Source organism: Monodelphis domestica, chromosome 6, assembly GCF_027887165.1.
Source record: "Monodelphis domestica isolate mMonDom1 chromosome 6, mMonDom1.pri, whole genome shotgun sequence".
NCBI lineage: Eukaryota > Metazoa > Chordata > Mammalia > Didelphimorphia > Didelphidae > Monodelphis > Monodelphis domestica.
Genome location: NC_077232.1, coordinates 250,575,611 through 250,695,471, shown reverse-complemented (window position 1 = coordinate 250,695,471; position 119,861 = coordinate 250,575,611). Strand labels below are relative to the sequence as shown.

General features: G+C 39.9%; 2 protein-coding genes across 7 annotated transcripts in view; one reads left to right on the top strand and one right to left on the bottom strand.

Moving 5' to 3' along the window:
- Window positions 1-9,315: 9,315 nt before the first annotated feature.
- MCUB (mitochondrial calcium uniporter dominant negative subunit beta) lies at window positions 9,316-103,162 on the top strand. 2 transcript variants are annotated; one of them, XM_007495986.3, is made up of 8 exons: window positions 9,316-9,874; window positions 82,405-82,480; window positions 83,774-83,944; window positions 87,849-87,953; window positions 91,172-91,332; window positions 92,636-92,839; window positions 94,329-94,445; window positions 102,957-103,162. In XM_007495986.3, the coding sequence occupies exons 1-8, from the start codon at window positions 9,806-9,808 to the stop codon at window positions 103,032-103,034; spliced, it is 981 nt and encodes a 326-aa protein (XP_007496048.1). In that variant the 5' UTR covers window positions 9,316-9,805; the 3' UTR covers window positions 103,035-103,162. The 2 variants fall into 2 exon arrangements, with proteins under 2 accessions (XP_007496048.1, XP_007496049.1); XM_007495987.3 differs by lacking the exon at window positions 94,329-94,445 and having other exon boundaries at window positions 9,339-9,874.
- A 1,359-nt stretch (window positions 103,163-104,521) lies between these two features.
- CASP6 (caspase 6) overlaps window positions 104,522-119,861 on the bottom strand; it is a 15,682-nt gene continuing 342 nt past the window's right edge. The window contains exons 1-7 of one of the 5 annotated variants that reach the window (XM_007495989.3): window positions 117,269-118,841; window positions 116,574-116,619; window positions 115,054-115,200; window positions 113,050-113,126; window positions 109,408-109,583; window positions 107,447-107,606; window positions 104,522-106,748 (exon numbers count right to left, since the gene is read on the bottom strand). In XM_007495989.3, coding sequence (XP_007496051.1) covers window positions 106,510-106,748; window positions 107,447-107,606; window positions 109,408-109,583; window positions 113,050-113,126; window positions 115,054-115,200; window positions 116,574-116,619; window positions 117,269-117,308 — 885 coding nt within the window. In that variant the 5' untranslated portion in view covers window positions 117,309-118,841 and the 3' untranslated portion in view covers window positions 104,522-106,509. Of the gene's footprint in view, window positions 106,749-107,446; window positions 107,607-109,407; window positions 109,584-113,049; window positions 113,127-115,053; window positions 115,201-116,435; window positions 118,842-119,861 lie in introns of those variants that run through there. The other 4 variants (XM_056803089.1, XM_056803087.1, XM_056803086.1 and 1 more) reach the window with 4 other exon arrangements.

The window sequence follows — 119,861 nt, the reverse complement described above, 5'->3', positions numbered from 1 at the left end:
GAAGAAAGAGAAGGAAAATGGTGGCTGTGGAAGTAACTCTTCCAGGCTGAGGCAAGGCTGTGCCTCTTGGAGAAACCCAGAGAGCAAGCAGAGATGCAAGATGTCCTAAAGGATGGAAATAAAATACATTCACTAGGAGGGATGAGGGACAGTTTGCCAGGAAGGGTGGATCCTCCAGTAAAGATTCACACTGGATATGAAGCCAATCAGGATTCTAAGAAGTCTCCTTTTGAAGATATTATTAGCATAACCTAGTATAAATAAATGATACTAAGGGGAGCTAGGTGGTCCAGTGGATTGAAAGCCAGGTCTAGAGACCTGAGGTCCTGGGTTCAAATATAACCTCAGTCACTTCCCAGCTGTGTGACCCTGGGCAAGTCACTTAACCCCCATTGCCTAGCCCTTACCGCTCTTCTGCCTTGGAACTAATACATAGCAATGATTCCAAGTGGGAGGGTAAGAGTTTTTATCAGTAAATAAATAAGTGATACTGAGTAAGAAAGTTGTGGGAAATAAATGTAATAAAGGTAAACTGAGGTACATAGTCTAAGCATAATCAATTTATTAACGGTGATGTGTATAACTGTTAAAGCAGATCAGAACAGCCACCTCAGTAAGGCCAGAACGCCAATGAGAAGGGGGGACCCTTTTTATTGACAGGAAGGAAAGGAGGTGGTCTGAGTCTAATCACAGCCAGTCCCCCCACCCACAATTTTTTAGACCCTACCTCCTGTCTTAGAACTGATACTAAGTGCAATAATATTCCCTATTTTCCCTTTGGGGTATTCCTTGATAATGGCAACTTTCTTCTTAGATGGCACCAATAGTTACTATATATAGTGTAGTGTTAGCACAGCTGTCAAATATGGAGGAAGAATGCATTTGTTTGTTATAGTTATTGCAAATACCACTTTGGGGAATAATTCTGCTTTGGTACAATTTGCTTGTTGGTTGTACTCATGCTATTAAACTTAAAAGGATCTTGCTATTTTAAAAAATGGATACTAAGTATTGGTTCCAAGGCAGAAGAGCAGCAAGGGATAGGCAACTAGGGTTTTGTGACCTGTCCAGGGTCACCCATCTAGGAAGTGTCTGAGGCCAAATTTGAGTCTTGGTACTCTATCCACTGAGCCCTTCCCGTTCTGGGAATTAAGGAATGTTAATTGTTTTATGGGATCCACCAGCCTCTTGTCATCTCAGCTAGGAAATCAGATCCACCCCTTGCATTGTCTCCTTGAGGGAGGTCAAACCCCTACTGATGGCCCAAGGCCAGGTGATGTGTCTTTTGGGAAGATGGCCCCAGGATAAGGGGGTTGGGGCTTACAAACAACAAGCAGATGTTCCAGAGACTTAACAGTCTTAAGGACCACACCATGTCCTTTCCACTCCATCTTTTAAACTAGCTGGGAGGAAAAATGGAAACTGAGTAAGGATGCTAACTCAGTCAGAAAAATCAACACCATAGTCAAAGCAATACAGAGAAATCAGAGGGAACAGCAGTGCTTATCTTTTCAATTCTCTCTCTTCACAAAGCACAACAGAAACCAAACTTCCTGTGGATTTCTGGGCGCAAACTCTGGTTCTGCCCCATAGCGTTTTCAGTGCCTGGGAGTAGGTCACCTCCGCTCCTCATGTGTCACAATAAGCAGGGTTGAACTCTTCTGCTCCAGATTTACATTTATGGCCTTAAAAAATTATATGGTCTTAAAATTTGCATCCTTTCATGAGGATGAGGATTTCAGGAAAACCTGGAGAGAGAATGGATGTGAAGTGGAGTGAGCAGCACCAGAAAGAACATTGCACACAGAAATAGTAATATTGTACAAGATCAACTGTGAAGGTCTTGGGGCTCAGACACTTCCTAGATATGTGACCCTGGACAAGTCACTTAACCCCCATTGTTTAGTCATTGATACTAAGACAGAAGATATTATTAAATGTATTTTAATTAAATATTTATTATTAAACATTTTTTAAAAAGAAGACTTAACCATTCTCAGCAATACAATGATCCAAGACAATTCTGAAGGACTTATGAGGAAAAATGTGATCCACCTCCAGAGAAAGAACTGATGGAGTCCCAATGCAATTGGAAGCGTACCGTTTTCCCTTCATTGGCTTCCTGGGTTTGGTTTGGGTTTTTTTGCTACATATCTTTTCCCACAACATGACCAAGATGGAAATATGTTTTGCATGATTGCACATGTATAATCTATATCAAATTCCTTATTGTTTCAGGAGAGGGAGGGGAGAAAGGAAGGGAGGGAATAAGGGACTTAACATTTTAGAAAACAAATGTTAAATATTATTACATATAATTAGGAAAAATGAAAGTTTGAAAGACCAAATAAGAGAAAAAAGTGTCATTTCAGTTTGCTCCAAAGAACTATCTGCTTTAAATTCTTTTCCTAGGAATCCTTTTTTTTTTTAACTCTTACCATCTGTCTTAGAACAGAAGAGCTATTCTAAGGCAGAACAGTATGGGCCCAGCAATTGGAGGTAAGTTGCTGTGTTCAGGGTTCCAATTTGCTCCACAAGAATTTGTCACAAATGCTCTGTTCATTTCAGGGAAAGAGTTTTTTTTTTTTAAGTTTTGGAAATTTTTATTTAATTAATTAGTTTAGAATATTTTCCCATGGTAACAAGATTCATGTCCTTTCTCTCCTCTCCTGTAGCTGATGTGCAATTCCCTGGGTTTTACTTGTGTCATTGATCAAGACCTATTTCCATATTATTAATATTTGCACCAGGGTGATCATTTAGAGTCTACACCCCCAATCCTATCCCCATCGACCCATGTGATCAAGCAGCTGTTTTTCTTCTGTGGAAAGTTTTAATTGGGATTTGCAGGGAGAAATGGCCCTGGCCAGTGGCTACTTCTTTGTGGGAGTGGTGTCACATTTCTTGTGAGTAGTGGGGGATGTGATTTTACGGAGGAAAAAGTCAAGGTCCCTCCTAGACTAGGATAAAGGAGATGGACAGGCACCCCTGGGTAGCTCTACAGAGGAAGGAACTCATGGAATTTCCCCTGATGACTGTTCATTAGAGGGAGCCAGATGTCCCAATAACAATCCTGGTCTTAGTCTGATGCCATTTGAGGCTCAGGGGTTCTAGCCCCTATAAATGGCTTTGGCCTTGGCTATGCTCAGGCACCTGGACCTCTCCCACTTTGATGTCATTTGGATTCTCACTGGGGGGGGGGGGGGGAGTCCCAGCTCCAATCAAAGTGACTTTCCCAGAGTCACACAGCCAGAAAGTGTCTGAGTCCACATTTGAACTCAGGACCTCCTCACTGTCCTGGCTTACTATCCATTGAACCATCTAGCTGCCCTGGGACTCCATTTTTGATATAAACAGCTTTGAAGTTAATGATTACAAAGAAGGCTGGGTTAAAACAGATAACCATCTTGGTCAATGGGAAAGTCACTTAACTGTTGGAATTACGATTCTTCTGTCTGGCTGGTGGACTTTGCTTCCTAGAATCAGATTCAGAACTAGGAGGGAACTTAGCATCCAACCCTCCTACTTCATGGCTGCCCTCACTGCAGTACAGAGGGTGGGTGGATATTCCATTTTAAAGTGCCCACTAGCCACAATAGAGGGAAAAGTAGCTTGGCAGAGGTGCCAGACTTAATCACGGAACTACAGAGTCCCCAACAAACACAAACGATTTAACAACCACGAGAAGATGGTGAAAACAAAACCCTGTCAATGTCACTGATCCACATTGTGAAGAGAAGTATTTGTGTTCCATTGATCAAGATAGTAATAGAAATGCTCTTTGTGTCCCTTTCTGTTGTTTTTGAGGCTGAAAGAAAAAGGCTAATAATAGGGCGCTATGGGTATCGGGCACAAAGCTGGCAGGAACTTTATTTATTTTAGCATTAATCTAATATCTAAATCATTTCACAGTGTTCCAACCGATATGGTTCCCCTGTTCCCTCTGACATGGATTATCTGATGATGACTTGAGAGAACACTAATTGTAGGGCAGCTAGGTGGCCCGGTGGTCAGAATGCTAGGCTTGGAGACAGGAAAACACATCTGAGTTCAAATCTGGTTTGAGGTATTCACTGGCTGTGCAACCCTGGGGAAGTCATTTAACTCCATTTGTCTCGATTTTCCTTTTCATAAAAAGTCAGATAAGACTAAACAACAACAGACACATAATAATCTTGGAAAGGAAAAGTGTTGTACCATGTTTAAATACAGTTGGGGTTACCATTCCAGATAGTTTTTCCAGCTGCTAAATATACTCAAGCTATTAAATTCTTTCTTTGACCATTATCTTCCTGGTTTGAAAGGACTTCTTCCATTGGTCTAGACATTAACCTTGAATGCAGAAAAAGGGCACTGCCCTTGGGTGAGACAGAGAGCCAATGGCTCCAAGAGTGGGGAACCAATGATTTTCACTAGATAAAAATTAAGAATTCCCAGAGAAGGATCTTCTATTCTTTGCCTTCTACAAGCTTGCAGAGAAAAGTTTTTTTTTTAATTAGAGAAATATTTATTTCTCAGTTTAAAAAGAAACTATGGAGGCATCTGGGCAGCACAATAAATAGAATGCCAAATGTGGAGTTAGGAGGAGTTGGTTTCAAATTTGGCCTCAGACACTGCCAGCTGTGTGATCTTGAGCAAGTCAATTAACCTTGATTGCCTAGTCCTTGCTGCTCTTCTTTCTTAGAAATGATATTAAGCCCCAATTGACAAATGGTCAAGGAACATGAATAGGCAGTTTTCAGATGAAGAAATCAAAACTACCAATAATCATATGAAAAAGTGTTCTAAATCCCTCCTGATTAGAGAAATGCAAATCAAAACACCTCTGAGGAAGCACCTTACACCTGGCAGATTGGCCAGTATGACAGTAAAGGAAAGTAATAAATGTTGGAGGGGATGTGGCAAAATTGGGACACTAATGCATTGCTGGTGGAGTTGTGAATTGATCCAACCAATCTGGAAAGCAATTTGGAACTATGCCCAAAGGGCTTTAAAAGAATCTTTTGATCCAGTAATACCACTACTAGGTTTGTACCCCAAAGAGATGATAGCAAAGGGTTTTACAAAAATATTCATAGCCATGCTCTTTGTGGTGGCAAAAAATGGGAAAATGAGGGGGTGTCCTTTGATTAGAGAATGGCTGAACAAATTGTGGTATCTGTTGGTGATGGAATACTATTGTGCTATAAGGAATAATGAATTGCTTGATTTCTATATGAACTGGAAAGTCCTCAATGAACTGATGTGGAATGAAAGCAGTAGAACCAGGAGAACAATGTACACAGAGACCGATACACTGTGGCACAATCAAATGTAACAGGCTTTTCTACTAGCAGCAATGCAATGACCCAGGACAATTCTGAGGAACTTATGAGAAAGAACACTATCCACATCCAGAGAAAGAACTGTGGGAGTAGAAATTCAGAAGAAAAACACATGATTAAACACTTGTGTATATGGGATAGGATTTGGGGTTTTGGTTTTAAAAGATTACTCTATTACAAAAATGAATAATATGGAAAAAGGTATCAAGTAATAAAATTGTACAATCCAGTAGAATTGCTTGTCAGCTCTGGGAGTGGGGAGGGAAGAGAGGAAGGAAAGAAAATGTATCTTGTAAACATGGAAAAATATATATTTTTAAAAGAGATTATATTAAGACAGAAGATTAGAGGAAGGAAGGAAGGAAGGAAGGAAGGAAGGAAGGAAGGAAGGAAGGAAGGAAGGAAGGAAGGAAGGAAGGAAGGAAGGAAGGAAGGAAGGAAGGAAGGAAGGAAGGATGGAAAGAAAGAAAGAATTCTTGATTCTATAGGACTTTCTCTACTATGCTCTAAAAACTTCACTCTGGAAGCTCCCCTCCTCCTCTGGACTACTTCCTATTATAAGTACTTGCTCTGCTCCTTTGGCTTCTCCCTCTAATTGGCTAAATCCTCTCAGAACTTCTATTTTTAAGGAGTGTGATCAGGCCAACCAATGTCTTGATTCTTCTCCAGATCTACAAATGATCCACTGGACTTTTTCTACCATGCCCCACTGGGGGGTACCTTCATTTTCACTACCCCCCCCCCAACTATCTCTGAGGTTTTTAGCTTTCTTTTATGAGTTGTCTTCTTTCATTAGAAAGCAAGCTGGTTGAGGGCAGGGCCATTCGGCTTATATCTTTATCCCCAGGGCTTCACAGAATGCCTTGGTTCAGTTGTTTTTGTTGTCTATGACTCTTCATGATCATTTGTGGTTTTCTTGGCAAAGGCACTGGAATGATTTGCCACTGATGAGTCTTCCTGACTCCAGGTCCAGCACTCACTCTACTATGCCCCCTAGAATGCCTGGCACATGGGTGCTTAATAAATGGTGGGTTAGCCTTGCATTTGCTTCTGCATCTCTATTCCTACTCACTAACCCATTGATGAAAAAATGTTAATTCTATACTCCTCATTTTGGGCACAAGTATGCCTGAAACAATTATTAAATGAACATTATTCTAATTACAAGACAATTCTAGATTTGGAGAGAGAGAGAAATCCAGATTGTCTTGTTTCCCCAGTGTGCCCTTGGACATTTCCCCTAGCCCAAGATAATCTCTTAGTAACATTTATAGGAATCTTTTTTAAAAACCCAACAACCCTTATCTTCGGTCCTAGAATCCACAGAAGAGCAGTAAAGACTAGGCAGCTGAAGCTAAATGACTTGCCCAAGATCACACAGCTAGGAAGTATCTGAGGAGAGTGCAATAATGAGAAATTGAGGCACAAAAGATATGAACATAATCCATTTATTGGCAAAGCAAGCCCCATGATGGATGACCCCAAATAGACTTGCCAGGAAGGGGTCTTCCACAGTAAATGGTAAAGTGGGGCAGAGAGTTAATCATCATCTTCCCAGAACATTCTTTGGAAAGTCTCCACCACTAGCTGAAGCTAGTACTAGGAAAACATCCTGTGACCAGGTTGAATCATCCTTCATCCATCTTTCTTATCTTCCTTCACAGGACATGATGGTTTGCTAGCTTTCTGAGATGTAATTGTGAAGTCTACACAGAATTCTTCTGAGTCTGAGCTTTAAAACTTAGTTGCAGTAGTAAAAGCTATGATTAACAAAGCTCTTAACTATTAATCAACAATCACTTTCACATTGAGTAAAACTGCCAAGAAAAGAGCTAGGAAGAGAAGAGCAGGGGGCCAAGGACCAACCTTTGGGAATGCTCATCCATAGGGGAAGAACGAGAGAGAGAGAGAGAGAGAGAGAGAGAGAGAGAGAGAGAGAGAGAGAGAGAGAGAGAGAGAGAGAGAGAGAGAGAGAGAGAGAGAGAGAGAGAGAGAGAGAGAGAGAGAAGGATGACTAGAAGAGAGCAGCATCACTAAAGTCACCAAAGAAGATGGGGCTGGTCAGCCCTTTCAAATGTTATAGAAAGGTCCCTGGGGATTGGCTGAAAAAAGTCCTCTGAATTTGTTGATGAGGTCATTTTAGACCTTGGAGACAGTAGTTACCACACAGTAGTATGAGTACAATGGAAGTGTAGACACACATATAGAATAATTTCTTTAGAAATTTGGCAGTGAAAGGTAAGAGAGAAAGTAACTGATAGCTATAAGAGCTAGCAAGGTCAAGTAGAAGGATTGGCGGGGAGCTTTTAGAGTTAGGCTTACCCTGAGCATGGGCAGTTAGGTGGCCCAGTGGATAGAGTTCTGGTCCTGGTCCTGGAGTCAGGAAGACTCGACTTTAAGTCCAGTCTTAGTTTAGACACTTTACCAGCTTTATGACCATGGGCAAACCACTTCACCCTATTTGCCTCAGTTTACTTATCTATAAAATGAACTGGAGATGAAAATGGCAAACACTCCAGTAACAACAATCAAAAAAATGAGGATAATAATAGCATCCACTTTTCCGGATTGTTGTGAGGATTAAGTAAGAGATAGTTGTAGAGGGAACAGGAAGTAGAGAATAAGGATACTTTGGACCACCTTCTGAAACTCTCATTGTTGAACTTGTTTAAGTGATGTAAATCATTATATGGTTCACATGGACAAATAACACTCCATTCTCTCCTCTTTACTCATCACCCTGATATACAGTTTAGGAAACCCTAGTTCCAGAAGCTAACCTGACCTTCCTAAGTGATTTTAACTGGAACTGAAAGTTATAGAGGAGTAAGTCACCACAAGGGATCATGGTCAGAAGGAGCCAAATTAGGCACAGTTTTGCCAGACTTTTCCTTAAAATATTTTATTTTCTTTTGCTGTTGCTTAAGACTCTGTATTTCCTTTGTAAAATAAAGAGCAAAAATCCCAAAGGATCTATATTAATAAAAATTATTTTAGACTGGTAATGGTCATTGAACTAGATAGATACAATATCTTTTCATGCCTCACGTTGAAAAAATAATTAGGAATAGTGTTCTTTATTTAAAACAAGTATTTAAAAATAATTTAATAATATAAATAAAAAATAAAATTATTTAAATTATAAATTATTAAGGTAAACTATTTAAATTTTAAAGTAAATTATGCATTTAAAATACACACCCAAAATAGATGGAAATAGACCGTTGTGAGAATTCATATTAATTCCTATATATTAGGGAGAAAACCATGCATTCCTTAGTCTGGGATCTGGTCAGAGATACCAACCAGTCTGCTGCTTTTTGCATTAATTCTTTGCCCTTGGGAATCCCAAGGGATGCCCTCCTTTTGAACAGAATTTGATTAATAACTAAAGGGATGTGACTAGGGATGTAACTGTCCACCTGGAAGTTTGGGGAAGGGTAACTCCGAAAGGGTTTGAGACTGGACGATCCTCAGTTTCCTTGCGATTTCTGCATTTCATATGAAATTGGAAACTTCCCTTTCCCAAGCCAAGTCCTAATGCCAAAATACATAATTTCATCTTTCTCAGGACTTGGCAGTTAATGCGGTGGACAGAGGGTGGGTTTGCTTGACCTTTGGCTACAGAATGATGCCCTGGCACTCTTGGCCCCGGGTGGAGCTGGATAATCAGTTTGATCTAACGACTTCTTCCTTCTAGAGGAAGGAGGCGCTTTTTGAAGCTCAATGTTTTGAAATAAACCAAGAAGTTTCTCTCTCTGTACCCCCTTTATTTTCTCTTCTCTGGTCCACTTTAGGACTAGCTGCTGTGCCCCGAAGCTCCCTCTTTCTTCGCTCTTTCCGAGTCCTCTTTAGATCTGCCTCTTGTGCCCCAAGTCTCCCCCTTTTCTCTTCCTGGGTCCTCGAGGTCTGGCTCCTTTGCCACGCGTCCTGCCCCACCCCCAGCCTTTCTTTCCTCTTCCTGGGTCCTCTTTAGCTCTGACTCTAGTGTCCTTGTGTCCCTCTTCACCCAGTGCACCCTCTCTTTTTTCCCCCTTCCCGCCGCTGCCCAAATGGACACAGACATTCCGCAACCAGTAGCACCGCTGGAGGCTGTTTGGGGAGAGCCAACCCCTCGGTTTTCCCAGTCAGCTCGGTGGCACTGCGTTTCTCTAGGGGCGGGCCAGAGAAGGCGGAAAAGGGCCAGAATCCTCCCTTCCACTCGAAACTGAGGACTCGGGAGGGCAGGAAGTTTTTGGTCGGCGGGAAGAAAACCAAGTTGCGCTTGATCGTGTAGGAAGCCAGAGAGGGAAAGAGGACCACACCCTCCCCTTTAATCCGCCCCTAGCCGCGGGAGGCGGAGGCTGGGCCAGGCGCTGGCTTCTTCTCGGTGGTGCGGGGGTGAAGCCTTAGCTCCGAGCCCCCACTTCGGAAGGAGAGCCAGCTGGCGACTCCTGCAGCCGTGACCCTCTCGGGGGTCTCCCCACGCTCGCCCCAGCGCTATGCAGCTGGCCGGCCGCTGGCTGCTGCCGCGTCTACCCCGGGCGCCCCCCCGGTTCGCTCCTGCCCAGGTAAGGCGAGCGAGCCGCTCTTTCGTAAAAGTTTCGCCTTTGGGGAACTTTTCAACTTGTTTGACCCGAGCGAGAAGCGTCTGGGGCGGGGATGGAAGGACTGCCGAGTGAGTTGCTAGGGCAGCTGCCAGGAGTATGGCCGGAGCGGGGCTCTCAGCCTTGCGCCTCCTGCTCCGGGCCCAGGGGGAGCAGGGCTGAGCTTACTTGCGCCTGGGAGGTATGTGTCCGCCCTGGGGACCCTGCGGGTAATACCCGGGATCCCGTATCTAGTATCAGGGGACATCTGTTTTAACGGATGAATAAACTGAGGCCCGGAGGAACTCATTGGACACAAGGCTGAGAGCCAGACCTGGAAGAGACATTTTACCAGTGAGGAAACTCCGATCTCTCTCCCAGTCATCTAACACTGAGTGCCAGGTGCGGGGCTGTGGGTCAGAGATGGTCCCCCGCACCCCCCGGTATTCTCAGCCTACTTTAATAAATGCTGATTGACAGGTTCTGTGCCTTGCCCGAGTTCTCCCAGTTGGGATCATAAGGGTCTCCAGCCGCCCCCGGTCCAAATCCCTTGTTTTACAGAAGAGAAAAACCACAGATTCCTGAGAGACGAATGACTTGTTCTCAGTCACTTGCCCAAGTTTTTCCTGGTGCAAAGTACCCTTGAATTCAGATTCAAGTTCAGTTTTACTGCACCCAGCTCCTTCCCAGCTGGTTCTAGTTTATGGGGCGCTCTAAGCAAGCTCGCCACCCCACCCTAAATTAGCAAATGAAACTAACTAGGCTCTCGCACCTCTCCCCAACCTCCGCCCAGAAAACAAAACACCTTTGATCTCGGAAAGGAGTCGGCTTCTGCGCCGGCTTAGCTCTTTCTGACCGGCAGAGGCGCCCCCCCGGGTGGATGTGGGTGGGAAGATTTGGACTCTTCCGAGCCGGGGGAACAGGAACGGCAGTGAGCTACCTGGCAGAAGACAGCCTTGCCCAGTGCTTCTCGATGATTGGTTGTGGCAGGAGAGGGGAATTCGTGCTTTGAACCCGATGCTCAGAAACCACGAGCAGTTCCCTTTTCCCCGGGCACAGGAACGGTTCCTTGGGTTTTGTTGTTCTAGAACCCCGCTGTCTGGGTGATCGGTGAGTCATCCTCGTTAAGTCGGCTGAGTTAGCTTGACACCTGGCTTTACCATCAATGCTGAAACAGTTCTGGCGGGGGAGGGGCCGATTTTAAAGGAGACACTTGTGAGGAAGCAGAAGCCAGGTAATGCCCATCCCTGTAGCCGAGGACTCTGAGGTCTGAGCCTGCTAGCGCCCTTGGGACCACCGGCAGATTTGTGTGGTTGGGTTTGGCTCTTACTAGTAGAACTTTCATCTTTTTTTTAAAGATCAAATTAATTTGGGGGCATTGAACTGTGGAGGAAATGGTGGCGACTTTGCAGTTGGTTTGGGAAGAGTAAAATCTGATTCCTTCTTGCTGCCTTCATATTCCAGTTCCCATCAATCTTGTTCTGGGCTTCGGAGTGCTTGAGAATTGCAGGTTAAACATGTATTCCTTGGGGGAAGTTAGGTAGCTCAGTATATTGATTTTATTTCATTTTATTTATTTTTTAAAACACTTATCTTCTCTCTTAGAATCAGTACTGGGCGTTGGTTCTAAGGCAGAAGAGTGGCAAGGGCTAGGCAATGGGGGTTAAGGGATTTGCCCAGGATCACACAGCTAGGAAGTGTCTGAGGCCAGATTTGAATGCAGGACCTCCTGTCTCTAGGCTTGACTCTCAATCTACTGAGCCACCCAGCTGCCCCCATTTTATTTTATTTTAAAACATTTTCCATGGTTACATGGTTCATATTCTTTCCCTCCCCTCTTCCCTCCCCACTCTGAAAGTTGACAAACAATTTCACTGGATTACACATGTATTATCAATCAAATCCTAAACTCAGTAGATTTAGAGCCAGGTCTAGAGATGGGGAGTCCTGGGTTCAAATCTGGAATCAGACACTTCCTAGCTGTGTGACCCTGGGCAAGTCACTTAACTCCCATTGCCTAGCCCTTACCACTCTTCTGCCTTGGAACCAATACACAGTATTGATTGTAAGCTGGAAGGTAAGGGTGTTAAAATGTATTCCTTGTACATCTGAAAACATTCAGTACAACATTTCAGTTAATAGCCCATCTTTAGGGAAGAAATGAATGCTTGGTGGTCATGGGGCAGTTTACTCTGCTCAGTTTTGCTATCTCCCTTGGAATGCCCTCTTGGAAGCCTGCTTTCTATGTTCTCTGTCTGTTCCTAGAGGGTGGTACCCAGCTGTCTCTTTCAGAGATATGGAGTGGTGCAAGAAAAAAAATGGAGAAGGAAATGGCAAACCAGTCCAGTGTGTCTGCCAAGAAAACCCCAAACTGGATCTTGGAGAGTTGGGCATGACTGAATGAGAACAACTTAGCACTCAACCCAGCATCTGGCACATAGTAGGCACTTAATAAAATGCTTGTTCACTTGTCCTACTACTCCCCATGATCCTCTTCACACAGGTCAGAAGTTGGCAGAAATGCCCCAGAGCCCTTGGGAGGTCTGGCTCCTTCTCAGAACTTCAACTAGGAACATTAGCTTTTAAAGGTCTCGCTCCAAAGGCCTTTGATAGCAATCTGTGGCTGAGTTTGAGCCCATTTGATGAGAAGCCCCCTGGCAGAGTAGAAAACACATTCCAGGATCTTTTCTCTGTAAAGTAATCTTTGACAAGGGTCCCTAAACAACGTTAGATTAGGGGGGAAAGCAGAAGCCTTCCAGTGATAACTGACCCCTCATAACTCACTACTCAAGAAAGCAAGTCCCAGGTACCCCTAGAAGACTTCCCCTTTGGGGCGGCCATCTTCCAAAATGCAAATGTCCTTTTTGGGAAATGGAGTGATTTGGAAAAGATTCTGTTTTCCTTATATCAGAGGCATAGAGGGTAAGCTCCTTGAGGATCCACCCTTTAGTACATTTTCTGGAATGTGTTGTTCAGTCATTTTTTCAGTCAGATTCAACTCTATGTGACCCCATTTGGGGTCTTCTTAGCAGAGATACTGATGTGGTTGGCCATTTCCTTTTCCAGCTCATTTTCCAGATGTGGAAACTGAGGCAGACAGGGTTAAATGACTTTCCTAGACTCACACAACTAAGTTGTCTGAGGTCTGATTTGAACACTCAGCTAAGACTCTAGACCCTGTACTCTATCCACTCCACTATCTAGCTTCCCCTTCTCCCCTCCAGAATATAGTGGGTTACAAATAAATGCATGATGATTAATTGACTGGCATCTCCTGGATGGCAGAGTTTTGGAGGTAGCCAGAAGCAGTTTGCCAACACTGTCGTAATGTAGCAGAAAAGGGGAGAGAAGAGGACAAAGGCAAAAAGGAAGAGAAAGGAAAGACAAGGAGTTAAAAAGGGAACTCCAGAGGCCCCTTGAACACCAGCACCCTCTATGCTGGTGACTAAAGCATCGGGTGGTATCCTCGGATATTTCTTATGACGGCATCCATCTCTGCATGGTAGCTTTCTAGCTGAGTGGTTGTTAGGACAATCAGTGACTCCTGCTGATGCTGCAGCTGATGCTAGTGGGGTTCCATCCTTGACTAATTATTGTGCCTTGATGAATAATGTTTGCACTAAAAGCCCCTGCGTAATTGTGTATTTCTTCATTGTGGCTCCCTCCCTGCTTTTTGGACAGCAAAACCCTCGAGATGTGTCGATGCCTCTCAAGTAAAAATTGAGCTCTTGCAAGCAGTGTTTCAAATTTTAAGAAAGGAAATCAGGCCAGTACTTCTGGCTCACTGACAATTTGGCCTTTTTTTTCCTTTTAAACTAAACTTGTGAATACGATTTTATCCCATCAGAATTTGTTCATTTCATTTTTGCTGTTCTTTTTGCCTCTTCCATTTAATAAGGATGTTGTTCTTGGCTTGCACTTGTGGGTGATTTATCTTATTAAGCACTTTTTGGTTCATAGCTATCTCTGTTCCAAGGAAAGTAGGTATTGTTAAACTATACCAATCCTCGACCTAAGGGGGTCCCTGGTATCATGTCCCAGATCTCTATTTGTTTCAACATTCTTATTCATATCAAATTTGGACATGATGTAGAACTGGGGGGTTCACTAATGCTTTGGATGCTGAAATTGGGCTTCAGAAAGATTATGACAGAATGATGGAGGGAACCCAAGAGGTTGAAATTGACTGGAGGTATGGGGTAAAAGAATAAAAAAAAGAGGGAGCAGCTGGGAAGCTTAGTGGATTGAGATCCAGGCCCAGAGATGGGAAGTCTTGGGTTCAAATCTGGCCTCAGACACTTCTTAGTTATGTCACCCTGGGCAAGTCACTTACCCCCCATTACCTAGCCCTTAATACTCTTCTGCTTTGGAACCAATATATAATATTGATTCTAAGATGGAAAGTAAGGGTTTCCCCCAAATGTAAGTGTTCCAAGTGAGTTAAACTTTTCTTCAGCTACTATGCCTTCAAGTTTCTTTCAAAAATGAAAAAATATATATACATATATATTTATATGTATCTGCATATGTATATTTAATGTGTATATATAGTATGTATATGTGTGTGTGTGTGTGTGTATTCATTCTAGAAATGAACACAGACCTAACCATAATTGAGTACATGGAACTGCCTGGGCATTTGTGCTATATTTTCAGTGACCCCATATTGTTTGATGTCCCCCAAAGTCCCCAAAGCACCCCAGGGGTGATATTTCTTGTCACTTGTAGGCTACTCGGAACCCAGAGGTGTCTTATTTTCCAGGGACCCAAATAGCCATGGAAAGAAACCATGAGGACGGGGAAGCTGCAAGCTATTATTGGATGCCTTGTGTGAAAGTGAGCTATCCAGGACATCCCTGACCGGAACGGAGATGGGCCATTCATGGAGCTAGAATGAGGCAGTCAGTGATTAGCTTGCTGCTCCACTGACTTCCTTGAGAATATGACAAGTTTCAGATGTTCTATCATGTCATGTGGTTCATCTGTGAAAAATGGATGAGAAAAAAGAAAGAAAAATGGAAAATATTTCTATTTTCTGCTCATATAGTGAATTTATTTATTTATTATATAGTAAAATAATTTCTTGTTCTATATTCTATATTTAATTTATAAAATATCATGGATAAAAATCACTTCACTTGGGATTAAAGTGGGACAGGGAGGACGTAGGTGCTCTGGTGAGTGTTCTGTTTGAGCCTTGGGGATAATGCTTGCCATATCCCACAGGACCTGGAGACTATTGAAAAATCTCTTTGTGACAATTACACAATGGACTTAGCCTCATTGGATGCTTAACCCGCAGGCTTTAAACTGGTAAAGCAATCTTCCCCAAACCATGTTGGAAGTATATGACGTTGCTTCTTTAATTCATTGCCTGTGGATGTTGGGGCAGTCCACTGGGAAGAATTTTTAGCAAAAGAATAGCCAGGCTGTTTCCTAGGAGGTAAGCACATCATTTCCACTAAGGGCCCATTTGGATGATTCATCAGAGTGTGGAGGTGGATCTGGGGGCTCGGAGGTTATGCCAGCAAAGCATAAAGTCTGGCAGGCCCTTCCACTCTAGAAAGACTTTGAGAGGGGACCTGGCAGAGTCATATCTAGAATTTATGTGCACCTGGCAAGTTGCACAAAGTGGTGCCTGGGGCTGCCAATATCAACATTCCCTCTGTATGGAAAATGCTATAAAATATTCCATGGGAAGGGGAGATGGAGGACCTTCTGAGGCTTCCTATTGGCTGGGACCGGTTGAAGATGCCACCCTGGGCAAAAGCAAGCCACCTGGTAGTTTCATAGGCTGCATCAACATTGAAATTGCTCTTATTTTTTTTTAAAGCAAATCAAAAGCGTCATAGAATTGGACATTGTACCTGTTGTAGCTTATTGTGGAATTTTGCCTTTTGTTTCCAGGATGGCTATAAAAACGTAAGTGAATGGAACTTAGTGAGAGACATTTTTTGTTGTTGTTAAAACTCTTACCTTCTGTCTTAGAACCAATCTTTACTGTGTTTTGGTTCTAAGGAAGAACAGTAAGGGCTAGGCAATGGAGGTTAAGTGACACACCCAGGGTCACACAGCCAAGTGTCTGAGGTCAAATTTGAACCCAGGGCTTCTCATCTTTAGGTCTGGCTCTCAATCCACTGAGTCACCTAGCTCCCTTGAGAAACATTTTTTTTTCATTTTATTTTAGAAAATGTTATTTAGTCAGTTTAGAACATTATTCCTTGGTTACAAGAATCATATTCTTTCCCTCCCTCCCCTCCACCCACCCTTCCCATAGCCAATGCACAATTCCACTTGGTATTACATGTGTCCTTGATCAGAACCTATTTCCATGTTGTTGATTGCACTAGGATGTTCATTTAGAGTCTATATCCCCAGTCATATCCCCATCAACCCATGTGACCAATCACATGTTTTTCTTCTGTGTTTCTACACCCCCCCCCCACCCCGTTCTTCCTCTGAATGTGGAGAGTGTTCCTTCTCATAGATTCCTCCAAGTTGTCCAGGATCACTGCATTGCCACTAATGGAGAAGTCCATTATATTCGATTATACCACAGTGTGTTTGTCTCTGTGTACAATGTTCTCCTGGTTCTGCTCCTCTCGCTCTGCATCACTTCATGGAGGTCGTTCCAGTCCCCATGGAATTCCTCCAGTTTATTATTCCTTTTAGCACAATAGTATTCCATCACCAACATATACCACAATTTGTTCAGCCATTCCCCAATTGATGGGCATCCCCTCATTTTCCAATTTTTGACCACCACAAAGAGTGCAGCTATGAATATTCTTGTACAAATCTTTTTTTTTTTAAACCCTTACCTTCCGTCTTGGAGTCAATACTGTGCATTGGCTCCAAGGCAGAAGAGTGGTAAGGGCTAGGCAATGGGGGTCAAGTGACTTGCCCAGGGTCACACAGCTGGGAAGTGTCTGAGGCCAGATTTGAACCTAGGACCTCCCGTCTCTAGGCCTGGCTCTCAATCCACTGAGCTACCCAGCTGCCCCCTGTACATGTCTTTTTCCTTATTATTGAGAAACATTTTTTTAATAAACCAGGAAACTGCCAGTTGGCATCTCTCTGTCTTCTGTCTCTTTATTTCTGTCTGTAGCTGTCACATCAGAAATCCCTAGATATTGATAAATTGTAACAGATGTTGCTTAAAATGGAGAGTCTAGTGCCCCCCTCCCAACTTTTACAATTTTATTTATTTCCCCCCACTGTTTTTTCAACCAATAACTGTTACCAATTGGCTGTGGGGAAGTAGAGTGGACTTTAATGACAACTTCTGTGGGCTTTGGTTGCCTTGTCTGTTAAAAAAAAAAAGGAAAGAAGTTGGACCAGATGGCCACTACTTGACCTCAAACAGCTCTAAATCCTGAGATGCTTCGGACCTCAGTGTCTTTGGTGTGGTACTGTTGACCCAGGCTCTAGTGCTGAGCGATTGCCACAACTCTCACCATCTATCTGTCTACCCAGCCTGGGAAAGCACTTTAGAAAGCTCGCAATGCTGTAGGAATGAACATTCTTCTTATTCCTGCTCTGCCTCTAAGATCAGTTCACTTCTCAGTTTCATGGCAGTGGCCCGGCATACAGGTGTGGAATTAATTTTGTACCAGTAGCAAGTATATTTATTACATAGACATATTTTCTGAAAGTCCTCATAGCTTTCCCAACCCTTAAATTGATGGGCAAAAACTTTGTGTCTGCTCACTTGCATTTTAAATGTAGAGATGGCACCCTTGGAATGCTTCAGAGGCTTGGAAAGCATCCTGATACGTAGTATAATTTTGATAAAAAGTAACCAGCAGGCACACAAATAATCATCTGTCGAAATGATTTAGATAGATTGAGCTTTCAAATAGAAGAACATTTTTTAAAGAGACAATGAGCATAACTTTAAGAAAACTGGAGAGGCAGAGAAGCAGCTAGCTGACTCAGTGATGATAGTGTCAGGCTTGGAGCTGAGGAGACCAGAGTTCAAATCTGGTCTCAGACACTTAATAGTTGTGTGACCCTGGGCAAGTCACTTGCCCCATTTCGCCTCAGTTTCCTCACTCATAAAATGAGTTAGAGAAGGAAATGCCAAATCACTCCAGTATCTCTGGCAAGAAATTCCCAACTGGGAAGCTCAAAAGTACTGAAGTAACCTTGGATTTGATGCCAGGTCCTCAGACTTTAAATGCTGTGTTCTTTATCTGGCATCATACTGCCTCCAGATTTCAGTTCAGCTTCCTATTGCTAATGTTTCCTGACCTTGTGACTCTGGGCAAGTCACATTCTGACAGCATCCCTGACCTGCACTGGTGAACTCCTATACTGAATTCCTATACCCACACTGGAAATTCTCTATACCTCTGGAGTTAAATAGAAATAGGGGCTGCTAAATCATATATAAAGATCCCTTTAGACTGCATATCGATTTAGAAAACTACAAATTAATGTTATCTATGTCTTATCATATTTTTTTAATTTTAGATTTTTCAGATTACTTTTTTAATCTGGTTGGGGCCACATCTGAGAGGGTCCTGAGCAGAGATGTTTGACATCCTTGCTCAAATTAATTAAATTGCAGGTCTGGAGCCCTAAGAAAAAGGAAAATAGGGGGAAATTATTGAACATCAGTCTGAAATGCTGATAATTTTTGGCTGCTGCTGCAATGCAGATTAATGACAATGTACGAGTACGTGGAGAAATTGCAAATGAAAAAAGCAGAAGCTCATCCTTTACTGACCCTTCCACAGTGAATATGGTCGTTCTTATGGGAAGCCCAAGGAAAGGAGCCATTCCTGAAGTAAAGAAGAAGGTTGTAACTTATTATCATTTTTTGTCTCTAAAGCTACAAGTCCGGATCGTGGCTCACCTGATTTCCAAAGTGACTTCAACTTACTTGCCATAGTAGAATTATGAGAAGAGAGTGTGCTGTTTGGCTTTGACCCAAGGAAGAATATAATGGGGAGGCAACTATGTTATTTCACTGCACTGACCAAATGCTAATGTAGCACACGATTCACTAATCTTACCTCCCAATTGGCTACGTTTTGTATTGAAAAAAGATTACAGAATCATCTTGAGGGCAGCTCTCTGTTGGGGATATTCATTGGCATTTCATGTATGCAGTTCAGTTCAGGATGAGAGGTCAAATGTTTTCCCAAATTGCCACCCAGCTTGAACAGCCTAAATTATGGATTGGTCATATTAGTGTATCAGTTTAGCAATATAAGTAATGAGTAAACCAGTCTGTATTTGAGTCTGGCCAAGCTTATGACATACACCATTGACACTCAGGTTTCTTCTTTCCCATTTTTTCCTTCACTAGGATATTAAAAACGTATCCTGGGGACAGTTGGGTAATTTGATGGATAGAGAACCAAGCCTGGAAAATGGGAAGTGCTGGGTTCTAATCTGGCCTCAGACACTTCCCAGCTGTGTGACCCTGGGCAAGTCACTTGACCCCCATTGCCTAGCCCTTACCACTCTTTTGCTGTGGAGCCAATACACAGTATTGACTCTAAGAGGGAAAGATAAGGGTTTTAGGAAGGAAGGAAAAAAGCAAACTGTAAGCAAGTCCACTTCCTAGCCCTTAACATTCTTCTTTCTTGGCACTGATGTTAGGGTTAAAAAACAAAAAACAAAAACCAAAGGTTCTGTTGTCCTGTCCCAAGGAAGACTCCTCTTTTCCCTGGAAATAGAAAAAGCCATTTCAAAGATAGATGGAGCTCCTTAGGATACCATTTAGAAGTTCTCTTTTGGCATCCCATTCAGAGTAATGTCCCCAGTCTTTGGTTCTGAAACCCTCCAGAGACCTCTGGGAGTTGTACTATTCCCCACCCAGCTGCACTGCTCAGAGGGTCAGTGGAGGACCAACCACCTTTAGTGCTGCCACTTCATCTGCTACATTTTCTCACTAGCCATCTGGAGAGCTGCCATTTTCTCCTGTCCCAAAGGCCTCAGAGCTCCTTAGATGGCTGAAGGAGACCCAGCTCCAGGGTCAGTTCTCTGAGCATCATCACATCTCGCTGCTAGCCCTCCTGAACTCATTGTCAACAGAAAACAACCTTTGAGGGGCAACAAGGTGGCTCAGTGGATTGAGAGCTAGGAGATGCTGGGTTCAGATCCATCCTCAGACACTTCCTGTCTGTGTGACCTTGGGCAAGTCACTGAACCCTAATCACCAAGCCCTTACTGTTCTTTTGCCTTGGAACTAATACTTGTTGTATTGATTCTAAGGTAGAAAGTAAGGGTTTAGAAAACAAACAAAACCCAAACAGGGTCATGAAGAGTTGGACATGACTGAAAAGTGACTGACCAAAACCTAGTCAAAATAAGCATTTGAATAATTACATGACAAATGAATGAATGAATAGGAGTATAGATAAACAAATGAATGAATCCTTAGCAAAGAGAAGGCGGGAGTGGTGAAGCAGAAAGAGGACCTGAGTGTAGTCTCAAGTCTTAGCAGTAGCGGGAGAAAGCAGGAACTGGATGTGGAAGATGTCTTAGTGAAAGACGAGGATTTTTGACAAACTGGATATACTGAGGTCCGTCGGAGTTGTGAGGCAGACAAAGTGAATTTAACGAAGTTCAGCCAACCTACCTCTCCCTTAAGGAGCAGTAAGGAAGGAAGAGGAGGAGGCCAGGCTGTAGCTGAGTGGTAAGGGGAATAAGGAAAGGCACTGGGGAAGAGATGGAGGCTGGCATGGGGGTACAGATATCTGGGCCAGCTGCCTCCCTGGATGGGGGACCCTCATCTTAGTGGGACAAGGGACATAAATAGTGGACAGATGAACACGAGGAAAAGATGGGCAAGAGCAGATAATACAAAAAGGCTTGTTGATTACTTAATTGATTGTGAGTTCACTCTCCTTGGGGACATCAGGGTCAAGTTGTGGATATTGTTTTGACTTCTCTGGTCAAGAATGTCAGAAATACTGGCTCACTTTATAAATAATATAAAAAAAATCTTTCTTTAAAAATAAAATAAAAGATCCCATCTGCCCTTACATCACTTACATTTCCCAATGTGTCCAGTCTTCTCCCTCTCAGAGAGCCAGCCCATAGAAAAAAGAATAAAAGTGGAAGGGGGAGGGACCCAGAAAAACCTGGAAAGACTTACACACACTGAAGCAGAGCAAAATAAGCAGAACCAGAAGACCATTATACACAGAAATTCAATGACCCAAAACAATCCCAAAGGATTCCTGATTAAAAAAATTCCATTTCTATCCAGAGATGGAGTAGATAGATTCTGAATTTAGACCAAAGCAAACTTTTTTCGATATTTTTTTTGGTTCGAGTTTCCTTCCACAAAAGGATGAATAAGGGAAAATGTTTTACATGATTTCATATGTGAAATCAATATCAGATTGCTTACTATTGTGGCAGGGGGTGGGAGGACTGAGGAGAGGGAGGGAAGGAATTGAAGACTCAAAATTCTTTTTAAAATACTGGAAAATGTTTTTACATGTAATTGAGGGGAAAGAAAAGAAATTTTTAAAGAAAAAAAGGTGAGAAACAAGTCAGCAAAACTAACCAACATGTAGAAAAATTTTGACTTTATTTTCAGTATTTCATACTCCTAGTCTAGGACAAAGCTGGAGTGAATTTTTTTTCCAAGGAGAACTGAGGTATCATTTATTGGAGATGGTCACAAAAATGAGCAAGCTAAACAGACCTTTCCCCACTGCCTCCCGTCCCCACTTCCCCATGGTCCTCACTTTTTCCCTGGGCTCTAGTCTGCCACAGGGGCTCAGAGTTGTAGCTCGAGTCTAAATTGCTGGTGAAATACTCTTGTACCATTAAGGCCATGAGGTAGGCTGCTTAAAAGAGCCAGGGCAGGATAGGGGACAGGATTGGAACCCCAGGACTGGGAGGGTGTCATGGACAAGGGACCCAGTAGATAAGGAGGTAAAGGAAATGTTTTGAGCTCCTCAGCCTCTGAGCTGATACAGGGGACAAGGGTAATGCTTCCTCCCTCCATCCCAGGCCCATTCCTCCACTCCATCCCATTCTTCTCTTCCATGTTTTTCTTTTTAGAAATAAAATTTTCAGAGGGTGTTCAGCTGACCCAGGGGCCTCAAACTGTACTGCACCCCAAGATACTTATTTATTGGGGGGGAACTTGTCTGCTTCTCCCTGAGGAGGTAATGAGACCTCAGCAATATTTTTTTCAAATCTATAGTTAGAAAAAGAACAGTAACTCAGCTCAATCTCTGTTTGACATCTCTTTGGGTTCATTATAAGCTGCCCTGGAGGCTGTAACTTGATAAGAAAAGAGAACAGTCTCTCAGCTGTACTGCGTGTGTCAGGAAAGGCCAGGGCAAGGAGGAAAATAGAACTCGAATGGTTATTTGATAAGAATTTGAGGTCAGAATTCAAGTTTGTATATGCAAATGGCAGCTGCTGGGTGATGGAGAGGATTCCAATGGAGGAGACTGGCTTGACTGATGGAAGCCAGGGAAGAGTTTTAGTGGAAGAGATTTAATGTCAAGTTGTCTGATTTCTCTGACATGGAAAGAGGTAAATGATTGACCGACAAAGTGATGATGCATATGACCCAAGGGGGCAGTGACTTCATTTGAAAGACAAGCTTATATTTTCCATGTCAAAAATAGAGCATCTTGGTGTGAGAGTGGAGTGATTGGCAGGGACCCCTTCCCTCCATGCCCTGTTACTGACACAATTCCTGCCTGGGAAAATTCTTATGGGAAAGGAGACACATCAAAAGGAATTTATGGAGAGGATTTTTTTTCAATATGACTCTGCCTTGTTTTCAGTCAGTTACTGAGCATTTTAAAGTGCATGTGCCAGAATCTGTGTGCAGTCCTGGAGATTGAGAGACAAAAATGAAACATTCCTTGCCCTCAAGGAGTTTACATTCTGTTGTGTTTTCTCATGATGTCATTCATGCTATCCTACCTTCTTTTGGATCTGGGAAATTTGGTTCTTACAGTTTTACTGATTAGTCTTGGAGGGCCATCCAACTGACTTTTGGGGGGAGGGTTTCTTTTTTTGGGAGGGGGGAGAAGGCAAGTTTAGCCTTATGATTTTATCTATGTAAGGATCACCTTTCCTGTGGGGAAACTGCAATTCTTCTAAAGTCCTAGATAGTTGACTATAAATGGTTAAATGATTTACTCAAGGTCTCAGAGCTATGATGTGCCAGAGGAAGGATTTGGACCTAGGTCTTCCTAGCTCTGAGGCCAGTCCTCAGTCCTCTCCCTGCTGAGAGAGAGAGAGAAGAAAAAGCATTGCATTTTATTTTAATGTTTTTTTTTTAATAAAACCCTTACCTTCTGTCTTGGATCAATATTGTGTATTTCAAGGCAGAAGAGTGGTAAGGGCTAGGCAATGAGAGTTAAATGACTTGCTCAGGGTCACACAGCTAGGGAGTGTCTGAGACCAGATTTGAACCCAGGAGGGAAAAAGCATTTTGGCAAAACTAATCACAACTGTCAGCCAGTCTGAAAAGTATACCCAGTATATTACACTCTTAGTCTGCAAAGAGAGATGGTCAGGTTTTTCAAAATCCTTTCTAATCTGTCCAGCCTTGCTTATCATTTCTCCTTAAAAGGGATTGAGTTGTGCCCATAATAAACTCTCTGAATCCATTCTGTTCATTCCTATTTCCGTAGTTTTTTTCTAGTTGCTTCCCCAGCTTGGATGGTGTTGTGCTGAGTAACCCCCTCCCAAATTGTCCCTATTTTACCTGCCTTCTGGTATAGCTGGTTTTTATTTGATAAATCTGTAAGGGTGGGACTTCATGGATTATCAACCCACTTTTATATTTCCTTTAGTTTTTAAATAAACTAATGATTGTAACAGGATATTATATATGGAATGCCTGAGGAAATGTGATATGTAAGGAAATTGTATGGCCCTTTTACTATCTGTCATCAAACCTTAGTATTGCCCAGGGATGTTCTACAGCCATTTATTATGGAATAAAGAATCTGAATTTTGCCAGAGAGTGATGGGAAATTGTATAATAGGAGTAACCAGACAATGTATTGTCAGTGGGAATTCCTATCTAGGGGAAAGGGTGCCATCATTTATTAATAATTTTTTTAGTGACAATAAACTTGAACATTCCCATTAAAAAAACAGAAAAGATAATTGCCTCTGAAATTATCTGTTTCCACATAATGGTTGATTAAAAAAAAAAAGAATAAGGCTTTTTCAACATGGTGGTACCAACCCTGATCTTATTGTCCCATTTGCCCTTTTAAAGTCTTTCTGCTGTCTTCTGTGTATTGGAGGACTTACCAAAAGGTACCGTATTCCTGGCAGTTACTAGAGATAGAACAACAAAACAAACAAAACCCAGATCTTTCTCGTCCTCTAGGACTGTACTTCATTAAGTCTTATCTTGAATTTAGTGATTGTCATTATCTGAATGCTTTAAAAATCTGACTTACTGAGCAAGATAAAAATACTTTTGGATACCAAAACCCAGAAGATGAATATTGATGCTTCCTTTGATTACTTCTTACAACAGTTCTGAAAGAGAAGTGTATACAAATTGGTCACATTTATGGAAAATAAACAGCGTAAGCTGTCTTATAATAGGAAGCAGATGTTAAGTGACTAAGCACAGTAAAGATCTAGTTTAAGTGTTTGTATAATCATTAAAAACTCAATCTTGAATTCTTTCTCAAAGATTCTTGTGTAATGGATTTGGACAGATCTTAGAAGCTCATAAATGAGCTAAATCCACATGCTTTTTGAAAATGGCTTGACTTCCTCATTGCTAAAAGCAATGAATGATGATTTTGTTATCTTGTGTCTGCCCAAGTCAAGCCCAGTAGGATGAGAATTTGTGACAAGATCATTTAAGTGATAGAAGTAAAATGATGTAATGTGGCTTATGGTCATATTAGCTTGGCATTGAGAAACTTAAAATAGATAGATATAGATATAATATCTGATTAACAACTCTGTTTTTCCTTTCTGGACTTGTGATTCTGTTGGCATAAATTGCTGCTAAGGATGTGATGGGAAGGTGGAAAAGAAAGGATCTTGGCGATTGACTGATTGGGTTCCCTTCAATTCCCGTTTGGTGAAATAGTGTAAGGGCCAGGTAACTGGGAAAAGAGGTCTTAAAGGAAGTATAAGTGAGTGTTTAGAGTATTTACAATGTGGGAAGAAGTTTCTCAGTCAAACCTGATGGAATTAGAGGGCTATAAAGACCTGGCCATGCTTCTAGTGGACATTAAAGGAAGTGGATCAAGGGAGGAGAGAGCTCTGAGGATATGTGAGCTCTGGCAGTTCAGAAGAGAGCCAGCTATAAAAGAAGAACCTGTCTCCTGAGAGAGAATCAATCCTCACCTCCTCAAAAAGGGAAGGAGAAAGGCATTCAGTGTACAGCCTGTATTGGGGATGGGACAGATATTTATTTCCTATCCACAAAAGAAAAATTCAGTCTAAAACCCTCAGAAATACTCAGTGACAAAAAGACTTAAAATAAGAGTTAGTCACTTAGCGTATAACTGCTATTCTATTCCCCAGGGAGCTCGAGAATTAAACTTCATCCACATATAATGCAATCCGTGGAACGGCCAAACAAAAGACGTGTTATGTTGGGTCTCAGCTCTTTGCTGTCTTCTCTTTGAGGGTAGAGACTAGCTTATCTTATCCTCTGTAGTGCCCCTCACACAGGAGGCACTTAATAAGTGCTTATTGCATTGTATCGTATCATCTATAAAATGAGAGAGTTGACTCATGATTTCTGACATCCAGTTCAGTTCTAAATGTAGCAGTGTCCAGCCCATGGTAAATTCTTAGAAGGTGATTGTTGACCAACTGACTAGATCTATGAACCTCTGAGCCTCCTTTGTGTTATAAGCACTTTCTCTGGAGCAATACTCACAGAGTTTTGAATTTCTCTTTTCTCCTGTGTGAACATAAAAAGCCCTAGCTTGAGTTTCTTAACACCCTATCAGAAACTGGATATCTAGGGTAGAAAGTAGTGAAATGTTAGAGCTGGCTGGGGTTGGGGGAAGTCTAGGCAGAAGATGTGGGTGGAGCAGAAACCATACTGGTCTTGAATCCAGAAAGTCACTTCAGATCTCAGTCTCAGGTTCTTCATCAGTAAAATGGGGCTAATAATGCTTGCCCTACTTAGACTTACAATGTTTTGGACTTGAGGATTTTTGGGGTCAGGAAAAGTGTTCTTTAAAAGTGGATTTTTGTCATCTATTTGTTTTATGGATGAGGGAACTAGAAGTGGTAAAGGTAGTATGGGATGCAAGTATTCTGACAGAATATGAACACTCTTCCCATGACGGTCAGTAACTATGATATTTTAACCCAGAAGCCATCCTTTTCAAGGGAAACAGCCACTTTTATAGTATACTTTGAATATTGTTACAGTTACTAGTATTTATTCAATGCTTTTTAAGAAAGTACTTTACAAAAATCTCATTTTGTCTTCAAAACAATCCTATGACAGTGGTTGCTTTTATTATTCTCACTTTATAGATGAAGAAACTGAGGCAGATAGAAGTAAAGTGACTAGGTCAGAATCACAGCTAGTTAAGTAGCTGAGTCAGGATTTGAACTCGAGTCTTCTTGACTCAGAGTCCTATGCTTATTGTACTAGCTGGATGCCAAATATTATTAATTATTTCTTGTGCAAGGATATATTTTTAGCTGATATTTTGCAGAGCATCACAGTTCTAGACCTGGAACAGACCAACCTCCTCATTTGACAGATGAGTCCAACAGATCTTAAATGACTTGCTCAAAGTAATACAGATAGTAAATGTAAAAAGTTGAATTTTAAGCCAAGTCCTCTGATTTTACAGCTAAAACTCTTTCCTGGGCCATATTGCCTCCATATTTTAGTTTGTAACTATGTATTTCAATGAATGGCAGAGAAATGCAGTCTCACCTATTTTGATTTATAGATTTGGGAATGTTTTGAGGAATTCCCATGGCCAGTACCCTTTGGCACACTATAGCAATTGAGTAAGCTTAGCCTAATCCTCTTCGGGTGGGGAGGAGTTGGGGGAGAGAGAGGGGGATGGTGGGATGGGTTATGGCCTGGAGTCAAAAGGAGAGAAGGGGTAAGCGGTTATCTGGATGGAGGTTTTGGTACCTTGGACAGTGGGGAAGAAAGGAGGACATATAATAGTTCTAGACCTCAGCTTTCTTTACATGTAGTAGATAAAGGGTTTCAGGCATGTCAACACATGCCTGCTTTGTTTTGACTAAAAAAGCATTGGTTGTATTTAAAGGACCAAAATGGCACTATCTGCTAGTTGTTCCCTCTCTTCTTACCCCATTCTACCTGTTTGCTTTGTGTAATGAAAAAACTTGATTAGTTGTTGTCCATCCTACTTGAAGAGAACCAAAATGACATCATTGCTGATGTATTTTAACTCTCAAATAAATTGAATTTTAGTGAGTTAGGGTTGCACAAAGTCATGGACCTCACTCTCTTCTAGAGTCATCGAAGTCCATTGAAGCAAGACAAAGTCAGGAAGACTAATGATCAAGGAGATGGTGGATGACCTTAGATTCTCTGAAGTCTATCTGGGCTCTTGGTGCTCCACAGTGGCCAGAATAAATTGTTCTCATCTGTCCCTTCTTCCTGGGGAAGTATTTACATGCCTTGGGTAGACACCCCTTTACTCACTGTCAGCTCTGAAGTGGTTTACCAGAGCATGGCTCCAGATCCATGAGATCTGGATGGCAGATGGAAAATGGACCTAATTCAACTAGTTCGTTCTTCATTGTAAGAGGAAAATTAAATTAGAGTTTTAAAAAATCTAGTTAAAGAATTAGTTGATTGTCTTTCCACTCCATTGCTCAGTATTTTGTCATTTCTAGTTTTTGAGTAGCCCTTGTTTGCTTCTGGCATCTTCTGTCTCTTCTAGACTCCTCACTTCCACTCTCTGCTATCTTCAGGCTAGCCTTCCATTTCATAAGGGGCTTAGGACTTGCTCTTTTCCTTCCTGATTCCACTCATTCTCAGGACTTCTCATTTTCCATTCTCATAAAGCTAGGGGCAGCTGAGGACTGCTTCTTCTCACTTCCCATCTGTGTTATTTTCCATCATTTTTCTTAAATCCTAGCTCTTAAAATTACATCTCATACATAATAAGCCCATAATAAGCCTATTCTCTTGCTCTTTCTTCCCTCCCTCATCTCCTTCCCTCCCTCTCCTTCCTCTTCTTTCTTCTTCTTTCTCTCCTCCTTCTCCCTCTATATATTCATCTTTCTATCATCTCTCCACATTTATCACTTGTTTCTCCATATATTCCTATCTAGCCATATCTGTCTATTTTGCATCTATTTGCCTATCCATCTAGATATCTTCTGTCTGTCTATCTACTGCTATCATCTATCTAATTCTCCATATCTATCTTTTATCTCTCTGTTATGTTTCATCTGTCAGTCTATACATCTATTGTCTCTCCATATCCATCTTTCCATCTCTATCATTAATCTATCTATCCATTTCCCTCTATCATCTATCTTTCCATATCTATCTTTCCATAGCTGTCTTCCTCTGTTTTTCCACTAATATATTTTTCTGTCTGACCATCCATCTGTCTGGCCATCTATCTACCTACCTCTCTCATCCATCTATCTATATATCACCCTTCTATCTGTCTGTCTCTGTCTATCCATCTATCATCATTCTATATCCATCCATCTGTATCTGTCTGTCCATCTTTCTTCCCTTCATAATGCCCTGGTTTCTCATTGTCCATAGCCCATTTAAAACCTTAACTATGTCTCCCACCATTACCTACTGAATCTATTATCCAGCCAAACTCCTCCTTCTCCCTCCTCTCAGGGAGATGACATTCTCCAGGATATCTTACTGGATACAGCTTACATAACTCCAGTCCGAGGAGATAACATAAGGACATACCAACTCATAAGACACAAACTCTTTAACTTAATCTTTGAAGGCTCTCTGTAATCTTCCCCCCAGTTTACCCAAAGAGCTTGTGGGATACAAGAGAAAGAGTTTAAACTTAGGAGTCAGGAGAACCTGGATACCAGTTTGGACTCTGTCACTTATATGACTTTGGGCAAGTCACTCAGTCTGTCAAGGTTTTAGTTTCCTCTTCTGTAAAATTAGAAGGCTGTCTGAATGGTGCCTAGAGTCTGCTCAGACATTCCTTAGTTCTATACAAAGTTCTCTTCTTTGAGGTTCTAGCATACAACATTTGTAACCATACAATATAGTACTTTATTACATATGTCATCGTAAAGTATATAGTCAATGCTTTTTAGTTGGCATTATCTTAGAATATATAGTAAATGTTTATTGATTGATATTAACTGAAAATATGACTGTAATCTACTTAAGTGATGGGGAACAATGATTTAGTTTCCATTTCTTGAGCATGCTTCTAGGCACATAGCAAATATGCTGTAAATCTTCTTTAACATCTGCTTTCTGAACACCATTGGATAATTCACCTCTGGGTGGCTAAAAGAAATCTGAAGCAAAATGAACCAGGTGATTCCAAACCACTGGAAGGAACTGTCAGAACGGTTTATACCTAACTAAAGCCGAAATAAAGTCTAGGAGATCAGTATGAGTTCTGGAATTTGTGCCAATCCTTCTGTGTATGTGAATAGTATTTAAGGGAAAGTTCCGTTGGCTTTGTCTGTAAGAAGGAGCTTCCTATGAAAACTAATAGTGTAAACAAGGATCCAGGGGAAATGTGGGAAATATGTATTGCTCCGTTGGATTATTATATTGGCATAGTCCACGTGAGGGAAAGTGAGTTATCTCACCTAGTTAAGAGAAGTTGTAGGAAGCCAGAGGAAATAAATGCATGTTAGGAAGAGAAGATGGGCTGGAAAACATGGGGAAGAAGTCCAGCACACTGAGTAGCCAATATATGAGGAATGGGGAGATTTAGACAAGAGTCACGAGGAATGGCAGCCAGGGACCGATGGCAATCTAAGGGCCTTTGGGCTATCAGTCTCTTTCCTGCTCTTGCAATCAGTCATAGGATGCCATGTTAGGCAGCACCCTGGGGCAGTGGAACCTCTTTGAATTAGAAGTCAGAGGACCTAGATTCACTTCCCAGTCCTGCTGCTTTCATCCAAGTAGCCTTGGACAAATCATTTAACCTTGTTGGGCCTCAGTTTCCTCCTTTATACAATGAGGAGTTTGAGTTATGTGACTTCCAAGACTCCTTCTGACTCTTTGAGTCAACAAACGTGTGAGCTTTGGATGTTTGCAAATTTGCATTTTCCTCAGTCCTCTTAATAGAACACATTAAACAAATATTTCTCCCATTCATTGCCAGTCTCCTCATGTCAGAAACGATGATGGAGAAGATTAAGAAGCCTCTTGGGGTTCAGGCAGAAGAGACCCTGGCCAGTGCATGGAATTGCAGGGTAAATTGACATTGTCAGAGTTATGATGACTAGGTTTCTAGGTTTCCTCACCTCCTCAGTTTTACCTTGAAGGTTACCTCTTTTTTTTTTTAATCTTTACCTCCCACCATAGAATTGATACTGTGCATTGATTCCAAGGCAGAAGAATGATATGGGCTAGGCAATGGAGGTGAAGTGACTTGCCCAGGGTCACCTAGCTAGGAAAAGTTTAAGGTCAGATTTGAACTCTCAAAGAAGAGTCTTCCTGACCTTAGGTCCAGCTTTCTTTCCACTGTACCAGCTAGCTACCCCCCCCCCTCCAAAAGATGAGAAGAGTCAATAATAAGGGGACTTTGGAAGAATCAGAACAGTTCCTCTTTCTGGAGTTGTGAATTGGTTCAACCACTGTTTTTTCATTTATTTATTTATTTTAAACCCTTACCTCCCATCTTGGAGTCAATACTGTGTATTGGCTCCAAGGCAGAAGAGTGGAAAGGGCTAAGCAATGGGGGTTAAGTGACTTGCCCAGGGACACACAGCTGGGAAGTGCCTGAGGCCAGATTTGAACCTAGGACCTCCCATCTCTAGGCCTGACTCTCTATCCACTGAGCTACCCAGCTGCCCCAAACCATTGTTTTTTAAAACACTTACCTCTGTCTTAGAATCAGTACTGACTATTGGAGCCAAGGCAGAAGAGCCATAAGGACTAGGCAATGGGGGTTAAGTGACTTGTCCAGGGTCACCCAGCTAGGAAGTCTGAGATCAGATTTAGACCTAGAACCTCCCAGACTTCAGTTCCCCTGATTAGACCACACTGCCCAACTTCCCCTTTGGTGTCTCCATAGGGAGGGTGCTTCACTGGGCTTGGCCTCTCTCTCTGGTCAAGCCTAGAACTGGACTCAGCAGCACCCCTCACACCTCCCTTTGTGTTTCCTATCCAGGACTAGTGTGGCCTTCATCAATGCCCTTTGTCCCAGGCGCAGCACCCTCCTATCTATTGGCACCCTGACAATGAACCTTTCCCCAGTTAATTCTAGAATGGGTTGGAAGAGGAAGAAGTGGAGTCCAAGTAAATTGTTGGGGTTTCCTCTCCTCCCTTCCCTTCTTTCCACACTCTTTCTCTTGACAATCTCATCCATTCTGGTGGCTTCAACACCCCCTACTCAGTAGCTAATTTCCAAATCTGTGCCCCCTCCACCCCCCCAGCCCTGTGCTCTGTTCTGTGCATCTCAGACTGTCCCCAATAAAGGCAGAGAACACATTCCTGCCTCTTGTCTCTTCCAGAGCCTGGGCATACAGTAAATAGTTCATAAATGTTTGTTGATTTGAGTGATGCCAAGACGTGAGTTTCTGATGCTAAGTCACTTTTCATGACACGGAAGGGACTTGAGGGTATTGCATAACCTTGGCTGGCATATGGGGAACAGAAAAGGGACTCCATGCCTGCCGTTCCCTGTTCAGTGAAATCTGCTTCTGATTGTCCATTAAAATGAGGAAGAGAGAGGCGCCTTTCAGTTTCTCAGCTACCCATTGCTAACATGGGGAGCAGAATCACCCGGAGTTGTGGAGATATCCCACCCTTGTCTTGGTAAATGCTGGCCAAGTCTCCTGAAAAGCCTAGTTTGGTGTGGGAAACGTAGCCCGATTCTCACTGATAACCCCGTGCCCTTAAGATGAATGTGGGCATATTCCTTTAATAGTCGAAGGCAGTCTTGTCCCCAGATTTTGCAAGCTTATAAAAACATCAAAAGGAATAATTGTGAAAATGAAGATGGAGTTCCAATCCACTTTGGATATATCCATATATTCAGGCAGCTTTATTCAAGTTGTCAGAGAATAAGCTATCTGGAATTAATTTTTTTTTTAAAGTACAGTCAGCCAAGTATTGTGCCAAAGAAACAGAGTAGGCATTAATCATGACTGAAGGATGCATATATTTTAACTCTGGAGGAAAGAACAAATACCATTGTTTTTTGACAGAGCATGTGAATTTGGAGATCTGCTTAACTTTTTAAAAAGAGTTAAGAGGGCAATTAGGTGACTCAGTGGAAAGAGAGCCAGGCTTGGAGACAGGAGGTCCTGGGTTCCAAACTGGCCTCATATACTTTTTTTTTTTTGTATATGTACGATGTTTTATCTTTCTTTTAAACATTATTTTATTTGGTCATTTTCACACATTATTCATTGGAAACAAAGATCATTTTCTTTTCCTCTCCCCCCCACCATCACCCCTCCCATAGTCGACTCGAGATTCCACTGGGTATCACATGTGTCCTTGATTCGAACCCATTTTCATGTTGTTGGTATCGGTGTTTTTACTCCCCCAATTTGTCCTTTGCTTGTGGATAGTGTTTTTTTCTCCTGGATCCCTGGAGAATGTTCAGGATCACTGCATTGACACTAATGGAGAAGTCCATTACGTTCGATTGTACCACAGTGTACTCTGTGTACAATGTTCTCCTGGTTCTGCTCCTCTCGCTCTGCATCACTTCCTGAAGGTCGTTCCAGTCTCCATGGAATTCCTCCACTTTATTATTCCTTTTAGCACAATAGTATTCCATCACCAACATATACCACAGTTTGTTCAGCCATTCCCCAATTGAAGGGCATCCCCTCATTTTCCAATTTTTGGCCACCACAAAGAGCGCAGCTATGAATATTCTTGTACATGTATTTTTCCTTATTATCTCTTTGGGGTACAAACCCAGCAGTGCTATAGCTGGATCAAAGGGCAGACAGTCTTTTATCACCCTTTGGGCATAGTTCCAAATTGCCCTCCAGAATGTTTGGATCAATTCACAACTCCACCAGCAATGAATTAATGTCCCGACTTTGCCACATCCCCTCCAGCATTCATTACTTTCCATAGCTGTCTTGTTAGCCAATCTGCTAGGTGTGAGATGATACCTCAGAGTTGTTTTATTTGCATCTCTCTGATTATCAGAGATTTAGAACACTTTTTCATGTGCTTATTAATGGTTTTGATTTCTTTGGCTGAAAACTACCTGTTCATGTCCCTTGCCCATTTATCAATTGGAGAATGGCTTGATTTTTTTGTACAATTGGTTTAGCTCTTTATAAATTTGAGTAATTGGACCTTTGTCTGAGGTTTTTGTTATGAAGATTGTTTCCCAATTTGTTGCTTCCCTTCTAATTTTGGTTACATTGGTTTTGTTTGTACAAAACCTTTTTAATTTGATGTAATCAAAATGATTTATTTTACATTTTGTGACTCTTTCTATGTCTTGCTTGGTTTCAAAGTCATTCCCTTCCCACAGGTCTGACATGTATACTATTCTGTGTTCACCTAATTTACTTATAGTTTCCTTCTTTATGTTCAAGTCATTCATCCATTCTGAGTTTATCTTGGTGTAGGATGTGAGGTATTGATCCAAACCTAATCTCTCCCACAGTCTTCCAATTTTCCCAGCAGTTTTTAACAAATAATGGATTTTTGTCCCAAAAGATGGGGTCTTTGGGTTTGTCATAGATTATCTTGCTGAGGTCACTTACCCCAAGTCTATTCCACTGATCCTCCTTTCTGTCTCTTAGCCAGTACCAAATTGTTTTGATGACTGCTGCTTTATAATATAGTTTGAGATCTGGGACTGCAAGGCCACCTTTCTTTGTATTTTTTTCCCATTATTTCCCTGGATATCCTTGATCCTTTGTTCTTCCAAATTAACTTTGTTATGGTTTTTTCTAATTCAGTAAAAAAGTTTTTTGGTAGGTAGATGGGTATAGCACTAAATAAATAAGTTTGGGTAGGATTGTCATTTTTATTATATTGGCTCATCTTACCCATGAGCAATCAATGTTTTTCCAATTGCTCAGGTCTAGTTTTAGTTGTGTGGAGAGTGTTTTGTAGTTGTGTTCATATAGTTCCTGTGTTTGTCTCGGGAGATAGATTCCTAAGTATTTTATTTTGTCTAAGGTGATTTTGAATGGGATTTCTCTTTCTAATTCCTGCTGCTGAGATGTGTTGGAGATATATAGAAATGCTGATGACTTATGTGGGTTTATTTTGTATCCTGCTACTTTGCTAAAGTTGTTGATTATTTCAATTAGCTTTTTGGTTGAATCTCTAGGATTCTTTAAGTAGACCATCATATCATCCACAAAGAGCGATAACTTGGTCTCCTCCTTGCCTATTTTAATGCCTTCGATTTCTTTTTCTTCTCTAATTGCTACTGCTAGTGTTTCTAGTACAATGTTAAATAGTAGAGGTGATAATGGGCATCCTTGTTTCACTCCTGATCTTATTGGGAATGCATCTAGTTTATCCCCATTGCAGATGATGTTACTGATGGTTTTAGATATATACTGTTTATTATTTTTAGGAATAACCCTTCTATTCCTATGCTTTCTAGTGTTTTTTTTATAAATAGGAATGAGTGTTATATTTTATCAAAGGCTTTTTCTGCATCTATTGAGATAATCATGTGATTTTTGTTGGTTTGCTTGTTGATATGGTCAATTATGTGGATGGTTTTCCTAATATTGAACCAGCCCTGCATTCCTGGTATAAATCCTACTTGATCATAGTGCATGACCCTCCTGATCACTTGCTGGAGTCTTTTTGCTAGTATCCTATTAAGATTTTTGCATCTATATTCATTAGGGAGATTGGTCTATAGTTTTCTTTCTCTGTTTTTGACCTGCCTGGCTTTGGAATCAGTACCATGTTTGTGTCATAAAAGGAATTTGGTAGAACTCCCTCTTTACTTATTATGTCAAATAGTTTGTATAGTATTGGGATTAGCTGTTCTTTGAATGTTTCATAGAATTCACTTGTGAATCCATCAGGCCATGGGCATTTTGTCTTAGGGAGTTCTTTGATGGCCTGTTGGATTTCTTTTTCTGATATGGGATTATTTAAGAATTCTATTTCTTTTGTTAGTCTAGGCAATTTATGTTTTTGTAAATATTCATCCATATCACCTAGATTAGTATATTTATTGCCATATAATTGGGCAAAGTAGTTTTTAATGATTGCCTTAATTTCCTCTTCATTGGAGGTGAGGTCCCCCTTTTCATCTTTGATGCTGTTAATTTTATTTTCTTCTTTCCTTTTTTTAATTAGATTGACCAGTACTTTGTCTATTTTGTTTGTTTTCTCAAAGTACTAGCTTCTAGTCTTATTTATTAATTCAATAGTTCCATCACTTTCGATTTTATTAATTTCTCCCTTAATTTTTAGGATATCTAGTTTGGTTTTCTTCTGGGGGGTTTTAATTTGTTCACTTTCAAGTTTTTTTATTTGCATTTCCAATTCATTGATCTCTGCCCTCCCTAATTTGTTAATATATGCACTCAGGGATATGAATTTTCCTCTGAGTACTGCTTTGGCTGCATCCTATAAGGTTTGAAAGGATGTCTCACCATTGTCATTTTCCTCAATGAAATTATTGTTTCTATGATTTGTTCTCTAACTAACCAAATTTGGAGTATCATATTATTTAATTTCCAATTAATTTTTGATTTGGCTCCCCATGTACCCTTACTGATCATTATTTTTATTGCCTTATAATCTGAAAAGGCTGCATTTATTATTTCTGCTTTTCTGCATTTGTATGCCATGTTTCTGTGACCTAGTGCATGGTCAATCTTTGTGAATGTGCCATGTGGTGCTGAGAAGAAGGTGTATTCCTTTTTGTCCCTATTTATTTTTCTCCATATGTCTATTAACTCTAATTTTTCTAAGATTTCACTCACCTCTTTTACCTCTTTCTTATTATTTTTTATTTGATTTATCTAAATTTGATAGTGGTTGGTTCAGATCTCCCACTAATATGGTTTTACTGTCTATTTCCTCCAATTCTCCTAGTTTCTCCATTAGAAATTTGGGTGCAAGGGGGCAGCTGGGTAGCTCAGTGGATTGAGAGTCAGGCCTAGAGACAGGAGGTCCTAGGTTCAAATTTGGCCTCAGAAACTTCCCAGCTGTGTGACCCTGGGCAAGTCACTTGACCCCCATTTCCTAGCCCTTACCACTCTTCTGCCTTGGAGCCAATACACAGTATTGACTCCAAGACAGATGGTAAGGGTTTAAAAAAAAAAAAAAGAAATTTGGGTGCTATACCATTTGGTGAATACATGTTGATTAGTGATATTTCCTCATTGTCTATACTCTCTTTTAGCAGAATATATTTACCTTCCCTATCCCTTTTAATCAGGTCTATTTGTGTTTTGACTTTGTCAGATATCATGATTGCAACACCTTCCTTTTTTCTATCAGTTGAGGCCCAAAAGGTTTTATTCCATCCTTTAATTCTGACCTTGTGAGTATCTACCCACCTCATGTGTGTTTCTTGAAGACAACATATGGTAGGATTTGGGATTCTAATCCATTCTGCTATTCGTCTACATTTGATGGGTGAGTTCATCCCATTCACGTTCAAAGTTATGATTGTCACTTGTGGATTCCCTGGCATTTTGATGTCCTCCCCTAATTCTGACCTTTCTTCTTTAGCTATAACCTTTTAACCCAGTGATTTACTTTAAATCAGTCCCCCTTGTCCCCTCCCTTGATAAGCTTCCCTTTCTATCCCCTCCCTTTTTATTCTCTTCCCCTCCCCCCTCTCCTTCCCTCCCTTTTTGTGTTCCCTCCCCCTCTACCCCTCTTGGTTTTCCCTTCTCCCTTACCCTGTTGGATAAGATAGAATTCAAGATCCCAATGGATCTAGATGCTCTTCCCTCTCAGAGTTGATTTCACTGAGAGTAAGGTTTAAGTCAAAACTCTCTTCCTCTCCTTTTTATAGGAGAATTCTTCCCCTCCCCTTCCCATGTGTATCTTTGTTTGAGAAAGATTATTCTATTTAGTTTTTTTTCCCATTTCTTGGAGTATATCTTAGTACCATCAATGATTCCCCCCTCCCTTTTTCTTTCTTTTCCCCCTCCTTTCTCCATATTGTCTTGATGCCCCAAACTTTCCCTATGCATAATTCTTCTTACTACTCTAATGATGCATACAATTTTTGAGAGTTACACATTACCTTTTCCCCACATATTAATATATATAATTTGATATAAATGTAGTCCTTATAGAAGAGAGTTTGAATAAAAGAAAAAGATAACATTTTTCTCCTTTTCCCTTTCTTTCATATTTACCTTTTCATGTTTCTCTTGCTCTTTGTGTTTGGATATCAAACTTTCCACTTAGTTCTGGTCTTTTCTTTACGAATACTTGGAAATCTTCTATTTTGTTGAATGCCCACACTTTCCTCTGGAAGTATATAGTCAGTTTTGATGGCTAGCTGATTCTTGAAGACCTAGCTCTCTTGCCTTTCTGAATATCATGTTCCCCTCATATACTTTCTCGCTGTGTGACCTTGGGCAAGTCACTAAACTTCCATTGCCTAGCCCTTACCACTCTTCTGCCATGGAATCAATATATAATACTGATTCTAGGATGGAAGGTAAGGATTTTTTTTTTAAAGTCATCATTCATGCTAATGTATTGTTGGTGGAGCTTTGAGTTGGCTTAATCCAGAAGATAAGAAACTATGGCCTGAGGGTCAAAACCAACTTGGCTTGTTTTTTTGACCCACAGTGTTATTTTTATATTTTTTAATACATTAAAGTTTTATTTCAAAATGCAAAAACAAAAATGGTATCCCCCTGCAGAGAAAGAACTGATGAAGTCTGAATGTAGATCAAAGTAGTTATTTTTCACTTTATTTTCTTCATGGGTTTTTTATTTTTATTTTTTTGATATGTGTCTTCTTCCATAGTATGACTAATATGGAGATATGTCTTGCATGATTACACATATATAACCTATATCAAGTTGCTTACATCTCGGGGAGGGAGAGAATGTTAAACTTAAAATTAAAAAATAGTTTTTACATAGAATTGGGAAAAATAAAATATTGTTGAAAAAACCAAAAATGTAAAAACTGTTGACAGGTCTTACCATTCCCTGGTCTAAACATTCTAAAAAGTAGTTTGGAATTAACCAAAGAAAGTAAATCAAATTTCCATACATCTAGACCTGGAGATCCTGCCACTCACTAAACCAGGGAGTGAGTGGCAAAAAAGAAAAAAAATCCATATACCTCAAAATATTTATAGAAACATTTTTTTTTGGTATCAAAAGAACTTGAAATAATCAGTTGAGGAATACTTAGGTATTAGTAATTAGTGAAAATAAATGGAATATGTACTATAAGAAATGATGATGATGATGACAAATGACATTTATCTAGCTTTAAGGTTTGCAAAGTACTTTGTCTATATTATCTAATTTAATTTGCACTTTGAGGTAGTTCAAATTTTATTTCTATTTTGCTGATGAGGAAACTAAGGCTGAGAAAGGTTGAATTACTACTGGATCAAGTTCACTCTGCTGTGAAGTGTCCAAGGTCCTGACTTAAAGTTCAGCAGTCTATTCCCAATGCCAAAGTAATGAATACAGAAAAGCTTGGAAAGAGTGATACTATAACCAGCAAAAGATGAAATGACCTAGGAAACAAGGTTTGATCTTCTGAGCATATCAATTTATTAAACAATGCATGCCATTTGCCTAACAAATCAGGACCAAATCAGTTTAGGGCTGGACCCTAGATACAGGGGAAGGCAGACTTTCATGCATTAAAAACAATTAATCCAATAAAGATCAATTAATTAAAAGGAAACAGGACAACATTAGGTTGTCCAGTTTCTAAATGGATGAAAGATTAGGGACTTTTTAAGCTGGGAGGGGGAGATTGATTCACTAAATTCATCCACCCCCAAACTCTGTAAGCAATCAAAGGAACAATAACAGCTGGGTTGGTATGGAGCCAAATTTCAGATAAGACATATGGGTTGCTTGAGATGAATAATTATGAGAAAATGCTTTACATCCATCTTGGGATCTGACTGTGTTTCTGGTCATCATCACCCATGTTTTTAGTTAAGGGTCTCTATACAGCAGGAACAGATATTTTCTCAGCCACACAGGGCTAGACTCAAACATGGCAATAAGGTTTTCTCCCACTTCCCACAAATGAATAAACTTTCTTTACAAGATAGAATTTGGACTAGGCTCAGAGAAATAGAACAGAAAGGGAACAGAGCTAGCTCTAGGACTGAGCCACAGGATGAGGTCAGTGTAGTTTTCTCAGTTCCCAAAATTAGCCACTTGCTGTCCTAATCTCAGTTCCATCAATATTCTTCACAGTTTCCCTCATAATATGCAATAATATAAAGTGAACAGAACAAGGAAAATCATACACAGTGACAACAGCAGGATACATGGAAAGATAATAGTAAAATGAGCAAAACTATGTTCCATGAAATTAAAATGATGAAGTTTGGCCCCAAAGAAGAGAGTATATCATCTTGCTTTTTACAGAGGTGAGAGGCTATAGATGGAGAATATTACATTTATCATATCTAGCTGATATGTTGGTTAGTTTTGATGAACTGGTCCTCACCTCCTACCCTGGCCTTTTTCTACCTTTTTTTTTTGTTATAAGGGACATTTCTGGGAAGGAGGGAGTAGGGGAAGTGGGAGGGATATGTTGGTAAATTAAAGTGATATCAAAAACTACATATACAGGCATACACACATATATGCTTATATATCTATATCATATCATCTGTTTATCTAGATGGGGGGAATAGTATGATGGAGCAGAAAAAAATGGTGAATTTGGAGTCAAAAAGTTTGGGTTTGAAACCAGACTCTTCTACTTATTACCTGTATGATTATGGATAAGTCATTTAACTTTTGAGCCCAATTTAAAAAATTATAATAGATTTATTTATTACATTGAAATACCCAGGTAATTCTCTCCCTTCTTCCCCTCCTCTCATTAGAAAAAAGACCATTTGACAAAAAGATCTATGTATATATAAAACTATGCCTTACTTATTTTTGTTTATCAGTTCTTTCTCTAGAGGTGGACATACACAAGTCAGTCTTCAAATAGTGTTTCTGCTGCTCTGTATTTAATGTTCTCTTGTTTCAGTTTGTTTCACTCTTTCTACTTTCATGTAAGTCTTTCCATGTTTAAAAAAAAATCAACCTGTCTTATGGTGAATAGTATTCCATCAAAATCATATGCCATAACTTGAGTATGGAATCCCAGAATCTCCCATTTCGAGGAGAACTCAGAGGTTCTCCAGACCATTTTATAAAAACTATTGACAGGTCTTACCATTCCCTGGTCTAAAAATATTTTAGAAAATATTTTGGAATTAAATTTTAAAAAAGTAAATAAGATTTCCATATCCTTGGACCCAGAGATCCTGCCATATAAGCATGTAAAAGTTAAATTAGTTTCTCTACTAAAAGTATTATATTTTTATGAGGTTTATTAAGATTATTAGAAATCAAGGATACAAAATAATAAAACACATGCCTAGGGCACATTAGCCCATTCACATCTTATTCACTACATCTTGCCATCTCCCAGTATGGGAAGAGAGAGCCCGAAGTAGGTGTTACAGCCAGTTTAAATACAAATTGTGATCTCACCCAGGTGGGAATCTCAGGGGAGATTATAGGGAATTCTGGGAAGTACCAAGGACTTCTGGGGATTGAAGTCTGGGGTTCAAATCTCCATTTTTACAAGCATCACTTCTACCACATGAATGACAAGAATCATTCAGACTTTACTAGAATGAGGGAAAGCTTATTATCTCCTCAGGCAATCTTGTTCTTTGTTTTGTAAGGAAGTTTTTCCTGATTTAAGCATTTTCTCTCCACCATTCTTCTCCTTCCTCCTCCACCTTCTCCTGGCATTATGCCTTTCTTTAGCGTGAGAACCCATTAACTTTGGGAGCTGCTTTATCCACTAAACTTCCCAGAATCTTCTGCCAACTGCCAACAGCATGTCATCATCTTATCCTTATGAAATTAATTGTTTGAACCCAACCATAAGATTTTACATTTATTCCTTTCATGGCTTCCTCTTAGGAGTTTTGGTCTAATGTTCAATCCTATCGAGATCTTTTTGGATCATGACTGTGACCCCCAATGTTAGCTCCCCTTCTGTGTTGCATGTCATCTATAAATTGGATAAACCTTCTATCTATACCTATATCCAAGTCAATAGCACAGGACCAAGTCCAAGATCATGGTGCAGTGGATAGAGCGCCAAGACTTTAGTCAGGAAGATGCGTTTTCACAAGTTCAAATCTGACTTCGAATATTAGCTATGTGTCCCTGGGCAAGTCACTGAACCTTGTAGCCTTCAGTTTTCTCATCTGTAAAATGATAGGAAATGGCTCTTTGTGGTGGCAAAAAAAAATTGGAAAATGAAGGGATGCCCTTCAATTGGGGAATGGCTGAACAAATTGTGGTATATGTTGGTGATGGAGTACTATTGTGCTAAAAGGAATAATAAAGTGGAGGAATTCCACGGGGACTGGAACAACCTCCAGGAAGTGATGCAGAGTGAGAGGAGCAGAACCAGGAAAATATTGTACACAGAGACTGATACATTGTGGTACAATCAAATGTAATGAACTTCTCTGTTAGTGGCAATGCAGTGCTCCTAAACAACCCAGAGGAATCTATGAGAAAAACCACTATCCACATTCAGAGGAAAAAAATGTGGGAGTAGAAAAACTGAAGAAAAACAACTGCTTGACTACATGGATCGGGGGATATGATTGGGGATGTGGACTCTAAATGAACATCCTAGTGCAAACATCAACAACATGGAAATAGGTTCTGATCAAGGACACATGTATAACCTAGTGGAATTGCACATCAGCGACTGGAAGGGGTGGAGGGAGGGGAGGGAGGGAAAGAATATGATTCTTGTATCCAAGGAATAATTCTAGATTGACTAAATAAAATTTAAAAAAAGGAAATAAGATTAGTCACAGCATGACCTATCCATGATGAAGACACACATTGGCTCTTAGTGACTACCATTTCCTTTTCTAAATCTCAAATGACTGTCCCTTTAATAATAGGTTCTAGATTTTTGGCAGGAAACTCAAAAGCAGCAATATAATGTTTCCAGTCCAAAGACAATATTGAATGTGACAAATTGATGTGAAATTTGTGAATGTTGAGGTTTGTCTTGTGCCAAAATCAAAAATATTGTAAAACTAGTTTCACGTAGCATCCACTTAGAACTTCAGTTTGGTGCTTGCTTAATTCCTAAAAAGCCTGCCTGGGCATTCACCAGCTTCTTGAAGGTTGTGGTACATTTTGGTTGTAGCTGACATTTTAGGACGTCTTGGGAGCTCTTAAAACCCAAAGTGGCAAACGTAAAAAGCCAAGTAATGGGTCGGAAGTTTTTCATTCTCTTAAATATATATCTTGTCATTCTGTAAGGGGATTGCCAGATATTAGTGTGGTGACTGTTCCTCTTAGAATCAATTTTATTAATTCACTGGAGATCATATGATCTGATGAGGATTGATTCTTACTCACCAAACTCCCAAGAGACCTATTTATGCCCTTGAATGCAGATTTTTAAAATCTATAATTAGAGATATGACTTTCTAGGGATTCACTGTGTTACATCACTAGGATAGACTTATATTTCCACTATTCAGACATCTAAGAAAGTGGATCTATTCATTCAGCAGACATTTATTAATTATGGGTTTTCTATTTTCTAAGCACTGGAGCTAATCAGAAGATTTATTCTTGAGGAACATACAATTACAGAGAAATCTTAGGGAATATCTCTGATGCTTTGGGAAAACTTTGATTATAGAGATTTTATAATTATATTTTATTTTTATTTTTAATTTATTTATACTTATATTCATTTATTTTTATGTTATATATTCATATATATTATTTATATATTATATATTTTTATAATTATAAACATTTCTGAAAACTCCTCATCCTTTAACTTTTGTCATTTGTCATTTCAGACTCTTTGTGGCCCTATTAGGGGTTTTCTTGACAAAAATACTGGAGTGATTTGCCATTAAAAAAAATTCTTCAGCTTATTTTACCAATGAGGGACCAAGGCAAACAGGGTAAAGTGACATACCCAGGGTCACACAGTAAGTGTCAGAGGCCAGATTTGAACTTGGGAAGATGAGTCTTCCTGACTCCAAGCCTAGCACTCTATGCACTTTAATGCCTCCACACTGTCTCTATCCTTGAATTACTGGTGTCCTTTTTTCCTAAACTATCTTGTATTTATTTTGCATTAATTCTGTATGTGTTTACATATGTGCTGGTAGTCTCCTTGGATAGAATGCAAGCTCCCTCAAAGGCAGAACCTGTCGTCTTTGTCTGGAGGGTGCTTAATAAATGCTTATTGTTGATTGATTGACTAGATGTTTATATCCCCTAGGGACAGTGCCTTTCTTCCTCAGCAATTTTGCCAGGCCTTCTGATGTGTTTTTCTACATCCCTGCCATTGATTTGTTTGTAGCATTACAATTCCATCCTCTTATTTTACATTAAATATCTTTTAATGTATTGATTAACTTAATGCATTGATTGAATGTATTGATCACCTTTAGAATGTTTCCTGTAATTCTCCCCATTCCCATTAGCCTCCCAGGCAGAAGCTGTTCTCTTTCTACCCTTTTCCTATTTCATCTTTCTTCACCAAATTCCTTCCACTTTTTACAGTGCACCATCATTGTCAACTGTGACACTCTCTTACTAGATAAAATAAAAAGTCGTGACTTCAGAAAGATGATACCAATGGAAAATATTGAATTGCTCAGCTGAAATGACAAGCTGCAATCAGTTATACTGATGTGGAGGTAGAATCCCACTTTGATTCCCAATTAACTGAAAAAGACCATTTCCCCAGAATTAAGAAAAAAATACTTGAGTTGTTTCAAGTTAGGTCTTTCTTTTTTTATTGATGTAATATATTCCATTCCACTGAAAAATGGTAGCCCTGGGACAATATATATTTTGCCACTAACCAAACAAGAAGAAAATAAATCAGTAACTCTGGATTATGTTGTATGTATCAAATAGTGATTTATGGGAGGTTGTATTTATGAAAGGAGTGGAAGGAGCACTGGGCTCTGAATCCTGAGACCTGCTTTTAAAATCCCAGCTCTGGCTATGTGGCCTTGAGCAAATTAGTTTTATGATCTCTTAAGCCCTTACTTTTCTCATCCATTTTGATTCTCTTTGAGGATGAAGGACAACCACCAACGAACCAGTCTAGGAGGGGGATAAGCTTTATACACAGATAGCTATAATGAACAAAAATACATTCTAATAAATGCATGGAGGATGTCTGGCAGGGAAGTTTGAACTTTTTTGGAAAGGCAGTAGGGAGCCATTGGAGTTTTTGAGTTGAAGAGTGCATGATTTGAAGGAGAAGAGTAAGGGTTTTTGTAGCAGTCTGTAGGCAAATATTAAGGAGGGCTTTATCAAGGGTGGTGGAAGTGGGAATGAAGCCAATGGGAGAGATATGAGAGAATGGCAGAAAATGTGACCTAGAAGAGATATCATTTTTGGACTAGATCCATGTGGGATTTGTTTTGTTTGATTACACCTATTTATTATAAGGGCTTTGTTTTTCTTTCTTTTTTCAATGATGGGAGGGAGAAAAAAAACCCTAATTTTTATTCATTAAAAAAATGGAATTTAACGTAAAAAAATCAAAGAGAATTGCAGATGCTAAAATCACTCTAGGCAAGGAAGCTCAAAAAATCAAGGGTGGCACTTTTGAATGTGGGGGGCTTGGTAAATGATTGACATCCTTCAGATTTGTGATGTAAAAGGAAGAGAACATTTAGAGGGGGGAGTAATCTTGGTTTGAGTTATGGTTGAATTTGAGTTGTTCAGGGGGGGATATCCAGGTTGAAATGCCCTGTAGGTAATTAGGAGAGTCCTGTCTGAAGCTCAGAAATGCAATATGGGTGAAATGCTGGGTGATCTTTGTAAGAGGAAGATTTCCAGTAAACAGCAGTAGCCTTCAAATACGTGCACCCCCCTTTTCAATGCTTCTCAGAGGAGAGCCATTCCTTCTCGTGATCTAATTGCATGCAGCTGAAGAAAATGATCAACATGAGTGTCAAGAAGGTGCTTAGAGAATGCTTTTATTGTGCTCCCCAAATTGATCTGTCACAGATCCCAATTTCTGTTGAGTCCATTATTCAGTCTCTTCTTATAATGTGTCTCTCCAGGCAAAACAAACAAACTTCTGTTTGGCTCTTAATAGCCGGGGTGTTTGGTGGTGATCGCAGTCATGTTTCTTTTTGCACGACCCTAACAGATTTCCCAGCAAATCTTTGGGGAAACTTTCAGGGATGAAAAGGATGAACCACATTGCTGGGGCTGCTGGGATATATAGGTCACTTAACCTTGTTCACCCCTGTTTTCTCATCTGTAATATGAATGTAATGAATGAAAATTTCTGTAGCTGAATTTTTATATTTAAAAATATTTATTAATGACAGTTCAAGATTTTTATTACCCAGAAGACTCTCTTCACAGTCCAAATAGACACCAAAATCATGAGCCAGGCAGCTAGGCTAGGCCAGAGAGAGTAGAGACTTAAGCTGAGCAACTAAGCAGCTAGTCTGCGGAAGATGGGGTGGCAGGAGGGGGGGGAGAGGGAAAGAGAAAGAGGGGGAGAGCAAAGGAGAGAGATAGAGAAAGAGAGGGGAGGGGGCAGAGAGACAGACAGACAGAGAGAGGAGAGAGGGCAGGGAGAGACAGAAAGGAGGGAAGAGAAGGAGAGGGAGAGAGACAGAGAGAGGGCAGGGAGAGACAGAGAGGGAGAGGTAGGGAAAGAAAGGGGGAAGAGAAGGAGAGGGAGAGAGAGAAATGGGGAGAGAGAGAGAGGTAGGTAAAGAAAGGGGGAAGAGAAGGAGAGGGAGAGAGAGAAATGGGGAGAGAGAGAGAGGTAGGGAAAGAAAGGGGGAAGAGAAGGAGAGGGAGAGAGAGAGAAATGGGGGGAGAGAGAGAGGTAGGGAAAGAAAGGGGAAGAGAAGGAGAGAGAGGAAGAGAGAGAAAGAGAGAGGAGAGAGGGGGGAGACAGAGAGAAGAAGGGGGGAGAGAGACAAAGAGAAGGGGAAAGAAAGGGAGGAAGAGGAGAGAGAGAGAGGGAGAGGGAGAGACAGAGAGAAGGGGGAGAGAGAGAGAAGGGAAAAGAAAGGGAAGGAGAGAGAGGGAGAGAGAGAGAAATGGGGAAGAGACAGTCAGAGAGAGGAGAGAGAGAGGTGGGGAGAGACGGGGGTGGGGAAACAGAGAAAATGGCCAAAAGATAGGGGCAGAAGAAGCTGACTTCCTCTCCCCACACATGATCTTATGAAATCATCATCAGTCCCTCCCCAAGGCATCCTAAGAGGTCACCATCACAGGAAGGGGAGTATCCCAAGGACACCAAGAAACTTGCCAGGGAGCTGCCACACAGGGCACACGTCCCAATATGGCGGCTACTTAGCCAACTTCGTTACCTAAGAGAGCTCCCACCCACAGACAAAAGAAGGGAGGACCAAACCCGATTTCATAGTCTGGGGGGAGAAACTGTTTGTCTCAGCTTTAAAATCCAACCAATTGATCCTGACCCCATGGGAGTGGCACAAAGGGGGAAAATGCTTTTTCAGTAATATCCCAATTCAACTTGAGCTGGAGAAGGAAATGGCAAACCACTCCAGGATCTTTGCCAAGAAAATCCCAAAAGGGATCCTGGAGAGTCAGACACAAACATCATTATGTGAATGTTATTCCATCAGTTATCATTTAGACACTGTCCAGCTCATATTATTTTGGGCTTTCTCCTCTTCTGTGCGGTCCAGTCCTTTATAATAATACACTTAAAGCAGGGAGAGAGCGTGGAGCTTGATTCTTGACCTTTTTATCCACTGTTGATTTTGTTGAGAAATGTGTGTCATAGATTAGAGCTGTTGTCAGCTCATGCCCCAGACTCCCAAGTTGTGACCTCAGTTAAAATTGAGACTACTGAGTCTAATGGAAAATATCGATCAGCCAGCACTGTTTACTCATAGTACTTGATTACAGTATTTCAGTTTCCCCCTCACATATCGACTTCTTGCCTACCTCCTAAAATCTAGCGCACCTATAATTCTAGAAGAGTTTTACACGTGCTCAATTTTAGCTCGGACTATTTCTTCGCTGTATAGCCTAGAAAACTCATATGAAGATTTTAACTTGTTACCCAAATTCACGTTTTTGGATACAGTTCCTTCAAACTGATTTCCCAGATATTTCCTTTGAACTTTATAGCAATTCAGGAAGGTAAATAAATAATGCTCCCATTTTACAAATGTGAAAATTGAGGCTCAGACACATTGTGATTTGCACACAACAGAAAAGTATTGGGATTGGGATTTAAATCCAGGTGTTCCTGAGGATTCTTGTTCCCCTTCAGGCTCTCATTTGTTCAGTCTTCTCAGTTGTGTTCCACTCTTTGTGGTTCCATTTGGTTTTCTTGACAGGCACTGGAGTGGTTTGCCATTTCCTTCTCCAACTCATTTAGCCCATGAGAAAATTGAGGCCAACAGGGTTAAGAGTCTTGTCCAGTGTAGTAATTTCAAAGAATTCTCATCTAATGCCATTTATTTTTTTTTTAAACAAATCGAGATCATCTAGCATGTGAAAGTGGGCTCACTATGGGGTTGATCTCCATGTCATAAGTGAGAAGAGTTCTCTGCTGATATTCGAACCTAACAAGATGCATCTTCCTGACTCCAGGTCCATGGTGCCACCTCGCTGCCCTTTTAGGACCTCCGACTTGAGTTTCATGTTTTAGTGTGGGCATGAGGAAGGTAATTCATAGCTCCCCCAATGTTTCCCCCTGTGTGAAAGAACTCCCTGAAAGGACATCATTACCTTTTGTCAACCTCATTGGAAGTCTCAAGGGGTCTTGAGTCAGCCTTGACTTTCTCATCCAGGGGATAACAGTGAGGATTGGTCTTCAAAAGAGACTTCCAGTCTAGATAAAGGCTTGAGTGGTGGGCTGGGAATTGGGAAGATCCAGGTTCAAATCTTGCCCCAACACTCAAGCCACTTAATATCACTGAATTTATTTATTTTTTAATTTTATAGTATTTTATTTGATCATTTCCATGCATTTTTCATTAAAGACAAAGATCATTTTCTTTTCCTCCCTCCCACCCCCCGTGGCCGACGTGTGATTCCACTGGTATCATATGTGTTCTTGACTTGAACCCATTGCCATGTTGTTAGTATTTGCATCAGAGTGTTCGCTCAGAGTCTTTCCTCTGTCATGTCCCCTCAGCCATTGTAGTCAGGCAGTTGCTTTTCCTCGGTGTTTCTACTCCCTCAGTTTGTCCTCTGCTTTTGGATAGTGTTTTTTTTCTCCTTGATCCCTGCAGATTGTTCAGGGTCATTACACCACCACTAATGGAGAAGTCCATTACGTTCGATTATACCACAGTGTGTTTGTCTCTGTGTACAATGTTCTCCTGGTTCTGCTCCTCTCGCTCTGCATCACTTCCTGGAGGTTGTTCCAGTTCACATGGAATTCCTCCACTTTATTGTTCCTTTGAGCACAATAGTATTCCATCACCAACATATACCACAATTTGTTCAGCCATTCCCCAATTGATGGGCATCCCCTCATTTTCCAATTTTTGGCCACCACAAAGAGCGCAGCTATGAATATTTTTGTACAAGTCTTTTTGTCCATTATCTCTTTGGGGTACAGACCCAGCAGTGCTATGGCTGGGTCAAAGGGTAGATATTCTTTTATCGCCCTTTGGGCATAGTTCCAAATTGCCCTCCAGAATGGTTGGATCAGTTCACAACTCCACCAGCAATGAATTAATGTCCCTACTTTGCCACATCCCCTCCAGCATTCATTACTTTCCATAACTGTCATATTAGCCAATCTGCTAGGTGTGAGGTGATACCTCAGAGTTGTTTTGATTTGCATCTCTCTGATTATAAGAGATGTGGAGCACTTTTTCATGTGCTTATTAATAGTTTTGATTTCTTTATCTGAAAACTGTCTATCCATTTCCCTTGCCCATTTATCAATTGGAGAATGGCTTGATTTTTTGTACAATTGATTTAGCTCATTATAAATATGAGTAATTAAACCTTTGTCAGAGGTTTCTATGAAGATTTTTTCCCAATTTGTTGTTTTCCTTCTGATTTTAGTTACATTGCTTTTGTTTGTACAAAAGCCTTTTAATTTGATGTAGTCAAAATTATTTATTTTACATTTTGTGATTCTCTCTATGTCTTGCTTGGTTTTAAAGTCTTTCCCTTCCCAAAGGTCTGACATGTATACTATTCTGTGTTTACCCAATTTACTTATGGTTTCCTTCTTTATGTTTAAGTCTTTCACCCATTTTGAATTTATCTTGGTGTAGGGTGTCAGGTGTTGATCAATTCCTAATCTCTCCCACACTGTCTTCCAATTTTCCCAGCAGTTCTTATCAAATAGTGGATTTTTGTCCCAAAAGCTGGGATCTTTGGGTTTATCGTATACTATCTGGCTGAGGTCGCTTTCCCCCAGTCTATTCCACTGATCCTCCTTTCTGTCTCTTAGCCAGTACCAAATTGTTTTGATGACTGCTGCTTTGTAATATAGTTTGAGGTCTGGGACTGCTAGGCCCCCCTCATTAGTGTTTTTTTTTTCATTATTTCCCTGGATATCCTTGATCTTTTGTTATTCCAAATGAACTTTGTTATGGTTTTTTCCAAATCAGTAAAGAAATTTTTTGGGAGTTCCATGGGTATGGCACTAAATAGATAAATAAGTTTGGGCAGGATAGTCATTTTTATTATGTTGGCTCGTCCTACCCATGAGCAGTTAATGTTTTTCCAATTGCTCAAGTCTAGTTTTAGTTGTGTGGAGAGTGTTTTGTAGTTGTGTTCATATAGTTCCTGTGTTTGTCTTGGGAGGTAGATTCCTAGGTATTTTATTTTGTCTAAGGTGATTTTGAATGGGATTTCTCTTTCTAGTTCTTGCTGCTGAGCTGTGTTGGAGATATATAGAAATGCTGATGACTTATGTGGGTTTATTTTGTATCCTGCAACTTTGCTAAAGTTGTTGATTATTTCAATTAGCTTTTTGGTTGAATCTCTAGGATTCTTTAAGTAGACCATCATGTCATCCGCAAAGAGTGATAACTTGGTCTCCTCCTTGCCTATTTTGATGCCTTCAATTTCTTTTTCTTCTCTAATTGCTACTGCTAGTGTTTCTAGTACAATGTCAAATAGTAGAGGTGATAATGGGCATCCTTGTTTCACTCCTGATCTTATTGGGAATGCATCTAGTTTATCCCCATTGCAGATGATATTAGCTGATGGTTTTAGATATATACTGTTTATTATTTTTAGGAATGACCCTTCTATTCCTATGCTTTCTGGTGTTTTTAATAGGAATGGGTGTTGTATTTTATCAAAGGCTTTTTCTGCATCTATTGAGATAATCATGTGGTTCTTGCTAGTTTGCTTGTTGATGTGGTCAATTATGTGGACGGTTTTCCTAATGTTGAACCAGCCCTGCATCCCTGGTATAAATCCTACTTGATCATGGTGAATGATCCTTCTGATCACTTGCTGGAGTCTTTTTGCTAGTATCCTATTTAAAATTTTTGCATCTATATTCATTAGGGAGATTGGCCTATAGTTTTCTTTCTCTGTTTTTGACCTGCCTGGTTTTGGAATCAGTACCATGTTTGTGTCATAAAAGGAGTTTGGTAGAACTCCCTCTTTGCTTATTATGTCAAATAGTTTGTATAGTATTGGGATTAACTGTTCTCTGAATGTTTGATAGAATTCACTGGTGAATCCATCAGGCCCTGGGGATTTTTTCTTAGGGAGTTCCTTGATGGCTTGATGGATTTCAATTTCTGATATGGGATTATTTAAGAATTCTATTTCCTCTTCTGTTAGTCTAGGCAGTTTGTATTTTTGTATATATTCATCCATATCACTTAAATTGGTATATTTATTGCCATATAATTGGGCAAAGTAATTTCTAATGATTGCCTTAATTTCCTCTTCCTCAGAGGTGATGTCCCCCTTTTCTGAATTTATTTCTTTACATGTGAAAAAAAAAGAATAGCATGTACCGACTTCACAGCATTTCAGGGCTATTTTTTTCTTTTTTTTTCTTTTTAATTTTATTTGTTCAATTTCAAACATTATTCCTTGGTTACAAAAATCATATTCTATTCCTCCCTCCCCTTCCCTCACCCCTCCCATAGCCGATGCGCAATTTCACTGAGTATTACATGTCAGGGCTGTTTCAGACTCAATGAGTTAATGTATGTCTAGGGTTCTGCAAACCTCAAAATAATGTTTTAATGTCAGTTATTATATTTTAGGCAGGTGTTAGGACAGTGTTTACTAGGGAGGAGAAAAGAATGGGGCCTAGAAAATGGGAAATAGGCCAAGTACTAAGAGGAGTATCCAAGAATTTAACCTCTCTCGTTGGACTCTCTTTTCCAACAAGTAGTTTGTTTGTAAGCCTTGGTAAAGGCCATCTCTGTTCTTTTATTACAGCACTTCAAGGATCAGTGATTTCATCCATGTGGGGTACAAATCCCATATCCCCTCTAGGTCTTCATGAGTCATGTTGGTTGAAAAAAATTTTTTATCGCCTTACATAGAGCTAGAAAATCAATGAGCTCTCCAAATTTAATGGCGGCCAGTTCTTGGTCCATTGCTGGGCCTTTCCAGCTTGGAAGAACCTTTCAGAGGGAGTATTGTGTTGGCATAGCCTTTGAGAACCAAGGGTCACCTCTGTGTCATGGGGAGGTGTGAGCAGGCCTGGAGTAGAGGGTTTTTTCATATGAATCAGAGGTTTATAACTTATGGGCCTTCTTGGCAGTCTGGTGAAGCCTGTCAACTCTTTCTCAGAATAATGTTTACAAATGCATAAAATAGATTAGTGGCTGAGCTGAGAGTAGAATTCTGATGGCTTTATTCCATTGCCCAGTTTTACATCCACTTTTTGGATCTACTTTTGGGTCTACTTTTTGCACACAAACAGAATTGGATGCCTTGATTTGGTGGTAAGAAAAACAGAAATTGGAAGACCGTGGGCTATGGTATGAGTCAGATTTCTCTGTGGAGAAATTTATAAATATATATATATATATATATAAACATATATAAACCTATTTATAGATATATATATATATATTTACACACATATATGCATATGTATGTGTGTTTTCTCTTTGAAAGGTAATGCCTTTTCTTTGGACAAATTTTTGAAAACTACAATTTAATCCTAAAGTAAATTTTTAAAGAGCTGGAAGCCTTTTTATAGCATATTTTTTTTATGTCATGGGAAAGGAAGGGAAGTTCAATATGAATTACTATTAAGAAATCATGTTTGTGGTACGTAGGTGATGCATTAATTACCGTGGAGATGCCTACTTGTAATTTCAGCCAGTCAGACTTAATTACACTGGCGAGGGTGCAGGAAGCTCGCTGATGCCCTGTTTGCTCAGCGCAGCTCATCTTCATTTGGTAAGCTCAGCTCTAGCTTTCAAACAAACAGCTGAAGCAAGGCAGGGGTGGCAGCTCGTGCCCACAGCTGTTGAACAGTAAACCTGGGTTTGATGTTATGTTAAATGGGAGCTGGCGTCCATGTTAAGAGAACTGCTGTTAATTATTTGGGTTGCCAAGAAGAAATCTATTTTGAGGAGACTGGAGTAGCATTTGGAGTTTGCAAAATTTCTGTTGGCTAAGCTGAGATATAAGTGGCTGTGAATTAGTGGTTAAATCCCAATTAAAATATTGATTTTTTCCCTCCTTCCTTTCCTCTCTCTTTCCCCTCCTCCCTCTCTTTCTCCTTCCTTTCCTTTGCCTTATCTCATTTCTTATTCTTCCTCTTTCTCTCTTCCTCTTTCCTTTCCTCCAGCTCTTTCTTTGTCCCTCCTTTCTGCCTTTTCTTTATTCCTCCCTCCTTTTCCCCTTTTCTTTCCTCTCTTTATTTTCTCTTCTTTTTTCCACAAACAAATTCAAATTTCTAATATTCATTATGCAGTAGAAATGAGAAATAACGAATTTAAGAATGGTTGATAAATGGATATGTGATAAGACTAAGATTGTTCATAGCACACACTGGATTAATAGATGAGTGACTATCCTATGGCTGTATTCATCATAGACAAAGACTTTTATCATTCTTTCTTATTGACTGGCCAAATTGAAGTATTTCTTTTCTCTCCTCCCCCAATTAGAATTAATTCTGTGTATTGGTTCTTAGAAGAGGGAAAAGGCCTAAGCAATGAGGTCACACAGTCAGGAAGTGTCTAAAGTTTAATTTGAAACCAGGGTCTTCCATCTCTAGGCCTGGCTCTCAATGCACTGAACCACCAGCTACCCCCACATTGTAATATTTCCAACTTTAATCTTTTGAGATTTTGCCCTTCATTCAGAGAATATTAATTTGGTCCATTCATTCATTCAACAACTAGTTATCTAACAAGTGCCTAATATATACAAAGCATAATGAGAAGAAGATTAAAAAGTAAATTTCCCAGGTACTCATATATAGTAGGAAACACCATAAACTACACAAACAGGAAGCATGTGCAAATTATTAGCATGTATAGAAAAAGAATCCCTGTGAGAAAATAAGCATGCATGGTAAGAGAGAAAAAAGAAGGAAGTAGAACTGGAGGAGAGGAGAGAGAAGAGAACTTAAAGGAATCACTAAAATATCTATATTCTTCAGGTTCCTCTTGCATTTATTTCCTGTGTCACACCCAACTTATAGTGCTTAATTCCATACTGTCATATATATTGGTTTGTATTATCTTACCTTTCTAATAAAACTGGGAGTTCCTCTAAATCAAGGATCACCTCCTATTTTCTAGGACTTTTTTCTCCTGTTGTATTTTATACTTCAGTGATATCAAACTCAAATGGCATCAGGGCCACTAAATCTTACATAAGAATTCCTGTGGCTCTGTTGTATTTTTATTGATTTTGTAAAATATTTCCCAATTACACCTGCATCTGGTGGCCCAGTAGGCTGCCTATTGGATATCTCTGTTGTATATAATAAATTCTCATTTAACATTTCAGTATTTAATGGATCTCTGATCCCACGTTGGTGGTTATTTCCTTCACTTGTACAGATTGCAACCCATCCCACTTTGTGGTTTTTGTCCACATTTATCCATAATCTTCCTGAGAGAATGTATCCAATGTGGTAGAGACCTTTCTGTAGGTACTTTCTTGCACATTTCATTCAATAATGTGCCACTGAAGCTATCCATATGCTATCCGTACCCTCATTGTTTCTTTCTTTCTTTAACTTTGGTCCTAAAATCAATATTAAGTATCAGTTCCCAGGCAGAAGATTTGTAAGGGTGACTTGCCCAGGGTCACACATCTGGGAAGTGTCTGAGGGCAGATTTGAACCTAGGACCTCCCATCTCTGGGCCTGGCTCTTAATCTACCAAGACTCCCAACTGCACCCCTCCCCCCTTCTATATTTAAAATTGTTTTATTATGAGCTTAAAAAATTGAAATGATCATTTCCATGGGCTGTCCTTTATTGATTGTCTCTTTGTGATCGACCTACCTTGTTTTATGCTTATATTTGATATGGTCATGTCATTGACGAGATCTCATACCATTTTTTGCATATGGCGCATTATTGGAAATGTGCTGTTGACATATGACAAGATGACAAAAAAATGGGAGCAATCTATGTTGAAGGGACTGTGGGAAGTTGGACATACCAGTTCACTCTCCTTGGGGAGCCGTGAATTGATCTCATGATTCTGGGTAGCAGTTTGTGATTATGCAATGAAAGTGAATAAACTATTCAGACTTTTTGACCCAGTTATTTTCTCTGCAGGGAACAGACCCTCGTGGATGTCAGAGACAGAAGCAGGGTTTTGTTATATAACAGGATATTTATAGCAGCCCTTTATGTGGCAGCAAAACCCTCAGCACTTGGGGGAATGACTGGATAAACTGTGTTACATGCACAAAACAGAATACTATTATGCAGTAAGAAAGCGATGAAAGTGGTGGATTTAGAGAAACTTGGGAAGAGCATGAAATAAGCAGTGAGAATAGTGTACATAATTGACTGTCATATACATGAAAATATTAATAAAGGGAAGCCAAACTCTGACTAACTGAAAAGATGATGAAGATCATATAACTTCAGAAAATGTATATGGAAATGTGTTATTACACATAATTGGTAAAAAAATAACTAAAATAAAATTAAATGGGGGAAAAATAAAAATGAATTAAAAAAAAGCCAATGAAGGGAGCAGCTGGGTAGCTCAGTGGATTGAGAGCCAGGCCTAGAGATGGAAAGTTGTGGGTTCAAATCTGGCCTCAGACACTTCCCAGCTGTGTGACCCTGGGCAGGTCACTTAACCCCCATTACTTAGCCCTTACCACTCTTCTGCCTTGGAGTCAATACTGTGTATTGACTCCAATACTGACTGACAATACACAGTATTAGAAGGTAAGGGTTAAAAAAAAATTAAAAAAAAATTTTAAAAAATAATAATGAAATTTTAAAAAATTAAAAAATAAAAAAGCCAGTGAAGCCACTGTAGTACTTAACTGTTTTGTTAGAAGACAGCTCTCATGAACTGGGAATAATTTGTAAATCTATGGGATGTGAAAACTTTTTCAAAAGCTGTATAAATCAATTAAAGTTATAATAATTAATAATTAATGTCAAAACAAGATAATTTCTAACCTGTAAAAAAATAAAGTTTCATAAATATGCTGAAGCCTCCTTATGTTCACACCAGAGGCTCTGTGGTATTGTTTGTCAGGCATGGACCTCGATTTAAATCCTGGCTCTTTCCCCTACTACCTTTGTAAGACAGTGTCTCATTCCAAGCTCTGGTTTTCTCTTTGTAAAGTGAGTGGGGTGGAATAGATAATCTATGGGATTCCTTCAAATTCCAAATCTATAATGCTATGACCATGCATTTCTCTGTAACCCATTTTGATCACCTACAATTGATTCTTCAGAGATGAATCTATTCCAGTAATCACAGCCACATAGCATTAGTGGGAGAACATTTATGTTAAAAAAGTTGAATTTTCCTGACAGAAAAGGGTTTGGGATTGTTGAAAATGTTATATTCCCTGCAGAGAAATGACTGGATCAAAGAGTTTGAATTTTTTTCAATTTTTTTCAAACTTCAAAGTTTTTTACTTTTTGTAAAAAAAATTTTTTTAATATTTACTTTTGCTGTTATAATGTTATAAGGGTTTTACTAACCCTTACTAGATGATTGGTATAGCATGCGTCTACTAATAATTTATCTTATATGGATAGGCTGTTAAGTTATGACTGTTGAGACAAGATGGCTCTCAGAACAGTCTCAAGAATTCTGGCTTAGCCAGGAGTAAAAAAATATATTTATTATGATTAGAAAAAAAAAGGACTAAAGAAAAGGGATAGAAAAAGAAAATAAGTGGATAAGAATTCTCATATTTATCCTAAGCTAATAAATATTATCTAAACACTTAAATAAATCTGACTCACAAGAGTTTCTTCAGTCCCCAGCAAAATTGGGGCTACACTCTCTTCCTAGTCTATCGAAATCTCCCCAAAACCTTAATCTCTCTATCCTACCTAAATTCTTATCTTATACACAAAAAGAGTAAGTTGGGTTTTTCTTCTTAGCTGTATAGTTGGAAAAAACAGCTCAGAATCTCTAAAGTCTTCCTTCACACTCACAGCAAACCAGCTGGGCTTGAAATGATAATTCACTCAGTAATCTTCACTGATTTTGGTCTGCTAGATGAAATTTTCGACAGGCCAGCTAAACCTTGTGAGGGTAGCCATCGGGTCGTTGACCCCTGGTGAACTAGGGCTTTGCTCACACAGCATGTGAAGACTGCTTCGGCTAAACAGGCGGAAGAAACCAACAAGAAGGTTCAACGGCTGAGAGGGCGACGCAGCAAAGCACTGTGGAGTGCTCAGGGCGTGTTGGAGCACAAAAGACAACACGTCCATCCAATGCAGCTGAGGAAGTCTCCAGGTGTAACGACTTTTCATGCCACTGGACCCAGGCTTCCAAAGCTGAGAGAGTGGGACTGTCTCTGTGCATCGACTTTTCCACTTAAATCTTCATGCACAAGTGTCTTTGTGCACAAAAACACACAAAGACAATAGTCATCCTCAGTTACCGAGAGACTACTACTACTACTACTACTACTACTAGATGAAATTTTATGTAGAAAGTAGTTGAGAAATTTCCCACAAGTGCAAAGACAGTTGGGTAACTGTAACTTAAGGCATTCTGGGAAAAAATTCTCTTACCCACAATTCATATCTGAGATTCCATTTAAAGAAGCCTTAACTTACACTTCACCTATGCATTTATCCATAAATTATGCTATGTAACTATTTCCTAATATACTCTTACTTAATTAACATTTAATTAACAAATATCCTACTACAATAATCACAGACTGTTATACAGAAATGCCATCCAGCCTATTCCCTTGCTTCTCTTTAATTCTGTGCCCAATTGTATTTCATAGTTAGGACAAAACTATTTTTCATCCATTTAGTTTTTTCTGTATGGATTGTTATTGTAGTTTGTCTTCTAAGTTCACTCTCAACTCACAGGTTAGGTTCAGAGAAAAACGAACCTATTTTTTCTGTAGAGTATTCTAGGGAGAAACCCTGAGAGGATTGAAGGTTTCCAACTCTGTTGCCTAGGAGCCCCCATCCAGTGAGTTTCTCATTGTTAACCAGATGATATTAATTAGCTTTTCAAAGGAAAATGTCAAAAGGTATTTACTGAGAAAGTTAAGTCACAGCCATATCTCTCTAGCTCTGAGGCAAGCTCACCCCCTTCTGACTTGATGAGTATTTGTTGGTTAATTTTATACAACAATTCTTATATGCCTGCATATATCTAATAATAATAATAATAATAGCATTTCTATAGTGTTTTAAAGTTTGCAAATTACATTCTCAATATTCACTCAATTGATCCTTATAACAACCTTAGGTAGGTATTATTATTTATCATCCCCATTTTACAGATGGGGAGCCATGTTAAGTGACTTGCCTTGTTATAGTGGAAAGAGCACTGACTCTGGTACCAGAGGATTTGGATTTAAATCCTGCCTCTGATGCTTTATATCTGTGTGACCATGGCATGCCACTCACCTCTTTGGCCCTCAGTTTTCTAACCTAGAAGATGATAGAGCTGATCTAGAAAACCTATGAAGACCTTTCCAGGTCTCCTTCCACAAATGCTCTTTCTCAAATATTTCCTTTCTGTACATTATTTAATATAAGTCCTTCAGGTGGTCGTTTTGTGTATTCCTTTGATGTTGGCTTTTTCTGCTCTTTTCCCAAATAAATCATGCTGCCTTTAAGAAAATAACATCTTTCCTTTCTGTGGAAACTTCTTATTCTGCCCCCTGGTGAATTAGGAGAGAAAGCAGATGTTGCTCTCCAGGAGTGAGGGGAGTTTTCTCTCCAGGGAGAGAAAAAATGCAATGATTCTTTCATGTTTCCATTTGCCTGTCTCAGCAGCAGCTGCTACCTTGACTCACGTTGCCTAGGATCTAGTCACTTCTTGCTTCAATACCCATTCCTGAAACAAGTGTTCCAAATACAAGCCATGTGATCAAAATGAATGATCAAAAAAAATGGAGGAGGAAGAGTAGGAGGAAGGCAGGGGTAGACCCCCCCCACTGAGTCCAAAATATTTGGGGAGAGATCCAAATGAAATAAGTGATGATAAACCTCGAATGAGATACGTGTGCCTGTTTCAGGAAAGGAGTCTTTTCTGCTCTGCTTCCACAATTCTCTCTCATCTTTGAGCTGGGAAGATTTAAATCATCTGACAGATGAGGAAACTGAATTCCAGAGAGGTTGTGATTGTCTAAGGTCCCACAAATATTAAGTGAAAGAACTGGGCTTTGAACTTGGGACCTAGACTTCTAAGGAAGTAGCTAGGTGGTTTGAGCCTAGAATCAGGAAGACTCACCTTCCTGAATTCAAATCTGGGCAAGTTACTTTACCCTGTTTGCCTCAGTTTCCTCATCTGTAAAATGAGATGCAGAAAGCATTTGGCAAACTTCTCTGGGATCTTTGCCAGGAAAACTCCAAATGGGGTCAGAGTGAGTTGGATATGACTGAAAAGACTGAACAACACAGACCCAAGTCCCATGTTCTTTCCACACTACTGGAAGATTTTCTTAGCCCTGTGGCTGATTGATTCAGCTATTATTTCACACATCACCCTGGATATAATAAAAATTAAGTTTATATCTCAAATAATAAAAATATTATAGTTTAGGAGGTTTATTAAATGATCATTAGAAATCAAGGAATAACGAGGATACAAAATAAAAACCACATGTCCATGGCTGGTTAGCCATTTTCAAAATCCCCACTCACCACCATCACTGCTGATTGCTGTATCAAAGAGAGAGGAGGAGCCCAAAGAAAGAGGAGGAGCCTCAACCCCCACTCCCTTTATCCTCTGTCTACAGGAAGTATGTAATGACAGGAAGTCAGTGGGCTCTCGGGATATGTAGTTTTTTTTTTTTAGGGTAACAGATTTTCAATTATACAATATCTTCCCTGCCTACTTTAAACCTTTTGCATTAGTCTTACTGATTACTCTTACTCTTGATATTATTTGAGTATTGAACCTTGATTCAGGAGATATTTGGCTTAATGATTTGAGGCCGGCTAAAGGTGGAGCAGCGAATAGAGGGAAGACTCATCTTCCTGAGTTCAAATTTGACCTCAGATACTACTGGCTGTGTGACCTTAGGCAAGTCACTTCACCCAGTTTGCTACAGTTTCCTCATCTGTAAAATGAGCTGGAGAAAGAAATGGCAAACTACTCTCATAATTTTGCCAAGAAAACCCCAAATAGGGTCTTCACTGGGTTGTTGCCCAGAAGTGAGGTGGTACAGAGTACTGGACGTGGAGTCAGTATAGACTTGGTTTCAAATCCTGCCCCAGAAACTTACCAGCTCTGTGACCTTAGACCTTCAGTGTCCTCTTCTGTAAAATGGGGATAATAGCTCCTACTTTCCAGTGTAAATGTATAAGATATTTTGTAGAACCTTAAAAGTACTATATAATGGGAGACAGCTAGGTAGCTCAGTGGATTGAGAGCCAGACCCAGAGACCGGAGGTCCTGGAGGTCCTGGGTTCAAATCTGACCTCATACACTTCCTAGATGGGTGACCCTGGGCAAGTCACTTAACCCCCATTGCCTAGCCTTTAGCTCTTCTGCCTTAGAACCTATATACCCAGTATTGATTTTATATATATATATATACACACACATATATATAAAATATACATACATATACATATATACATATACACATATATATACATATATATCTATATATACACGTTTGAAAAAATGAATGTTAAAATTTTTTATTTACATGTTAATTGAAGAAATGTAAAATGAAACAAAAGTACAATATAAATGCTAACATATTTTTATGGTGAGTCTCAAGTACAATGTTTATAAAGCAATTTGCTAGCCTTAAAGTACTCTTATCAATGTCACTTCTTACTTTATTCCCATATGATTGGGGATGTAGACTCTAGATGAGCATCCTGGTGTAAACATAACAACATGGAAATAGGTCTTGATCAATGACACATGTAAAACCCAGTGGAATTGCATTTTGACTACAGAAAAGGTTGGGGGGAGGGAAAGAACATGATTCTTGTAACCAAGGAATAATGTTCTAAATTGACTAAATAAAATAAAAAATAATAATAATAAACATAAAAAAACTTATTTTATTCCCAGGAGCATCTTTGAATATTTCAGGGAGATCCCAGTTTAATTTCACACCAAAATATACGTTTATTTGCTGTGACGGTCACTCATTTTTAACTGCAATGTGAAAACACTCCCCGATTCTATTTGGTAGAAACTGGCTGGCTAAATTGGAAATTGTGCCCTCCGAAATGCCACAGCGTTTACCTGCTCCCCAAAACCACATGTGGAAATCAGTCTTGCCCCTTTCTGGCCATGCACTCCGCATGCATATTTCCTAACGTGGCCTTTGGTGAAGCGTTCCACACAGAGGAAGTTTCCACTTGAGAAATCATCTGCTACATCTGAAACTCGAGAGAGAAATATCACAAGACTTGAGGCACTGATTTTCTGGGGGCCATGTGTGGTACTTCTCCTTTCTTCTCCTGGGTTTTTAATTTCATTTTATTTTTACAGCTTGTTGCTTCAAGCCACTTAAAGTAAATTACACCATCTAATGAGATCTCTGGTCTACAATTGTGAGCTCCCTGAAAAATAGCAGCAATAATTGAATTGTCACCCATGTGGAAAGGGTGAACCTTAACATTGTGTGCTATTGAAGCCATGTCTGGAGACCAGTTTCAGATGGAAGTCTTTGCAGCGCCGCAATTAAACTCCTAAAACAAGTGTCTTTATTTTCCTTCTTCCCTATCCCCATATATCATGGTTATAATAATAATAGTTAGTTTTTACATCGCAGTTGAAAGTATGCAAAGTTCTTCCCAGACATAGCTGGTGCCCTTCAAAGCAGATACTAAAGGGGCAGGTGATGCTGCTTCCGACTTGGCATTGCCATGCAAATCCCATCGCTTCCTTTGACTAATGTCAATATGTGGCAGCAAATCTGAAAATCGACTTTACTAGGCACTGTATGGTTCTTAGCCTTTTGCATGTCCTAGACCCCATCTCAGAATATATACAGCCCATCTCAGAATAATGTTTTTATTTTTGTTTATTAACATTCATATAATTTTATTTTTTAAAATATTTTTATGTGCTTATGTGATTCATGTTCTTTTCCTCCCCTCTTTTCTCCCCCCTCCCAGAGCTGATAAGCAACATGTATTATCTATCACTCAGAATCTATTTTGGAATGATGCTTTTAAATGCATAAAATCAAATGAATAGGATCAGCAAGGAAATCATTGAACATGCATTTATTAAAATATTTAAAACACAAATTGATGGTCCTGCACTATCATTATTATTAATAACAGATTATTGTAATTAATAATAATGATGGATGATTAATAATCCATCAACAATTCCTACTATCCAGAAACATTCTAATGGGGGAAAACAAGTACATATTAATATATACATTGCATAAAGACAATAAATACGAGGAGTTAAATACAGGACAGTTTGGGAGGGAGAAAATTAGCAGTTGAGAGAGAGTAAGAAATCTCTAAAAAAAAAAAAGCTTTTATTTTCTGTTCTTGTAACAACTCTAATACAGAAGAGCAAGGTCTGGGCAAATGGAGTTAAGTGACTTTCTCAGGGTTATGTAGCTAGAAAGTATCTGATCCTGATTTGAACTCAGATCCTCTTGACTCCAGGTCTGGGGCTCCATCTATTGAGCCACCTAACTACCCCTTTCCAGCTTTCTTTTATATGTTCTCTTTCCCAGTAGACCATAAACTCCTTGAGGGCAGGAACTGTCTTTCTTTGTGTTTGTATTTATATTCCTTTCCAGCACCAGATCAAAGATCCTAAAATCAATGTTGCTGTTCCAGCCATTTTCAGGCATTTCCAATTCTTCATGACCCCATTTGGGATTTTCTTGGCAAAGATCCTGGATGGTTTGCCATTTCCTCCTCCAGCTCATTTTATAGGTGGGGAAATCAAGGCAATTTGGGCTAAGTGACTTGTCCAGGATAACATAGTTAATAAGTGTCTGAGGCCAGATTTGAACTCAGGAAGATGAATCTTTCCTCTCTCCATGGTGCTACCCTGAAATCAATAAGCATTTGTTAAGCAGGGAATCAGCTAAAATCTTACCTCCTGCAGGCAGCTTTCCCCAGTTGCTCTTAATTCTAGTGTCTTCTCTTTGTTGATTATTTCAAATTTATCCTATATATATCTTGTTTGAATGCTGTTGTTGGCATGTCATCTCTCCTGGTAGATTGTGAACTCTTTGGGAGCAGGAAACTATCTTTTGCCTGTGTCATAGATGCTCTTCTTACCCCCATTTTACAGATTTACTGAGACTGAATGCTTAAGTAACTTGGCCAAGATCACACAGCTTAGATGCATTAGAAGCAGGATTTGGATCTACATCATCCTAATTCCTGTCCCAACACTATCCATAACTTCTCCTGGCTACCATATATGAGAATTCTTTTTTAACTTTCTCAACTTCATTATTGGTTAGGTTTAACTGGAGTCTGAATAAGGGCTTGTCAGGATCATACAGTAGATTGAGATCCAGAAAGGAGAGCCTTAGAAGGCAGCTGGGTGACTTAGTGTATAGAGAGCCAGACCTGGAGAAAAGAGGTCTGGGGTTCAAATCTAGCCTCAGACTCTTCCTAGACAAGTCACTTAGCCCCCATTGCTTAGCCCTCACCACTATTCTGCCTTGGAACCCAATATTGATTCTAAGATGGAAAGTAAGGGCTTAATGAAAAAGAAGCTCACTGAGCCAAAGTCCATCATTTCACAGATAATGAAGTGTACGGGTTTGTTTATGTGCAAACTGGGTCATCTCTGGAACCATGCCAATGCTGAGTTTCTAGAATTCCTTGATACATTCCTTGACATTGCAATTGGTGGATCCATTCCCAGATGAAAAAAAAAACAACTAAATCTAGACATACAACAAATCACTGACCCTTAAAGGATTCTTTATTAAATTATAAACTTGGTGGCCATTAAATTCCAGCTGGAAGTCAAGATTGTCCCTCAGCAGTTATGTTTGCAAAGGACATGTATGATTGGGCCCAGATGCTGAGCTCTGAGGGCATGCAACACCTTTATAAGAGAGAGGATTCGTCTTTTTTGTTTGTTTGTTTGTCTTTTATTTTAATTTTTTAATTTGGAAAATTTTATTTAATTAATTAGAAGTATTTTTCCATGGTTGCAAGATTCATGTTCTTTCCCTCCCCTCCTCCCACCCTCCTTCTGTAACTTATGCACGATTACATTGGGCTTTATATGTGTCATTGATCCAGACCTATTTCCATATTATTGTTTGCATCAGGGTGATCATTTAGAGCCTACATCCCCAGCCATATCCCCCTCAACCCATGTGATCAAGCAGTTGTTTTTCTTCTGTGTTTCTGCTCCCACAGTTCTTTCTCTGGATGTGAATAATGTTCTTTCTCCTAAGTCCCTCAGAATTGTTCAGGATCATTGCATCGCTGCTAGTAGAGAAGTCCATTACGTTCGATTCTACCACAGTGTATCAGTCTCTGTGTACAATGTTTTCCTGGTTCTGCTCCTCTCACTCTGCATCACTTCCTGGAGGTTGTTCCAGTCTCTATGGAATTCCTCCAGTTCATTATTCCTTTGAGCACAATAGTATTCCATCATCAACAAATACCACAATTTGTTCAGCCATTCTCCAATTGAAGGGCATCCCCTCATTTCCAATTTTTTGCCACCATAAAGAGCACAACTATAAGTATTCTTGTACAGGTCTTTTTCATTATGATCTCCTTGGGGTAGAGAGAACTGGTCTCATCTGGGCTTCTACATCCGTCACTTTTGTTGACCACAACTGTGAAATGACATTGGTCAAACCTCTAGTTGTGTGAAGCATGTTCTTGGATGAAGGACCCAGTTGACTTGCCAACAAGGTGGCAGTAATATCTGCCACACTTTCTCTCACCTCTGGGAGGTGACAGATAATATTGTATTTTATTACAGAACCACCAACTTCCCAAGGATACAATGGGCTCTTGAGAGTAGCAGATACTGTGACCAAGATGGCTCACTTACTGAACCCCTTGATGAGTTTCCATCTTGGTCCAGGACACTGCATATTCCTGAAGTATATTTTCTGGCTTCATGGGCATCCTTCTCACATTGCTTCTAATTGGGGTCCTCAGTTTATTTCATATTTCTGGACTGATCCTATTCATGGTCTTTCAGGTCTTTGCCATCCTATAAAATAGCACTCTCAGGCTAATAGGAATACTTAGAAAAAGATCAGAAAGAAGAATGTCTCCAGGGGTGGACTTCCTAACATAAGGTGTTTGGGCTGCCTTGCTATCTACTGCAGAATTTTGTTATAATTTGGTCACTAGACTCACCTGGAAAATGCTCTTTTGTGTCATCTACATTTTCTACCAGTGGATTTTTTTTTTAAAGTTAAAACACTTTTTTTAGAACTATTACTACTCTCTAGAATGTAATCCAGAATTTAAACTTGGAAAATACTTAGCTTTGAGAGAGAGAGAGAGAGAGTCAGACAGTCGTCAGTCAGTCAGTCACAGGCTTAGAGGGAGCAGCTAGGTGGCTTAGTGGATTGAGAGCCATGTCTAGAGAGGGGAGGTCCCAGGTTCAAAACTGCCTCAGATACTTCCTGGCTATGTGACTGGACAAGTCAGTTGACGCCCATTACTTAGCCCTTCTTGCTCTTAGATGGAAGGTAAGAGTTTTGTTGTTGTTGTTGTTGTGTTTTTTGTTTGTTGTTGTATTTTTAAGAATAAAGGAGAGGATAAGTATTTAGGTGAATTAGTGTTTGACGTTTGGAACTAAGAGGTCAGTGAGTGACTCAGCCCTTTCTGAGCTCCCTGGCTTCAGAAGAGTTTTTCCAAGAGATGCTTTTCAGAGATGACCTTTAAATGAACAAGCATTTCCAGAAAAATGGCCTTTCTGTAATTTATGTAAGGAGAGAATTGTTTCCCTTACCAGGCACCTCAGGGGCATTTCTTGGATCCTCTATCTTTTAAAATGTAAGGGCTGGCATTGTTGTTTAGCCATTTCAGGCATGCCTGACTCATTGTGACTCCATTGGGATTTTTCTTGACAAAGATACTGATGTGTTAGCCATTTCCCATTTCCTTCTCTAGCTCAGTTGAGAAATGGAGAAACTGAGGCAAACAGTGTTAAGTGACTTGACCAGGGTAACACAGCTAGTATAAGTATTTGAGGCCAGATTTGAATTCATTCTTCTTGACTTAATGCCCAGTTCCATGGTGCCACATTAATGCCCACATACATACATACATGCATAGATTAGAACACATAATTTTTAATCAGTCATTTTTACTACCCTTTTCTTTTGGATGTTTTCCACCCAGGCAGTGTTTTTCATTGTATCCCTATCTGTCCATGGGTCTCCAGTTTGGTGACTGCCTTTTAAACTCATTCCCAAATGGGTCCCATTTTACCTCTCCCCTGACATGAGGTCCCCTTCCTCTCAAATGAGTGACTCAAACATAATGGTATATATTGCTTTGTAAATCCCTCCATTTTCATTTGAAACTCAGCAGCTCCCTGCAGTGTCTCCTGCTCTTCCTTTATAGCCTCATGATGAGCTCTAGGTTTTAATGATTATGATGCACAGCCCAGGAAAGTTTTCTCAATCAAACTCCTATGTAATTGCCTTCTTTGATGGCTATGATTGTCTTCCTGTGTTGCCTAAAGGTTCCTCTTTCTGGTCCCAGCAGCATCAATTACATTATCTAGCAAACAATAGGCTGCCATCTAATGAACAGCCCTGAGTTTCCCAGTCTGGTTAATCATCATTAAAATCAGCTCTCCATTCTTTCCCTGGAAGGGCTAAGAAAAGTGGCTATCAGAATACACATGATTGCCCAAGGGGAGGTATTGTGGGTGCTTTGTGTGATAGGAACAGAAGTTTGGGTGAAACACTAAAAGTAAACTATTAAAGAGGAATGTATACACTTGCTTTGCTGTATGGTGCCCAGGCTATAACCAGACACTGGGTGAGTAGCCTACCAACTTAGACCTTCAGTCTATAACCCAGAATCACAAAATCCAAGAATTTGGAGGCTATAGAGACCTCCGACCTCTCTGGTCTAAGCCTTTTCTTTTACAAATCAATCCATCTGAGAATTGGGAATTGTAAAGGAAAACATCTTGTCCCTGTCCTCCCATTTCAGCTGGGGGGAAGATGCATACTAAACATATAAAATGAGTACCACATAGTTTGGGGCAGGGGCTCTAGGTGATGTAGTGGATGGAGTCTGGGAGCCTCTTCTTTCTGAGTTCAAATCCAGCCTCAAAATACTTGTGAGACCCTGGACAAATCATTTTACCCCATATGCCTCTGTTTCCTCATCTATAAAATGAACTGGAAAAGGAAATGGCAAACTGCACCAGTCTCTTTGCCAAGAAAACCCCAGTGGGGTCATGGGGAGTTAGGACTGAACAATAACTGGACAATGAACAATTTGAGGCAAGGTTAACCACCAGTAACAGTGGGGATCAAGAAGGGCTTCATGGAAAAGGACTTAATTGTGATGGCAAAGAATTGGAAATGGAGGGGATGTGCATCAATTGAGGAATGGCTGAACAAGTTGAGGTATATGTTGGTGATTGTGGAAAAAGAGAAAAATTGTAGCAAGACAGGCTGGAGGTTAATCAGCTGTCAATCATAGGAAGATTCCATTTGGAATGTTACTGGGAAACAGTTGAAGGCAAGAGCCAACTGCGTACTGATTTTCTGGGCTTCTTGGTGATGACTTTGAAGGAAGAAACTGGGTTTATCTCTGGGACTTGGGATAATCAAGTTGGAAGTGGCCTGGCTGATTTGAAGGCAGAAGAAGAAGGATAATAGTCCATATCTCTCTCTCTGACTTGCTCTGTTTCATGGTAGTGACTGAATTGCCATTTCTCTCAATATCCTCCAACCTAAGACTCACTGTAGGTAATAGGGAAACCCCAACCCTTTTACCTCCATCTTTCATCTTTTCCTGTCTTCCCCAAATAAACCCTTACTTAAGATAAAGGAAGATAGAATGTATTTTCATTTAAGACAGCACAAACTCCCCCTGAGTAATTTAGTAAGCTGAAGAAGACAAAGGCTGAAGAGGGAGGTTGGGAGAGAAGAGGGAGGAACGGGAGGAGGGTGGGCAAAAGGAAGATAACTACTTGATCTATTAGTATTCTAGTATCTATCAAATATACCCCCTCCAATATTATCTATTACATGATGGAATACTTTTGTGCAATAAGGTATGATCAACAGGATAATTTCAGAAAGAACTGGAAAGACCTGCAGAAATGGATGCAGAGCAAAATAAGCAGAATCAGAGAGAACATTATATAGCAATATTGTGCGGTGAAAACTTGGCAGCTCTGAGCAATGCAATGATCTGGGACAGTTCTGAAGGACTTGTGTCCTTCAGGGGAATATTGTTGTCCACCTCCAGAGAAAGAATTGCTAGAGTGGGATGGATGCAGATCAAAGCAGCCTATCTTTCACATCAGTGTATTTACAGTTTTATTTGGGAGGGGAGGATTTTGTATGAGTGTGCTCTTACAACAATGACCAATATGGAAGAGTGGTTTGCATGAAAATAGACATGTGGCCCAGATCAAATTGCTTACCGTCTTCAAGTGGGAGAAGGAAGTGAGGGATATGGTTTGGATCTTAAAATTTCAGAAAATGTGTGTTTAAAATTATTATGTATAATTGGGAAAATAAAATATCTTTGAATTTAAAAAAGTAACAAGAAAGTTAAAAAATTGGGAATAATTTAGGGGGGGAAAGAAAGGCTTCATGTTGACTGCACATGTAAAGTCTCTATCAGATTGCTTATCCTATCAGGGTTGGGGAGGGCATCAAGGGAAGGAGGTTCAGAAGAAAGAAATTTTGGAACTCAAAACTTTAAAATAAAAGAAAATATAGGATCTGTCAGCAGCTCCTATATAATGAACCTGTGGATGATGACTGTAATATTTATTGGGAAAGGAAATAGAGGATTGGAAAATGGGAATAATGGGAGGTTGGAGGAATATGGAGTAGTTGAGGGGAGAGAGGGTATATTGTTTGGTGAGGCAAAGGAGGGAGATGCCCCCTGCTGAGAGGAAGCAGCAGGGGTCCGATAAGGACTGTTTGTCCTGGAATGACTGAACTGAAGTTCAGCTCCCTCTATGACCAGAAAAACCACTTATCTGACTGCGAATTCAAATAATATAAAGTTTAATAACCAGTTGGGATTGGAGTTCTTTCTTCAGCTTCAGAGTTGAGGCCAGGCCAGAGGCTGGCAGAGGGTTCTCCCACTCCCGTCTACTCTATATCAGTCCAGTTTTGTCTTTTTAGAATCTTAGCAGTAGAGAGAAAGCAAACAAGAACAGGTCTAACATTCAGAAGCCTGTGTCTTCCAGCTGAACCAAGAAGAGCATGCCACTCCAGTCTGGGCTGAACAAGCTCCTACCTCCTCCAACACCAGGAAGCCAGAGGCAGGAAGGAAGTGCTAGTCACAAGACCCAACTGCCACCCCTGGCAGGAAAGAAGTGCTAGTCACAAGACCCAACTGCCACTCTCAGTTGCCCCTTCCCCCACCAACTGTTAGTCTTGTTTCCTTTCCACATGACCTGAGAAGGAAATTAGAGGCTAGAGGAATATGGATGTAAGATAGATAAGACAGTCAGAGAAAGAGATGTAGGAATAAAGACTCAGAGACCACAAGTTAAAACACGTGGGGAGTTGCGAGCTCCATAATTACCTCTCTAGAAAGAGAAAGCAAGTGGAGAAATTACAAGTATGAGAAGCAAGAGAACCTGTGTGGAGCTGAGAACTCCGGGACATCTCCCATGGGCCAGACAGCCAAGAGATTAATGGGAGATGTGTGGGGCAGCTGCGCTGCATAAATCAGTCAGACATGAGGAACATTATAGGCAAGACCAAAATCAAGATTGTAAGAGGCAAGAGAGAGGGAAGCAAGGCAAGGGATGTAAGAGCAAGAGAAGTAAGAGAAGAGAAGGCTCGCACATGTTCCCCAGCTTTTATTGGAGATTTTAGGAATGTGAAGTGGGAGGTGATAAATGAATACGTGACATGATATAGGTTTTAACATAGGTTGATTTGACAATGATGGAATCAAAGAAGAGGAAATTAATCCAACCCACGCTTTGTAAATGAATGTAGTCCCAGCCAGGACACTGTGGCTGTCAACACCCAGCCCAGGAATTTGCTAGTCCTTTGCGCTAATCCTTTGAACTGTACCTTTCCATACAATGAACTTTAAGTGATCTGATCATTAGTCTGGTAAATGAATATATAGGATACAATATCAATACATCAATCATACGTTCAAGATGCTAACATGCCTGGTATGCTACAGAAAAGAATATTAAATTGTTTTTTCATGTAATGGGGGAAAAATAAGATTTTTTTTAATAAGGAAAGGTATGCTTGAGGCAAGGTTTGAAGGATCCTGGGAATTCTCAGAGGAGAAGGAAGGAGTGGATTCCAGGTGTCAGGGTACACACCTTCTGCAAGAGTCCCTGGAGTTTAGTGAGTAGGGAATGGTGTGGTCAGGTCACACACTTTAGGACTGTCTTTTTGCCAGATTTGTGGAGGATGGATTGGAGAGGGCATTTGAGGCAGGAAGACAAGTAATCCTGGTGATAAGGGCCTGGTGGTCCTCCTACAGGAGATAAAGGGAGGAATGAGAGAGATGTCCTAGGAGTAGTACTGACCAGACTTGGCAAGTGATCGAATATGTGAGGTGAGGGAGAGACAACCACCCAAGAGGCCTGATGTTTGTTCTCCCTCAGATCTTGCTGAGACTAGATCACAACATATTATGGCTTATTTTTTGCCTGACAAAACCTTCATTCTTGTTCTAAATTTGTTCAGAACAAGGTCATTTCAGGTGGAACTGCTCCTCATTATCCATTCTTTGACCAAGCTGAAATGACAGCTAGGTCTTGGGTCCAATGGACAATGGACACCATATTTACCATATTTGGTCTTAGTTACAGGGTTCAACACTTTCTTATGCTACGATGTCATTAAAGGGTTGATCTGAAAACAGAGAGAGAGAAACAGACAGAGGCAATGATCACGAGGTTTTATTTATTTATTTATCAATTGCATGTAATATATTTTTACATAAGTTTTCTGAAGTTATGAGATTCAAATGGTCTCCCTTCCCTCCCCACTCCCTGAGCTGGCAAGCAGTTCAATCTGGGTTATACATATATTAAATGTCCATAAATTTAGAACTGGAAGGGATCTTAGAAGTCAATTCACTCATCTTACAAATAAGGATTCTGAGGCCAAGAGAGCTAAGGTCACAAAGCACCAGAAATAGGATTTGTACACAGATCTTCTAACACCAAAATTATTCTTTTTTCCATTGTTTTGTGTTGTGATTCTTTAGAATTATTTTAACTGACCTTTCTCATATCATTAGTTATTTATACTTTGTTTGTTGATAGTTTACATGTCTTTGAAGAATTTTTCTCATGTCTGTTGATATTTTACATGTCTTTTATAAAAAAAAACTATTTGTTCATATCATTCTGACAACCTATATATTAGGAAATGACTCTTCATTAGGTTTATTTGGGTTGAATCCCTATAGATTTTGTATGTCAAAACTGCTTGACACAGTTTCCCCCATTTTGAAACTTTGCATTTTGTTGATTCTGTCTTCTGGGATCCTCTTTGTCTCTTGCCTTAGTATGAATTCTCCCTTAATCGTACCTGTTGAGGACTTTCTGGGGTATGTGGGGTGTTCAGGGACATGCTGAGCCCTTTACAGGGATGCTCATCCACATTTTGTGTTCACCTTTCATCCAACTCTAACCTGAGGCTCCAAGAAGGTCTACACCTACATGCACAGCAGCCCAGGAAAACTATCTCAACAGATGGACTAAACCAGGATGAGGGTAACCAAGAGGTCTCAACCCCATCAGTGAGTTGGGGGTGGGGTGTCTACCTCAAGCATGCAAAGACTCCAGAGGAAAGGGTAAATGAGAACAATTTGTCTCAGTGGCCATAAAGACAGCTGAAGGAGTTGCTGTGGAGTGCTTAGAGCTTGAGATGATGCTAAGGTCATCCACTGCATCCTGGGCCACTGCTGGTATCCTGGATTGTTTGTCTTGCCACTGGACTTGGATGACGCTGGGAAAAAGAGGGAGGCTGCTGATTTTTTTCAACTTTGCCTCACTTAAATCCAGTTTACAGTCACCTCTAGACATCACAGGTGATATTGGCTCTCTTCAAAAATGAAGGATAAACAACACCAACAAAAGATCTTCTAATTTTTCTATTAGGTGAACTTTTATATTTGGTTACTTATTTGCAGTTTACTCTGTTTTCTGGAGCAAATTATTTGCTCTAAAATGATTTTTCTGACAAACTGCTTTCTATTTTTCCTGATCATTTTAGCAAATAAGGACTCTTTACCCAAATAGTTTGTGATCTTAGATATAACATACTGGATTGTTTCTGGGTTTCTTTATCTAGTTTATTTTATTACTCTAATTTTTCTGATTTTTAACAACTAGCAAATAATTTTAATGATTACTGCTTTATAAAATAACATCTGGAAATACCAACTCCTCTTCATTCCCACTTTTGATCATAATCTTGCTTGAAAGTCTTAGGTCTTCTGTTTCTACAAATATATTTTTGTTATTTAAAAAATCCTTCCAGATTGATTGGTATGGCAAGTATAGTCATTTTTATTATATAGGTATGACCTAGCCATGAACAATGAATCTCTCTCCAATTAGTTTGATCTTTCTATATTTTTGTCAAGAGTACTTTCAGGGGAAGCCAGGTATCTTGGTAGATTGAGAGCCAGGTCTAGAGATGGGAATTTTTGGGTTCAAATCTGGCTTCAGACACTTCCTAGCAGTGTGATCCTGGGCAAGTCACTTAACCTTGTTGTTTAGCCATTACTATCTCTTGCATTATATAACATGCCAATTCAAATGTAAATTAATAGAATCCTCAATTTAACATTTTTAAGGTGATATTAAAGAGTTTTACACCTACTATAGCACATTCAGAATGGTATTATAAATTGTTATCTTTCTCCAAGCTTACAAATTTGTTAATGTTCAATAAAAATTGTAATAATTATATTCAGTAAAGAACTACTAATCTGTCTTTCATTTTTTACCTTACTAAGAACTTTAATTGACTTTTTTTTATACCTTGCCATTTACTAATGTTGACTCCTTAAAAAAGGAAGGGTGAAAAGAATAGAAAAAGAAGTTTAGCAATAAACTCTTGATTGTGGAAAGAAATTATTGTGACTATAGTATACTACAAAGCATTAAGTCTGTACAGTAATATTGTATGAACTTTGATACTAAAAGTCCAGGAGGATAAACTCTTTAGTGACATAATCTTTACAATTGAAGATGGTACCCACATGGCAGTACTAAACCATTTAAGCACCCAACATCCATATAGTTGACACTGTTCCATCAATCAGCATCCATTTTATTTTATTTATTTTTTATTTTTAAATATTTTTCCATGTTTCCATGATTCATTTTCTTTTCCTCCCTTCTTCCCTCCTCCCTCCCAGAGCAACAAGCAATTCCATTGGGTTGTACAAATGTTATCACTTGATATCTATTTCCATATTATTCATTTTTGCTAAAGAGTGATTTTTTTAAAGCCTAAACCCCAAATGACATCTCCATATATACATGTGATAAGTGATGTCATATGTTTTTCTTTTGCATTTCTGCTCCCATAGTTCTTTCTTTCCATGTGGTCAACATTCTTTCCCATAAGTCCTTCAGGAGTGTCCTGGCTGCTGCTAGTAGAGAAGTCCATCACCTTTGATTGTACCACAGTGTATCAGTCTCTGTGTATAATGATTTCCTGGTTCTGCTCCTCTCACTCTGCATCACTTCCTAGAGGTTGTTCCAGTCTCCATGGAATTCCTCCACTTTATTATTCCTTTTAGCACAATAGTATTCCATCACCAACATATACCACAGTTTGTTCAGCCATTCCCCAATTGAAGGGCATCCCCTCATTTTCCAATTTTTTTCCACCACAAAGAGCACAGCTATGAATATTCTTGTACAAGTCTTTTTCCTTATCTCTTTGGGGTATAAAACCCTTATTAAAAAAAACCCTTACCTCCTATCTTATAATCAATAATGTGTATTATTTTTCCTTGCTTATTGAGCTATTTACCTGTTTGAGTAAGTATGCAACCCATTATGCTGATGCAGCCTTTGTTGCTGCATCAAAGGGTATCAGCATCCATTTTAAATACATGCTTTCTTTAGGAAAAAAAATTTAAAAGAAAATGTCAGCTTTCTGAGGTTCATCAAAAAAGGATCCTCATGTTCTGGACATCTACAAAAATATTGTTCTAACGAAGGTGGAGTTGCTTGAAAGCTAAGCTTGCTGAAAGGTGTTTTGTACTAATTAAATCTAAAGCCAAGGTACCACATAATCACATTACTAACTAATTACTAACCTTATCTTAAAGTTAAATGCTACTGTACAATTTATGCATTCAGAAGTTAAAATATTATAGCCTGAAAGTTCAAATCAGAGACAATTAAAAGCAAAAATATTATTGACTGTCAGTGGTCAGATTGCCCAGGCAAATTATGTAAATTGCTAGATCAGACTTAAGGTTGGGTGTCTTATTTCCTTCACTCTATTTTATCCTTTAAAAAAAAATATAATGGGTCGCATACTTACTCAAACAGGTAAATAGCTCAATAAGCAAGGAAAAATAATACACATTATTGATTATAAGATGGGAGGTAAGGGTTTTTTAAATAAGTAAATAAAGAGTACTGTGTGGCTGTGTTAATATAAATCCTGAGCATATTTTAGTACATTAACATGTAGATGTTTTCTGCATTTTGCAGATATTTTGAGTGAACTCTCTTGGGGGGGTTCTTTTTTTTTTTTTAACAAAAAGCACTAACAAGTGCTGAGCAGAAATCCAGAGTAGTTTTTTTGCATTATATTTTGCTACTTTGCTGTAGCTGTTAATTGTATTTAGCTTCTCTGCTGATTTGAGGAGTTTCTCTAAGTAAACTATCAAATTGTGTATAAACAAGCTTAGCTTTTCCCACTCTCTTTGAAGATGTTTATTTCTTTAGTTTCTTTCTCTTGTTTTACTGCTATAGCTGGCATATATCAAATAATAGTGGGGAGAGGAGATATCTTTGAACTTCCTGGGAAAACTTCCAAAATTCTTGTTTTTAAATAATCATAGCTATTTGTTTTAGATATCACTTTTAATTATGCTAAAGAATTTGTGTTCTTCTTACCTTTAGTATTTTTTATCTAAATGAATGCTTCATTTTATCTGAATCTATTAATGGAGTCATATATATGGTTGTTTTTATTGTTAATCTAATTAATTATTTTCAATTTCCAAATGTTGAACCAACCATATATCCCTGGAATAAATCTAATCTAGTCATAATGAAGAATTTTTTCCCTCCTTTAACATAAAAATAGTATTTTGTTTCCCCCCGTTATGTATAAAAACATTTTTTGGCTTTCATTTTCTAACATTTTGAGTTCCGAATTCTCCCCTTTCCTCCTGAAGCTGTAAGCAATTTGTTATTGGTTATAACATGTCCTGTCATATCAAACCTATTGGTCATGTTGTAGAAGATGGCACATTAAATAAAGAAAACCATGAAGAAACTACAGCGAAAAATAGTATTTTTCTATCTGTATTCAAACCAAAAGTTCTTTCTCTGGAGGTGAATAGCATTTTTCATCATGAGACCTTTGGGCTTGTCTCGGATCATTGTAACACTGAGAATAGCTAAGTCATTCACAGCTGATCATCGTACAATATTGGTGTTACTGTGTGCCATGTTCTCCTGGTTCTGCTCACTTCAATTTGCATCGAAGTCTTTCCAGATTTTTCTGGAATCCTCTTGCTCATCATTTCATAGAGCACAATAATATTCCGTTACAATCATACACCACAACTTGTTCAGCCATTCCCTAATTGTGAACATCCCCTCAATTTCCAATCATAATGAATAATTTAAAAAATATTCTTTTCCTTTTACTAAAATTTACTTAAAAGTTTTGCATTGCCTTTATTCATTATCAGTATTTGTCTTTGGTTCTTTATCCCCCACCTCAGTTCAGTTGAATTCTGGAATCATTTATTAATTCCAACTTAAGAGCAGACACCATGTGCTGAATTCCCCAGTGCGGAATAGAATTAAACTCACAGCTTAGGGAGAGATTAGAATGGGCTTACAGAACGACAACTATTTAAAATGAGACTCTACATTGTGAATAATCAAAATGAGAATCATTTATTCATTCTACCCTGTACCGTACTACCTCCCCATACACCCTTGTATACATATATAAACACATCCATACATACTGCCTCTTTCCCTTTACTGGTGGTAGAAATAAGGATGCAACTTGGAGTCTTTTGCCCCATTTTGGTCCCATTTTACTTAAATTATGTATGCTTTTGTTTAAAATAACAAATGCAGTGTATAAGTCCTCATGCTCTTTATATCAGATGTTCTGATAGCATTATTATTGTAATACATAAGACAATTAGAGGATAAAAGAAACATCTCCCTCTTGCATTCTTTGAAAAGACTTTAAAAAGCCTTCTTGGAGAAGACCCAAATGAAAGCATTAAAAATGATTAAAATTCTCTGTGCAAAAGGATTGCAAAGGGATTGGGATTACTTAGACTATGGAAGGATGAAGATTGACCTCAGGGAGCTCTGGGCAAAAACATTTTAATATGCCAGAGACTTTTTGATTGCTGAATCTGGGAAATGTTCACTCATCCAACAACAAATAAATATTAATTAGTAAAAATCCTCAGGCCCTATGAAGGTTACAGAGATGAATCAGTAGTTCCTTCCCTTAAGGAATTTATCTTCCAGAGGGAAATCATTGGATCATAGCTTTAAAGTTAAAGGGGGACTTAGAGCCCCTTTAGTTCAACCTGATCAGTCTAGAGATGAGGGAACTGAATTCTAGAGAAGTTAAGTGGCTTGGGGCAGTTAGATGGTACAATGGATAGAGCAGAAGCCTGAAAGTGGGAGGTTTTGGGTTCAAATTTGACCTCAGACCCTTCCTAATTGCTTGACCGCAGGCAAGTGACTAAACCAATTTGCCTAGCCCTTCCCCTCCTGTCTTGGAGTTATTAGTAGGATAAGAGTTGTTTTTTTTTTTAAGTTAAGTGATTTACCCCAAAAGTCAGCACAGGTTGTAAGTGGCACTGAGGGGAATCAATCTTGGGTCCTCCGACTCTTGAATCTATGGTTCTTTCCATCTCACTATCTGCATTGTCTTCATCTTTCAAGTTATGTTACAGCGTGTCCAAAGAGAAACACAAGCTAAGAGTTGGATTGTGTCCTTCTGGGCAGCCTCCAAAGAGGGTGAAGGAAGGATTCTTGGAGCGGGCACCTGAGCTAGACCGAGAAGGATTTGATTAGGAAGAGATGAAGGAGGGGAAACAGAGGCCAGGAAAACATGGTACCCCTGTAGGGAACAGACCAGTTGGATGGCTCTGTAGATGTATCGTCAAGCGAAGCCTGGGGGCAGAAATACTTAGGGGAGAGGGATACACAAAGGAAAAGTCCTAGTGGGCGGACATTTACATCTGGAAAAGAGTGTGGCTTATCCCTGAGAAAGTCTAGCGCACTCCCTTGCTGGGGAAGGTTTAGGGGGATGGAAGGGAGGAGAGCAGGCTCTGGAGGAGGGGTACCATAGCAACCATGAGCCCAGACCAAGGGAGGGATTGAGGTTGTGTAGCATGGCACAGGTGAAGAGATCGCAGCAGACAGTGGTCTCCAGATTGCCTCAGAAAAGAAGCATGCCTCTTCTCTCAGATGTCTGTGCTGTTGTGCAAAGCCCGATTTGATCCACCATAGTTCCAACTGAATCTGGACACGGGAGTGGGCTAAACCTTTCTGCAGATGGTTAGTCGGCGAATGAACCACTTTCTTTAATTTTTTTTAATTGAAAATTTGTATTTAATTAATTCAGAATATTTTTCCACGATTGCATGATCCATGCTCTTTCCCTCCCGTCACCCACCCCAGCCCATGCGCAATTCCACTGGGTTTCACATGTCAATGATCAAGACCTATTTCCATATTATTCATTTTTGCTCTAGGATGATCATTTAGAGTCTGCATCCCCAATCATATCCCCATCAACCCATGTGATCAAGTACATTTCTACTCCCACAGTTCTTCCTCTGAATGTGGATAGTGTTCTTTATCACGAATCCCTCAGAATTGTCCTGGATCACTGCGTTGCTGCTAGTAGAGAAGCCAATTACATTCGATTGTACCACAGTGTATCAGTCTCTGTGTACAATGTTCTCCTGGTTCTGCTCCTCTCACTCTGCATCACTTCCTGGAGGTTGTTGCAGTCTCCATGGAATTCCTCCACTTTATTATTCCTTTGAGCACAATAGTATTCCATCACCAACATATACCACAATTTGTTCAGCCATTCCCCAATTGAAGGGCATCCCCTCGTTTTCCAATTTTTGGCCACCACAAAGAGCGCAGCTATGAATATTCTTGTACATGTCTTTTTCCTTATTACCTCTTTGGGGTATAAACCCAGCAGGAACCACTTTCTTTTAGGGTGTAGATCAGACATTCTTTCCATATCTCAGTTATTTCTCTGTGGTATGAGAGAGTGGCTACTTTACAACCAAAGGATATATTAGGATCTGGGAGAACTTGGTCTGCTATTTTCAAGCATAAGAAAGAAGTGTAATTTTTAAATCTAGCAGAGAGGAAGAGAAGGGAATAAGTGTTAATTAACTACCTACTATGTGCCAGGCACTAGTTTTTTTATAAATATTATCTCATTTGATCTTCATGGCAAACATGGAAGGAAGGTGCTGTTTTTATCCCCATTTTACAGGTGAGGGAGCTGAGACAAACAGAGGTTGAATGACTTGCCCAGGATCACACAGTGTCTGAGGCCAGATTTGAATTCTAGGCTTCCTGATACTAGGTTCAACATTCTATCCACTGTGCCACTTTGCATGTAAAAAGAAATAGGAAAAAAAAGAATGAGATAGATTTTTGGACATAACTAAAGTGAGAATTTGTTTCTCTTGGATAAGCATATTATAATTTATCTGTTTACAACAAATTATATGTGTTATATTATGATGTTACATATTATATATAAAATGGTAACTCAAAAAGTATTGATTGGTATAACTTAGAGTATAATTGTGAGAATATGGATCCAGAGGTAAAAAAGACTTTAAAGATTATGTAGGCCACCCCTCCCCTTCCCCAGTCTGTTTTACAGATGAGAAAAGTTAGGTCTAGAGAAATTATATCATTTGACTTGACCAAGAGCATATAAGTAGTAAATGGCAAAGTTAGAATTTGAACCCAGGCTTCCTGTCTTCTAATCCATGGCTCTTTTCTATACATTGTTTTGTTTTTACATAGTGTTTTAAAGTTTGCAAAGTATCTTCATAGGATTGTAGGCAACGAGCTAGAAAGGCTCCTTAGAGGTTATTGAATCTGGTCCCCTCATTTTAAAGATGAGGAAACTGAGGTCCCTGGAGGTTAAATAATTTCTGCAGCCATACTCTCTGGAGCAAGATTCGAACCTCCAATTTTCTGACTCCAAATGCTCTACCATACTGCATTCTCCAAGGACATGAGAGAATTAAATTGGTCCAAATTTGAGTAGGTGCAACTTAGGTTAGATATAAAGAAAGATCTCTAAATCATGGGTGTTAACAGCACCCAATTTGGTTCTAGGATGAAGTTGTCCTTTGAGGAGGTAAATGGAATTCTTGTTGTTCAATTGTTTTTCAGTCATGTCTGATTTTTCCTGATCCTATTTGGGATTTTCTTGGTAAATATGCTGGAGTGGTGTGTCCTTTCCTTTTTCCAGATCATTTAAAAATGAGGAAACTGAGGCAAGTGGGGTTAAGTGACTTGCCCAGGGTCACACTGCCAGTAAATATCTGAAATTCAGAAAATAGGGGGCTATTTTCAGCTGCATTTAAGAAACAAAGTTCTTAGGCTAGGATTAGGATGAAGAATCAATTCTGATGTTTTGGCATAACAGCCCATTTTCTCTTTCATTCTCATTTTATTTCCTGTAATTATATAAGTCCTCCCAGGCGGGTTTCCTAAGATTGTTGTTGACACTCGGAAAACCTCTGCCACAATTATTACATCTGACATTTGTCCAGTAGGAGGGATGGTCTCATTTTTTTAAAAACCCTTACCTTCGCTTAGAATCAATGCTATGTATTGGTTCCAAGGCAGAAGATTGGTAAGGGCTAGATAATGGGGGTTAAATGACTTGCCCAGAGTCACACAGCCAGGAAGTGTCTGAGGCCAGATTTGAACCCAGAACTCCTATTTCTTGGCCTGGCTCTCAATCCACTGAGCTCCCCACCCCCACACCCCCAGTTGCTCTCGATGGTCTCATTTTTAAAGAAATCATTGCTGCTTTCCAGCTTGAAGTCTATGATTTGAGCTTTCTCATTTTACAGATGAGGAAATTGAGGCCCAAGGAGTTGGAATCATATATTTAGAGATGAAAGGGCTCTGGGAAGCCATCCATGCAGTCCCTTCAGTTTACAGATGAGGAAACTGAGGCAAATAGCATTTAAGTGACTTAAGTATCATAGCTAGTACCTGAGAAAAGATTTGAAATCTGTTTCCTGGCTCCAGGTCCAGTGTCTTCCCCAATCCACCATGTTGTCTTTAAGGTACCCGTCTAACTTTTCTTAAGAACCCATGCCACATGAGGGAAGGAACAGATGTTTCTCATACTTCCAGCAAATATGTGGCAGAGACACTTGGGAGAAAATAGTTACCGTATTGTATGAGAAAATTATTTCCTTGTTGATTAGAGCCTTTCCATTTATACACACATTTGCTCATCCTCCACTCATTCATTCATTCATTCATTTATCTATTTTTAAATCCTTGCTTTCTGTCTTAATAAAAACTCTAAAGCAGAAGGGTAAGGTCTAGGCAAAAGGGGCTAAGTGACTTGCCCAGAATCACACATGGAGTCTGAGAACAGATTTGAACCCAGGACCTCTGGTCTCCAGGCTCTGTCCACTAAGTCAACCAACTGCCCTGTAGCCTCTATTTATGGAGAAACCCCTGTGCTTCTGTATGTAGAAGTAGCCTGCCTCAGTGGATAGGAAGCTGAGCTTTGAGTGAGGGAGACCTTGGTCCAAATTCCCCCTCTTCCACTTGCCACAGGTGCTCTCTGTCCTGGATGATTCCCCAAGACTTATTTGCTTCCTGGACTTCAGTTTCCTCATGTTTAAAATGAGGGGTTTGGACTCTGTGGACTCTGAGCCCCCTCCGGCTCTAAATCAGTGATTCTACGAAGTCATAGAGTGGCTGCAATCTGTAAGGTGAGGACAGTTCACAAACCAGGAGTTCCCTCCACTGGGAGATCATTCTTTGATCATCTACAATGCGCAGTATATGGAGATGGAGAAAGGGAGCGTGCATTTTATTGAGTGCCTGCTACGTGCTCTGAAGTGCTTTGCAAATTTTATCTCATTTCATCCTCATACAACAACTCAGAAGTTAATAACAACAACAACAACAATAACTAAAGGTTATGTAGCACTTAGCACTGGGCTATGCATAGCATAACATGTCTTTTGAACTTCACAACAACTTTGGAAGACAAGTACTTTTACTTCCATTTTACAGATGAGGAAATTGAATCAAACAGGAGTTAAATGACTCACCCAGGGTCACAGAGCTTATACATTTCTGAGACTGGATTTGAATCCAAGTCTTCTTAACTCCAGGCTGAGGACTCCATCCACTACACCACACAGCTGCCTTATAAAATCATTAAATCACTCATTCTGCTTGTCTCAGTTTCCTCATCTCTAGAATAAGGATGATAATAATAGCCCCTACCTCCATTGTGAGGATCAGATGGGATAGTATTTGTAAAGCTCTTAGCACAGTGCCTGGCTCATAGTAAATCCTATGTAAATAGTAGCTGGGATGAGGATGGTGAAGAACGAGGAAGACAAATCATTTTAGATTTCTCGCTGGATTAGAAGGGAAGAGATGTGGGGTTAGGAGAACCAGTTTTGGAAAATGCTGAAGCAATTTTCTCTTCAACCTTCATTTTATTTTATTTTATTTTATTTTATTTTATTTTATTTTATTTTTTAAACCCTTACCTTTCGTCTTGGAATCAAAACTGTGTATTGGTTCCAAGGCAGAAGAGTGGTAAGGGCTAGGCAATGGGGGTCAAGTGACTTGCCCAGGGTCACACAGCTGGGAGGTGTCTGAGATCATATTTGAACCCAGGAACTCCCATCTCTAGGCTTGGCTCTCAATCCACTGAACCATCCAGCTGCCCCCTCTCTTACACCTTTAAAAAAAAAAAAAGACATCCCCCAGTAGAATAGCTGCTTTCTGAAGGCAGGGAGGGACTTTTTGATTTGGCTACCTTCAGCACCTCGGACAGCAGCACAACACAGCAAGCAGGTGCTTGGCTGGTGTCTGTGCCCCTCCAGATTCAGTATTAACAGAGTCTCCTGATAGAGAGGCACCTGGCTCAAAGTCTGTCCCTTTTCTTCCAGATACTGTGTGTGAGTCCAACTGCAAATAGGAAACACCATCCATCACGCCTTTATAGTGTACTGGTGCCATCTGATGGTAAGTCCATTAACTATCTTCTTTAATAAATTGTAGTCCTTCCAGGTTAAGTCCCAGTTATGGATTTAAGGTTCTGAGTAAAATAGGTTAGGTCTGATTATGTCAATGCCCTGCTCAATGAGCTTCCATGGTTCCTTTTTACCAGCTTCCCATGTTCCTTCTTATGTTACGTACTAACATAGGAAAGATATGTTTGTGTAGCTCCGCCCTCTCACTCTCTTCCTAGAAAACAGGGCTGTGGAGGTGGGGTGAAGTGAGAGGCAGGAGAATTTTACTCAGGTGTTTTTAACTCAGGCTTTTACTTTTGTTCTTTTTATTTCTTCTATTTCAAGTGATTATTAATAAACTTTGTAAAATATAATACTTGGAGTTATTGGATATTAATTTAAATCTTACCCTATCCACTGAGCCACCCTAGCTGCCCCAGTTCAATCTTTTCCTAACCTGGTCCCTTTTTATCTTTCCAGATTTTTTATATTTGACTCTTTTCCACACACATGTGTTCTAGCAACATTAGTGAACTGAAAGTTTCCAGTACACAATACTCCATCTCCCTTTCCCATGCCAGGGAGGTTCTGCCTCCTTATCTTCCTCCATCTTTTAGGTTCCTTGACTTCTTTTAAGACTCCTCTCAAATCCCACTGATTCTGAGAGTTTTTTCCCAGCTGTTAATGCCTCAACTTCTCAGAATGCCTTCTGTATTTATCAACTCTCTGCCTAGTTGTTTTTAAACCTTTTCCTTCCATCTTAGAATCCATACTGAGGATCAGTCCCAAGGCAGAAGAGCTGTAGAGGCCAGGCAATGGGAGTTAAATGATTTGTCTAGTGTCCCCCAGCTATTAAGTGTCCGAGGCCAAATTTAAACCTTCTGACTTCTGACTCTGGGTCTGGCTCTCCATCCACTGAGCCACTTAGCTGCCTCTGCCTAGTTGTTAAAATGTCTCCTTCATTCATGTGGGCTCCTTGAGGGGCTGAGTTTGTTTGCCTTTCTTTGTATCTTAAAAAAATGCTTCCATCAGTGTCTGGCATATAGTTAGTGCTTTTATGACTTGATAACAGTTGAGAAGAGGAGAGACAACTTTCCTGCAAATAGCTACATACAATAAAAGACTGAGCTTCAATCCTGATAGGGAAGCTTCCATTCTAAAAGGAGTTCAGAAATGGGAGCTAGCATTTTCTCTTAGTTTTAGCATCTTTTGCCTTTTTGCTTCTCCAAAAAGGAAGAGATAGTTTTACATCCTTTTACCCCTTCGCACATTATAATCTGTCCTTTTCTCTTTCTTTCTTTAACAGAAGTAGTCATTAATTACAGATATGGGCTTCCTTTGCTAACGCTAACTTTGCCATCGAGACAGGAGCGCTGTCGGTTTACAATCAAACCAATGTTAACCACGGTTGGTTCGTTCCTCCAGGATATCCAGAATGAGGACAAAGGTATTAAAATTGCAGCTGTCTTCACCGCAGGTATTAATTAACCTTCATTTGTGCCTTACTCCTACGTCTCTCCTTTCTCCCTGCCTGCCAAACATTATTTTGATTCTTTGCTTTTCCACGGAGGGGGAAAAAAGGGAGGCTTTCCCTAAGCCTTTTGCATCATCATAATGCCTCAAATATTTTGTTTTTCTAGGGGAAGATTCATCTTCCTGAGTTGACATTAGATACTTACTAGTTTGTGGGCAAGTCACTTAACCCAATTGGCCTCAGTTTCCTCATCTATAAAATGAGCTGGAGAAGGAAATGGCAAACTACTCCAGTATTTTTGCCAAGAAACAAAACCAAACCCAAATGTGGTCACAAAGAGTCAGATATAACTGAAAAATGGTTGAGCAATAGCAAAAATTCAAAATAATTTCTACATATGGAGATCATAACAAAAAAATAGCTGGAGTGTAGTTCTAGTACTTAAGGTCTTAGTTTAGGGATAGCTGGGTAACAGTGAATAGAGCTCTAGGCTCAGAGTCAGGAAGACCTGGATTTAAATCTGGTTTAGCTACTTCCTAGCTATATGACCCTGGGCAAGTCATTTAACTCTGATTGGCCCTTGCTAGTCTTCTGTCTTAGAACTGATACCAAGGCAGAAGGTAAGAATTTAAAAAAAATCTGAAGTCCACAGCTGGAAAGGACCACAGAACTATGTAGTTCAACCTCCTCATTTTAGAAATGAAGAAACCGAGGCTCATGGAGATTAAGTTACTGGCTTAAGCTCACATAGGTAACAAGTACAATTTGCAAAATTGGAAAGGAGGTCCTCAGACTGTAGGACCAATTTTCTAATACTGCCTAAAAGGACCATGATGCAAATTTTAATTACTAAATAGATTTGGCCTGTATTTCAGTGAAAAATTTGGTGATGCTGTGTTATATTAGAGCTGTCCAGTAGTTTATAAACTAGGCAGCAGTGCTGGGATCATTAGAAAATGGAATAAGATTTTATGGATTAAAGTACTTGACACAGAGTCAAAATGCAGACTCGGTTATTCATCTTTTCTATGTTTAAACTTCAGTGAAATGTATTTTTGACCAAAAAGAGTGCTTGGTCAGGAAATCTGTTGCAGAAGGGCAGAGCTAATGGTTAACTCTTGTGCAATAAGCCATATATATATATATATATATATATACATATATATATATATATATATATATATAGCAGATAGGCAATAGGGGTTAAGTGACTTGCCCAGGGTCACCCAGCTAGGAAGTATCTGAGGTCATATTTGAACCCAGGACTTCCCATCTCTAGGCCTGGCTCTCTGTCCACTGAGCCACCTAGTTACCCCATAGCCATCCCTTCTAACAAATATTTTTAATGAAAAAAGGGGAAAATCCAGCAAAATCAATCATTGAGAAAATTGGACTTTTCCAGGTTATGTTCTAATTTGATACTGGTTTGGAATGAGAGCAAACTCCTTGTTGATGGAGACTTATATCTGCATTCTCCTATAGTGGAAATATAATTGAAAAAATGTATTGTTGACCCCTTCAGAGGGCTTTTACTGCTCATCCAATATTTCAGCAGATGGGGTGAGGTAGTCGTATCCCCCATAAATCATATTCAAAGGATTCCTTTCTTGTAGGGAGATCATTTTGAAAGGGCTGTTAGAATTCATTTAAATGGAAATATTTCAAAATGACACTTGCAAAGTCAGATGAAAAGATTGGTGTGTCACAGGGTTTTTTAAGGCCATGTCATTGGCAGGATATCTGCCTCTGCATTTCATTTGTGCTTGAAGTTGGTGTTTTGAGCTTACTGCATTTTTTTACCCATTGTGTGGTTGGCAGTTGAGTAAGTTGGTGGTTCACGGGTATAGCAATCTCACCCAAAGCAGACACACAGGAAACCAAACAGTCCAAAAGGAGACATGTGCAGGCTTGACTTTCTGCCTCTTTGAAAGAGCAAAACATGGGCAGTAAAGGGGCGGGTGCCTAGAATGTTTTATTGTAAAAGTAGCTGCCCTCTGTCATCGCCCACACCATTACCAGTGTCTTGGAAGCAACTTTCTCCATTCCCTATTCTCATTCAGTCAAGTGGATAATGGACTTGTAGATGATATTCTGTTCCTTTTTTTCTGAGGATTACTTTATTGAATAGCTTAGACTCTTTTTTTTTTTTAAGTTCAAATAAATTATATATTTAATGTAGACTGTTTTTCCATGGTCACATGATTCATACTCATTCCCCTTTCTCTTCCCTCCCCAACCCTGTAGCCAATGAGCAATTCAACTGGGTTTCACATGCATCATCGATCAAGACCCATTTCCATATTATTAATAATTGTACTAGGGTGATTGTTTAGAGTCTACATGCTCAATCATATCCCCTCGACCCATGTGATCAAGCAGTTGTTTTTCTTTGGTGTTTCTATTCCCACAGTTCTTCCTCTGCATGTGGATTGGGTTCTTCCTCTTTAAGTCCCCCAGAACTGTTCTGGGTCATTGCATTGCTGCTAGTAGAGAAGTCCATTATGTTCGATTGTACAACAGTGTATATCAGTCTCTGTGTACAATGATTTCCTGGTTCTGCTCCTTTCGTTCTGCATCACTTCCTGGAGGTTGTTCCAGTCTCCATGGAATTCTTCCACTTTATTATTCCTTTGAGCACAATAGTATTCCATCACCAACATATACCACAGTTTGTTCAGCCCTTCCCCACTTGAAGGGAATCCCCTCATTTTCCAATTTTTGGCCACCACAAAGAGCGCAGCTATGAATATTCTTGTACAAGTCTTTTTCCTTATTATCTCTTTGGGGTACAGACCCAGCAGTGCTATAGCTGGATCCAAGGGCAGACAGTCCTTTAGCGCCCTTTGGGCATAGTTCCAAATTGCCCTCCAGAATGGTTGGATCAATTCACAACTCCACCAGCAATGCATTAATGTCCCGACTTTGCCACATCCTCTCCAACATTTATTATTTTCCTCTGAACAGCTTAGACTTTTGTAGGTGATAAAAGAGGATCAAGAAAACTTCAGGGGATGTCTTTGTTCATTGTTTAATAAATCTGCTAGCTACATATATGTGTGTGTGTGTATGGAGAGAGACAGACAGAAAGACAAACAGAGACAAGGAGAGAGAGAGGGTGGGGGGAGAAGGAGAGAGGGGGAGGGAGGGAGGACGGGAGAGAGAGACCAAGAGAGAAAGAGAAAGGGAGGGAGAGGGATTTTTTGCCATGTAGAGTACATTCAGCTTTGGTTCAGGAAAGTCACTCCATCTCGATGAGTCCCAGTTTTGCCTCTTTAAATAAAGAGGTTAGACAAGCTGATATCTAAAGTTCCATCGAGCTCTGATATTGTCTATGATCCTAAAATCAGACAAAAATGACCTTAGGGGCCATCAACTCCACTCCCTTCATTTTATGGATGAGGAAATAGAGATTCAGAAAGGTTGAAGGTGGTTTGTGCAGTGATTTGAACCCAGGTCTTCTTGGATCCCAGTTCACCATCCTCTCCACCATACCACAATGCTTCCTATGTGAGGAGATATGCAAAGCACAGAGATCTAGTCCCAAGCAAGCTCACGATTTCTTTAAAAAGGCACTCTTGAGGTTTTGAAACTTCCATAGACTCAAACCTTTCCAGTCTCCCAAGCTGGCCAGTGGCTCTACTTTGGGGTGGTTGTCTTCATCTGTCATTCTCAAGCATAAATCCAGCTGAGAATGAGAAGTCTGGTTTGGGCAAGGTCAGTGGTGTTGGATTAGATGAGAAAACAACATTCTCAGTAGGAATTACAGAAGGTAATTAAGAGTTTCAGGTTCATTTATTTTACTCCCTGGATACCTATTATGGAGAGCTCGTAAAAATAAATCGGTAGCCTGGAAAATTGATTTTGCTTTCACACAAGGAACTGGTTCTTAAGTCTTTCTCTTCTACAGATGGGAATAGTATTCCAACTTCAACCCCAATGGAGATTTTGCTTCTGAATGATTTTAAACTGATGATAAATGACAAGACATATGATGTGCAGTGTCCTAGAAAAGGTGAGAAGCCATGAGCGTTCAGAAACCTTCGTTTTTGTCTTGAGCTTGGGCTTGGGGTTCAACAGGCAATGAAGAGGTCTTGGAAGAATCCTTATTTTTAGTACTCTCAACCAGTTGCCTATAAAATAATTTCCAAACATTGGCTTCTTTGTGTTATTTCAAATGGTCTCATACTCATTATTCTAATTATTTTTTCTTGAATAAATGAAGACAACCAGAATATAACAGAAAAAAATGAGACATGGATTTCATTTTTTAATATATTCCCCCCCTCACCCGACCACCATCCTTTACCCAGGGAGATTTCTTGTCTCAAAGAACAACAAAAGAAGAAAAAATGAAGCTCAGTAAACCAACCAACATAGTGTGTATGCAATGTTCTATAGCTATAGCTTTTCCCCTCTGCTAAGAGTGGAGGGTGATGCATTTTATTTTATTTTATTTTTGTTATTTATTTATTTTGGGGTGTTTAATTTAATTAATTAATTTAGAATATTTTTCCATGCTTACAAGATTCATGTTCTTTCCCTCCCCTCCCCCACCCCCATTCCCATAGCTCACATGCAATTCCACTGCGTTTTACATGTGTCTTTGAGGTGATGCATTATATGATTCACTTTCTGTCTCAGAGAAACATGGAAAGGCTCATATAAACTGAGGCACAGGGAAGTGAACAGCACCAAATTAATTTTTTTATACCCTTGCCTTTCATCTTCAAATCAATACTAAGTATTGGTTCCAAGTTTTCTCTCATTCCTTGGTTTTGTACCATGAACCCTCAATGGACCAAGCCTAAATCTACACATGACAGACACACCGAGCAGTTGTCTGGCATATCCATTCATGTGTTTCCTAGATACTCTGTTAACCTTTCAAAAGGTCCATAACCAAACCCAGCATTTTTCTTTCTGAAGTTGCCTCTGCCCTGACACTCTCTAGAATGGACCCTGAATAAATAAGAAAATGGCGGCATTCTCAACAGAGTTGCTGTTCAGTTGTTTTTCAGGCATGTCCTTCTCTTTGATGTTCTTCTTGGCAATGATACTGGAGCTGTTTGCCTTGTTTTACAGATGAGGAACCTGAGGCACTTGGGGTGAAATGGGGTTAAATGACTTGCCCAGGGTCACACAGCTAGGAAGTGTCTGAGGCCATATTTGAACTCAGGAAGATGAGATTTCTTGACTCCAAGCCCAACATTCTGTCTATCCAATGTGCCACTCAGCTGCCCCAAGCCTCATTGCCCACATCTCATAAGCTGCAAAGTGCTGATGAGTCTTACCTCTACACCCTGCCTTCTTTTTTTTTTTAAACCTTACCTTCTGTCTTAGTATCAATTCTAAGAAAGAAGAGTGGTATGGGCTAGGCAATCAGGATTAAGTGACTTGCCCCGGGTCATACAGCTAAGAAGTGTCAGACCCGATTTGAACCCAGGTCCTTTTTTTTTAATTAAGAAAAATGTTTATATCTTTTTAAATTTTTTATATATTTTAAATATATTTTTAATTTTTTAATTAATATTTTCATTTTAGAATTAATTTTTAAATTTAAAATTTAAATTTTTTGAAATTAATATTCAATAACTAAGCATTATATCTTATAAAGTTTTATTAATGATAACTAAAGTAAAAGAACTACCTGAACTCAGCCTGGTAGTGAGTAAAAGAGAGCATGGGAGGAGTTACAGCCAATTTAAATACAATCAGGGAAAGACTGGTGGGGGGGAGGGGAGGAAAAGGATTCTAGGTAATACAGAAAGGAATTCTGGGTAATGTAGTTTTAGGGGTTCAAGCATTGCACTGAGCCACCTTTTCCAACCTGAGTGCTGCTAACCCATTTCCCTTCCTCATTAATAATGATCTGGATTACAGAGCTTCCTTTCTTTAGTCCATGCTTCTTATTGTTGCCAAAGCAATCTTCCTAATGCCCCGTCTAATCATGGAGACGCCCCTCCAAATCCATCACTGGCTCCTCATTCCGACTGTATAAATGCAAACCTATTATGTGGGCACTGAATGCCCTCCACAGCTTGCACCCAGTTGTTCCTTTCAGCCTCAGTCCATACAATCTGCTTCTCTCTCTCTGATTCTATCCAGATTGGACCACAGGCCATTTCCTGATCTCATCCCTTTGCACTGGGAGTGCATTTCTCTGTTTTATTTATTTTTTTATTATTTTTATTATTATTTATTTATTATTTATTATTACGTCTCGTGCCTCTTGAGATCCTTCCCTGGCCTTCAAGGGCCAGCTTGAGCATCATGGCCTCTCTGAAGGGGTTTCACTACTTCCTAGAAGTGAAATGGGGAATGGTTCTCTTTGGGGTTTTCTTGGCAGAGATGCTGGGGCAGGTTGCCATTTCCTTCTCTAGCTGAGGCCAATGGGGTGAAGTGACTTGTCCAGGGTGACACATCTAGTAAGTGTCTGAGGCTGGATTTGAACTTAGGAAGAAGAATCTTCCTAACTTTCAGGTCTTGGCTCATTCTCTGATGGGCCACCTAGGTGCCCAGTCTTCCACGTCACAAGGGGGTCTTCCTTTGCTTTTTCTTTTGTTCAGCTGGGGACAAAAGGCAAATGCTTCATTTGTTCTCACCCCAGTAGAGCAAGAGAAAATTTTTTTCACTGGAAAAAAATTAAATAAAAAGATGCTTGTTAATTAAAAAAAACTTAAAAATAGACCCATACCTGTGAGGAATGGAGACTTTGTTTCACTCGTGGTGTTATTGATCCTTGACTTCATTGTAATAAAAAGTTTATTATTTATGGGAAAAAATGGTGAATTTCTTTGGTATGTAAAATTTGAACAGAAATAAATTATTTTGTGAGGGGTATAACTAATAAGTAATTTAAAATGTTTCTTTAAGAGATGGGGAGACACCTAGGTGGTCTAGTGCATAAGGGACGTCCCCAGGTTCAAATCTGGCCTCAAATACTTCCTTAGTTGTGTGACCCTGTGCAAGTCACTTCATCTCAATTGCCCACTCATCTGCCTTGGAACAATACTAAGTATTGATTCTAAGACAGAAGATAAGGGTTTTTGAAAAAGAGAGAGGGAGAAAGAGGGGAGAAAAAAAGGAGAAATGACTTGGAAATGGAAGTACTAAACAAAGCAAAATAACCATGAGTGCTCTTCCTATGGGAGCTGGCCAAGGACTGGGATGTGGCCACCTGGGCTGACTAGCTCCCTCCCTGATGGCGACCACCACTGTGTCTTTTCCCAGAAAAACTAAGCAGCGAGCACACAACTGACATGGATGACGTTAAGTCTGTGGTTCAGAGACTCTTTACTGCCTTGTACTTGGAGGAACATCAGGTCAAGAAAGAGCGCAGTTTACTAGAGAAAATTGAGGAACTGAAGGAGCGGCTGCAGCCCATGGAGCAGGTTGGTGACGGGTTGGTCAACCGATCGGGCAGCCCGTGACTGTGTTCTCTGGATCAAGGGAAGGGAGTATTCCAGGGGAGCTTCAGAATTCAGATAAGGGCAGCTGGAGAGGGTGGTGACCCAGAGTCAGCTTCAGACGCTCGCTAGTTGTGTGACTCTGAGCAGACACTCAACCTCTGCCTGCCTCAGTTTCCTCCAGTGTAAAATAGAGATAATAAAACCATATCACCCAAAGTGGTAGTGAGGATCAGATAAGATATTTGTAAAATGCTTAGCATAGTAAATTCCCTGGCACATAATAAAATGCTAGCCATGAGCATAACTTATTATAAATTATAAATTTTGTTGTTCATATTAAATGGTTTTTGATTGACTGGAGAGACAAAGTAGGACAACCCTTGACTTCCAAGGAGCTTATAGACAAGTCAGGTAATACAACATAGTAATAGAGAAAAATAGACTATATTTGAAATAAATAGAAAATGATCGTGGAGGGATCATAGTGGGGAGGTGAGCCTCTGCAAAGCCACCGAGGTAGGAGATGGGAAGCCTTTAAAAGTATAACAAACTTTACTTAGAAGCCTTCCCAATAAGATCAGGAATAAAGCAAGGATGCCCATTATCATCACTATTGTTTAATATTGTACTAGAAATATCAGCTTTAGCCATTAGAGAAGAAAAAGAAATTGAAGGCGTTAAAGTAGGCAAAGAGGAAATAAAACTATCACTCTTTGTGGATATGATCCTATGTAAAAATTAAAATTAATCTCAATAATTGAAAAATTATTATATTTTAAGAGATTTATTAAATGATCATTCGAAGTAAGGGAATAAAAAAGTAACAAAATAAAAAAAAAACCAGATGCCCATGGCTAATCTCCCTGTTCAAAAACCCTGCTTACCACCACCATGGTCTCAACAGGAAGCAAAGAGGCCAGACCAGGAACGCCCACTGAATTTATCCCTCTGTCTACAGGAAGTACGTAATGACAGGAAGTCAGTGGGCTCCTGGGAAATGTAATTTTTAGGGTAACAGATTTCTAATTACACACCTATACTTAGAGCATCCTAGAAAATCAACTAAAAACTGTTTGAAGCAAATTTTACTATCTTAACTATTATGTTTTGTCATAATTCTCTTATTCTTAAGGGGTCATCTTGGGGTTAACTCCTTGGGCCACTAACAAATAAGTGGGAACCACTTTGTCCAGTGAAATCATGGATCTGGGCCCTCAAAAAGGGCAGGTGTTGAAATTGGGAGTGAATTAATCTGGTGGTTTTGTGGGGTTTTTTTTCCCCTCAGCTGAAAGCCAAGATTGAAGCTCGCTCAGAGGTCAAAACCAATAGGCTCCTGTGGACTGGGTTGGCCTTGATGTCCACTCAGGGTGGAATCTTGGCATGGTTCACGTGGTGGGTGTACTCCTGGGACATCATGGAACCTGTGACCTACTTCATCACCTTTGGTAGCTCCATGACCTTCTTTGCTTATTTCCTCCTCACACGCCAGGTGAGTCTCTGTGTAAGAAAATTCATTTATGGCAGCTTTTTCTAGTTGCCCAACAAAGACTATTCGTGGAAATTCTCTGAAAAATCAGCGACTACTTGATTAAATATTTGGTAGGCTTGTGAATTTTTTGTCTCTTCATATTTTAAGAGGCATTGAGGTGGCAAAGTGAGTGAAAAGAGAGGGACTAGAGTTAGGAAGACCTGAGTTTAAATCTGGCCTTTGACATTTACTAGCTGTGTGATCTTGGGCAAACCACGTAATCTCTGCCTGCCTCAGTTTCCTCCAGTGTAAAATAGCTAATAAAGCCATATGCCTCAGTTTCCTCATCTATAAAATGGGGATAAGAATAGCATTTTTTTTTTACTTTGCCCAAGATTGTTACAAGGATCAAATAGGATATCCATAAAGCACTTTGTAAAACTTAAAGTATGATATAAATCCTAGCTAGTAGTAAAGATAATAGTAATGGCAGTAGAAGTCATCATTTAATAAATAATAACAATAATACAAAATCTAATGTAAAAAACAACTATAAATATTCCTTAGCCAAGGAACCATGCCCATGTGGGATGAGAGTACCCATCACTGTCATGGAGGTTGGGCTTAATTCCAATTCTTTTCTCTATCCCTCCATTGAATAGGGGCAACTGAGTAAGGTCAAGAGGACAAGATCTAGTGTTTCAACATTGGTTCAGATCTCAGTTCTATGAGTGATCTTGGAGATTTCAATGAATCCCTTTGGACCTTAGTCTCCTCTTTTGTAAAAAGAGGGACTCAGACTAGATGACCTCTAAGGTTTCTTCTAGTTCAAAATACCACAATAAGAGGGACAGCAAGGTGGCTCAGTGGAGAGATAGAGCATCAAGCATGGCACTGAGAGGACCTGGGTTCAAATCTGGCCTCAGATACGTATTAGCTGTGTGATTACTGGGCAAGTCACTTAACCCCAAATGTCAAACCCGTGCCACCGATATACAGTATTGATTCTAAGGTAGAAGGTAAGGGTGAAACAAACAAAAAAAGAATAACTAAGATGTTTGACCTGAATCTTTTCCCAAAATATGTCAGTTTCTTTTCTCATGTATGTTTTGGAAAATAGCATACAAAGCAGCAGCAGATCTTAAATGATGTCAAATGTTATATCCTCACATATCCTAAGAGATCTCTGTGATTTCACTCACGGAGGCAACTTCTGCCTCTTTGATTTAGACATCTGATAGCAGTTGCCCCAGGCACGGAAAGGTTAAATGACTTGCCCCTGGATAGGTGGCTAATAAGTTTCAGCGGCAGAATTTGAACCCAGGTCTTCCCGGCTCCCAATCTCTGCATTTTATCCAGTAATCCATGCTGTTTCATGTTGATTTAAAAAAGCCACGTCCAATACAAACCGTTGCTTGTTCTTTCTACCTTGGTTGTCATATTTGTTAAGCCAAAGGCTGGCATAAGAAATGCATTAAAATATTGGGGGGGATTTTTTTTTCTTTATTAGGATTATTCTTACTCACTCATTAAGGACAGACAGTTTCTCCACTTCTTCCACAAGAGACTGAAGAAGAAGGATTTTGACGTGGAACAGTATAACAAATTAAAAGAGGATCTGGAAGAGGTATCTCAAAAGCTACATCTCTATGCCCATTTGTATTTGTGATGGCTTGGTTCAGGATTGTCCAGTCACTGGCTTTCTAGTTGCAAACTTACTCTTGGATAAAGTAATTTTTTTCCCCCTTCCATTAAAATTTTTAAAAATTATTTTATAAAAATCCTCACCTTCCATCTTAGAATCAACACTGTGTATTGGTTTCAAGGCAGTAAAGACTAGACAACTGGGGTTGGCTTGCCCAAGATCCAACAACTAGGAAGTGTCTGAAGCCAGACTTGAACCCAGGCCTGGGTCTCAAGCCACTGAGATATCTAGCTGCCCCCTTCCCTTCCATTCGTAAAAGAAAAATGTTGAAATATGAACAGTTCATCCTCCTTCCAGGTTTTTGTCTTATAATTTATTTTCTGTGTGTTTTATAGTCTTAGAGAAAGGAGTAGCACACCTGTGCATAATGCTTTATGCTTTGCAGTGTTTCCTTACATAATGTGTGCATTTGAGTTCTGTTGGTGTGAACCCCCTACAGTGTAACCCCCTCACAAGGATCGCTGCTGCCTGTTACTCTCTGGGCTGGCTTGCTTATCCCATTCCGTCCTTGCTCTGATGGGACTGAGCTCCCAGAAGGACCACCACCGTGTGGCTTTAGTCACCCTTTCTCAGGGTCCTAGAGGTAACTGCGCAAGAATCTGGTCCCCCTACTCACTGCCACAGCCATGGAGTCCTCTCCGGTGTGCTCCATTCACACAGAACCAGCCCCTCACAGGGAGGATACCGCTAGATCTGAAACACACCCATCTATTTTGCACCAAAGTAAAAGCAATAATGCTATCCAAGATACTCGCTCTAAGCAAATTTAGCAGTAATCAATAACCAGCTCATGCAACGAATGAGGGAAGAGTGGGGAAACCCATATGCTCAGGCTAACTCGCATCTGGACTTTTCAGGCAATATAGAAAGGTCTTCTCTGCTAACTCTTTTCACACTGCTCCTACATTTCTTCTGCTGGGTATATCCTCTTATCTCAGAATCACGAAGCTCTTTTAACTCACAGTCACCCTTTAAAGGGCGTTGGGGAAGTGTTATGCTATTGTGTGGGCTAGCAAAACTCATGGAGCTTCTCTCTAAAATTTAAAAGTTGAAATAAAAAATTAAGGCAGGGCTCTTCTGTCTTAGAACTGATAGTATGGGTTCTAAGAAAAAAGGTAAGAGTTGGAAAAAAAACTAGGTAAGGCAAATGCATCCTTTATAGGAAAAAGATCACAATATGTGCATATATATATATATATATATATATAAATACAAATGCATATCTTATAGGAAAAAGATAACAATGTGTGTGTGTGTATATATATATATAAAAATACAAATGCATATCTTATAGGAAAAAGATAACAATATGTGTGTGTATATATATAAATACAAATGCATATCTTATAGGAAAAAGATAACAATATGTGTGTGTATATATATATATATATATAAATACAAATGCATCTTATAGGAAAAAGATAACAATATGTGTGTGCATATATATATATATATATAAATACAAATGCATATCTTATAGGAAAAAGATAACAATATGTGTGTGTATATATATAAATACAAATGCATATCTTATAGGAAAAAGATAACAATATGTGTGTGTATATATATATATATATAAATACAAATGCATATCTTATAGGAAAAAGATAATATGTGTGTGCATATATATATATATATAAATACAAATGCATATCTTATAGGAAAAAGATAACAATATGTGTGTGTATATATATATATATATAAATACAAATGCATATCTTATAGGAAAAAGATAACAATATGTGTGTGCATATATATATATATAAATACAAATGCATATCTTATAGGAAAAAGATAACAATATGTGTGTGTGTATATATATATATATATAAATACAAATGCATATCTTATAGGAAAAAGATAACAATATGTGTGTGTATATATATAAATACAAATGCATATCTTATAGGAAAAAGATAACAATATGTGTGTGTATATATATATATATAAATACAAATGCATATCTTATAGGAAAAAGATAATATGTGTGTGCATATATATATATATATAAATACAAATGCATATCTTATAGGAAAAAGATAACAATATGTGTGTGTATATATATATATATAAATACAAATGCATATCTTATAGGAAAAAGATAACAATATGTGTGTGCATATATATATATATAAATACAAATGCATATCTTATAGGAAAAAGATAACAATATGTGTGTGTATATATATAAATACAAATGCATATCTTATAGGAAAAAGATAACAATATGTGTGTGTATATATATAAATACAAATGCATATCTTATAGGAAAAAGATAACAATATGTGTGTGTATATATATAAATACAAATGCATATCTTATAGGAAAAAGATAACAATATGTGTGTATATATATAAATACAAATGCATGTCTTATAGGAAAAAGATAACAATATGTGTGTGTATATATATATATAAATACAAATGCATGTCTTATAGGAAAAAGATAACAATATGTGTGTGTATATATATATAAATACAAATGCATATCTTATAGGAAAAAGATAACAATATGTGTGTGTATATATATATAAATACAAATGCATGTCTTATAGGAAAAAGATAACAATATGTGTGTGTATATATATATAAATACAAATGCATATCTTATAGGAAAAAGATAACAATATGTGTGTGTATATATATATATATAAATACAAATGCATATCTTATAGGAAAAAGATAACAATATGTGTGTGTATATATATATATAAATACAAATGCATATCTTATAGGAAAAAGATAACAATATGTGTGTATATATATATAAATACAAATGCATATCTTATAGGAAAAAGATAACAATATGTGTGTGTATATATATATAAATACAAATGCATGTCTTATAGGAAAAAGATAACAATATGTGTGTGTATATATATATATAAATACAAATGCATGTCTTATAGGAAAAAGATAACAATATGTGTGTGTATATATATATAAATACAAATGCATATCTTATAGGAAAAAGATAACAATATGTGTGTGTATATATATATAAATACAAATGCATGTCTTATAGGAAAAAGATAACAATATGTGTGTGTATATATATATAAATACAAATGCATATCTTATAGGAAAAAGATAACAATATGTGTGTGTATATATATATATATAAATACAAATGCATATCTTATAGGAAAAAGATAACAATATGTGTGTGCATATATATATATATATATATAAATACAAATGCATATCTTATAGGAAAAAGATAACAATATGTGTGTGCATATATATATATATATATAAATACAAATGCATATCTTATAGGAAAAAGATAACAATATGTGTGTGTATATATATAAATACAAATGCATATCTTATAGGAAAAAGATAACAATATGTGTGTGTATATATATATATATAAATACAAATGCATATCTTATAGGAAAAAGATAACAATATGTGTGTGTATATATATAAATACAAATGCATATCTTATAGGAAAAAGATAACAATATGTGTGTGTATATATATATATATAAATACAAATGCATATCTTATAGGAAAAAGATAACAATATGTGTGTGTATATATATATATATAAATACAAATGCATATCTTATAGGAAAAAGATAACAATATGTGTGTGTATATATATAAATACAAATGCATATCTTATAGGAAAAAGATAACAATATGTGTGTGTATATATATAAATACAAATGCATATCTTATAGGAAAAAGATAACAATATGTGTGTATATATATAAATACAAATGCATATCTTATAGGAAAAAGATAACAATATGTGTGTGTATATATATATATAAATACAAATGCATATCTTATAGGAAAAAGATAACAATATGTGTGTATATATATATAAATACAAATGCATATCTTATAGGAAAAAGATAACAATATGTGTGTGTATATATATATAAATACAAATGCATGTCTTATAGGAAAAAGATAACAATATGTGTGTGTATATATATATATAAATACAAATGCATGTCTTATAGGAAAAAGATAACAATATGTGTGTGTATATATATATAAATACAAATGCATGTCTTATAGGAAAAAGATAACAATATGTGTGTGTATATATATATATAAATACAAATGCATGTCTTATAGGAAAAAGATAACAATATGTGTGTGTATATATATATAAATACAAATGCATATCTTATAGGAAAAAGATAACAATATGTGTGTGTATATATATATATAAATACAAATGCATGTCTTATAGGAAAAAGATAACAATATGTGTGTGTATATATATATAAATACAAATGCATATCTTATAGGAAAAAGATAACAATATGTGTGTGTATATATATATATAAATACAAATGCATATCTTATAGGAAAAAGATAACAATATGTGTGTGTATATATATATATAAATACAAATGCATGTCTTATAGGAAAAAGATAACAATATGTGTGTGTATATATATATATAAATACAAATGCATATCTTATAGGAAAAAGATAACAATATGTGTGTGTATATATATATATAAATACAAATGCATGTCTTATAGGAAAAAGATAACAATATGTGTGTGTATATATATATATATAAATACAAATGCATATCTTATAGGAAAAAGATAACAATATGTGTGTGTATATATATATATAAATACAAATGCATATCTTATAGGAAAAAGATAACAATATGTGTGTATATATATATAAATACAAATGCATATCTTATAGGAAAAAGATAACAATATGTGTGTGTATATATATATATATAAATACAAATGCATATCTTATAGGAAAAAGATAACAATATGTGTGTGTATATATATATATAAATACAAATGCATATCTTATAGGAAAAAGATAACAATATGTGTGTATATATATATAAATACAAATGCATATCTTATAGGAAAAAGATAACAATATGTGTGTGTATATATATATATAAATACAAATGCATATCTTATAGGAAAAAGATAACAATATGTGTGTATATATATATAAATACAAATGCATATCTTATAGGAAAAAGATAACAATATGTGTGTGTATATATATATAAATACAAATGCATGTCTTATAGGAAAAAGATAACAATATGTGTGTGTATATATATATATAAATACAAATGCATGTCTTATAGGAAAAAGATAACAATATGTGTGTGTATATATATATAAATACAAATGCATATCTTATAGGAAAAAGATAACAATATGTGTGTGTATATATATATAAATACAAATGCATGTCTTATAGGAAAAAGATAACAATATGTGTGTGTATATATATATAAATACAAATGCATATCTTATAGGAAAAAGATAACAATATGTGTGTGCATATATATATATATATATATAAATACAAATGCATATCTTATAGGAAAAAGATAACAATATGTGTGTGCATATATATATATATATATAAATACAAATGCATATCTTATAGGAAAAAGATAACAATATGTGTGTGTATATATATAAATACAAATGCATATCTTATAGGAAAAAGATAACAATATGTGTGTGTATATATATATATATAAATACAAATGCATATCTTATAGGAAAAAGATAATATGTGTGTGCATATATATATATATATAAATACAAATGCATATCTTATAGGAAAAAGATAACAATATGTGTGTGTATATATATATATATAAATACAAATGCATATCTTATAGGAAAAAGATAACAATATGTGTGTGTATATATATAAATACAAATGCATATCTTATAGGAAAAAGATAACAATATGTGTGTGTATATATATATATATAAATACAAATGCATATCTTATAGGAAAAAGATAACAATATGTGTGTGTATATATATATATATAAATACAAATGCATATCTTATAGGAAAAAGATAACAATATGTGTGTGCATATATATATATATATAAATACAAATGCATATCTTATAGGAAAAAGATAACAATATGTGTGTGTATATATATAAATACAAATGCATATCTTATAGGAAAAAGATAACAATATGTGTGTGTATATATATAAATACAAATGCATATCTTATAGGAAAAAGATAACAATATGTGTGTGTATATATATAAATACAAATGCATATCTTATAGGAAAAAGATAACAATATGTGTGTATATATATAAATACAAATGCATATCTTATAGGAAAAAGATAACAATATGTGTGTGTATATATATATATAAATACAAATGCATATCTTATAGGAAAAAGATAACAATATGTGTGTATATATATATAAATACAAATGCATATCTTATAGGAAAAAGATAACAATATGTGTGTGTATATATATATGTATATATATATATAAATACAAATGCATATCTTATAGGAAAAAGATAACAATATGTGTGTGTATATATATATGTATATATATATATAAATACAAATGCATATCTTATAGGAAAAAGATAACAATATGTGTGTGTATATATATATATAAATACAAATGCATATCTTATAGGAAAAAGATAACAATATGTGTGTGTGTATATATATATATAAATACAAATGCATATCTTATAGGAAAAAGATAACAATATGTGTGTGTATATATATAAATACAAATGCATATCTTATAGGAAAAAGATAACAATATGTGTGTGCATATATATATATAAATACAAATGCATATCTTACAGGAAAAAGATAACAATGTGTGTGTGTATATATATATATAAATACAAATGCATATCTTATAGGAAAAAGATAACAATATGTGTGTGTATATATATATATATAAATACAAATGCATATCTTATAGGAAAAAGATAACAATATGTGTGTGCATATATATATATATATAAATACAAATGCATATCTTATAGGAAAAAGATAACAATATGTGTGTGCATATATATATATAAATACAAATGCATATCTTACAGGAAAAAGATAACAATGTGTGTGTGTATATATATATATAAATACAAATGCATATCTTATAGGAAAAAGATAACAATGTGTGTGTATATATATATGTATATATATATATAAATACAAATGCATATCTTATAGGAAAAAGATAACAATATGTGTGTGCATATATATATATAAATACAAATGCATGTCTTATAGGAAAAAGATAACAATATGTGTGTGCATATATATATATAAATACAAATGCATATCTTACAGGAAAAAGATAACAATATGTGTGTATATATATATAAATACAAATGCATATCTTATAGGAAAAAGATAACAATGTGTGTGTATATATATATATATATAAATACAAATGCATATCTTACAGGAAAAAGATAACAGTGTGTATTTTTTTAAACCAGAGCTGTGGTTTCCCTTGGTATAGGGAACTTGCAGTGAGGAAGCTCTATATTAAAGTACAAGATTTCACTCTTAAAGGACTGGCCCAGGGTCACACAGCCAAAATTGTGTTATATTTAAAGCAAATGTATACCTTATAGGAAAAAGAATGTGTGTATATAATATATATGTATGTATTTAAGCAAATGTATACTTTATAAATGAATGTATGTATATATGTGTGTGTGTATATATATATATATATATATTTTTTTTTTAAGTAAATGCATACCTTATCGGAAAAAGACAACATATGTGTAGGTTTGGGTATTTTTCAGAACAGATGCACCCTAGTCCTTTTTGAAAGGTAGAGATTGCTCTTGGAGCTATGTGATTATTTTTAAAACCAGAGCTGTGGTTTCTCTTGGTGTAGGGAAGTCTCAGTGAGCAAGTTCTCTATTACACTCTTAAGGGACTGGTCCAGTCACACAGCCAGAACGTGTCAGAGGTAGGGCCTGAACTCGGGTCTTCCTCACTCAGAGGCGTTACACCATGTGGCCTGTCAGGACTAATAGTAATCCTCAAAGTGTGACCCTCTGTAGATGGTAGTTTTCAAGTAAAATAAACATTTATTAAGCACTTTCCATGTGTGACCCGGTGTATGTTTTCAGGATAGTAAAACAAGGACAGAGCAGCTAGGTGGCCCAGTAGCTAAATTGACATCAGACATTTACTAGCTGTGTAATCCTGGGCAAGCCACTTCACCCTGTTTTGTCTCAGTTTCCTCATCTGTAAAATGAGTTGGAGAAGGAAAATGGCAAACCAGTCTGGTATCTTTAACCAAGAAAACCCCAAATAGGGTGACAAAGAGTTGGACATGACTGGACAACAAAAAACAGGGACAAAGGAAGGAGGGAAAATGGCGGTCTTTAATGGTCCCCAGGTCCATAGGTCCCTTGACTTCTTTTTGACAGCAAAATCTCTTAATGCTGGTTATATAAATAATGAATTCAAGATAAACTGGGGCACCTATGAAACTCAGCCAAGGAAAAGTATATTTGATGACTTGCCTTTGTCCCAGTATAGGGGAAAAAACCATCTTGACTTTGCCCAGGGTATGTCCCACCCACACACCAGACAACTGATGGAATCCTTACTCTTTCCTTACATCCCTTTCTGTCTTTCATTTTGGTAGGCTGAAGAGTCTCTGAGACGTCTGCGCCCACCTCTCCATTTACGGTTACCGATCCAGGAAATCAAAGAGAAGAATTAAAACTGCTTTTATTATTTTATAAATGTTTATTGGTTTGTCTCTTCTGCACTGTGCTTAGAAACTGGATGTTTAATAACTCTTATAGATTTGAATGTTTCAAAAAGGAAGAAATAAATTTTTTAATGAAATTTTTCTCAGAAAATCTATTCTAAATTCTAAATCTTTATGAGTCTGTTTTTTTATAATCCTTATTTATGTTTATAATCCTTTTTTATTTCTCTTTATAGAAGGTAAGCTTGAAGGCAGTAGGGAATATTTTTTTTCATTTTTGTCTCCGTATTCCCAGCCCCTTGTATACAACAGGTGTTTAATATCAGCTATTGATCATATGATCACAATCAAGATGTACAAGAGAAAGAGATGATGGGCAGGTCACAGGGCCAGGCCAGGGAGACCCATGTGATAGCCAAAGCTGTAGGAAAAGACTGTGAGTACACCAGATGGATTTCCAGAGAGGAATTTATGGGAAGACAAGGACAGAGCCATTCTGGTGAGTCTATATGTATGTACAACATATAATATGATACTTATGTATTATATCATAATTATAGAATATAGATTCATAGATTATGAATATAATATTCATATATATATTATTATATATATTATATAATATTATAATCAAAGGAAAGACTCACATAGATGAGATCAAAATATCAAAGCTGAAAAGCTGTCATGTAAAGGGATGTAAATTCCTGCAGTGTCTCTGCATATAAACTAATTATTAGACGTTAGGTAAGCTCCCCTCTCTCTGAGTCCGTGTCCACATCTGGCACTGCCCATCGCAGTTTATGCCACAAGACCTACCCACTGGAACCAACTGTCCAATTTACTATTTCCACCTTTCCTAGGGCAACGGGACCAGTGTGCATCAAAATGCATTTACAGCCTCCCAACATGATGTCAATTACAAAAGATGTCGATTACTCTCTGGACTTCAGTGACCCAAATCATGAGATTTTGATACTTCTAATTCATATTAAAAAGCATCTATTATTATAGCACCCACTATATATGTTTAAGTGCTGTGGATACAAAGGCAGAGAAGTTTTAACTTTTCAAACATCTCTAAAGGTGCTCATGGTCTAACATATATAATTATGTATGGAAAAGATATCTGTATAATAAATTGGAGATAATAAAAAGAGGGAAGACATTGGAGATTCTATATATGTTAAAGGTATATGAAATCCCAACCCATTGATGAAATTAGCTACCAAGTAGTAGCTGGACAATTTTTTTTGAACTAGTCTTGTGGTTTTTATTGGTATGAAGCAATTCATATCCTGCATCCTCTGCAGTTTAAAGCGTCAGAGAGCTGCCTAGCCCACGGCATTGAGAACTTGTGACTTGCCCATATGTGATAAGACAGTATTTTGCCCCAAGTGTGAGACTCCATGAAAAAGGATAATGAGAAAGCAAGGGTTTCTTTCTACCCAGTTGGGATCTATAGCCAAACATATTGGAATAAAAAGAATCTACAAATAATTACATAATTTCTTTAATTACAAAAGCATCAAGTTATTATCAAAACAATGTAGTAAGTGTAAACAAAATTGAAGTCTGTTTGTATTGCTCCTGAAGCTCAGTCCTCATTATAGCAACTGAGTTTAGGGTACATCACTCTAAAAACTATTAAAACAATCACACTTAAGATGAAATTGACAGTATGGTGGCTAAATCATTTCATTTCTATGAGCCATTGTGTAGGGTCTGCCCAAAAGCCCATGAAATTTTTCACAGTCTATACATGAAATAGACGTTCTCAAGTGTTACCTCTTTGACAGAGGATCAGTGGAGACTGGTGACTCTTACTGTGTCCTAACTAGGAAGGAGAAGCACCAGCCAGTGGGGAGTTAGGATTATGGGGGTTGGGGGAGAAGAGTTTAGCTGCCAGTACCATCCTAGCACCTCTCTGGAATGAGCACAAGAATCCTATAGACCATTGGGCATGTGCCTAGATGTCATCTGGGAGAGCCTCTCTCAGGACAAAACCAACTGAACCAAGACATGAAAACTACTCCTTACATATTCAACTACGTTGTAAGAAACCTAAATGAATCCTCTTTGGCTTCTGGCAACAAGATTGCTGGTTTTGTATAGCACGTGAAAGATCAGAGCCCCACATTTAAGAATATATATATTTTTAGAATAATGTGTAAGTATTCACCTCCAGAGAATGAACTAGAAAATGGAAACACACGAGACAGAATCTCTATGTACACAACTGTTAGCCTATGATGTGGGGAGGGGATGGAGAGCCTGAGATATCTAGAAATAAATTCAGTTAATTTCAACACATAGAAATATATGTTAATTAACTTGATAATTTAGGAATGTAATCAACACCTAATAGTGATTAATCTGAAGATAAAAACTTAAAAAAAAGGTCTAATATATGGAAAATTCTAGGGAAAAAAGGAATCTTCAGTTTCAAATTTGTAACACTAAATTTAAAAAGATTCATCTCAAATCCATGGCATATCAACTACAGAAATCCTCTGTGTGTGTGTGTGTCTATGTGCGCATCAAACTGATGAAAAATCCTTTGCAAAATGTCCTACTTAATTTGTCAATGATTTATTGATAATTTAGAAGTTGAGCATAAAAGATATTTAGAGGTGCCCCTTATCTACATAATCTTGAATTCATTACCCTCAAATTTGACCCAGATGAAATGCCATCAAAGAAGGAGGTGGGTACCATAGGAATGATGTCATAAATGGTCTTAGCTAGGGCAGTAACACTAGGTAGTTGGAGTGGCCTTAGCCTGGGTCCAGTCTCAGGTGGTGAGCAGTGGGTATGGAATTTAAGTGTGTGGAGGGCAGATATCCAGTTATTGGATAACATTGGGAGGGGAATAAAGGGGTGTTGGTGGTTACTATACACTTTATCAGGAGACACCATGGATATTTAAGGAAGATTTTTAAAAATATTTTACAAAATATGTAAAAGTCCCAGAGAAGAGAGAACTATTCCCTTTAAATTGAAATGTTAATGGAAAATGAGCTGCTGGTTTTTATTTTTCACTCAAGAATCTAAATAACCTTTACATGAATGTTAGAAAATGGGTTTTGGTGAAGAAGCAAAGATGCTACAAGTACAAGCTAGAACCACCTGTTGATCTGGATAGGCTCCTGATTCACAAGATCTATTATTGATAAATGCTTGTTAGAGTAGGGTTTGGGGGAAGACAATTCCCTGAGAATGTTGTCAACATACTAATTTGCAAAGACAAGACCAAAGCTCTCAAAATGAAGACAGACAAAAGTATCTATTTAGGGGTGAAACTGTTAAGAGTCGCCCTTGAAAATTGTGCTGAGCTGAGAGATTCTGTCCCAAAATGGGCATCTGATTAAAAAATTTAAAAGGCACTAGACCCCGTCTCAAGAGGCTAATCATACCACAAAAGAACGAGGAAAGGAGACAGTACTCCCAAAGTCTGTACAGCAAAGGCCAAGGGGCTGCCTGCAGGTTACTTAGGCTTTGGAAAGAGATAGAGCTTTTTGGTCAGCATGGAGGCAAAACAAGGGACCTGCTTTTTCCCAATGGCGTTGGGGTCCTTGCAGAAGTCCACTCTGCGCTGGGAAACTTTCCTATTCACCAGGGTAAGGAGTTCCGTAAACTCTAAGGAGGAGCCGTATTTTTCCAGCATCTCACACAAATCCTGAATGTACCAGGAACCATGCACTGTCTCCCGGTGAGAGTAATAACCTGGGAAGAGACAGAAATGCCAAGCTTTAGTCGGCCTCAGGTGCAGGGCATGCAATAAAGAACAGGCTCTGGCTTCTCCATGACTGCTAAAGAGTTCATCGGGGCAGAATCAAAGACGCCAAGAGATCCCCTCTTAGAATCAATACCGAGTATTGGTTCTAGGGCAGAAGAGTGGTAAATGTGAGGCGATGGGGCTAAGTGACTTGCCCAGGGTCACACACAGCTGGGCAGTGTCTGAGGCCAGATTTGTACTTGGGAAGAGGAGTCCACCTGGCTCCAGCTCCTGGGCCATCTAGCCAGCTCTCATGCTAAAGATGGACCAAGTAGAGCTGCAGACCCATAAAGGTCCAAATATACATCATCCTTCCCTAAACTCTTGTCTTGTAAATGGATATAGAGCTTTTTTAGAAACAAACCAAAAACACGCCCCTCCCCCAACGGCTCTTGCTGTCTCTAGGGCAGAAGGGTTTGGGGTAGGCTCTGTGCTGTTACCCTGGTTACAGTGGAAGCTCTGGGGCAGGATAGAGGTCCTGGCTTCCTGTCAGGTGACCCTAGACAGGCGTGCCTCGCCCCCCCTTGCCCCTCCCTTCCAGGTCAGAGCTCCCGGGCAGGAGAGCTAGGGTTAGAAATGCTAGAGGGAGCTCGGGAGCCACCCTGAGCGCTGAGCCCCGCCCGGCCTCTAGAGGGCGCAAACAAACCTTCTGCCACTGAATAGCACATGAGGAAGTCAGCTCCAGCCGGGAGGGTATAAACGGAGGCAGCGTCCACTTCTGTTTCATTGACGTCCACCTTGTCCGACAGATGGTCGACCACGTCCAGAGGAATGACCGGAATATCGTGCTGGTCTCCTCGACAGGCCTAGAGAGGGAATGCGGCCCAAGTGGGTCAGCCCAGCAAGCTGGCGTCCCTCCCCCACTCAGGCATGGCGCCACCCCTAAGCTCCACCCCCGACGCCCACGGGGTACTGCAAGCTTTTATTCCTTGTAGAATTGAATGTTCCCAGCCAGTATGTCAGGAGAAGCGCCTTCTCCAATTTGTGCTGTTAAACCCTTACCCCCCTCTTAATATCGGTTCCAAAACAGAAGGCCAAGGGCTAGGCAACTAAGGTTAAGGGACTTGCCCAGGGTCACACCGCTGGTTAGCGTCTGAGGCCAGGTGTGAACTCCAGGCCTGGTGCTCTATCCACTGAGCCCCCCGGCTGCCCTTCGCCATCTGTGACTACAGACTAGGAAATCGTGCTCCCTCAGATAGACTGGGCCTGCCACCGCCCAAAGCAAACCCCAGGGAGCAAGTTCCATGTGGGGGCCACAAACGTGAAGCCCCCCACGCTGGGCAGGAAGGCTGGCGCTTGGGCTGCTCAGCCCAGGCCAGCCTTTCCCTTCCTCTCTTCCCTTGTAAGACTTGCCCCAGGTCACACAGTACAAAGTGTCTGAGGCCAGGTTTGAACTCAGGCCCTCCTAACTCTGGGCCTGGCTCTCCACTGTACCACCTAAGCTGCCTCCTAGGCCTTACAGGGGCTAGGTGACTTGCCTAAGATCACACAGCCATGAAGTGTGAGGCTGGATTGAATTTAGGTCCTCCTGGCTCCAGGCCCAGCACTCTTAACCACTGAATCACAGCAACCTCTTTAATTTCCTCTAATAGCCTGTTCTAGTGATAACTGATTAAATCATCACTGATTAATTAATCAGTTGAAATTTAATTAAATCTTTACTTTCCAAAGTGTTCAAAGGGACACTACCACAGGAACAGTACTGCTACGTGCACTTTGATAAAACCCCCCTGGCAAAAGGTGATTTCCACCATGAGAAATGCCTCATTCCCTCTTTACTCCTTCCAGACTGGCCCACCGGGAGATGGTCTAACATATGGGTGGGTGTGGAGAAGGGATGACTGATGAGGCTGTGGGATGATGGGGATGAAACACTTCTGTGCCATAAGGGATGATGCCTGACTGAGATGTACTATGTAATCATGGGCAATGAAGAAACATCGAAAAGAACAGAGGATGGTTTGGAGGGAGACAGAGGAGTAGGAAAGCTTTGAAATTCAGGTTTTGGATTCTATATTTTGAAAAGGAAACAAGCCATTTCAGAGCAGAGATTCATAATTTCACGTAATTTCTGCTTGCCTCTTGCTTATGGAAATGTACATGTTTGTGTTTGCAGAATAACCAAAATTAATTTTAAAAAGAAAGAAAACTAACTAAATTTTTAACCCAAAGAGAGTAAAGAATAAGCTTTCATCCCTTATTTACAGAGGTGTGGGTCTACGAGTACTGAATATTGCATATACTGTTGGACTGGCTGATATATCAATTAGTTTTGCTAAACTACATGTTTCCTCCTTTTTAAATAATTCTTTGATAGATGATTTTGGGGTAGGAAGAATGTATTGATGAGAGGAAATGACAGTGACATAAAGACAAAAGAGAACAGAAAATATAAAGGGAAGTTGGGGGCTTCACTACTAGGGAAAAAACTAAGCTGTAACCAAACTCAGGCAGGGTTGGGGGCAGTTGGGGATGGTGGCACAGATTTCAGACAGAATAAGACGTAGGCAGGAACCTTCCTAATCTGTAGAGAAGCACCGGCCCTAAAAAGGAGTCATGAAGCCTTCACAACCCTGATCTTTTCCAATCCACAGACACTGTTCTTACCTGGATGACAAATATCTTGGGTTTCCCAACCAAGGTCTGGCATTTGTCTCCTTTAAACATGGCGGTCAGCTTCTGGATATCGATTTTGGCGTCGTAGGCGTAGATGTGGTTTCCTTCCCCGTGTGTCAGGAACACACACAGGAAGCAATCGGCATCTATGTGGCTAGAAGTGGACACTGCAAGGCAAGATCAGGGAGAACTCAGACAGAGGGAACACAAAGGGTCACAGGCGAGAATAGCAATGACCAATAATGGGGAATAAGGTGAAAGAGAAGTACAAAAACCATCCAGCTCAGTGAGATGCAAAAACCAGTGATGGGGGGCGGGTAGGTAGCTCAGTGCCTGACCTGGAGTCGGGAGGATCTGGGTTCAAATTGGGCCTCAGATACTTCCTGTGTGACTCTGGGCAAGCCACTCAACCCCAACTACCTAGCTCTTACCGCTCTTCTGCTAAGCAGAGACTCTAAGGCAGAAGGCAAGGGTTAAAAAAAGGGGGTAATCTTGAAATCTGCTTTCAAATACTGTGCATGTTGGATGTAAATAAAATGGGGTCCTTTCATTGGACTGCAGTAGGGGGCTTCTGAGGCCCCAACCTAGGTATTCCCTTGTGAAAACAGCTGTTCCAGCTGACGCCTCCCCAGTCTCCGATTTCATTGCTCCGGGTCCTTCTCCCCTGGCATAAGCCACTGACCCACCTCACCTTGTAGATACTCCTAGCCAGGGCCAATATGGGGATAACAGCTAGCACTTCTACCATGCTTTACGGTTGGCAAAACATTTTCTATATCTTATTTCATTTGATCTTCACTACTGAGATAGGTGCTTTGATTACCCTCCATCTTACAAATGAGAAAACGGAGGCAGACTGACGCTAAGTGGCTTGTGCAGGGTCACATTGCTGGTAAGTGTCCGAGGCAGGACAAACTGAGGTCTTCCTGACTCCAATCTCAACACCGTATCGATTATGCCAGCTACCTGGCCCCTCATGAACTTGGCAAAGTTGGTCCTTGGATGGCCTATATACAATTTATCACTAGCCTCTTCTTGAAACCTTTTTGCATAGAATGGGCCTTGTTTCTCCTTTTCTGGCACAGCCTTCAAGGCCCTAGGGTTACCTTCATGGAAGAGTGAGGCATCACTGGGGGAAGGTATGTAAGAGGGTACCAGAATGGGCAGCATGTTGGATGCCTATCAATTAAGGAATGGCTGAACAAAGAGGAGCAGAAACGCATCAGAATACTGTGGCTTTGGTTGTGTCCCATCTCTTTGTGGCCCCATTTGGGGTTTTCTTAGCAGGAACCCTGGGGCGGTTGAGCTCATTTTACAGATGAGGAAAAGGAGGCCAACAGTTACGTGAACTTGCCCAGGGTCACCCTGCCAGTAACTGAGGGCAGATTTGAACTTGTGAAGAGGAGTCTTTCTGACTCCAGGCCTACTGCAATACCAGGGTCCCCTGAGAAATGATGAAATGGACAACCTGAGAAATAGGAACTGATGATCCAGAGGGAAGTGAGCAGAATAATTCATCCACACTAACATTGAAAAAGCAAATGTAACCTGGCTCAAAGTTTCAGAAGTAGGAACTGACACTCCATCATCTATGAATCATTTAAACCTTTGCCTGAAAACAAACATGAATTGAATGAGGGTTCACCGACTTTCTTCTTGTTTTTTTCACCCTTACTTTGTTTTAGAATCGGTACTGTATATGGTTCCAAGACAGAAGAGCAATAAGGGCTAAGGGTAAGTGACCTGCCAGGGGGCGCAAAGTTGGGGAGTGTCAGAGGCCACATTTGAACTCAGGACCTCCAAATCCCATCTGGCTGCCCTTCACTGCCTTTCTCCACAATTTCCCTAAGTTATATAACTGAACTTATCTTTCTCTTCCCTTCCTCCTTCCCATGTTGGCAGGCAATTCGATTTGGGTTACATGTGTATTATGTGTGACATTTCCATATGATTCCTTTTTGTAAGTGAACAATCTTATGAAGCCAAAACCCCGAATCCTGTACCCATATAAACAAGTGACTGATCCTATGCTTTTCTTCTGCGTTTCTGCTCTCATGGCTCTTTCTCTGGATGTGGAGTGTTCTTTCTCCTAAGTCCTTCCCGATTGTCCTGGATCACTGCATTGCCACTAAAGGAGAAGTCCATTACATTCAGTTGTACCACAGTGTGTCAGTCTCTGCGTACAGTGTCCTCCTGGCTCTGCTCCTCTCGCTCTGCATCAGTTCATGCAGGCCTTTCCAGCTCTTTCTGAAATCTTCCAGTTCATCGTGCCTCACAGCACAGTGGTATTCTGTCACCATCATATGCCCCAACTTGTTCAGCCATTCCCCAATTGAGGGGTGCCCCCTCAGTTGGCATTTTTGGCTGCCACAAAGAGCGCAGCTAGAGATATTTTTGTGTAAACGGTCCTTTCCTTTTTCATTGATCTCTCCAGGATGCCGACCTAGCCTCACTGACTTTTCTCGAAGAAGGTACCCATGATGCTGAGACATTCTGCAGATGTGAAAGGGTCTGGAGAGCGGGGGCCGCCACCACAATCTCAGCCATTTGGGCAACAAGTCTCTCTAGAGCAGCAGGAAGCTATTTAAGGGAGCAAGGAGTGGGAAAAAGAATGCCTTTTACAATGGCCTCTACTTTGTAGTTGAATTTCTGCTATAAAAGTGGCCTCAAAACCCTGCAAGACAAGGGCAGCTAGGGAGCCCAGCAGAGAGAACAGCAGGCCTGGAGACACAGGCCCCGAGTTCAAGTCTGGCCTCAGACGCTTCCTAGCTGTGTGACTCTGGGCCTTCATGTGTCACCTGGAAAACAAAGGGGTTGGCCTTGCTGGATGGAAGGGAGAGAGAAAGGAAGGCACGATCCCGTCTTTACAATGTGCCCGTCTGTGGTGCCTGGCACTGCAGAGAACGTTACCCATCTCTCAGCTGATCTTTCACCCTCTCATTCCACCCCCCACCCCCGGCTCCATACTAACTCCACGTGTAGCTGAGGAGCCTGAGTGGACAGAGGCTAAGGGACTCGGCCAGGGTCACCCAGACAGTGAGCGTGGGAGGCTCAGGCCCAGGTCCCATCTGGCTGCCTCTAAGGCCCCGACCCTCCCATCTGGGCAGCATCAGTCCAGAGAGCGCACTAGGAAGGTGGCCAGGCTCAGCTGGGAATTCTGAATGTGGGTCTAGAGAAAGTCATCAGCCATCATTGAGGGCCCGGCTCGGGAGCTTTCTGGCCTAGGAGCCGAGCCTCTACCAAGCTGTGGATGGGCTACAAGAGGCATCCACGGCGGGACACTCCTTTGGAAGTCTAGAAGGCAGTCAATTTGCCTTTCCCCTTCCCTCGGCCCTCCTAAGAGCCATCACCTCACACGCTGAATCCTGCCTGTGCACCAGCCCTTTCCAGAGAGGGTTCAAGCAGGGATGTGCTCTCCAGAGCCCACGGGGAATTTTCGGGGTGAGCATTTACACCCTGCAAAGAGGCAAATGCTAAAAACGAGGGCTGCAGACTTCAGAAAGGGAAGGGGAGCTGGTCATGGTTGGAATAAACTCAGAAGTGCTCCGGTATCTGTGTCCCCACAGAGATCCATGGTCTGCATGTTCTACCGCAGCGCCATAGCCAGACGGCAAGGATGGAGAAACCACCTACCCATATGAATGGTCATCAGCAGGTCTTCGGCTTTGAGGTCATCAAAGCAATTCACTTCGAAGCCCAGATCCGAGAGCCTGGGGACAGAATAAAGCACGTGTCGGGGCGGGTCCAACCAATCCAAGCAGCCGCCGGGCACCCCACTCATCCAGGACTTGCTTGGGCCTCCAGGGTGCCTTTATGGCTTCCAGGACTAATCTGGGGTCCCCTCAGCCCATCTTGTTCAAGAAACAACTCAGGGGGGAAGCTGGGTGGCTCAGTAGAGAGAGCCAGGCCTAGAGACAGGAGGTCCTGGGTTCAAATGTGGCCTCAAACACTTCCTACCGAGGTGACCCTGGGTAAGCCTCTTAACCCCTACTGCCTAGTCCTTACGGCTCTTTTGCCGTGGAACCAACACACAGTATTGTTCATAAAACAGAAGGTAGAGGCTTAAAAAAAACCAACAGCTCAGTGTCACCTTCTCTAGGAAACCTTCCCACAGTTCCCCAGTTCAAAGGAATGCCCCTATATATACAAACATATCTATAGCAACTCTTTTTGTGAGGGCAAAGATCTAGAAGTTAAGGGAGTGCTCTTCTAGTTGGGAATGGCAGAATAATTATGGTAGATAAATGCAATAGAGAACTGCTGGGACTAAAAAAAAAAGATACCATTGTGCTGTAAGAAATGACAAAAAGGAGCTTCAGACACCTGGGAAGACTCGTACAAACTGATAAAGAATGAGGTAGGGAGAACCAGGAAAGCAATTCATACGAAACTCTCAACATTGTAAAAATAAGGGATAAACAGTATTCCCAGGATTTGTCATCTGGATGGTGCAGTTATTCTCCTTTGGCTAGCACTCCTCCTCTCCTCTGTGTATCTACATGGTCTTAAAGAGCTTTGGCAGGAAAATTCATCACCCGGAAGCCAATGCTGACCAGGGGCCCTGAGAGACAGAAGTGCTGAAGGAAGTTTTCCTGAATTGAAGCAAATCATGACTTGTTTTTTTAAGAAAAACTTTTCTTCCTTTTTCTCCTTCTTTCCCTTTTTCCTGAACTGACCCTAAAAATGATGTTTTTTATTAAGTTCTCTCTCCTCCCTCTCCCTCTCTCTGAACTGAGGCTACTCATTACCTGGTTCTTAAAAAGCCTCTTTCTACACTATACACAGTAACAGCAATACTATACAATGATCAACCCTGAAAGACTTCGCTACTTTCCGCAGTCCAAAGATCCAGGACAATTCTGAAGGACTGATGACGGGGAGTTCTATGTACCTCCAGAAAAAGAACTGTTGGGTTGCAAGGCAGATCAAAGCAGACTGTCTTTCACATTAGTCAGTTTACAGTTTTATTTGGGGGCTTGGGGTTTGTAGATCACTATGGAAACATGTTTTGTAGAATAATGCATGTATAACCCAGAAGAGAAGATTCAGATTTTAAAAACAGACGACCGCTTTCTCTCTCTCTGTCCCATTCCAGGTTCTTTGAATCAATACTGTTTATTGGTTCCAAGGCAAAGAGCAGGGTGGTTGGGCAATGGGGGTTAAGTGACTTGCCCACAGTCATACAGCTAGGCAAAGGCTTGCACTCCATCCACTGTCCCGCCTCATTGCTCCTAATAATGATCTCTTGTAAGAATGAAATTAAAGGCAGGGATGTTTTATGAAAGAAAACCTTCCCAGCTTACTTCTGCAGAGGGGTCCATTTTCTGTGGAAAGGGCTCTGGCGTCCCAGGTCCAAGTCCTGGGCAGTCTTTATTTTAAATTTCCACATTGTTTTATTTAATTTTTTAGAATATTTCCCCATGGTTACATGATTCATGTTCTCTCTCCCCCCCCCCCCTCCGGGGCAGTCTTGGGCCCATCAATGAGCTCTCATGCCTCGTTAGCCTTACCTGTAATGCAGAGGGGGTTAGACTAGCAGCCCGAGGGGCATCCTTCTCTTGGGACCTCTCACCCCTCCCCTGAGCAGCCACGCCTGCTGACAGGACAGTGCCCACTGCGGGCACCGGCGGTGCCTACCTCTGCCGCAGGTTGTCCCTGTCGGCCCGTGTGCCCCGTCTCTCAGGCAAGGTCAGGTGCCAGAAGAAGCGCTCGTGGTTGAAGATCAAAGCCACGCCTCTCCTCTTGTGGTCCATCTTGTACTGTTCTGCTGGGTCCAGGGGTTTGCTGTTCATGAAAAGCCAAGAAGGAATTGGACACGAATTCACCAGGGGCCTGCCCTAAGCAAAATCAATGCCTGCCCCTGATGAGCCTGATCAAGCACTCTGTGTGCCTAGGACTGTGCTAGGGGCTGGAGGAACCAAGAAATAGAATGAATCAAGGGACAGCCAGGTGGCACAGTGAATGGAGAGCCAGGCCTGCAGGCAGGTCTTGGGTTCAAATGGGGCCTCGGATACTTCCTAGTTAACCTAACCCCAGACAAGTCACTTAACCTTTGTATGCCTTGGGTTTCTCATCTGTAAAAAGGGGATGATGATAAATGAAATATTTTTAATATCTGCATTACTATTTGTAGTACTATTACTGTTAATATTTGTAAAGTGCTTTGAAAAGCTTAAGGTCCTTTATAACTATTTACTGTTATTATCATTATGTCCATTATCCATTGGTCCTAGTTCCCCTGTTTGAGGATAACCAGAATGAAGTCTAGGGGGCAGCCAGGTGGCTCAGTGGATTGAGAGCCAGGCCCAGAGATGGGAGGTTCTGGGTTCAAATTTGGCCTCAGACAGTTTCTAGCTGTGTGACCCTGGGCAAGTCACTTAACCCCCCATGGCCTAGCCCTTACCCCTTTTCTGCCTTGGAACCGATACACAGTATTGATTCCAAGACAGAAGGTAAGGATTAAAAAAAAAAAGAATGAAGTCTAATCCGTTTCCCACATGACTCCCTTAATCTGCTGTGCCTCAGTTTCCTCCTCTGCACCTCGACAGCCTCTTTAGGTCTGTATCGTCCTCCTTGGTCCCTTCCCCATCACACCATGCGGAGTCTTCTCTGGCCCTACTGCTGTTTGTCCATCTCCTTCCTACACATGGCGGCCTGACGCTAAGCACCATGTCCCAGGCATGGCCAGGATCAAGCACCCTGGGACTGCCCGATGCCAAGTCTGAGACCCCAGAAGCCTGGGGCAGGGGAGTTTTGTCCCTAGTAGTACAGCTGGCTCAGACTACATCATCGTCGTTGTTGGAACATAGATCAAAGAACTGGAAGGGACCCCCAAGGCCATCGAGTCCAGAGGGGAAAAGTGAGGCAGGCAAGGGTTAACCCATTGGCCCAAGGTCATGGAGCTGGACTGTTTCTGCCCTGGGACTTTAACCACAGCACCAGGGATACTTTCAGTTTACAAAGGGCCCTCCCTCCCCTCCAAAGTCAGCAGCATTCTCTGCCCCCATTACACAATTCGCCTGTTTAATACAGCTCGGTCCCACTTCATCGTCTCCAAGTCCCTTTATGGCTCTGCCCTCCTGAGGCTCGTTTAAGCCCCTGCTCCCATGCTGCCATTCGCACCCGCCAAGAGTCCTGACCGAGAAGAGGCCCATTACCTTTTAAAGAAGGCGTCTATTTCTGTTGCATTCTGCTCAGCATCTCCTTCAAAAACAAAAAACAAACCAAAGCTTTTGAGATGGAAACACATCAGGAAATGCAACCTGCCACGTCAAAACGCCCAAGTCTGCTGGCTTGTTGCGCCATGTGTACTTCCCAGCTTTGGAAAGGCCATGAAGTAAAACGGCATTGCAGGCTCATGGCTCTGATCTGTGTTTTAATTAGATGGATAAAAATTAAGTCTTTTTAAACATTTCCAGAAGTGGATGTTCTCTTCAGAAGACCCAATGTGGCTTAGAAGAGGGTTAGTTTTCAAATCCAGGCCCCTATGGGAGAGTGGACACAGTGCCAGGCCTGGAGTCCTGAGCTCCAATCTGGCCCCCGATACTTCCTAACGGGGTAACCCCAGACGAGATGTATAGCCCCATCTGCCTTGCCCTGGCCCTTCTGTCTTAGGGTTGTTATTAGAACAGAAAGTAAGAGTTTAAAAAAAATGAAATCCACGTTTGTTTCCATAGGGGAGGAGGGGTGACAACGGGCAAATCCCTCCCCCCCACCCAGCAACTCCCCATTATTCTAGATTGTCACCGTCAGAGGCAGGCAGTGATAAAGTAGATATAGTGCTAGGCCTGGAGTCAGACTCGGGCACTGCCTGGGCAAGTCATCTGACCCGTGCCTGTTTCCATTACCTCACCTGTAACATAGGGACAACAACAGCGCTTTCCTCGAAACATTGGAAGGATCAACAGATATCTATAAAGAGCTTCTCAGCAAAGGGCCCGGCACACAGCAGGTACTCGATAAATGCATAATCCAAAATAAGTAAATAGTTAGTGGCAGTCCGAGTGGTGACCGAGGATGACGATTGTCTGTGTGCAGTTTCATCTGCGGTGTCCCCTCACGTGACTTTGGAGTCCAAAGGCTGAGGCGCACAGTCTGTGGCACACGGGGCCTGGGACGCCAGTTGTTACGGGAGGGGCGGTTGGGGCCTGGTGTCGGCGGCAAGACAATAAACAAATGCATATTCCCTTCCTTTTCGTGCCTACCAAACAGCAGTTGTCGGTGCCCTTGGATGACTGCCACGGCCTGCTGGTGGATCTTGCTCCAAGTCTCTTCCTGCTCTAGTCCATCTTTCACTCAGGTACCAAATCAATCTCTCCAGAGTGGATCCTAATCGCCTCCTTTCAATCACCTGAAGCTTTCCCAATCCCCCTTGGTGGTCCCTAACTATATCCTTACAGGGCCTACTTGAAGTGGAGGCACATAATAATCATAAAGCGATGGCTGCCTTTATAGATAGTACGTAAGCACTGACTCTATTTTTTACTATATATTTACAATTCCATTTCAGCAGACGCCACCACACGAATGCCCCATGCTAGAGAAACGGGCCTGTCCTGGCTTTGGACTCCATCTCGCATGGCTTGACTAACACAGATAGAATGAATTTTGTTGCTGGAGTAAGAAATCCTCTTTTGTAGGTAATTGGTAGTTCCTTTTCCCATTTTTAAAATTAAATCCTTACTTTCTGTCTTAGAATTAATACTGGTTCCATTACCGCATTAGAGTGGTAAGGGCAGGGCGATGGGGTTAAGTGACCTGCCCAGGGTCACACAGCAGGAAGTGTCAGGCCTGATCGGAACCCGGGACTTCCTGTCTCCGGGTCGTACACTCCAGCAAGCCAGAGTCCCCAGTATGGGTGTCTGGCCTGTGCCCTTCCTCTCTCTGGGTTCCTTGGCCCCACTATCTAATCTGCCTGGAACCTCTGTGCTTGACGGAGTTTCACTTTAGATTCTGCTACCCCTTGCCCCCTGGATCAATGCCTGCTACCCCTTGCCCCCTGGATCAGTGCTGTAAATGAACGGCTGATCATTAGGGGGCAGGCCCTCCTTCCCTAATGTGAGGAAGGGTCTCCTTTATTTAGCACATATTTATAGTGCCCACTGCCTATAGCACTGGAGAGGGCCCAAAGATAAAGTTAGATCCCTGCCCTCCTGGGGCAACTGGTCCTTCCTTCCCTCCCTCCTTCCAAGCCTGGGCTTCTCCATCCCACCAGGGCCAGATCTTCCTGCTGGCCAGCCTTCTGGCCTCATCCTCATCTGGCCCAGGCCCTTTCGGCCCTCCTGGAGCTCAGGGTGCTGCCCGATGGGGGCATGGGCACTGCCTCTTGTTACTACTGGGGGGGGGGGGGGAGTATTGGAGGCCCCAGAGCCAGTTAACTGGCCTCTGGGCATCCTTTACCCCAGAATGGAGGGCTCTGGGCCAGACCACTTGTAGTCTGTGAAGCATCGCTGGTCTGAGGGAGGGCTCCGCACTGGATGGCTCTGAGTTCAGTAACTGGCCAGGGGGCACCCAGAGGCCACAACCCTTGATCTGACTCTGGGGCTCCATTTGGGGTTTTTCTGGCAGAGACACCAGAGTGGATGACCATGTCCTTCTCCGGCTCATTTTACAGATGAGGAAACTGAGGCACGGTGACACAGGAGTGTCTGGGGCCTGATTTGACCTCGGGAAGAGTTGTCTTCCTGACTCCAGGCCCTACCCAGTGAATCAGGGAGCAGCCATGGCAGCCAATGATTCTGAAGAATGACGAAATGAATGTGGTTACTGAACAAAGGCCAAGAGCTGTCCAAACCGCCAGGTATTGTCTCCAGACAAGCCCGGACACCAAGGGTCTGAAGGCTGGATACATATGTGGATCCCTGCCTACTCCCTCAGTAACTCCTGAGGGGGAGAAGGAGCAGGCACCCTGCTTCCCGCAGCACCCAACTCCAGGGGGAAGGGGAGCTTCTCCCCTGTTGGGGCACAACAACACTATTAATAACGGATGGTGCCCACAGGATGCCTCTGAGGAAGGGGCTAGAAGTATCCCCATTTTGCGGATGAGGAAGCTGAGGCTGGAGGGAATTGCCTGGCTTAGGCAAGGTCCCACAGCTCCCCGAGAGGCTGGGGCTGGCAGAGGGCTGGGTATTGCTGACTCCTTCAACATCAAAGGGCTTACCAAGGCCGGGGGGGCTGGGGCCTCAGGGATGCCCAGAGACGCCTGAGATGCGCCCCGCTGACAGGGGCTTCTCTTGGGGGGGGGGGCGTCTAAGGGGCGGGTCATTAGAATTCATACAGAGGGCCCGTTCCGTGCCTCTGACAGCGAGAGAAGGGGGGAGGGGGGACACGGCCCCTAGTTAAAGGAGGAAGGAGCCCCAGATGCCAGCCGCGCCAAGCCTGGTATTTTACATTAGGACTCACACGGAAGAGCTTAGGAGGAAGAGGGCAGGAGTCCAAGTTCTCTA

What these genes read in the sequence shown, in the direction of transcription:
- MCUB (XM_007495986.3), top strand. Translation starts at nt 9,806, where the DNA reads ATGCAGCTGGCCGGCCGCTGGCTGCTGCCGCGTCTACCCCGGGCGCCC. An exon ending in TGCAGCTGTCTTCACCGCAG is followed by an intron (nt 83,945 to 87,848) that starts GTATTAATTAAC and finishes TCTCTTCTACAG; the next exon opens with ATGGGAATAGTATTCCAACT. An exon ending in TGTGCAGTGTCCTAGAAAAG is followed by an intron (nt 87,954 to 91,171) that starts GTGAGAAGCCAT and finishes GTCTTTTCCCAG; the next exon opens with AAAAACTAAGCAGCGAGCAC.